Source organism: Anser anser (genome assembly GCF_964211835.1).
Source record: "Anser anser genome assembly, chromosome: 20".
NCBI lineage: Eukaryota > Metazoa > Chordata > Aves > Anseriformes > Anatidae > Anser > Anser anser.
This window is the reverse complement of record NC_139741.1, coordinates 12,388,365-12,530,345: the sequence shown is the minus strand read 5'-3', so window position 1 is coordinate 12,530,345 and position 141,981 is coordinate 12,388,365.

Genomic DNA, 141,981 nt, shown 5'->3' with positions numbered 1-141,981 from the left:
TTGAGTACTGCTGGTGGCACTCGAGGCGTGGAGGTCTGCATGGTGCAATGGGAGACGCCGATGTCCTGCTGCTGGAACAAGAGACGCTGATGTGCTGCTGGTGCAGGAGGAGACGTGAAGGTGCTGCTGCTTAGAGGTGCTGAGGAGCGGGCAGCCTCCGTGCCGGTGGCTGAGCATGCTGCTCTTAATTAGTGCTCTACCCTTCCTATCTTTTTACTAAGGTGGGTAGAGAGAAATGCCCATATCTGTTTATTTCCTGGTAAGAAATGTAAGAGCCTTGTATCTGCATATTCACCAGATTCATCCCAGCGCCCTTGGTACTGGCGATCTGTGTTGATCTGTAATAAAGAGCAATCGGTAGCACACCAAGTCTGCGTGACCTTGCATCTAACAGAATCGTCCAAATCCCTGTTGTGATCTCTCTACAGCTGTGGGCTGGCTAAGCTGTCTGTTGGATGGTGAAAATGGGAAATGATTGGGATGGGAAATGATGAGTGGGCCGAGAAATCATTGCTGGGATGGGAAGACTTCCTTGGGGTGGAAAGCCATTGGGGTGGGAACTCAAAGAGATGGGAAATCTTCCCTGGGTTTGAAATCCTTGGGAAGCAAAAGCGTTGGGATGGGAAATCACTCCGGGGATGGGGAAGTATTGGGATGGGAAGTCTTTAATGGGGTGGGTAACATTCACTGGGGAAGGAAGTACTTGGAAAAGTAATCAGAGAGATGGGAATTCTTTGGGATGAGATCTCTTTGGATTAAGAAACGCTTCGTGTCGATGGGAAATATCTCGTATGGGAATCTGTTATCATGTGAAATTGTAAGGATGGGAAATGACCGTTAGGATGAAAAGCTGGTACTGGGACGGGAAATGCTTGGGACGGGGAAGTGTTGGTGTGAAACCGTCCTGGGCATGGCAAATGATGCGTGGGAGGGAAAGCCTGATGGGGATGGAAAAGTCTTGCGACGGGAAGCCTGCTTGGGTCCAAAAGCTGCAGTCCTCACCAAGATGGCGGCGAGGGGCTGGTCAGCCGTTGGGACGGAACGGCCGTTGCCCACGTTCCCCAACCGACCGCCCCACTCTCCAGCCACCATGGCAGGTACAGCAGCCGGCTCCCGCTCCTCCCGGGGCTGCGGCCCTGCTGGCGAGCCCAGCGCCCCAGATCTCACCCCAGCGCCCTTTTTCCCACAGAGGGTTTCCCCAGACGGCTTCCGCGGCTTCCGCAGACGCAAAACTCCCCCTTCGTCGTCCCAGCCGTGCCGCCAACGGTGGCTGCCTGGCTGCTGCCCTCCCTCCCCGGAGCGATGGCGCTGCCCTTGCAGCCCCCGCAGGTACCCACCCTCCCCTACGCGCTGCCCCAGGCCACCGTCTGGCACGTGGTGCCGGGGGTCCAGGGGCAGGTGCTGCAGCTCCCCGCCGGGGTGCAGCTGGCACCTGGGGGGCACCTCCCACCCGAGGGGCATCACCTGCAGCTTGGGCAGCTCCCCGCCGTGGGGCAGCTCCCTGCTGTGGGGCAGCTCCCCCACACCGCTCCTCCCTGGGCCCCCGTCTACCAGTGGGGACAGCCCGTGGGGACGGGGACGGTGCTGCCCCAGGATCCCCTCTGGCTGGGGCCCGGGGCCGTGCTCCATGGGGAGCTCCTGCACCCCGCAGGCACCTGCCTGCTGCAGGCCCCTGCCCACCCCGGCCCCCCACCCCTCCTCGTCCCGGGGCCTCCGCTGCGGGGGCAGGCGCTCCCCGCGCCCCGCACCCTGACCAGCAGCCGGGGGCAGCTGCCGGAGCCCTGTGACCACGCCGTGGGGCTCAGCGAGGACCAGGGGCCCCCGCTGCCCGGCCCCACTCCCCCCGAGCCTGCCCAGGCTCCAACGACCGCCAGCACCCAGACGGTGACGCCCGACGGTGAGTTTGGGGCTGGCGCAGCCGGCCGCTGGGCGCCCCACACCCAGGAGCCATGGGAAAGCTGGCATCGCCCATCCTGGGGGATTTGCTTGCTTTTTCCTCAGCGGCGACAGTTGCAGAGGTGCCTGAGGAGCCCCTGGAGCTGCTTGAGCTGGGCCCCGATGCCTTCGCCGAGGCCTTTCCCCAGCTGGCAGGGGACAGCCAGCAGCTGCAGCACCTGCAGGACCAGCTCCCGGCCGACCTGGACATCTCCGGCTTGGAGGAGCTGCTCAGCTGGCTCGATGCCGTGGAGCCCCAGGACGCCTTCCCCGGTGTCCCCAGCAGTCCTGTGCTCAGCCGCTTCCTGTCTGAGCTGCCCGACCTCTGCGAGGACATGGAGGAGCCGAGCACACAGGGACTGGCAGCCACCAGAGCGCTGGGTGAGGTACCCTCAACCCCTGGGGTGCACCCCGAGAAGGTGCAGGGTGGGCGGGCGGTGCAGCCCCCTGCTGTGCCGGCAGCGAGCTCCCCCCTCAAGCCTGCAGCCAGTCCCCAGCTCAGTGCCCTCAGGAGACCCCTGCCCAACCCTCCCTTCACTCTCCCCAAAAGGCCCCCCCACCCTGAATTCCTCACTGCCCTTAGCAGACCCCTGCCCAACCCTCCCTCGCGTCCCCTCAAGAGAACCCCCGACCCTGAATTCCTTAATTCCCTTAGGAGACCCCTGCCCAAGCCTCGCCTGAGTCCCCTCAAGAGCCCCCCCGGCCCTGAATTTATTAGAGCCCTTAGGAGGCCCCTGCCCAATCCCCCTCTGAGTCCCCTCAAGAGCCCCCCGCCTGCCCCTGCGCCCACCGGCACCAAGTGGGGGGCCAAGCGCCCCGCGCCCACCAGCACCCCCAGCACAGCGCAGAGCTCCCAGCACAGGAGGCCGGCAACGGAGAAAACCCCCGGCAAGGAGAAGACGACGCTGCTGGGCCAGGGTGGCCAAGGCCCCAAGACGCTGTGCCAGGGGAAGACGGGTGGCCACAGCGCGGTGGCTGGCAGCAGCGGCCAAGCGGGCGGCGGCAGGCAGCAGCCGGCGAGCGACAGCACCAGGGCGCCCAGCAAGAGGGCCCGAAGCCCGGGGGCTGCTGGGGGGCAAGGAGCAGCGGCACCGCCTCCCCGGAGAGCGCTGCTGCTGCTGGAGCCCCCCCCCATTAAGCCCCGTGCCCGTGCCCGTGCCGTGCGGGCCCAGGACAGGCTCCGTCCCCAAGCCATCGGGGACAAGACGCTGCAGCGCCAGCACCCAGGGACAAAGACCCCCAGCGAGACTTTGCAGCCGCTGGGGGCCAGGGCGAAGGCGCTGGGGCCAGTGCGCCAGCCGCCCTGTGTGCAGCTGCAGCCCACCTCCAGCGGCCCCAGCAGCATGCCCAGGGCCCCGCCGACGGTGCCAGGCTCCAGCGCTGTGCCCGCTGCCCCCCGGCCCCCAGCTGGCGACAAGGCCCAGGCGGTGCCGGCACCAGCAGGCAGCACGGCGCGAGCATGGAGAGCTCCCGTGCAGCAGGCGCCCAGAGCGCCGTGCCTGCCAGCCGCGGGGGGCCAAGCGCAGCGGGAGCCTCTGCCCACGCAGCCGCGCACGCTGCAGCGTCCGGCGCAGCCCCGCATGGACTACGTGCCCTGCGTGGGGCCCTGGGCGGGCGGCGACGCGGCGCCCACGCCGCTGGAGGAGCAGGAGGCGTCGGTGCCCATCACGCCGCAGCAGCGTCCCGAGCGGGAGCGCCTGAAGAAGCTGGCCCAGGAGGAGCGGCAGCGGGCGGCCCACCAGATGAAGATCGGCCCCGTGCAATTCTTCGTGCAGCGGCAGAAGGACCACGCCATAGCCAAGTATTACGGCTACCCGTGACCCTGCGCTCCTCGACGGCCCCCGCAGCACCCGGGCCCGCTCAGCATGCAGGCACAGAGACCTCTGCAGGCGCCTGCTCCAGCTTCAGCCACGCTCCTCAGCCCTTGCCCCTCTCGCTTGCCCTCTCCCTTCTCCAGTGCTGGAGCTAGGCAGTGTTTGCCACTGTCAGGGATGGGCAACTGGGGCAATGGGAAATGCGCGCGTCACGAATGAACGTTGCAGTGGGAAGCTGTTGGGATGTTGGCAATAGCTGGGGTGGGAAAGGTTGGGCGTGGGAACTGCTTGTTGGGACACCAAATGGCTGAGATCCCAAACTTCTTTCTTCTTTCGGGTCATTTCTCTTATTTAGTGCCTTCCTTATTAAATTCCTCTAGTGTAGGTGTTCACTCAGCAAGGCCTCTGCCTGCAGCTGTTCTGGCACTGAGATGCTGAGGGGATTTCATGCAGCCCGCTCCCGCTGCCCATGCTCAGTCCGTGCATGGATGTGGGCATGGCCAGCACGGACGGGAGAAAATGGGTGGACGGCTGGGTGGATGGGAGGGTGATGGGAGTTGGGAATTCAGCCTTGGGATCAGACACGGGAGGTTGTTGGGATAGGAAATGATCAGTGGGATGGGAAGTCACGATGGGGATAGGAATTCATTAGAATAGGACAAATTGGTTTCATTTTTATTTATTATTTTATTAATTTTATTTATTTATTTTATTTATTATATTTATTAATTTTATTTATTAAATTTACTTTATTGACTGTGTTGTACAGGATGGCATTTTTTTAGGTTCTCTTCCTTTTCTACCCTATTAAACTCTCTTTATCACAACGCACTGCTTTGTACTTCATTTTTCCTTCCGAGTCGTTCTGGATTCACTCAGGATGGGGGGGACATTTGTGAATGCCTGTGTGCTTCAGATCCAAGGTCACCTTTGCCCTCAACTCAAGATACATATTTGCATCTGTTGTCATGATACAAAATTAACAACAACAAAATAAAAGTTAACTACTTCCGAGCACCAACTGTACGTTTGCTGGGTCTGCTCTATGCATTTTGAAGACCATTCAATACTATTCAGCACCTTCAGGAGGAAATGTGTGGTTCTAGGGAAATGCATCTTGATCTGATGCAAACCTGCGACGCACCCTGCAGCCCCTGCAACCCCTGTGATTTTACCTGCAGCCCTTCCAACCCCTGTGATTTTACCTGCAGCCCTTCCAACCCCTGTGAGGTTACCTGCAGCCCCTCCAACCCCTGTGAGGTTACCTGCAGCCACTCCAACCCTGGGACAGGCCCTACAGCTGGCTCCGGGGACTACCCCGTTGCCGTATCAGTCGCCAATACACACAAGATGAAGGAATGGATGCAGAAGTCATCTCGTTTAGGCAGGGAAGAAAGTCCTCCTAAGACGGGGAAGGAGCAATAGGCAGGCGAGGCAGGCGACCCCAATGTAGGGCCATCCCAGGGAAGAGGAGGCTGTTATAAAATAGAAAAGAGAGAAAAGCAGCAGTAAGCAGGTGATCCCCATCCCTGGGCGAGCTGCGAGACATGGGACAAGATTTCAGCTGTCATGCAGGCGAGCACATTGTCACCTGGCTGCTGCGATGCTGGGATAACAGCTCCGGGAGCCTGGAATCGGAGGGCAGGGAAGCCAAGCAGCTGGGATCCTTCTCTGGGGAAGGGGGCACTGAGAAAGCGATCGGAAACGGGGCACAAGCCTCTGGAGGCGGCGCCTGTCAGGCGTGAAGGAAAGGGATCCCTTCCAGGAAGATGCTGTGGGGTTGCTGAGGGTCGAAGAACAGCAGGTGTTGGCTGCTCCCACCGTGCTGCAGCAGCGGCAAGGGAGAGACGTGGTGGTTTTCCTCAGCTGGGCAGCTGAGCTCCACCTCAACCGCTCTCTCCCTGCCCCTCCTCAAACGGAAAGGGGAGAAAATAGGATGGAAAGGGCTCAAGGGCTGAGAGAAGGACAGGGAGATCACTCCACAATGATCGTCACGGGCAAAAGAGGCTCAGCAGAGCCTGTTCCAATCCAGCCCGGGCCTGCTCCTGCGGGGGCTCTCCACAGGCCGCGGCCTCCTCCAGGCCACATCCACCTGCTCCACCGGGGGCTCCTCCACGGGCTGCAGCGTGGAGATCTGCTCCGTGTGGGACCCGTGGGCTGCAGGGGGACAGCCTGCTCCACCAGGGGCCTCTCCCCAGGCCGCAGGGGAACTGCTGCTGTGAGCCTGGAGCACCTCCTGCCTCCTGCTGCACTCACCTTGGGGGCTGCAGAGAGGTTTCTCACTCCTCCCTGACCCAGACGCTGCTGTGCAGCAGGTTTCTTTCCCTTTCTTAGGTGGGCTCTCACGCAGGCGCAAACATCATCCTTTTTGTCTCAGTTCTGGGCAGCAGCGGGTCCCTCTGGAGCCTCCTGGAACCGGCCCTTATCTAACATGGGGCAGCTGCTGCATTCTCCTCACAGAGGACACCCCTGCAGCCCCCCGCTACCAGAACCTGTCCTCGTAAACCCAACACAAGACACCGACCGAGCCTCCCTGATTCCCAGCAGGTGGGTCAGGCTGGGAACCCAGGCCAGTGCCCGGCAGACCCTCCTGGGCCTTGAAAAGCAAGCTTTATGGGCACGTAGCACCCAGAAAGAACGGAGTCACACAACAGGATTCATTTCCAAAACCGTCTCATAGACACCTGGGCCAAAGAGCAGGGCCTTGAGCGGGTATATCACAATGACAGAGTTCATTTCCTTCCCAGTAGCTGGCACGTGCTGTTTTTTGGGATTTCGGGGCTACAGTGAGCTGCTAAGAGGGATGTCTTAGCTCTTGCAGGGCCGTGCTTCCACTAAGGCCAGGACTTTTCTGCATCTTCTACTGCCCTGCAAGCGAGGATGCTTGGGGCACACAGGAAGCTGGGAGCGGACACAGCTGCAGGGATTCCATAAGGCACAAGCAAATGCAGCCTTGGCTTGGTGACACTTTCTCTTGATTACTGCTCAACACAAATTACCTCGAGCAAGTCTACTGTGAGGACTAAAGGAAAGAGACGTATGGATGCTGCTAAGCTCTTCTAGCTTGTACCAGGTAGGAAAGATACCTCTGTAGCAGGCGTGAAGAGGATAGCACTAATTAATTAGATGAGAAGCGGAGGAAAGGCACTTAGAGGTAGTGAAAAGCAGTTAATGTGATGTTCCGGGGAAGCTTCAGTCTGCTTAAGGAGTAGCAAGAACAAGCCTAAAGTCATAGCCAAATACAAGAAAGAGAGGAGGACACGCAGCATGAGAAGCTCCCGAGAGAAAGGAGCTCTGTTTTGGGTAAAAATCAGTCCCTTTTTCTATCATGGAGACATCCAAGGGCGTGGGACACGTGCACCTCAGGGAACCAAGAGATGCTGTGCATTTCTCTCGTCCCCCTGACACAGCCACTAGGTGACGATGCTTCCAATTCTCTCTAAAGAAACCTTGCTTTCTCAGGCCCAGGCGTCCAGCTGCACACCAAGGACGTCCCTGGCTCCCAGGCACAGTTCCCAGGCCCAAGGCCGAGCTCCCCTCCGAACCCCCATTCCAGCAGACCTTGCTCCTGGCATTGTGGAGCAGCCATTTCATGTCAGCCTTTTCTCCTGGCAGTCAGCTTAGCGCCGTAACCTCTGCCATCGGGGCGCCCGAGAGCCGTGTGAGGTCAGCAGAGAGTCACTGTCAGCCTTTGACCTCACAAAGGTGGGTGGCCATAAGTGCCCTGAGCGTCCAGCTCGCATTGAGTACTGCTGGTGGCACTCGAGGCGTGGAGGTCTGCATGGTGCAATGGGAGACGCCGATGTCCTGCTGCTGGAACAAGAGGCGCTGATGTGCTGCTGGTGCAGGAGGAGACCTGAAGGTGCTGCTGCTTAGAGGTGCTGAGGAGCGGGCAGCCTCAGCGGGCAGCTGAATCAGAGGGCAGGGAAGCTAAGCAGCTTCCTTCTCTGGGGAAGGGGGCACAGAGAAAGTGACTGGAAATGGGGTACAAGCCCTCAGCCTCTAAAAGCAATCCCTCAGATGTTTAGGTATAGTAATGTTAGGTATATCTGTTTGACTCTAGACCCCAACATGTTTGTTAGTGTCTGGTTTGTCAACTGCTTTCTTGTGGGGGATTTGAGTTGGCCATTACTGTTTAGGTGAATGCTGACTTCGTATCTATGGTGCACTTTATTCTTAAAATGGGAAGTTTCTACCAATTTCCCGTCCAAACTTGCTCATAAGCCAACTGCAGTCATCATTTCAGATGTGTCTCCCAACTTACACATTTCCTATTTCTCCTTGATATTTACTCAAGAAATTCATTTACGTAGAGACAACATATTCTTCTCTCAACTGGCATCTGGCTGGGCAGAATGATGTCCTTTCATTCCCTTCCAGGCAATAGGCAACTTGTTCCTTCTGTCATGTGAACTCTTCCTCCTAAGTTCAATGTGAATACAAGTGGCAGAACTGTGCCTCATGTCTCAAATGAGTGTCAGGGCTGCCTTGTCCAGTGTATTCATACTGGAGGGAAAAAAAAAATGAATAGCCATACACACTATATAACCACTTAACTTTTTCAGTCCTCCTTGTGCTAACAGTGCATGAACGTGAGGTTTTGTTGTCATTTTTGTTTGTTTGTTTGTTTGCTTGCTTTAAACTCCTGACTGCCATATAGCAAACATGACAAAAAAACACCCTTTTTTGAGAATCTCTGAGAATGGCTCTGCTTTGTATTATCACCTGTCACTTCACCTGAACCATTTCAATCACAAGCGATAGCCTTCTGTCAGGCTTGGTAGTACTTCCCAACCTTATGTCCCCTGCAAATCTCAAAGCTCATGTGAGCTCATGTATCCGTAGATAATGTATCAGAAGCTCACAGAAGGTGAAATAGATGTAATTCATCCCCTGTGTAGGGAAGAACTGGTCCTAGAAAGGAAAGCTATTAAATTATCTGGAAACAATTTAGCTCTGATAAATTATTTTGTAAATTACACATTACCCCCTCCTTCCCTGGTCTTAGCTGTTCTTGCTCCAAAACTTTGCATGGTGTTGATGTCAAACTAACAGGCCCACACTTGTCTGGATGACTCTTTACCCTCTTCTGGACAGAGGTGTATTTGTTACTCTCCCATTCTGGGGACTATCCCTGATTTGCACAATTGTTATGCATTTTTCCTACTTGACTTGTTGTTCTGTGTGCCAATGCTGTTAATAGGCTAGGTAGATATCAGCTTTTCATTTTTCACTTGAATCACTATAGATTGTTATTTCACCTCAGATGATGTTGCGCCTAGTGCCCTACCCTCCTTTTCAATGGGAGTCCTGTCACTGCCCTTAATATCACATTGTTGTTGCTGTTAGATGCAGGAAATAAGATTTGCAGCATTTGAGACATCAGTAACTTTTGATCTATCTTTGCCTCAAGCGTGCAACTGTCCTAATTTGTTCTCTTTGTTCCCCCTGGTTTCTGTGGCTTAAGTACCACTTACTATTATTGTTTAATTTCCTATGTGAAGGAGGTTTTTGGTCATTCTTACTTTATTTCTGCAGTTTTTAACCTCTGAAACATGCCTTTTCTCATCGCTTTTTTCCTCTTTGAATTTTGAATTTTAACTATGCCTTCTCTGCACTCAAGTCCCAGAGCTGCTTAGTCAGACTCAATTATTCATTTCCTTAGATTTCAAAGTTTGCATTTCTAAGCCTCAAAACCTTCATTCTAAACCTGGTTTTGTCTGTCGTGAAATGTAAAATGAGAAAAGTCAGCTCATGATCACACTTTATTCAAATTTTACTACATTTAAACCCATACAGGAGCCAAGTCTAAAACGGTCTTATATTTTTTCACTTTTGGGAAGAAATCCATCACATAGTATACCTCTATGAACATAAGTGGTAATTATCTTTCAATCTTTTGCTGGGAAGTTAAAGTCTCCCATAATTCCCATTATTGTTTACATGTCTGATAACTGTACAGAGATAATTCACTATTAGACTGGAGCTAAGAGCAAAGAGCAGGCTAGCAAGGCTGTCTATCTTTAGCAGTGATTTGCACAAAACCACTCTTTTGCTGACCCATAACATTTAATTTCTCCATCCTCTGCTTCTTGCTAACACAAAGCACCATCTTATTCCATCCATTTGCCTTGGTTTCCAGCCTTCCTGAGATTTATCGGTCCTTGTATGACATTCATGCCTTTGTTTCACCCTTCCTGTGTTGACACTTGTCATAACAGTTTTAGATCCTGAACATGATCATCTCAAAGTTTGCCTGACAGTTAGGTCTTCCTCACATTGTCATAGAGTATCAGGTCTCTACCACTTGAAATAGATTGGATTGGATTAGATTATTGGCACCGTCTCTTGTGCTGGTAGTCCATTATCTTCACAGTCCGTACAACTGGCCATCAGTGAACATGAAGTGGCCTTATCCTGCCCATTTACCTTTCTGGAAATCGGCCACTCTCTCTGCCTAGAACAGGGAATGGATTTTCCTCACCTATCTTCAAAAGCTCTGAAGTTTTCTGTGATCTTTCCAATTTTATGGTATGATAAGCTTTTGCTGCCACTGAAGGGTAGAAGTCATTATGAATAGTGCCAACAAAACAGAAACATAACAATGAAAACGATATTTTAATTCAGAATAGGTATTTGAAAAGTTCACCTTTTCTAGCACAAATGGGGAAAAGAAAAAAAGGAAGGAAAAAAAAAAAAAAAAAAAAGCAGTCCTAAAACATCAAAACTGTGGCCAAAGAATTAGAAGAAACACTATTTTTCCAAAGCTGCAATGTTTTCCATTCATCTGGCTGGGCCAGCAGAGCACTGGAGACCTGGATGCACTGTACTCATGGCTGGTTCCCCTAAATGACCTGCAGGGAGATCTTCTTATCTCTATCCCTCTGTTTCTCCTTTCAATCTCTGTTTTGTCTGTTTGTATCACTAGCTCTCAAATCGCCACTGATATATGCACGTGCAGCACCCAGCACAACCTTGTTTCAGGCTCCAGCGGGACCTTTAGGCATTACCATCCTGTAAACAAATAACAATGATAGTGAGTGTAATTACAATCGTCAAACTATTCCAGCTCCACATCATTAGCCATGCCCTGAGCTAAATAACATTTTAATCAGTTCGATATGTCATCTGTGGCTTTCTTCACTGTCACTTGCAATCCAGCAAACTCCTTCCTTCACGTTTCTAGATTAGACAGAGGGTTCTCAACTGCAGACATCCAATTCCCTGTTCAGGAAGCAGCGAGACCTTTCCTCTTCTCACAGATTTAAGATGATAGCCAAGCATCATGAGACACAGTGCGTATGTCTCCTAGGCCCATCCCATGAGAGCAGGACATTTACCACACATGAGAAGAAGACTTAATGCAGTGGCAAAGCAAAATACTCAGTGTCAAAGCCATGTCGAGATGATCATTAAAGACAGATCAAAATTACCCAATACAGGAGGAAAATCTATCGTTTGTAGAAGATTATGTTCTCTGATTATTAGTTTCAAAATTAGTTTTTCCTTTGGATTTGCTCTGAACTTAAACTTAGTTTGGAATGCCTTTGGTTTTGAATATTTCTGAAATCGTATTACTTCTCCTAAGTAAGTTGCTAGTCTGTTCTATTTACGTGAAATTCGAATAATATTGCGAAGTATCTGCCATCAGTTTTACTGTGTGCCAGGCTGAGTTCCCTGATGAATTTCAAATTTCAGATATGAAACAGTAAAGGTTAAAAAAAAAAATGTTACAAAGGGTACTTCATGCAGTAGCATAAACTTCTGTTTTCTCAAAACTTGTATCAGTTCATCTCACCAGGACCAGCAGGGGAAGCACACTCTGCCTAGGCACTGGCAAAGGGACACAGTGAGAGTGTAGGGTCTCTTGCTGGGGCCATTCAAAATTTGACTGTACAAGCCCCTGAGCAATATGACAGGGCTTTAAAAATGGCCCTGCTTGAAGTACGCGGGTGATCTGGAGACCTCTAAGGTGCTTTCCAACAAAAGCTTTTCTATAATTGTATGAAATCACCTGCAATAGATTAACCCTGGTCATTATTCCTATCACAGGAAATAACTGTGACGCCTGGGTAACAGGTGAGCTTACTGCGACACCAGGGAGAGCCTTCCTGTACTTAAAGGCAACCTGTAGGAAAGCTGGGGAGGGAGTCTTTATCAGGGCCTGGAGCGACAGGACAAGGAGTAACCGCTTTAAACTGAAAAGTAGCACCCAGAAAGAACGGAGTCACGCAACAGGATTCATTTCCAAAACCACCTCATAGACACCTGGGCCAAAGAGCAGGGCCTTGAGCGGGTATATCACAATGACAGAGTTCATTTCCTTCCCAGTAGCTGGCACGTGCCGTTTTTTGGGATTTCGGGGCTACAGTGAGCTGCTAAGAGGGATGTCTTAGCTCTTGCAGGGCAGTGCTTCCACTAAGGCCAGGACTTTTCTGCATCTTCTACTGCCCTGCAAGCGAGGATGCTTGGGGCACACAGGAAGCTGGGAGCGGACACAGCTGCAGGGATTCCATAAGGCACAAGCAAATGCAGCCTTGGCTTGGTGACACTTTCTCTTGATTACTGCTCAACACAAATTACCTCGAGCAAGTCTACTGTGAGGACTAAAGGAAAGAGACGTATGGATGCTGCTAAGCTCTTCTAGCTTGTACCAGGTAGGAAAGATACCTCTGTAGCAGGCGTGAAGAGGATAGCACTAATTAATTAGATGAGAAGCGGAGGAAAGGCACTTAGAGGTAGTGAAAAGCAGTTAATGTGATGTTCCGGGGAAGCTTCAGTCTGCTTAAGGAGTAGCAAGAACAAGCCTAAAGTCATAGCCAAATACAAGAAAGAGAGGAGGACACGCAGCATGAGAAGCTCCCGAGAGAAAGGAGCTCTGTTTTGGGTAAAAATCAGTCCCTTTTTCTATCATGGAGACATCCAAGGGCGTAGGACACGTGCACTTCAGGGAACCAAGAGATGCTGTGCATTTCTCTCGTCCCCCTGACACAGCCACTAGGTGACGATGCTTCCAATTCTCTCTAAAGAAACCTTGCTTTCTCAGGCCCAGGTGTCCAGCTGCACACCAAGGACGTCCCTGGCTCCCAGGCACAGTTCCCAGGCCCAAGGCCGAGCTCCCCTCCGAACCCCCATTCCAGCAGACCTTGCTCCTGGCGTTGTGGAGCAGCCATTTCATGTCAGCCTTTTCTCCTGGCAGTCAGCTTAGCGCCGTAACCTCTGCCATCGGGGCGCCCGAGAGCCGTGTGAGGTCAGCAGAGAGTCACTGTCAGCCTTTGACCTCACAGAGGTGGGTGGCCATAAGTGCCCTGAGCGTCCAGCTCGCATTGAGTACTGCTGGTGGCACTCGAGGCGTGGAGGTCTGCATGGTGCAATGGGAGACGCCGATGTCCTGCTGCTGGAACAAGAGACGCTGATGTGCTGCTGGTGCAGGAGGAGACGTGAAGGTGCTGCTGCTTAGAGGTGCTGAGGAGCGGGCAGCCTCCGTGCCGGTGGCTGAGCATGCTGCTCTTAATTAGTGCTCTACCCTTCCTATCTTTTTACTAAGGTGGGTAGAGAGAAATGCCCATATCTGTTTATTTCCTGGTAAGAAATGTAAGAGCCTTGTATCTGCATATTCAGCAGATTCATCCCAGCGCCCTTGGTACTGGCGATCTGTGTTGATCTGTAATAAAGAGCAATCGGTAGCACACCAAGTCTGCGTGACCTTGCATCTAACAGAATCGTCCAAATCCCTGTTGTGATCTCTCTACAGCTGTGGGCTGGCTAAGCTGTCTGTTGGATGGTGAAAATGGGAAATGATTGGGATGGGAAATGATGAGTGGGCCGAGAAATCATTGCTGGGATGGGAAGACTTCCTTGGGGTGGAAAGCCATTGGGGTGGGAACTCAAAGAGATGGGAAATCTTCCCTGGGTTTGAAATCCTTGGGAAGCAAAAGCGTTGGGATGGGAAATCACTCCGGGGATGGGGAAGTATTGGGATGGGAAGTCTTTAATGGGGTGGGTAACATTCACTGGGGAAGGAAGTACTTGGAAAAGTAATCAGAGAGATGGGAATTCTTTGGGATGAGATCTCTTTGGATTAAGAAACGCTTCGTGTCGATGGGAAATATCTCGTATGGGAATCTGTTATCATGTGAAATTGTAAGGATGGGAAATGACCGTTAGGATGAAAAGCTGGTACTGGGACGGGAAATGCTTGGGACGGGGAAGTGTTGGTGTGAAACCGTCCTGGGCATGGCAAATGATGCGTGGGAGGGAAAGCCTGATGGGGATGGAAAAGTCTTGCGACGGGAAGCCTGCTTGGGTCCAAAACCTGCAGTCCTCACCAACATGGCGGCGAGGGGCTGGTCAGCCGTTGGGACGGAACGGCCGTTGCCCGCGTTCCCCAACCGACCGCCCCACTCTCCAGCCACCATGGCAGGTACAGCAGCCGGCTCCCGCTCCTCCCGGGGCTGCGGCCCTGCTGGCGAGCCCAGCGCCCCAGATCTCACCCCAGCGCCCTTTTTCCCACAGAGGGTTTCCCCAGACGGCTTCCGCGGCTTCCGCAGACGCAAAACTCCCCCTTCGTCGTCCCAGCCGTGCCGCCAACGGTGGCTGCCTGGCTGCTGCCCTCCCTCCCCGGAGCGATGGCGCTGCCCTTGCAGCCCCCGCAGGTACCCACCCTCCCCTACGCGCTGCCCCAGGCCACCGTCTGGCACGTGGTGCCGGGGGTCCAGGGGCAGGTGCTGCAGCTCCCCGCCGGGGTGCAGCTGGCACCTGGGGGGCACCTCCCACCCGAGGGGCATCACCTGCAGCTTGGGCAGCTCCCCGCCGTGGGGCAGCTCCCTGCTGTGGGGCAGCTCCCCCACACCGCTCCTCCCTGGGCCCCCGTCTACCAGTGGGGACAGCCCGTGGGGACGGGGACGGTGCTGCCCCAGGATCCCCTCTGGCTGGGGCCCGGGGCCGTGCTCCATGGGGAGCTCCTGCACCCCGCAGGCACCTGCCTGCTGCAGGCCCCTGCCCACCCCGGCCCCCCACCCCTCCTCGTCCCGGGGCCTCCGCTGCGGGGGCAGGCGCTCCCCGCGCCCCGCACCCTGACCAGCAGCCGGGGGCAGCTGCCGGAGCCCTGTGACCACGCCGTGGGGCTCAGCGAGGACCAGGGGCCCCCGCTGCCCGGCCCCACTCCCCCCGAGCCTGCCCAGGCTCCAACGACCGCCAGCACCCAGACGGTGACGCCCGACGGTGAGTTTGGGGCTGGCGCAGCCGGCCGCTGGGCGCCCCACACCCAGGAGCCATGGGAAAGCTGGCATCGCCCATCCTGGGGGATTTGCTTGCTTTTTCCTCAGCGGCGACAGTTGCAGAGGTGCCTGAGGAGCCCCTGGAGCTGCTTGAGCTGGGCCCCGATGCCTTCGCCGAGGCCTTTCCCCACCTGGCAGGGGACAGCCAGCAGCTGCAGCACCTGCAGGACCAGCTCCCGGCCGACCTGGACATCTCCAGCTTGGAGGAGCTGCTCAGCTGGCTCGATGCCGTGGAGCCCCAGGACGCCTTCCCCGGTGTCCCCAGCAGTCCTGTGCTCAGCCGCTTCCTGTCTGAGCTGCCCGACCTCTGCGAGGACATGGAGGAGCCGAGCACACAGGGACTGGCAGCCACCAGAGCGCTGGGTGAGGTACCCTCAACCCCTGGGGTGCACCCCGAGAAGGTGCAGGGTGGGCAGGCGGTGCAGCCCCCTGCTGTGCCGGCAGCGAGCTCCCCCCTCAAGCCTGCAGCCAGTCCCCAGCTCAGTGCCCTCAGGAGACCCCTGCCCAACCCTCCCTTCACTCTCCCCAAAAGGCCCCCCCACCCTGAATTCCTCACTGCCCTTAGCAGACCCCTGCCCAACCCTCCCTCGCGTCCCCTCAAGAGAACCCCCGACCCTGAATTCCTTAATTCCCTTAGGAGACCCCTGCCCAAGCCTCGCCTGAGTCCCCTCAAGAGCCCCCCCGGCCCTGAATTTATTAGAGCCCTTAGGAGGCCCCTGCCCAATCCCCCTCTGAGTCCCCTCAAGAGCCCCCCGCCTGCCCCTGCGCCCACCGGCACCAAGTGGGGGGCCAAGCGCCCCGCGCCCACCAGCACCCCCAGCACAGCGCAGAGCTCCCAGCACAGGAGGCCGGCGACGGAGAAAACCCCCGGCAAGGAGAAGACGACGCTGCTGGGCCAGGGTGGCCAAGGCCCCAAGACGCTGTGCCAGGGGAAGACGGGTGGCCACAGCGCGGTGGCTGGCAGCAGCGGCCAAGCGGGCGGCGGCAGGCAGCAGCCGGCGAGCGACAGCACCAGGGCGCCCAGCAAGAGGGCCCGAAGCCCGGGGGCTGCTGGGGGGCAAGGAGCAGCGGCACCGCCTCCCCGGAGAGCGCTGCTGCTGCTGGAGCCCCCCCCCATTAAGCCCCGTGCCCGTGCCCGTGCCGTGCGGGCCCAGGACAGGCTCCGTCCCCAAGCCATCGGGGACAAGACGCTGCAGCGCCAGCACCCGGGGACAAAGACCCCCAGCGAGACTTTGCAGCCGCTGGGGGCCAGGGCGAAGGCGCTGGGGCCAGTGCGCCAGCCGCCCTGTGTGCAGCTGCAGCCCACCTCCAGCGGCCCCAGCAGCATGCCCAGGGCCCCGCCGACGGTGCCAGGCTCCAGCGCTGTGCCCGCTGCCCCCCGGCCCCCAGCTGGCGACAAGGCCCAGGCGGTGCCGGCACCACCAGGCAGCACGGCGCGAGCATGGAGAGCTCCCGTGCAGCAGGCGCCCAGAGCGCCGTGCCTGCCAGCCGCGGGGGGCCAAGCGCAGCGGGAGCCTCTGCCCACGCAGCCGCGCACGCTGCAGCGTCCGGCGCAGCCCCGCGTGGACTACGTGCCCTGCGTGGGGCCCTGGGCGGGCGGCGACGCGGCGCCCACGCCGCTGGAGGAGCAGGAGGCGTCGGTGCCCATCACGCCGCAGCAGCGTCCCGAGCGGGAGCGCCTGAAGAAGCTGGCCCAGGAGGAGCGGCAGCGGGCGGCCCACCAGATGAAGATCGGCCCCGTGCAATTCTTCGTGCAGCGGCAGAAGGACCACGCCATAGCCAAGTATTACGGCTACCCGTGACCCTGCGCTCCTCGACGGCCCCCGCAGCACCCGGGCCCGCTCAGCATGCAGGCACAGAGACCTCTGCAGGCGCCTGCTCCAGCTTCAGCCACGCTCCTCAGCCCTTGCCCCTCTCGCTTGCCCTCTCCCTTCTCCAGTGCTGGAGCTAGGCAGTGTTTGCCACTGTCAGGGATGGGCAACTGGGGCAATGGGAAATGCGCGCGTCACGAATGAACGTTGCAGTGGGAAGCTGTTGGGATGTTGGCAATAGCTGGGGTGGGAAAGGTTGGGCGTGGGAACTGCTTGTTGGGACACCAAATGGCTGAGATCCCAAACTTCTTTCTTCTTTCGGGTCATTTCTCTTATTTAGTGCCTTCCTTATTAAATTCCTCTAGTGTAGGTGTTCACTCAGCAAGGCCTCTGCCTGCAGCTGTTCTGGCACTGAGATGCTGAGGGGATTTCATGCAGCCCGCTCCCGCTGCCCATGCTCAGTCCGTGCATGGATGTGGGCATGGCCAGCACGGACGGGAGAAAATGGGTGGACGGCTGGGTGGATGGGAGGGTGATGGGAGTTGGGAATTCAGCCTTGGGATCAGACACGGGAGGTTGTTGGGATAGGAAATGATCAGTGGGATGGGAAGTCACGATGGGGATAGGAATTCATTAGAATAGGACAAATTGGTTTCATTTTTATTTATTATTTTATTAATTTTATTTATTTATTTTATTTATTATATTTATTAATTTTATTTATTAAATTTACTTTATTGACTGTGTTGTACAGGATGGCATTTTTTTAGGTTCTCTTCCTTTTCTACCCTATTAAACTCTCTTTATCACAACGCACTGCTTTGTACTTCATTTTTCCTTCCGAGTCGTTCTGGATTCACTCAGGATGGGGGGGACATTTGTGAATGCCTGTGTGCTTCAGATCCAAGGTCACCTTTGCCCTCAACTCAAGATACATATTTGCATCTGTTGTCATGATACAAAATTAACAACAACAAAATAAAAGTTAACTACTTCCGAGCACCAGCTGTACGTTTGCTGGGTCTGCTCTATGCATTTTGAAGACCATTCAATACTATTCAGCACCTTCAGGAGGAAATGTGTGGTTCTAGGGAAATGCATCTTGATCTGATGCAAACCTGCGACGCACCCTGCAGCCCCTGCAACCCCTGTGATTTTACCTGCAGCCCTTCCAACCCCTGTGATTTTACCTGCAGCCCTTCCAACCCCTGTGAGGTTACCTGCAGGCATTCCAACCCCTGTGAGGTTACCTGCAGCCCCTCCAACCCCTGTGAGGTTACCTGCAGCCACTCCAACCCTGGGACAGGCCCTACAGCTGGCTCCGGGGACTACCCCGTTGCCGTATCAGTCGCCAATACACACAAGATGAAGGAATGGATGCAGAAGTCATCTCGTTTAGGCAGGGAAGAAAGTCCTCCTAAGACGGGGAAGGAGCAATAGGCAGGCGAGGCAGGCGACCCCAATGTAGGGCCATCCCAGGGAAGAGGAGGCTGTTATAAAATAGAAAAGAGAGAAAAGCAGCAGTAAGCAGGTGATCCCCATCCCTGGGCGAGCTGCGAGACATGGGACAAGATTTCAGCTGTCATGCAGGCGAGCACATTGTCACCTGGCTGCTGCGATGCTGGGATAACAGCTCCGGGAGCCTGGAATCGGAGGGCAGGGAAGCCAAGCAGCTGGGATCCTTCTCTGGGGAAGGGGGCACTGAGAAAGCGATCGGAAACGGGGCACAAGCCTCTGGAGGCGGCGCCTGTCAGGCGTGAAGGAAAGGGATCCCTTCCAGGAAGATGCTGTGGGGTTGCTGAGGGTCGAAGAACAGCAGGTGTTGCCTGCACCCACCGTGCTGCAGCAGCGGCAAGGGAGAGACGTGGTGGTTTTCCTCAGCTGGGCAGCTGAGCTCCACCTCAACCGCTCTCTCCCTGCCCCTCCTCAAACGGAAAGGGGAGAAAATAGGATGGAAAGGGCTCAAGGGCTGAGAGAAGGACAGGGAGATCACTCCACAATGATCGTCACGGGCAAAAGAGGCTCAGCAGAGCCTGTTCCAATCCAGCCCGGGCCTGCTCCTGCGGGGGCTCTCCACAGGCCGCGGCCTCCTCCAGGCCACATCCACCTGCTCCACCGGGGGCTCCTCCACGGGCTGCAGCGTGGAGATCTGCTCCGTGTGGGACCCGTGGGCTGCAGGGGGACAGCCTGCTCCACCAGGGGCCTCTCCCCAGGCCGCAGGGGAACTGCTGCTGTGAGCCTGGAGCACCTCCTGCCTCCTGCTGCACTCACCTTGGGGGCTGCAGAGAGGTTTCTCACTCCTCCCTGACCCAGACGCTGCTGTGCAGCAGGTTTCTTTCCCTTTCTTAGGTGGGCTCTCACGCAGGCGCAAACATCATCCTTTTTGTCTCAGTTCTGGGCAGCAGCGGGTCCCTCTGGAGCCTCCTGGAACCGGCCCTTATCTAACATGGGGCAGCTGCTGCATTCTCCTCACAGAGGACACCCCTGCAGCCCCCCGCTACCAGAACCTGTCCTCGTAAACCCAACACAAGACACCGACCGAGCCTCCCTGATTCCCAGCAGGTGGGTCAGGCTGGGAACCCAGGCCAGTGCCCGGCAGACCCTCCTGGGCCTTGAAAAGCAAGCTTTATGGGCACGTAGCACCCAGAAAGAACGGAGTCACACAACAGGATTCATTTCCAAAACCGTCTCATAGACACCTGGGCCAAAGAGCAGGGCCTTGAGCGGGTATATCACAATGACAGAGTTCATTTCCTTCCCAGTAGCTGGCACGTGCTGTTTTTTGGGATTTCGGGGCTACAGTGAGCTGCTAAGAGGGATGTCTTAGCTCTTGCAGGGCCGTGCTTCCACTAAGGCCAGGACTTTTCTGCATCTTCTACTGCCCTGCAAGCGAGGATGCTTGGGGCACACAGGAAGCTGGGAGCGGACACAGCTGCAGGGATTCCATAAGGCACAAGCAAATGCAGCCTTGGCTTGGTGACACTTTCTCTTGATTACTGCTCAACACAAATTACCTCGAGCAAGTCTACTGTGAGGACTAAAGGAAAGAGACGTATGGATGCTGCTAAGCTCTTCTAGCTTGTACCAGGTAGGAAAGATACCTCTGTAGCAGGCGTGAAGAGGATAGCACTAATTAATTAGATGAGAAGCGGAGGAAAGGCACTTAGAGGTAGTGAAAAGCAGTTAATGTGATGTTCCGGGGAAGCTTCAGTCTGCTTAAGGAGTAGCAAGAACAAGCCTAAAGTCATAGCCAAATACAAGAAAGAGAGGAGGACACGCAGCATGAGAAGCTCCCGAGAGAAAGGAGCTCTGTTTTGGGTAAAAATCAGTCCCTTTTTCTATCATGGAGACATCCAAGGGCGTAGGACACGTGCACTTCAGGGAACCAAGAGATGCTGTGCATTTCTCTCGTCCCCCTGACACAGCCACTAGGTGACGATGCTTCCAATTCTCTCTAAAGAAACCTTGCTTTCTCAGGCCCAGGTGTCCAGCTGCACACCAAGGACGTCCCTGGCTCCCAGGCACAGTTCCCAGGCCCAAGGCCGAGCTCCCCTCCGAACCCCCATTCCAGCAGACCTTGCTCCTGGCGTTGTGGAGCAGCCATTTCATGTCAGCCTTTTCTCCTGGCAGTCAGCTTAGCGCCGTAACCTCTGCCATCGGGGCGCCCGAGAGCCGTGTGAGGTCAGCAGAGAGTCACTGTCAGCCTTTGACCTCACAGAGGTGGGTGGCCATAAGTGCCCTGAGCGTCCAGCTCGCATTGAGTACTGCTGGTGGCACTCGAGGCGTGGAGGTCTGCATGGTGCAATGGGAGACGCCGATGTCCTGCTGCTGGAACAAGAGACGCTGATGTGCTGCTGGTGCAGGAGGAGACGTGAAGGTGCTGCTGCTTAGAGGTGCTGAGGAGCGGGCAGCCTCCGTGCCGGTGGCTGAGCATGCTGCTCTTAATTAGTGCTCTACCCTTCCTATCTTTTTACTAAGGTGGGTAGAGAGAAATGCCCATATCTGTTTATTTCCTGGTAAGAAATGTAAGAGCCTTGTATCTGCATATTCAGCAGATTCATCCCAGCGCCCTTGGTACTGGCGATCTGTGTTGATCTGTAATAAAGAGCAATCGGTAGCACACCAAGTCTGCGTGACCTTGCATCTAACAGAATCGTCCAAATCCCTGTTGTGATCTCTCTACAGCTGTGGGCTGGCTAAGCTGTCTGTTGGATGGTGAAAATGGGAAATGATTGGGATGGGAAATGATGAGTGGGCCGAGAAATCATTGCTGGGATGGGAAGACTTCCTTGGGGTGGAAAGCCATTGGGGTGGGAACTCAAAGAGATGGGAAATCTTCCCTGGGTTTGAAATCCTTGGGAAGCAAAAGCGTTGGGATGGGAAATCACTCCGGGGATGGGGAAGTATTGGGATGGGAAGTCTTTAATGGGGTGGGTAACATTCACTGGGGAAGGAAGTACTTGGAAAAGTAATCAGAGAGATGGGAATTCTTTGGGATGAGATCTCTTTGGATTAAGAAACGCTTCGTGTCGATGGGAAATATCTCGTATGGGAATCTGTTATCATGTGAAATTGTAAGGATGGGAAATGACCGTTAGGATGAAAAGCTGGTACTGGGACGGGAAATGCTTGGGACGGGGAAGTGTTGGTGTGAAACCGTCCTGGGCATGGCAAATGATGCGTGGGAGGGAAAGCCTGATGGGGATGGAAAAGTCTTGCGACGGGAAGCCTGCTTGGGTCCAAAAGCTGCAGTCCTCACCAAGATGGCGGCGAGGGGCTGGTCAGCCGTTGGGACGGAACGGCCGTTGCCCGCGTTCCCCAACCGACCGCCCCACTCTCCAGCCACCATGGCAGGTACAGCAGCCGGCTCCCGCTCCTCCCGGGGCTGCGGCCCTGCTGGCGAGCCCAGCGCCCCAGATCTCACCCCAGCGCCCTTTTTCCCACAGAGGGTTTCCCCAGACGGCTTCCGCGGCTTCCGCAGACGCAAAACTCCCCCTTCGTCGTCCCAGCCGTGCCGCCAACGGTGGCTGCCTGGCTGCTGCCCTCCCTCCCCGGAGCGATGGCGCTGCCCTTGCAGCCCCCGCAGGTACCCACCCTCCCCTACGCGCTGCCCCAGGCCACCGTCTGGCACGTGGTGCCGGGGGTCCAGGGGCAGGTGCTGCAGCTCCCCGCCGGGGTGCAGCTGGCACCTGGGGGGCACCTCCCACCCGAGGGGCACCACCTGCAGCTGGGGCAGCTCCCCGCCGTGGGGCAGCTCCCTGCTGTGGGGCAGCTCCCCCACACCGCTCCTCCCTGGGCCCCCGTCTACCAGTGGGGACAGCCCGTGGGGACGGGGACGGTGCTGCCCCAGGATCCCCTCTGGCTGGGGCCCGGGGCCGTGCTCCATGGGGAGCTCCTGCACCCCGCAGGCACCTGCCTGCTGCAGGCCCCTGCCCACCCCGGCCCCCCACCCCTCCTCGTCCCGGGGCCTCCGCTGCGGGGGCAGGCGCTCCCCGCGCCCCGCACCCTGACCAGCAGCCGGGGGCAGCTGCCGGAGCCCTGCGACCACGCCGTGGGGCTCAGCGAGGACCAGGGGCCCCCGCTGCCCGGCCCCACTCCCCCCGAGCCTGCCCAGGCTCCAACGACCGCCAGCACCCAGACGGTGACGCCCGACGGTGAGTTTGGGGCTGGCACAGCCGGCCGCTGGGCGCCCCACACCCAGGAGCCATGGGAAAGCTGGCATCGCCCATCCTGGGGGATTTGCTTGCTTTTTCCTCAGCGGCGACAGTTGCAGAGGTGCCTGAGGAGCCCCTGGAGCTGCTTGAGCTGGGCCCCGATGCCTTCGCCGAGGCCTTTCCCCAGCTGGCAGGGGACAGCCAGCAGCTGCAGCACCTGCAGGACCAGCTCCCGGCCGACCTGGACATCTCCGGCTTGGAGGAGCTGCTCAGCTGGCTCGATGCCGTGGAGCCCCAGGACGCCTTCCCCGGTGTCCCCAGCAGTCCTGTGCTCAGCCGCTTCCTGTCTGAGCTGCCCGACCTCTGCGAGGACATGGAGGAGCCGAGCACACAGGGACTGGCAGCCACCAGAGCGCTGGGTGAGGTACCCTCAACCCCTGGGGTGCACCCCGAGAAGGTGCAGGGTGGGCGGGCGGTGCAGCCCCCTGCTGTGCCGGCAGCGAGCTCCCCCCTCAAGCCTGCAGCCAGTCCCCAGCTCAGTGCCCTCAGGAGACCCCTGCCCAACCCTCCCTTCACTCTCCCCAAAAGGCCCCCCCACCCTGAATTCCCCACTGCCCTTAGCAGACCCCTGCCCAACCCTCCCTCGCGTCCCCTCAAGAGACCCCCCGACCCTGAATTCCTTAATTCCCTTAGGAGACCCCTGCCCAAGCCTCGCCTGAGTCCCCTCAAGAGCCCCCCCGACCCTGAATTTATTAGTGCCCTTAGGAGACCCCTGCCCAATCCCCCTCTGGGTCCCCTCAAGAGCCCCCCCGGCCCTGAATTTATTAGTGCCCTTAGGAGGCCCCTGCCCAATCCCCCTCTGAGTCCCCTCAAGAGCCCCCCGCCTGCCCCTGCGCCCACCGGCACCAAGTGGGGGGCCAAGCGCCCCGCGCCCACCAGCACCCCCAGCACAGCGCAGAGCTCCCAGCACAGGAGGCCGGCGACGGAGAAAACCCCCGGCAAGGAGAAGACGACGCTGCTGGGCCAGGGTGGCCAAGGCCCCAAGACGCTGTGCCAGGGGAAGACGGGTGGCCACAGCGCGGTGGCTGGCAGCAGCGGCCAAGCGGGCGGAGGCAGGCAGCAGCCGGCGAGCGACAGCACCAGGGCGCCCAGCAAGAGGGCCCGAAGCCCGGGGGCTGCTGGGGGGCAAGGAGCAGCGGCACCGCCTCCCCGGAGAGCGCTGCTGCTGCTGGAGCCCCCCCCCATTAAGCCCCGTGCCCGTGCCCGTGCCGTGCGGGCCCAGGACAGGCTCCGTCCCCAAGCCATCGGGGACAAGACGCTGCAGCGCCAGCACCCAGGGACAAAGACCCCCAGCGAGACTTTGCAGCCGCTGGGGGCCAGGGCGAAGGCGCTGGGGCCAGTGCGCCAGCCGCCCTGTGTGCAGCTGCAGCCCACCTCCAGCGGCCCCAGCAGCATGCCCAGGGCCCCGCCGACGGTGCCAGGCTCCAGCGCTGTGCCCGCTGCCCCCCGGCCCCCAGCTGGCGACAAGGCCCAGGCGGTGCCGGCACCACCAGGCAGCACGGCGCGAGCATGGAGAGCTCCCGTGCAGCAGGCGCCCAGAGCGCCGTGCCTGCCAGCCGCGGGGGGCCAAGCGCAGCGGGAGCCTCTGCCCACGCAGCCGCGCACGCTGCAGCGTCCGGCGCAGCCCCGCGTGGACTACGTGCCCTGCGTGGGGCCCTGGGCGGGCGGCGACGCGGCGCCCACGCCGCTGGAGGAGCAGGAGGCGTCGGTGCCCATCACGCCGCAGCAGCGTCCCGAGCGGGAGCGCCTGAAGAAGCTGGCCCAGGAGGAGCGGCAGCGGGCGGCCCACCAGATGAAGATCGGCCCCGTGCAATTCTTCGTGCAGCGGCAGAAGGACCACGCCATAGCCAAGTATTACGGCTACCCGTGACCCTGCGCTCCTCGACGGCCCCCGCAGCACCCGGGCCCGCTCAGCATGCAGGCACAGAGACCTCTGCAGGCGCCTGCTCCAGCTTCAGCCACGCTCCTCAGCCCTTGCCCCTCTCGCTTGCCCTCTCCCTTCTCCAGTGCTGGAGCTAGGCAGTGTTTGCCACTGTCAGGGATGGGCAACTGGGGCAATGGGAAATGCGCGCGTCACGAATGAACGTTGCAATGGGAAGCTGTTGGGATGTTGGCAATAGCTGGGGTGGGAAAGGTTGGGCGTGGGAACTGCTTGTTGGGACACCAAATGGCTGAGATCCCAAACTTATTTCTTCGTTCGGGTCATTTCTCTTATTTAGTGCCTTCCTTATTAAATTCCTCTAGTGTAGGTATTCACTCAGCAAGGCCTCTGCCTGCAGCTGTTCTGGCACTGGGATGCCGAGGGGATTTCATGCAGCCCGCTCCCGCTGCCCATGCTCAGTCCGTGCATGGATGTGGGCATGGCCAGCACGGACGGGAGAAAATGGGTGGACGGCTGGGTGGATGGGAGGGTGATGGGAGTTGGGAATTCAGCCTTGGGATCAGACACGGGAGGTTGTTGGGATAGGAAATGACCAGTGGGATGGGAAGTCACGATGGGGATAGGAATTCATTAGAATAGGACAAATTGGTTTCATTTTTATTTATTATTTTATTAATTTTATTTATTTATTTTATTTATTATATTTATTAATTTTATTTATTAAATTTACTTTATTGACTGTGTTGTACAGGATGGCATTTTTTTAGGTTCTCTTCCTTTTCTACCCTATTAAACTCTCTTTATCACAACGCACTGCTTTGTACTTCATTTTTCCTTCCGAGTCGTTCTGGATTCACTCAGGATGGGGGGACATTAGTGAACGCCTGTGTGCTTCAGATCCAAGGTCACCTTTGCCCTCAACTCAAGATACATATTTGCATCTGTTGTCATGATACAAAATTAACAACAACAAAATAAAAGTTAACTACTTCCGAGCACCAGCTGTACGTTTGCTGGGTCTGCTCTATGCATTTTGAAGACCATTCAATACTATTCAGCACCTTCAGGAGGAAATGTGTGGTTCTAGGGAAATGCATCTTGATCTGATGCAAACCTGCGACGCACCCTGCAGCCCCTGCAACCCCTGTGATTTTACCTGCAGCCCCTGCAACCCCTGTGATTTTACCTGCAGCCCTTCCAACCCCTGTGAGGTTACCTGCAGGCCTTCCAACCCCTGTGAGGTTACCTGCAGCCCCTCCAACCCCTGTGAGGTTACCTGCAGCCACTCCAACCCTGGGACAGGCCCTACAGCTGGCTCCGGGGACTACCCCGTTGCCGTATCAGTCGCCAATACACACAAGATGAAGGAATGGATGCAGAAGTCATCTCGTTTAGGCAGGGAAGAAAGTCCTCCGAAGAAGGGGAAGGAGCAAGAGGAAGGCGAGGCAGGCGACCCCAATGTAGGGCCATCCCAGGGAAGAGGAGGCTGTTATAAAATAGAAAAGAGAGAAAAGCAGCAGTAAGCAGGTGATCCCCATCCCTGGGCGAGCTGCGAGACATGGGACAAGATTTCAGCTGTCATGCAGGCGAGCACATTGTCACCTGGCTGCTGCGATGCTGGGATAACAGCTCCGGGAGCCTGGAATCGGAGGGCAGGGAAGCCAAGCAGCTGGGATCCTTCTCTGGGGAAGGGGGCACTGAGAAAGCGATCGGAAACGGGGCACAAGCCTCTGGAGGCGGCGCCTGTCAGGCGTGAAGGAAAGGGATCCCTTCCAGGAAGATGCTGTGGGGTTGCTGAGGGTCGAAGAACAGCAGGTGTTGGCTGCTCCCACCGTGCTGCAGCAGCGGCAAGGGAGAGACGTGGTGGTTTTCCTCAGCTGGGCAGCTGAGCTCCACCTCAACCGCTCTCTCCCTGCCCCTCCTCAAACGGAAAGGGGAGAAAATAGGATGGAAAGGGCTCAAGGGCTGAGAGAAGGACAGGGAGATCACTCCACAATGATCGTCACGGGCAAAAGAGGCTCAGCAGAGCCTGTTCCAGTCCAGCCCGGGCCTGCTCCTGCGGGGGCTCTCCACAGGCCGTGGCCTCCTCCAGGCCACATCCACCTGCTCCACCGGGGGCTCCTCCACGGGCTGCAGCGTGGAGATCTGCTCCGTGTGGGACCCGTGGGCTGCAGGGGGACAGCCTGCTCCACCAGGGGCCTCTCCCCAGGCCGCAGGGGAACTGCTGCTGTGAGCCTGGAGCACCTCCTGCCTCCTGCTGCACTCACCTTGGGGGCTGCAGAGAGGTTTCTCACTCCTCCCTGACCCAGACGCTGCTGTGCAGCAGGTTTCTTTCCCTTTCTTAGGTGGGCTCTCACACAGGCGCAAAACATCATCCTTTTTGTCTCAGTTCTGGGCAGCAGCGGGTCCCTCTGGAGCCTCCTGGAACCGGCCCTTATCTAACATGGGGCAGCTGCTGCATTCTCCTCACAGAGGACACCCCTGCAGCCCCCCGCTACCAGAACCTGTCCTCGTAAACCCAACACAAGACACCGACCGAGCCTCCCTGATTCCCAGCAGGTGGGTCAGGCTGGGAACCCAGGCCAGTGCCCGGCAGACCGTCCTGGGCCTTGAAAAGCAAGCTTTATGGGCACGTAGCACCCAGAAAGAACGGAGTCACACAACAGGATTCATTTCCAAAACCGTCTCACAGACACCTGGGCCAAAGTGCAGGGCCTTGAGCAGGTATATCACAATGACAGAGTTCATTTCCTTCCCAGTAGCTGGCATGTGCCGTTTTTTGGGATTTCGGGGCTACAGTGAGCTGCTAAGAGGGATGTCTTAGCTCTTGCAGGGCCGTGCTTCCACTAAGGCCAGGACTTTTCTGCATCTTCTACTGCCCTGCAAGCGAGGATGCTTGGGGCACACAGGAAGCTGGGAGCGGACACAGCTGCAGGGATTCCATAAGACACAAGCAAATGCAGCCTTGGCTTGGTGACACTTTCTCTTGATTACTGCTCAACACAAATTACCTCGAGCAAGTCTACTGTGAGGACTAAAGGAAAGAGACGTATGGATGCTGCTAAGCTCTTCTAGCTTGTACCAGGTAGGAAAGATACCTCTGTAGCAGGCGTGAAGAGGATAGCACTAATTAATTAGATGAGAAGTGGAGGAAAGGCACTTAGAGGTAGTGAAAAGCAGTTAATGTGATGTTCCGGGGAAGCTTCAGTCTGCTTAAGGAGTAGCAAGAACAAGCCTAAAGTCATAGCCAAATACAAGAAAGAGAGGAGGACACGCAGCATGAGAAGCTCCCGAGAGAAAGGAGCTCTGTTTTGGGTAAAAATCAGTCCCTTTTTCTATCATGGAGACATCCAAGGGCGTAGGACACGTGCACATTTCTCTCGTCCCCCTGACACAGCCACTAGGTGACGATGCTTCCAATCCTCTCTAAAGAAACCTTGCTTTCTCAGGCCCAGGTGTCCAGCTGCACACCAAGGACGTCCCTGGCTCCCAGGCACAGTTCCCAGGCCCAAGGCCGAGCTCCCCTCCGAACCCCCATTCCAGCAGACCTTGCTCCTGGCATTGTGGAGCAGCCATTTCATGTCAGCCTTTTCTCCTGGCAGTCAGCTTAGCGCCGTAACCTCTGCCATCGGGGCGCCCGAGAGCCGTGTGAGGTCAGCAGAGAGTCACTGTCAGCCTTTGACCTCACAAAGGTGGGTGGCCATAAGTGCCCTGAGCGTCCAGCTCGCATTGAGTACTGCTGGTGGCACTCGAGGCGTGGAGGTCTGCATGGTGCAATGGGAGACGCCGATGTCCTGCTGCTGGAACAAGAGACGCTGATGTGCTGCTGGTGCAGGAGGAGACCTGAAGGTGCTGCTGCTTAGAGGTGCTGAGGAGCGGGCAGCGTCCGTGCCGGTGGCTGAGCATGCTCCTCTTAATTACGGCTCTACCCTTCCTATCTTTTTACTAAGGTGGGTAGAGAGAAATGCCCATATCTGTTTATTTCCTGGTAAGAAATGTAAGAGCCTTGTATCTGCATATTCAGCAGATTCATCCCAGCACCCTTGGTACTGGTGATCTGTGTTGATCTGTAATAAAGAGCAATTGGTAGCACACCAAGTCTCCGTGACCTTGCATCTAACAGAATCGTCCAAATCCCTGTTGTGATCTCTCTACAGCTGTGGGCTGGCTAAGCTGTCTGTTGGATGGTGAAAATGGGAAATGATTGGGATGGGAAATGATGAGTGGGCCGAGAAATCATTGCTGGGATGGGAAGACTTCCTTGGGTTGGAAAGCCATTGGGCTAGGAAATCAAAGAGATGGGAAATCTTCCCTGGGTTTGAAATCATTGGGAAGCAAAAGCGTCGGGATGGGAAATCACTCCGGGGATGGGGAAGTATTGGGATGGGAAGTCTTTAATGGGGTGGGTAACATTCACTGGGGAAGGAAGTACTTGGAAAAGTAATCAGAGAGATGGGAATTCTTTGGGATGAGATCTCTTTGGATTAAGAAACGCTTCGTGTCGATGGGAAATATCTCGTATGGGAATCTGTTATCATGTGAAATTGTAAGGATGGGAAATGACCGTTAGGATGAAAAGCTGGTACTGGGACGGGAAATGCTTGGGACGGGGAAGTGTTGGTGTGAAACCGTCCTGGGCATGGCAAATGATGCGTGGGAGGGAAAGCCTGATGGGGATGGAAAAGTCTTGCGACGGGAAGCCTGCTTGGGTCCAAAAGCTGCAGTCCTCACCAAGATGGCGGCGAGGGGCTGGTCAGCCGTTGGGACGGAACGGCCGTTGCCCGCGTTCCCCAACCGACCGCCCCACTCTCCAGCCACCATGGCAGGTACAGCAGCCGGCTCCCGCTCCTCCCGGGGCTGCGGCCCTGCTGGCGAGCCCAGCGCCCCAGATCTCACCCCAGCGCCCTTTTTCCCACAGAGGGTTTCCCCAGACGGCTTCCGCGGCTTCCGCAGACGCAAAACTCCCCCTTCGTCGTCCCAGCCGTGCCGCCAACGGTGGCTGCCTGGCTGCTGCCCTCCCTCCCCGGAGCGATGGTGCTGCCCTTGCAGCCCCCGCAGGTACCCACCCTCCCCTACGCGCTGCCCCAGGCCACCGTCTGGCACGTGGTGCCGGGGGTCCAGGGGCAGGTGCTGCAGCTCCCCGCCGGGGTGCAGCTGGCACCTGGGGGGCACCTCCCACCCGAGGGGCATCACCTGCAGCTTGGGCAGCTCCCCGCCGTGGGGCAGCTCCCTGCTGTGGGGCAGCTCCCCCACACCGCTCCTCCCTGGGCCCCCGTCTACCAGTGGGGACAGCCCGTGGGGACGGGGACGGTGCTGCCCCAGGATCCCCTCTGGCTGGGGCCCGGGGCCGTGCTCCATGGGGAGCTCCTGCACCCCGCAGGCACCTGCCTGCTGCAGGCCCCTGCCCACCCCGGCCCCCCACCCCTCCTCGTCCCGGGGCCTCCGCTGCGGGGGCAGGCGCTCCCCGCGCCCCGCACCCTGACCAGCAGCCGGGGGCAGCTGCCGGAGCCCTGTGACCACGCCGTGGGGCTCAGCGAGGACCAGGGGCCCCCGCTGCCCGGCCCCACTCCCCCCGAGCCTGCCCAGGCTCCAACGACCGCCAGCACCCAGACGGTGACGCCCGACGGTGAGTTTGGGGCTGGCGCAGCCGGCCGCTGGGCGCCCCACACCCAGGAGCCATGGGAAAGCTGGCATCGCCCATCCTGGGGGATTTGCTTGCTTTTTCCTCAGCGGCGACAGTTGCAGAGGTGCCTGAGGAGCCCCTGGAGCTGCTTGAGCTGGGCCCCGATGCCTTCGCCGAGGCCTTTCCCCAGCTGGCAGGGGACAGCCAGCAGCTGCAGCACCTGCAGGACCAGCTCCCGGCCGACCTGGACATCTCCGGCTTGGAGGAGCTGCTCAGCTGGCTCGATGCCGTGGAGCCCCAGGACGCCTTCCCCGGTGTCCCCAGCAGTCCTGTGCTCAGCCGCTTCCTGTCTGAGCTGCCCGACCTCTGCGAGGACATGGAGGAGCCGAGCACACAGGGACTGGCAGCCACCAGAGCGCTGGGTGAGGTACCCTCAACCCCTGGGGTGCACCCCGAGAAGGTGCAGGGTGGGCGGGCGGTGCAGCCCCCTGCTGTGCCGGCAGCGAGCTCCCCCCTCAAGCCTGCAGCCAGTCCCCAGCTCAGTGCCCTCAGGAGACCCCTGCCCAACCCTCCCTTCACTCTCCCCAAAAGGCCCCCCCACCCTGAATTCCTCACTGCCCTTAGCAGACCCCTGCCCAACCCTCCCTCGCGTCCCCTCAAGAGACCCCCCGACCCTGAATTCCTTAATTCCCTTAGGAGACCCCTGCCCAAGCCTCGCCTGAGTCCCCTCAAGAGCCCCCCCGGCCCTGAATTTATTAGAGCCCTTAGGAGGCCCCTGCCCAATCCCCCTCTGAGTCCCCTCAAGAGCCCCCCGCCTGCCCCTGCGCCCACCGGCACCAAGTGGGGGGCCAAGCGCCCCGCGCCCACCAGCACCCCCAGCACAGCGCAGAGCTCCCAGCACAGGAGGCCGGCGACGGAGAAAACCCCCGGCAAGGAGAAGACGACGCTGCTGGGCCAGGGTGGCCAAGGCCCCAAGACGCTGTGCCAGGGGAAGACGGGTGGCCACAGCGCGGTGGCTGGCAGCAGCGGCCAAGCGGGCGGCGGCAGGCAGCAGCCGGCGAGCGACAGCACCAGGGCGCCCAGCAAGAGGGCCCGAAGCCCGGGGGCTGCTGGGGGGCAAGGAGCAGCGGCACCGCCTCCCCGGAGAGCGCTGCTGCTGCTGGAGCCCCCCCCCATTAAGCCCCGTGCCCGTGCCCGTGCCGTGCGGGCCCAGGACAGGCTCCGTCCCCAAGCCATCGGGGACAAGACGCTGCAGCGCCAGCACCCAGGGACAAAGACCCCCAGCGAGACTTTGCAGCCGCTGGGGGCCAGGGCGAAGGCGCTGGGGCCAGTGCGCCAGCCGCCCTGTGTGCAGCTGCAGCCCACCTCCAGCGGCCCCAGCAGCATGCCCAGGGCCCCGCCGACGGTGCCAGGCTCCAGCGCTGTGCCCGCTGCCCCCCGGCCCCCAGCTGGCGACAAGGCCCAGGCGGTGCCGGCACCACCAGGCAGCACGGCGCGAGCATGGAGAGCTCCCGTGCAGCAGGCGCCCAGAGCGCCGTGCCTGCCAGCCGCGGGGGGCCAAGCGCAGCGGGAGCCTCTGCCCACGCAGCCGCGCACGCTGCAGCGTCCGGCGCAGCCCCGCGTGGACTACGTGCCCTGCGTGGGGCCCTGGGCGGGCGGCGACGCGGCGCCCACGCCGCTGGAGGAGCAGGAGGCGTCGGTGCCCATCACGCCGCAGCAGCGTCCCGAGCGGGAGCGCCTGAAGAAGCTGGCCCAGGAGGAGCGGCAGCGGGCGGCCCACCAGATGAAGATCGGCCCCGTGCAATTCTTCGTGCAGCGGCAGAAGGACCACGCCATAGCCAAGTATTACGGCTACCCGTGACCCTGCGCTCCTCGACGGCCCCCGCAGCACCCGGGCCCGCTCAGCATGCAGGCACAGAGACCTCTGCAGGCGCCTGCTCCAGCTTCAGCCACGCTCCTCAGCCCTTGCCCCTCTCGCTTGCCCTCTCCCTTCTCCAGTGCTGGAGCTAGGCAGTGTTTGCCACTGTCAGGGATGGGCAACTGGGGCAATGGGAAATGCGCGCGTCACGAATGAACGTTGCAATGGGAAGCTGTTGGGATGTTGGCAATAGCTGGGGTGGGAAAGGTTGGGCGTGGGAACTGCTTGTTGGGACACCAAATGGCTGAGATCCCAAACTTCTTTCTTCTTTCGGGTCATTTCTCTTATTTAGTGCCTTCCTTATTAAATTCCTCTAGTGTAGGTGTTCACTCAGCAAGGCCTCTGCCTGCAGCTGTTCTGGCACTGGGATGCCGAGGGGATTTCATGCAGCCCGCTCCCGCTGCCCATGCTCAGTCCGTGCATGGATGTGGGCATGGCCAGCACGGACGGGAGAAAATGGGTGGACGGCTGGGTGGATGGGAGGGTGATGGGAGTTGGGAATTCAGCCTTGGGATCAGACACGGGAGGTTGTTGGGATAGGAAATGACCAGTGGGATGGGAAGTCACGATGGGGATAGGAATTCATTAGAATAGGACAAATTGGTTTCATTTTTATTTATTATTTTATTAATTTTATTTATTTATTTTATTTATTATATTTATTAATTTTATTTATTAAATTTACTTTATTGACTGTGTTGTACAGGATGGCATTTTTTTAGGTTCTCTTCCTTTTCTACCCTATTAAACTCTCTTTATCACAACGCACTGCTTTGTACTTCATTTTTCCTTCCGAGTCGTTCTGGATTCACTCAGGATGGGGGGGACATTTGTGAATGCCTGTGTGCTTCAGATCCAAGGTCACCTTTGCCCTCAACTCAAGATACATATTTGCATCTGTTGTCATGATACAAAATTAACAACAACAAAATAAAAGTTAACTACTTCCGAGCACCAGCTGTACGTTTGCTGGGTCTGCTCTATGCATTTTGAAGACCATTCAATACTATTCAGCACCTTCAGGAGGAAATGTGTGGTTCTAGGGAAATGCATCTTGATCTGATGCAAACCTGCGACGCACCCTGCAGCCCCTGCAACCCCTGTGATTTTACCTGCAGCCCCTGCAACCCCTGTGATTTTACCTGCAGCCCTTCCAACCCCTGTGAGGTTACCTGCAGGCCTTCCAACCCCTGTGAGGTTACCTGCAGCCCCTCCAACCCCTGTGAGGTTACCTGCAGCCCCTCCAACCCCTGTGAGGTTACCTGCAGCCACTCCAACCCTGGGACAGGCCCTACAGCTGGCTCCGGGGACTACCCCGTTGCCGTATCAGTCGCCAATACACACAAGATGAAGGAATGGATGCAGAAGTCATCTCGTTTAGGCAGGGAAGAAAGTCCTCCTAAGACGGGGAAGGAGCAATAGGCAGGCGAGGCAGGCGACCCCAATGTAGGGCCATCCCAGGGAAGAGGAGGCTGTTATAAAATAGAAAAGAGAGAAAAGCAGCAGTAAGCAGGTGATCCCCATCCCTGGGCGAGCTGCGAGACATGGGACAAGATTTCAGCTGTCATGCAGGCGAGCACATTGTCACCTGGCTGCTGCGATGCTGGGATAACAGCTCCGGGAGCCTGGAATCGGAGGGCAGGGAAGCCAAGCAGCTGGGATCCTTCTCTGGGGAAGGGGGCACTGAGAAAGCGATCGGAAACGGGGCACAAGCCTCTGGAGGCGGCGCCTGTCAGGCGTGAAGGAAAGGGATCCCTTCCAGGAAGATGCTGTGGGGTTGCTGAGGGTCGAAGAACAGCAGGTGTTGGCTGCTCCCACCGTGCTGCAGCAGCGGCAAGGGAGAGACGTGGTGGTTTTCCTCAGCTGGGCAGCTGAGCTCCACCTCAACCGCTCTCTCCCTGCCCCTCCTCAAACGGAAAGGGGAGAAAATAGGATGGAAAGGGCTCAAGGGCTGAGAGAAGGACAGGGAGATCACTCCACAATGATCGTCACGGGCAAAAGAGGCTCAGCAGAGCCTGTTCCAGTCCAGCCCGGGCCTGCTCCTGCGGGGGCTCTCCCCAGGCCGCGGCCTCCTCCAGGCCACATCCACCTGCTCCAGCGGGGGCTCCTCCACGGGCTGCAGCGTGGAGATCTGCTCCGTGTGGGACCCGTGGGCTGCAGGGGGACAGCCTGCTCCACCAGGGGCCTCTCCCCAGGCCGCAGGGGAACTGCTGCTGTGAGCCTGGAGCACCTCCTGCCTCCTGCTGCACTCACCTTGGGGGCTGCAGAGAGGTTTCTCACTCCTCCCTGACCCAGACGCTGCTGTGCAGCAGGTTTCTTTCCCTTTCTTAGGTGGGCTCTCACACAGGCGCAAACATCATCCTTTTTGTCTCAGTTCTGGGCAGCAGCGGGTCCCTCTGGAGCCTCCTGGAACCGGCCCTTATCTAACATGGGGCAGCTGCTGCATTCTCCTCACAGAGGACACCCCTGCAGCCCCCCGCTACCAGAACCTGTCCTCGTAAACGCAACACAAGACACCGACCGAGCCTCCCTGATTCCCAGCAGGTGGGTCAGGCTGGGAACCCAGGCCAGTGCCTGGCAGACCGTCCTGGGCCTTGAAAAGCAAGCTTTATGGGCACGTAGCACCCAGAAAGAACGGAGTCACACAACAGGATTCATTTCCAAAACCGTCTCATAGACACCTGGGCCAAAGAGCAGGGCCTTGAGCGGGTATATCACAATGACAGAGTTCATTTCCTTCCCAGTAGCTGGCACGTGCCGTTTTTTGGGATTTCGGGGCTACAGTGAGCTGCTAAGAGGGATGTCTTAGCTCTTGCAGGGCCGTGCTTCCACTAAGGCCAGGACTTTTCTGCATCTTCTACTGCCCTGCAAGCGAGGATGCTTGGGGCACACAGGAAGCTGGGAGCGGACACAGCTGCAGGGATTCCATAAGGCACAAGCAAATGCAGCCTTGGCTTGGTGACACTTTCTCTTGATTACTGCTCAACACAAATTACCTCGAGCAAGTCTACTGTGAGGACTAAAGGAAAGAGACGTATGGATGCTGCTAAGCTCTTCTAGCTTGTACCAGGTAGGAAAGATACCTCTGTAGCAGGCGTGAAGAGGATAGCACTAATTAATTAGATGAGAAGCGGAGGAAAGGCACTTAGAGGTAGTGAAAAGCAGTTAATGTGATGTTCCGGGGAAGCTTCAGTCTGCTTAAGGAGTAGCAAGAACAAGCCTAAAGTCATAGCCAAATACAAGAAAGAGAGGAGGACACGCAGCATGAGAAGCTCCCGAGAGAAAGGAGCTCTGTTTTGGGTAAAAATCAGTCCCTTTTTCTATCATGGAGACATCCAAGGGCGTAGGACACGTGCACTTCAGGGAACCAAGAGATGCTGTGCATTTCTCTCGTCCCCCTGACACAGCCACTAGGTGACGATGCTTCCAATTCTCTCTAAAGAAACCTTGCTTTCTCAGGCCCAGGTGTCCAGCTGCACACCAAGGACGTCCCTGGCTCCCAGGCACAGTTCCCAGGCCCAAGGCCGAGCTCCCCTCCGAACCCCCATTCCAGCAGACCTTGCTCCTGGCGTTGTGGAGCAGCCATTTCATGTCAGCCTTTTCTCCTGGCAGTCAGCTTAGCGCCGTAACCTCTGCCATCGGGGCGCCCGAGAGCCGTGTGAGGTCAGCAGAGAGTCACTGTCAGCCTTTGACCTCACAGAGGTGGGTGGCCATAAGTGCCCTGAGCGTCCAGCTCGCATTGAGTACTGCTGGTGGCACTCGAGGCGTGGAGGTCTGCATGGTGCAATGGGAGACGCCGATGTCCTGCTGCTGGAACAAGAGACGCTGATGTGCTGCTGGTGCAGGAGGAGACGTGAAGGTGCTGCTGCTTAGAGGTGCTGAGGAGCGGGCAGCCTCCGTGCCGGTGGCTGAGCATGCTGCTCTTAATTAGTGCTCTACCCTTCCTATCTTTTTACTAAGGTGGGTAGAGAGAAATGCCCATATCTGTTTATTTCCTGGTAAGAAATGTAAGAGCCTTGTATCTGCATATTCAGCAGATTCATCCCAGCGCCCTTGGTACTGGCGATCTGTGTTGATCTGTAATAAAGAGCAATCGGTAGCACACCAAGTCTGCGTGACCTTGCATCTAACAGAATCGTCCAAATCCCTGTTGTGATCTCTCTACAGCTGTGGGCTGGCTAAGCTGTCTGTTGGATGGTGAAAATGGGAAATGATTGGGATGGGAAATGATGAGTGGGCCGAGAAATCATTGCTGGGATGGGAAGACTTCCTTGGGGTGGAAAGCCATTGGGGTGGGAACTCAAAGAGATGGGAAATCTTCCCTGGGTTTGAAATCCTTGGGAAGCAAAAGCGTTGGGATGGGAAATCACTCCGGGGATGGGGAAGTATTGGGATGGGAAGTCTTTAATGGGGTGGGTAACATTCACTGGGGAAGGAAGTACTTGGAAAAGTAATCAGAGAGATGGGAATTCTTTGGGATGAGATCTCTTTGGATTAAGAAACGCTTCGTGTCGATGGGAAATATCTCGTATGGGAATCTGTTATCATGTGAAATTGTAAGGATGGGAAATGACCGTTAGGATGAAAAGCTGGTACTGGGACGGGAAATGCTTGGGACGGGGAAGTGTTGGTGTGAAACCGTCCTGGGCATGGCAAATGATGCGTGGGAGGGAAAGCCTGATGGGGATGGAAAAGTCTTGCGATGGGAAGCCTGCTTGGGTCCAAAAGCTGCAGTCCTCACCAAGATGGCGGCGAGGGGCTGGTCAGCCGTTGGGACGGAACGGCCGTTGCCCGCGTTCCCCAACCGACCGCCCCACTCTCCAGCCACCATGGCAGGTACAGCAGCCGGCTCCCGCTCCTCCCGGGGCTGCGGCCCTGCTGGCGAGCCCAGCGCCCCAGATCTCACCCCAGCGCCCTTTTTCCCACAGAGGGTTTCCCCAGACGGCTTCCGCGGCTTCCGCAGACGCAAAACTCCCCCTTCGTCGTCCCAGCCGTGCCGCCAACGGTGGCTGCCTGGCTGCTGCCCTCCCTCCCCGGAGCGATGGCGCTGCCCTTGCAGCCCCCGCAGGTACCCACCCTCCCCTACGCGCTGCCCCAGGCCACCGTCTGGCACGTGGTGCCGGGGGTCCAGGGGCAGGTGCTGCAGCTCCCCGCCGGGGTGCAGCTGGCACCTGGGGGGCACCTCCCACCCGAGGGGCACCACCTGCAGCTGGGGCAGCTCCCCGCCGTGGGGCAGCTCCCTGCTGTGGGGCAGCTCCCCCACACCGCTCCTCCCTGGGCCCCCGTCTACCAGTGGGGACAGCCCGTGGGGACGGGGACGGTGCTGCCCCAGGATCCCCTCTGGCTGGGGCCCGGGGCCGTGCTCCATGGGGAGCTCCTGCACCCCGCAGGCACCTGCCTGCTGCAGGCCCCTGCCCACCCCGGCCCCCCACCCCTCCTCGTCCCGGGGCCTCCGCTGCGGGGGCAGGCGCTCCCCGCGCCCCGCACCCTGACCAGCAGCCGGGGGCAGCTGCCGGAGCCCTGCGACCACGCCGTGGGGCTCAGCGAGGACCAGGGGCCCCCGCTGCCCGGCCCCACTCCCCCCGAGCCTGCCCAGGCTCCAACGACCGCCAGCACCCAGACGGTGACGCCCGACGGTGAGTTTGGGGCTGGCACAGCCGGCCGCTGGGCGCCCCACACCCAGGAGCCATGGGAAAGCTGGCATCGCCCATCCTGGGGGATTTGCTTGCTTTTTCCTCAGCGGCGACAGTTGCAGAGGTGCCTGAGGAGCCCCTGGAGCTGCTTGAGCTGGGCCCCGATGCCTTCGCCGAGGCCTTTCCCCACCTGGCAGGGGACAGCCAGCAGCTGCAGCACCTGCAGGACCAGCTCCCGGCCGACCTGGACATCTCCGGCTTGGAGGAGCTGCTCAGCTGGCTCGATGCCGTGGAGCCCCAGGACGCCTTCCCCGGTGTCCCCAGCAGTCCTGTGCTCAGCCGCTTCCTGTCTGAGCTGCCCGACCTCTGCGAGGACATGGAGGAGCCGAGCACACAGGGACTGGCAGCCACCAGAGCGCTGGGTGAGGTACCCTCAACCCCTGGGGTGCACCCCGAGAAGGTGCAGGGTGGGCGGGCGGTGCAGCCCCCTGCTGTGCCGGCAGCGAGCTCCCCCCTCAAGCCTGCAGCCAGTCCCCAGCTCAGTGCCCTCAGGAGACCCCTGCCCAACCCTCCCTTCACTCTCCCCAAAAGGCCCCCCCACCCTGAATTCCCCACTGCCCTTAGCAGACCCCTGCCCAACCCTCCCTCGCGTCCCCTCAAGAGACCCCCCGACCCTGAATTCCTTAATTCCCTTAGGAGACCCCTGCCCAAGCCTCGCCTGAGTCCCCTCAAGAGCCCCCCCGACCCTGAATTTATTAGTGCCCTTAGGAGACCCCTGCCCAATCCCCCTCTGGGTCCCCTCAAGAGCCCCCCCGGCCCTGAATTTATTAGTGCCCTTAGGAGGCCCCTGCCCAATCCCCCTCTGAGTCCCCTCAAGAGCCCCCCGCCTGCCCCTGCGCCCACCGGCACCAAGTGGGGGGCCAAGCGCCCCGCGCCCACCAGCACCCCCAGCACAGCGCAGAGCTCCCAGCACAGGAGGCCGGCGACGGAGAAAACCCCCGGCAAGGAGAAGACGACGCTGCTGGGCCAGGGTGGCCAAGGCCCCAAGACGCTGTGCCAGGGGAAGACGGGTGGCCACAGCGCGGTGGCTGGCAGCAGCGGCCAAGCGGGCGGAGGCAGGCAGCAGCCGGCGAGCGACAGCACCAGGGCGCCCAGCAAGAGGGCCCGAAGCCCGGGGGCTGCTGGGGGGCAAGGAGCAGCGGCACCGCCTCCCCGGAGAGCGCTGCTGCTGCTGGAGCCCCCCCCCATTAAGCCCCGTGCCCGTGCCCGTGCCGTGCGGGCCCAGGACAGGCTCCGTCCCCAAGCCATCGGGGACAAGACGCTGCAGCGCCAGCACCCAGGGACAAAGACCCCCAGCGAGACTTTGCAGCCGCTGGGGGCCAGGGCGAAGGCGCTGGGGCCAGTGCGCCAGCCGCCCTGTGTGCAGCTGCAGCCCACCTCCAGCGGCCCCAGCAGCATGCCCAGGGCCCCGCCGACGGTGCCAGGCTCCAGCGCTGTGCCCGCTGCCCCCCGGCCCCCAGCTGGCGACAAGGCCCAGGCGGTGCCGGCACCACCAGGCAGCACGGCGCGAGCATGGAGAGCTCCCGTGCAGCAGGCGCCCAGAGCGCCGTGCCTGCCAGCCGCGGGGGGCCAAGCGCAGCGGGAGCCTCTGCCCACGCAGCCGCGCACGCTGCAGCGTCCGGCGCAGCCCCGCGTGGACTACGTGCCCTGCGTGGGGCCCTGGGCGGGCGGCGACGCGGCGCCCACGCCGCTGGAGGAGCAGGAGGCGTCGGTGCCCATCACGCCGCAGCAGCGTCCCGAGCGGGAGCGCCTGAAGAAGCTGGCCCAGGAGGAGCGGCAGCGGGCGGCCCACCAGATGAAGATCGGCCCCGTGCAATTCTTCGTGCAGCGGCAGAAGGACCACGCCATAGCCAAGTATTACGGCTACCCGTGACCCTGCGCTCCTCGACGGCCCCCGCAGCACCCGGGCCCGCTCAGCATGCAGGCACAGAGACCTCTGCAGGCGCCTGCTCCAGCTTCAGCCACGCTCCTCAGCCCTTGCCCCTCTCGCTTGCCCTCTCCCTTCTCCAGTGCTGGAGCTAGGCAGTGTTTGCCACTGTCAGGGATGGGCAACTGGGGCAATGGGAAATGCGCGCGTCACGAATGAACGTTGCAATGGGAAGCTGTTGGGATGTTGGCAATAGCTGGGGTGGGAAAGGTTGGGCGTGGGAACTGCTTGTTGGGACACCAAATGGCTGAGATCCCAAACTTCTTTCTTCTTTCGGGTCATTTCTCTTATTTAGTGCCTTCCTTATTAAATTCCTCTAGTGTAGGTATTCACTCAGCAAGGCCTCTGCCTGCAGCTGTTCTGGCACTGGGATGCCGAGGGGATTTCATGCAGCCCGCTCCCGCTGCCCATGCTCAGTCCGTGCATGGATGTGGGCATGGCCAGCACGGACGGGAGAAAATGGGTGGACGGCTGGGTGGATGGGAGGGTGATGGGAGTTGGGAATTCAGCCTTGGGATCAGACACGGGAGGTTGTTGGGATAGGAAATGACCAGTGGGATGGGAAGTCACGATGGGGATAGGAATTCATTAGAATAGGACAAATTGGTTTCATTTTTATTTATTATTTTATTAATTTTATTTATTTATTTTATTTATTATATTTATTAATTTTATTTATTAAATTTACTTTATTGACTGTGTTGTACAGGATGGCATTTTTTTAGGTTCTCTTCCTTTTCTACCCTATTAAACTCTCTTTATCACAACGCACTGCTTTGTACTTCATTTTTCCTTCCGAGTCGTTCTGGATTCACTCAGGATGGGGGGACATTAGTGAACGCCTGTGTGCTTCAGATCCAAGGTCACCTTTGCCCTCAACTCAAGATACATATTTGCATCTGTTGTCATGATACAAAATTAACAACAACAAAATAAAAGTTAACTACTTCCGAGCACCAGCTGTACGTTTGCTGGGTCTGCTCTATGCATTTTGAAGACCATTCAATACTATTCAGCACCTTCAGGAGGAAATGTGTGGTTCTAGGGAAATGCATCTTGATCTGATGCAAACCTGCGACGCACCCTGCAGCCCCTGCAACCCCTGTGATTTTACCTGCAGCCCCTGCAACCCCTGTGATTTTACCTGCAGCCCCTCCAAGCCCCGTGATTTTACCTGCAGCCACTCCAACCCTGGGACAGGCCCTACAGCTGGCTCCGGGGACTACCCCGTTGCCGTATCAGTCGCCAATACACACAAGATGAAGGAATGGATGCAGAAGTCATCTCGTTTAGGCAGGGAAGAAAGTCCTCCGAAGAAGGGGAAGGAGCAAGAGGAAGGCGAGGCAGGCGACCCCAATGTAGGGCCATCCCAGGGAAGAGGAGGCTGTTATAAAATAGAAAAGAGAGAAAAGCAGCAGTAAGCAGGTGATCCCCATCCCTGGGCGAGCTGCGAGACATGGGACAAGATTTCAGCTGTCATGCAGGCGAGCACATTGTCACCTGGCTGCTGCGATGCTGGGATAACAGCTCCGGGAGCCTGGAATCGGAGGGCAGGGAAGCCAAGCAGCTGGGATCCTTCTCTGGGGAAGGGGGCACTGAGAAAGCGATCGGAAACGGGGCACAAGCCTCTGGAGGCGGCGCCTGTCAGGCGTGAAGGAAAGGGATCCCTTCCAGGAAGATGCTGTGGGGTTGCTGAGGGTCGAAGAACAGCAGGTGTTGGCTGCTCCCACCGTGCTGCAGCAGCGGCAAGGGAGAGACGTGGTGGTTTTCCTCAGCTGGGCAGCTGAGCTCCACCTCAACCGCTCTCTCCCTGCCCCTCCTCAAACGGAAAGGGGAGAAAATAGGATGGAAAGGGCTCAAGGGCTGAGAGAAGGACAGGGAGATCACTCCACAATGATCGTCACGGGCAAAAGAGGCTCAGCAGAGCCTGTTCCAGTCCAGCCCGGGCCTGCTCCTGCGGGGGCTCTCCACAGGCCGCGGCCTCCTCCAGGCCACATCCACCTGCTCCACCGGGGGCTCCTCCACGGGCTGCAGCGTGGAGATCTGCTCCGTGTGGGACCCGTGGGCTGCAGGGGGACAGCCTGCTCCACCAGGGGCCTCTCCCCAGGCCGCAGGGGAACTGCTGCTGTGAGCCTGGAGCACCTCCTGCCTCCTGCTGCACTCACCTTGGGGGCTGCAGAGAGGTTTCTCACTCCTCCCTGACCCAGACGCTGCTGTGCAGCAGGTTTCTTTCCCTTTCTTAGGTGGGCTCTCACACAGGCGCAAAACATCATCCTTTTTGTCTCAGTTCTGGGCAGCAGCGGGTCCCTCTGGAGCCTCCTGGAACCGGCCCTTATCTAACATGGGGCAGCTGCTGCATTCTCCTCACAGAGGACACCCCTGCAGCCCCCCGCTACCAGAACCTGTCCTCGTAAACCCAACACAAGACACCGACCGAGCCTCCCTGATTCCCAGCAGGTGGGTCAGGCTGGGAACCCAGGCCAGTGCCTGGCAGACCGTCCTGGGCCTTGAAAAGCAAGCTTTATGGGCACGTAGCACCCAGAAAGAACGGAGTCACACAACAGGATTCATTTCCAAAACCGTCTCACAGACACCTGGGCCAAAGTGCAGGGCCTTGAGCAGGTATATCACAATGACAGAGTTCATTTCCTTCCCAGTAGCTGGCATGTGCCGTTTTTTGGGATTTCGGGGCTACAGTGAGCTGCTAAGAGGGATGTCTTAGCTCTTGCAGGGCCGTGCTTCCACTAAGGCCAGGACTTTTCTGCATCTTCTACTGCCCTGCAAGCGAGGATGCTTGGGGCACACAGGAAGCTGGGAGCGGACACAGCTGCAGGGATTCCATAAGACACAAGCAAATGCAGCCTTGGCTTGGTGACACTTTCTCTTGATTACTGCTCAACACAAATTACCTCGAGCAAGTCTACTGTGAGGACTAAAGGAAAGAGACGTATGGATGCTGCTAAGCTCTTCTAGCTTGTACCAGGTAGGAAAGATACCTCTGTAGCAGGCGTGAAGAGGATAGCACTAATTAATTAGATGAGAAGTGGAGGAAAGGCACTTAGAGGTAGTGAAAAGCAGTTAATGTGATGTTCCGGGGAAGCTTCAGTCTGCTTAAGGAGTAGCAAGAACAAGCCTAAAGTCATAGCCAAATACAAGAAAGAGAGGAGGACACGCAGCATGAGAAGCTCCCGAGAGAAAGGAGCTCTGTTTTGGGTAAAAATCAGTCCCTTTTTCTATCATGGAGACATCCAAGGGCGTAGGACACGTGCACTTCAGGGAACCAAGAGATGCTGTGCATTTCTCTCGTCCCCCTGACACAGCCACTAGGTGACGATGCTTCCAATTCTCTCTAAAGAAACCTTGCTTTCTCAGGCCCAGGTGTCCAGCTGCACACCAAGGACGTCCCTGGCTCCCAGGCACAGTTCCCAGGCCCAAGGCCGAGCTCCCCTCCGAACCCCCATTCCAGCAGACCTTGCTCCTGGCATTGTGGAGCAGCCATTTCATGTCAGCCTTTTCTCCTGGCAGTCAGCTTAGCGCCGTAACCTCTGCCATCGGGGCGCCCGAGAGCCGTGTGAGGTCAGCAGAGAGTCACTGTCAGCCTTTGACCTCACAAAGGTGGGTGGCCATAAGTGCCCTGAGCGTCCAGCTCGCATTGAGTACTGCTGGTGGCACTCGAGGCGTGGAGGTCTGCATGGTGCAATGGGAGACGCCGATGTCCTGCTGCTGGAACAAGAGACGCTGATGTGCTGCTGGTGCAGGAGGAGACCTGAAGGTGCTGCTGCTTACAGGTGCTGAGGAGCGGGCAGCGTCCGTGCCGGTGGCTGAGCATGCTCCTCTTAATTACGGCTCTACCCTTCCTATCTTTTTACTAAGGTGGGTAGAGAGAAATGCCCATATCTGTTTATTTCCTGGTAAGAAATGTAAGAGCCTTGTATCTGCATATTCAGCAGATTCATCCCAGCACCCTTGGTACTGGTGATCTGTGTTGATCTGTAATAAAGAGCAATTGGTAGCACACCAAGTCTCCGTGACCTTGCATCTAACAGAATCGTCCAAATCCCTGTTGTGATCTCTCTACAGCTGTGGGCTGGCTAAGCTGTCTGTTGGATGGTGAAAATGGGAAATGATTGGGATGGGAAATGATGAGTGGGCCGAGAAATCATTGCTGGGATGGGAAGACTTCCTTGGGTTGGAAAGCCATTGGGCTAGGAAATCAAAGAGATGGGAAATCTTCCCTGGGTTTGAAATCATTGGGAAGCAAAAGCGTCGGGATGGGAAATCACTCCGGGGATGGGGAAGTATTGGGATGGGAAGTCTTTAATGGGGTGGGTAACATTCACTGGGGAAGGAAGTACTTGGAAAAGTAATCAGAGAGATGGGAATTCTTTGGGATGAGATCTCTTTGGATTAAGAAACGCTTCGTGTCGATGGGAAATATCTCGTATGGGAATCTGTTATCATGTGAAATTGTAAGGATGGGAAATGACCGTTAGGATGAAAAGCTGGTACTGGGACGGGAAATGCTTGGGACGGGGAAGTGTTGGTGTGAAACCGTCCTGGGCATGGCAAATGATGCGTGGGAGGGAAAGCCTGATGGGGATGGAAAAGTCTTGCGACGGGAAGCCTGCTTGGGTCCAAAAGCTGCAGTCCTCACCAAGATGGCGGCGAGGGGCTGGTCAGCCGTTGGGACGGAACGGCCGTTGCCCGCGTTCCCCAACCGACCGCCCCACTCTCCAGCCACCATGGCAGGTACAGCAGCCGGCTCCCGCTCCTCCCGGGGCTGCGGCCCTGCTGGCGAGCCCAGCGCCCCAGATCTCACCCCAGCGCCCTTTTTCCCACAGAGGGTTTCCCCAGACGGCTTCCGCGGCTTCCGCAGACGCAAAACTCCCCCTTCGTCGTCCCAGCCGTGCCGCCAACGGTGGCTGCCTGGCTGCTGCCCTCCCTCCCCGGAGCGATGGCGCTGCCCTTGCAGCCCCCGCAGGTACCCACCCTCCCCTACGCGCTGCCCCAGGCCACCGTCTGGCACGTGGTGCCGGGGGTCCAGGGGCAGGTGCTGCAGCTCCCCGCCGGGGTGCAGCTGGCACCTGGGGGGCACCTCCCACCCGAGGGGCATCACCTGCAGCTTGGGCAGCTCCCCGCCGTGGGGCAGCTCCCTGCTGTGGGGCAGCTCCCCCACACCGCTCCTCCCTGGGCCCCCGTCTACCAGTGGGGACAGCCCGTGGGGACGGGGACGGTGCTGCCCCAGGATCCCCTCTGGCTGGGGCCCGGGGCCGTGCTCCATGGGGAGCTCCTGCACCCCGCAGGCACCTGCCTGCTGCAGGCCCCTGCCCACCCCGGCCCCCCACCCCTCCTCGTCCCGGGGCCTCCGCTGCGGGGGCAGGCGCTCCCCGCGCCCCGCACCCTGACCAGCAGCCGGGGGCAGCTGCCGGAGCCCTGTGACCACGCCGTGGGGCTCAGCGAGGACCAGGGGCCCCCGCTGCCCGGCCCCACTCCCCCCGAGCCTGCCCAGGCTCCAACGACCGCCAGCACCCAGACGGTGACGCCCGACGGTGAGTTTGGGGCTGGCGCAGCCGGCCGCTGGGCGCCCCACACCCAGGAGCCATGGGAAAGCTGGCATCGCCCATCCTGGGGGATTTGCTTGCTTTTTCCTCAGCGGCGACAGTTGCAGAGGTGCCTGAGGAGCCCCTGGAGCTGCTTGAGCTGGGCCCCGATGCCTTCGCCGAGGCCTTTCCCCAGCTGGCAGGGGACAGCCAGCAGCTGCAGCACCTGCAGGACCAGCTCCCGGCCGACCTGGACATCTCCGGCTTGGAGGAGCTGCTCAGCTGGCTCGATGCCGTGGAGCCCCAGGACGCCTTCCCCGGTGTCCCCAGCAGTCCTGTGCTCAGCCGCTTCCTGTCTGAGCTGCCCGACCTCTGCGAGGACATGGAGGAGCCGAGCACACAGGGACTGGCAGCCACCAGAGCGCTGGGTGAGGTACCCTCAACCCCTGGGGTGCACCCCGAGAAGGTGCAGGGTGGGCGGGCGGTGCAGCCCCCTGCTGTGCCGGCAGCGAGCTCCCCCCTCAAGCCTGCAGCCAGTCCCCAGCTCAGTGCCCTCAGGAGACCCCTGCCCAACCCTCCCTTCACTCTCCCCAAAAGGCCCCCCCACCCTGAATTCCTCACTGCCCTTAGCAGACCCCTGCCCAACCCTCCCTCGCGTCCCCTCAAGAGACCCCCCGACCCTGAATTCCTTAATTCCCTTAGGAGACCCCTGCCCAAGCCTCGCCTGAGTCCCCTCAAGAGCCCCCCCGGCCCTGAATTTATTAGAGCCCTTAGGAGGCCCCTGCCCAATCCCCCTCTGAGTCCCCTCAAGAGCCCCCCGCCTGCCCCTGCGCCCACCGGCACCAAGTGGGGGGCCAAGCGCCCCGCGCCCACCAGCACCCCCAGCACAGCGCAGAGCTCCCAGCACAGGAGGCCGGCGACGGAGAAAACCCCCGGCAAGGAGAAGACGACGCTGCTGGGCCAGGGTGGCCAAGGCCCCAAGACGCTGTGCCAGGGGAAGACGGGTGGCCACAGCGCGGTGGCTGGCAGCAGCGGCCAAGCGGGCGGCGGCAGGCAGCAGCCGGCGAGCGACAGCACCAGGGCGCCCAGCAAGAGGGCCCGAAGCCCGGGGGCTGCTGGGGGGCAAGGAGCAGCGGCACCGCCTCCCCGGAGAGCGCTGCTGCTGCTGGAGCCCCCCCCCATTAAGCCCCGTGCCCGTGCCCGTGCCGTGCGGGCCCAGGACAGGCTCCGTCCCCAAGCCATCGGGGACAAGACGCTGCAGCGCCAGCACCCAGGGACAAAGACCCCCAGCGAGACTTTGCAGCCGCTGGGGGCCAGGGCGAAGGCGCTGGGGCCAGTGCGCCAGCCGCCCTGTGTGCAGCTGCAGCCCACCTCCAGCGGCCCCAGCAGCATGCCCAGGGCCCCGCCGACGGTGCCAGGCTCCAGCGCTGTGCCCGCTGCCCCCCGGCCCCCAGCTGGCGACAAGGCCCAGGCGGTGCCGGCACCACCAGGCAGCACGGCGCGAGCATGGAGAGCTCCCGTGCAGCAGGCGCCCAGAGCGCCGTGCCTGCCAGCCGCGGGGGGCCAAGCGCAGCGGGAGCCTCTGCCCACGCAGCCGCGCACGCTGCAGCGTCCGGCGCAGCCCCGCGTGGACTACGTGCCCTGCGTGGGGCCCTGGGCGGGCGGCGACGCGGCGCCCACGCCGCTGGAGGAGCAGGAGGCGTCGGTGCCCATCACGCCGCAGCAGCGTCCCGAGCGGGAGCGCCTGAAGAAGCTGGCCCAGGAGGAGCGGCAGCGGGCGGCCCACCAGATGAAGATCGGCCCCGTGCAATTCTTCGTGCAGCGGCAGAAGGACCACGCCATAGCCAAGTATTACGGCTACCCGTGACCCTGCGCTCCTCGACGGCCCCCGCAGCACCCGGGCCCGCTCAGCATGCAGGCACAGAGACCTCTGCAGGCGCCTGCTCCAGCTTCAGCCACGCTCCTCAGCCCTTGCCCCTCTCGCTTGCCCTCTCCCTTCTCCAGTGCTGGAGCTAGGCAGTGTTTGCCACTGTCAGGGATGGGCAACTGGGGCAATGGGAAATGCGCGCGTCACGAATGAACGTTGCAATGGGAAGCTGTTGGGATGTTGGCAATAGCTGGGGTGGGAAAGGTTGGGCGTGGGAACTGCTTGTTGGGACACCAAATGGCTGAGATCCCAAACTTCTTTCTTCTTTCGGGTCATTTCTCTTATTTAGTGCCTTCCTTATTAAATTCCTCTAGTGTAGGTGTTCACTCAGCAAGGCCTCTGCCTGCAGCTGTTCTGGCACTGGGATGCCGAGGGGATTTCATGCAGCCCGCTCCCGCTGCCCATGCTCAGTCCGTGCATGGATGTGGGCATGGCCAGCACGGACGGGAGAAAATGGGTGGACGGCTGGGTGGATGGGAGGGTGATGGGAGTTGGGAATTCAGCCTTGGGATCAGACACGGGAGGTTGTTGGGATAGGAAATGACCAGTGGGATGGGAAGTCACGATGGGGATAGGAATTCATTAGAATAGGACAAATTGGTTTCATTTTTATTTATTATTTTATTAATTTTATTTATTTATTTTATTTATTATATTTATTAATTTTATTTATTAAATTTACTTTATTGACTGTGTTGTACAGGATGGCATTTTTTTAGGTTCTCTTCCTTTTCTACCCTATTAAACTCTCTTTATCACAACGCACTGCTTTGTACTTCATTTTTCCTTCCGAGTCGTTCTGGATTCACTCAGGATGGGGGGGACATTTGTGAATGCCTGTGTGCTTCAGATCCAAGGTCACCTTTGCCCTCAACTCAAGATACATATTTGCATCTGTTGTCATGATACAAAATTAACAACAACAAAATAAAAGTTAACTACTTCCGAGCACCAGCTGTACGTTTGCTGGGTCTGCTCTATGCATTTTGAAGACCATTCAATACTATTCAGCACCTTCAGGAGGAAATGTGTGGTTCTAGGGAAATGCATCTTGATCTGATGCAAACCTGCGACGCACCCTGCAGCCCCTGCAACCCCTGTGATTTTACCTGCAGCCCCTGCAACCCCTGTGATTTTACCTGCAGCCCTTCCAACCCCTGTGAGGTTACCTGCAGGCCTTCCAACCCCTGTGAGGTTACCTGCAGCCCCTCCAACCCCTGTGAGGTTACCTGCAGCCACTCCAACCCTGGGACAGGCCCTACAGCTGGCTCCGGGGACTACCCCGTTGCCGTATCAGTCGCCAATACACACAAGATGAAGGAATGGATGCAGAAGTCATCTCGTTTAGGCAGGGAAGAAAGTCCTCCTAAGACGGGGAAGGAGCAATAGGCAGGCGAGGCAGGCGACCCCAATGTAGGGCCATCCCAGGGAAGAGGAGGCTGTTATAAAATAGAAAAGAGAGAAAAGCAGCAGTAAGCAGGTGATCCCCATCCCTGGGCGAGCTGCGAGACATGGGACAAGATTTCAGCTGTCATGCAGGCGAGCACATTGTCACCTGGCTGCTGCGATGCTGGGATAACAGCTCCGGGAGCCTGGAATCGGAGGGCAGGGAAGCCAAGCAGCTGGGATCCTTCTCTGGGGAAGGGGGCACTGAGAAAGCGATCGGAAACGGGGCACAAGCCTCTGGAGGCGGCGCCTGTCAGGCGTGAAGGAAAGGGATCCCTTCCAGGAAGATGCTGTGGGGTTGCTGAGGGTCGAAGAACAGCAGGTGTTGGCTGCTCCCACCGTGCTGCAGCAGCGGCAAGGGAGAGACGTGGTGGTTTTCCTCAGCTGGGCAGCTGAGCTCCACCTCAACCGCTCTCTCCCTGCCCCTCCTCAAACGGAAAGGGGAGAAAATAGGATGGAAAGGGCTCAAGGGCTGAGAGAAGGACAGGGAGATCACTCCACAATGATCGTCACGGGCAAAAGAGGCTCAGCAGAGCCTGTTCCAGTCCAGCCCGGGCCTGCTCCTGCGGGGGCTCTCCCCAGGCCGCGGCCTCCTCCAGGCCACATCCACCTGCTCCAGCGGGGGCTCCTCCACGGGCTGCAGCGTGGAGATCTGCTCCGTGTGGGACCCGTGGGCTGCAGGGGGACAGCCTGCTCCACCAGGGGCCTCTCCCCAGGCCGCAGGGGAACTGCTGCTGTGAGCCTGGAGCACCTCCTGCCTCCTGCTGCACTCACCTTGGGGGCTGCAGAGAGGTTTCTCACTCCTCCCTGACCCAGACGCTGCTGTGCAGCAGGTTTCTTTCCCTTTCTTAGGTGGGCTCTCACACAGGCGCAAACATCATCCTTTTTGTCTCAGTTCTGGGCAGCAGCGGGTCCCTCTGGAGCCTCCTGGAACCGGCCCTTATCTAACATGGGGCAGCTGCTGCATTCTCCTCACAGAGGACACCCCTGCAGCCCCCCGCTACCAGAACCTGTCCTCGTAAACGCAACACAAGACACCGACCGAGCCTCCCTGATTCCCAGCAGGTGGGTCAGGCTGGGAACCCAGGCCAGTGCCTGGCAGACCGTCCTGGGCCTTGAAAAGCAAGCTTTATGGGCACGTAGCACCCAGAAAGAACGGAGTCACACAACAGGATTCATTTCCAAAACCGTCTCATAGACACCTGGGCCAAAGAGCAGGGCCTTGAGCGGGTATATCACAATGACAGAGTTCATTTCCTTCCCAGTAGCTGGCACGTGCCGTTTTTTGGGATTTCGGGGCTACAGTGAGCTGCTAAGAGGGATGTCTTAGCTCTTGCAGGGCCGTGCTTCCACTAAGGCCAGGACTTTTCTGCATCTTCTACTGCCCTGCAAGCGAGGATGCTTGGGGCACACAGGAAGCTGGGAGCGGACACAGCTGCAGGGATTCCATAAGGCACAAGCAAATGCAGCCTTGGCTTGGTGACACTTTCTCTTGATTACTGCTCAACACAAATTACCTCGAGCAAGTCTACTGTGAGGACTAAAGGAAAGAGACGTATGGATGCTGCTAAGCTCTTCTAGCTTGTACCAGGTAGGAAAGATACCTCTGTAGCAGGCGTGAAGAGGATAGCACTAATTAATTAGATGAGAAGCGGAGGAAAGGCACTTAGAGGTAGTGAAAAGCAGTTAATGTGATGTTCCGGGGAAGCTTCAGTCTGCTTAAGGAGTAGCAAGAACAAGCCTAAAGTCATAGCCAAATACAAGAAAGAGAGGAGGACACGCAGCATGAGAAGCTCCCGAGAGAAAGGAGCTCTGTTTTGGGTAAAAATCAGTCCCTTTTTCTATCATGGAGACATCCAAGGGCGTAGGACACGTGCACTTCAGGGAACCAAGAGATGCTGTGCATTTCTCTCGTCCCCCTGACACAGCCACTAGGTGACGATGCTTCCAATTCTCTCTAAAGAAACCTTGCTTTCTCAGGCCCAGGCGTCCAGCTGCACACCAAGGACGTCCCTGGCTCCCAGGCACAGTTCCCAGGCCCAAGGCCGAGCTCCCCTCCGAACCCCCATTCCAGCAGACCTTGCTCCTGGCGTTGTGGAGCAGCCATTTCATGTCAGCCTTTTCTCCTGGCAGTCAGCTTAGCGCCGTAACCTCTGCCATCGGGGCGCCCGAGAGCCGTGTGAGGTCAGCAGAGAGTCACTGTCAGCCTTTGACCTCACAGAGGTGGGTGGCCATAAGTGCCCTGAGCGTCCAGCTCGCATTGAGTACTGCTGGTGGCACTCGAGGCGTGGAGGTCTGCATGGTGCAATGGGAGACGCCGATGTCCTGCTGCTGGAACAAGAGACGCTGATGTGCTGCTGGTGCAGGAGGAGACGTGAAGGTGCTGCTGCTTAGAGGTGCTGAGGAGCGGGCAGCCTCCGTGCCGGTGGCTGAGCATGCTGCTCTTAATTAGTGCTCTACCCTTCCTATCTTTTTACTAAGGTGGGTAGAGAGAAATGCCCATATCTGTTTATTTCCTGGTAAGAAATGTAAGAGCCTTGTATCTGCATATTCAGCAGATTCATCCCAGCGCCCTTGGTACTGGCGATCTGTGTTGATCTGTAATAAAGAGCAATCGGTAGCACACCAAGTCTGCGTGACCTTGCATCTAACAGAATCGTCCAAATCCCTGTTGTGATCTCTCTACAGCTGTGGGCTGGCTAAGCTGTCTGTTGGATGGTGAAAATGGGAAATGATTGGGATGGGAAATGATGAGTGGGCCGAGAAATCATTGCTGGGATGGGAAGACTTCCTTGGGGTGGAAAGCCATTGGGGTGGGAACTCAAAGAGATGGGAAATCTTCCCTGGGTTTGAAATCCTTGGGAAGCAAAAGCGTTGGGATGGGAAATCACTCCGGGGATGGGGAAGTATTGGGATGGGAAGTCTTTAATGGGGTGGGTAACATTCACTGGGGAAGGAAGTACTTGGAAAAGTAATCAGAGAGATGGGAATTCTTTGGGATGAGATCTCTTTGGATTAAGAAACGCTTCGTGTCAATGGGAAATATCTCGTATGGGAATCTGTTATCATGTGAAATTGTAAGGATGGGAAATGACCGTTAGGATGAAAAGCTGGTACTGGGACGGGAAATGCTTGGGACGGGGAAGTGTTGGTGTGAAACCGTCCTGGGCATGGCAAATGATGCGTGGGAGGGAAAGCCTGATGGGGATGGAAAAGTCTTGCGATGGGAAGCCTGCTTGGGTCCAAAACCTGCAGTCCTCACCAAGATGGCGGCGAGGGGCTGGTCAGCCGTTGGGACGGAACGGCCGTTGCCCGCGTTCCCCAACCGACCGCCCCACTCTCCAGCCACCATGGCAGGTACAGCAGCCGGCTCCCGCTCCTCCCGGGGCTGCGGCCCTGCTGGCGAGCCCAGCGCCCCAGATCTCACCCCAGCGCCCTTTTTCCCACAGAGGGTTTCCCCAGACGGCTTCCGCGGCTTCCGCAGACGCAAAACTCCCCCTTCGTCGTCCCAGCCGTGCCGCCAACGGTGGCTGCCTGGCTGCTGCCCTCCCTCCCCGGAGCGATGGCGCTGCCCTTGCAGCCCCCGCAGGTACCCACCCTCCCCTACGCGCTGCCCCAGGCCACCGTCTGGCACGTGGTGCCGGGGGTCCAGGGGCAGGTGCTGCAGCTCCCCGCCGGGGTGCAGCTGGCACCTGGGGGGCACCTCCCACCCGAGGGGCACCACCTGCAGCTGGGGTAGCTCCCCGCCGTGGGGCAGCTCCCTGCTGTGGGGCAGCTCCCCCACACCGCTCCTCCCTGGGCCCCCGTCTACCAGTGGGGACAGCCCGTGGGGACGGGGACGGTGCTGCCCCAGGATCCCCTCTGGCTGGGGCCCGGGGCCGTGCTCCATGGGGAGCTCCTGCACCCCGCAGGCACCTGCCTGCTGCAGGCCCCTGCCCACCCCGGCCCCCCACCCCTCCTCGTCCCGGGGCCTCCGCTGCGGGGGCAGGCGCTCCCCGCGCCCCGCACCCTGACCAGCAGCCGGGGGCAGCTGCCGGAGCCCTGCGACCACGCCGTGGGGCTCAGCGAGGACCAGGGGCCCCCGCTGCCCGGCCCCACTCCCCCCGAGCCTGCCCAGGCTCCAACGACCGCCAGCACCCAGACGGTGACGCCCGACGGTGAGTTTGGGGCTGGCGCAGCCGGCCGCTGGGCGCCCCACACCCAGGAGCCATGGGAAAGCTGGCATCGCCCATCCTGGGGGATTTGCTTGCTTTTTCCTCAGCGGCGACAGTTGCAGAGGTGCCTGAGGAGCCCCTGGAGCTGCTTGAGCTGGGCCCCGATGCCTTCGCCGAGGCCTTTCCCCAGCTGGCAGGGGACAGCCAGCAGCTGCAGCACCTGCAGGACCAGCTCCCGGCCGACCTGGACATCTCCGGCTTGGAGGAGCTGCTCAGCTGGCTCGATGCCGTGGAGCCCCAGGACGCCTTCCCCGGTGTCCCCAGCAGTCCTGTGCTCAGCCGCTTCCTGTCTGAGCTGCCCGACCTCTGCGAGGACATGGAGGAGCCGAGCACACAGGGACTGGCAGCCACCAGAGCGCTGGGTGAGGTACCCTCAACCCCTGGGGTGCACCCCGAGAAGGTGCAGGGTGGGCGGGCGGTGCAGCCCCCTGCTGTGCCGGCAGCGAGCTCCCCCCTCAAGCCTGCAGCCAGTCCCCAGCTCAGTGCCCTCAGGAGACCCCTGCCCAACCCTCCCTTCACTCTCCCCAAAAGGCCCCCCCACCCTGAATTCCCCACTGCCCTTAGCAGACCCCTGCCCAACCCTCCCTCGCGTCCCCTCAAGAGACCCCCCGACCCTGAATTCCTTAATTCCCTTAGGAGACCCCTGCCCAAGCCTCGCCTGAGTCCCCTCAAGAGCCCCCCCGACCCTGAATTTATTAGTGCCCTTAGGAGACCCCTGCCCAATCCCCCTCTGGGTCCCCTCAAGAGCCCCCCCGGCCCTGAATTTATTAGTGCCCTTAGGAGGCCCCTGCCCAATCCCCCTCTGAGTCCCCTCAAGAGCCCCCCGCCTGCCCCTGCGCCCACCGGCACCAAGTGGGGGGCCAAGCGCCCCGCGCCCACCAGCACCCCCAGCACAGCGCAGAGCTCCCAGCACAGGAGGCCGGCGACGGAGAAAACCCCCGGCAAGGAGAAGACGACGCTGCTGGGCCAGGGTGGCCAAGGTCCCAAGACGCTGTGCCAGGGGAAGACGGGTGGCCACAGCGCGGTGGCTGGCAGCAGCGGCCAAGCGGGCGGAGGCAGGCAGCAGCCGGCGAGCGACAGCACCAGGGCGCCCAGCAAGAGGGCCCGAAGCCCGGGGGCTGCTGGGGGGCAAGGAGCAGCGGCACCGCCTCCCCGGAGAGCGCTGCTGCTGCTGGAGCCCCCCCCCATTAAGCCCCGTGCCCGTGCCCGTGCCGTGCGGGCCCAGGACAGGCTCCGTCCCCAAGCCATCGGGGACAAGACGCTGCAGCGCCAGCACCCAGGGACAAAGACCCCCAGCGAGACTTTGCAGCCGCTGGGGGCCAGGGCGAAGGCGCTGGGGCCAGTGCGCCAGCCGCCCTGTGTGCAGCTGCAGCCCACCTCCAGCGGCCCCAGCAGCATGCCCAGGGCCCCGCCGACGGTGCCAGGCTCCAGCGCTGTGCCCGCTGCCCCCCGGCCCCCAGCTGGCGACAAGGCCCAGGCGGTGCCGGCACCACCAGGCAGCACGGCGCGAGCATGGAGAGCTCCCGTGCAGCAGGCGCCCAGAGCGCCGTGCCTGCCAGCCGCGGGGGGCCAAGCGCAGCGGGAGCCTCTGCCCACGCAGCCGCGCACGCTGCAGCGTCCGGCGCAGCCCCGCGTGGACTACGTGCCCTGCGTGGGGCCCTGGGCGGGCGGCGACGCGGCGCCCACGCCGCTGGAGGAGCAGGAGGCGTCGGTGCCCATCACGCCGCAGCAGCGTCCCGAGCGGGAGCGCCTGAAGAAGCTGGCCCAGGAGGAGCGGCAGCGGGCGGCCCACCAGATGAAGATCGGCCCCGTGCAATTCTTCGTGCAGCGGCAGAAGGACCACGCCATAGCCAAGTATTACGGCTACCCGTGACCCTGCGCTCCTCGACGGCCCCCGCAGCACCCGGGCCCGCTCAGCATGCAGGCACAGAGACCTCTGCAGGCGCCTGCTCCAGCTTCAGCCACGCTCCTCAGCCCTTGCCCCTCTCGCTTGCCCTCTCCCTTCTCCAGTGCTGGAGCTAGGCAGTGTTTGCCACTGTCAGGGATGGGCAACTGGGGCAATGGGAAATGCGCGCGTCACGAATGAACGTTGCAATGGGAAGCTGTTGGGATGTTGGCAATAGCTGGGGTGGGAAAGGTTGGGCGTGGGAACTGCTTGTTGGGACACCAAATGGCTGAGATCCCAAACTTCTTTCTTCTTTCGGGTCATTTCTCTTATTTAGTGCCTTCCTTATTAAATTCCTCTAGTGTAGGTGTTCACTCAGCAAGGCCTCTGCCTGCAGCTGTTCTGGCACTGAGATGCTGAGGGGATTTCATGCAGCCCGCTCCCGCTGCCCATGCTCAGTCCGTGCATGGATGTGGGCATGGCCAGCACGGACGGGAGAAAATGGGTGGACGGCTGGGTGGATGGGAGGGTGATGGGAGTTGGGAATTCAGCCTTGGGATCAGACACGGGAGGTTGTTGGGATAGGAAATGATCAGTGGGATGGGAAGTCACGATGGGGATAGGAATTCATTAGAATAGGACAAATTGGTTTCATTTTTATTTATTATTTTATTAATTTTATTTATTTATTTTATTTATTATATTTATTAATTTTATTTATTAAATTTACTTTATTGACTGTGTTGTACAGGATGGCATTTTTTTAGGTTCTCTTCCTTTTCTACCCTATTAAACTCTCTTTATCACAACGCACTGCTTTGTACTTCATTTTTCCTTCCGAGTCGTTCTGGATTCACTCAGGATGGGGGGGACATTTGTGAATGCCTGTGTGCTTCAGATCCAAGGTCACCTTTGCCCTCAACTCAAGATACATATTTGCATCTGTTGTCATGATACAAAATTAACAACAACAAAATAAAAGTTAACTACTTCCGAGCACCAGCTGTACGTTTGCTGGGTCTGCTCTATGCATTTTGAAGACCATTCAATACTATTCAGCACCTTCAGGAGGAAATGTGTGGTTCTAGGGAAATGCATCTTGATCTGATGCAAACCTGCGACGCACCCTGCAGCCCCTGCAACCCCTGTGATTTTACCTGCAGCCCCTGCAACCCCTGTGATTTTACCTGCAGCCCTTCCAACCCCTGTGAGGTTACCTGCAGGCCTTCCAACCCCTGTGAGGTTACCTGCAGCCCCTCCAACCCCTGTGAGGTTACCTGCAGCCCCTCCAACCCCTGTGAGGTTACCTGCAGCCACTCCAACCCTGGGACAGGCCCTACAGCTGGCTCCGGGGACTACCCCGTTGCCGTATCAGTCGCCAATACACACAAGATGAAGGAATGGATGCAGAAGTCATCTCGTTTAGGCAGGGAAGAAAGTCCTCCTAAGACGGGGAAGGAGCAATAGGCAGGCGAGGCAGGCGACCCCAATGTAGGGCCATCCCAGGGAAGAGGAGGCTGTTATAAAATAGAAAAGAGAGAAAAGCAGCAGTAAGCAGGTGATCCCCATCCCTGGGCGAGCTGCGAGACATGGGACAAGATTTCAGCTGTCATGCAGGCGAGCACATTGTCACCTGGCTGCTGCGATGCTGGGATAACAGCTCCGGGAGCCTGGAATCGGAGGGCAGGGAAGCCAAGCAGCTGGGATCCTTCTCTGGGGAAGGGGGCACTGAGAAAGCGATCGGAAACGGGGCACAAGCCTCTGGAGGCGGCGCCTGTCAGGCGTGAAGGAAAGGGATCCCTTCCAGGAAGATGCTGTGGGGTTGCTGAGGGTCGAAGAACAGCAGGTGTTGGCTGCTCCCACCGTGCTGCAGCAGCGGCAAGGGAGAGACGTGGTGGTTTTCCTCAGCTGGGCAGCTGAGCTCCACCTCAACCGCTCTCTCCCTGCCCCTCCTCAAACGGAAAGGGGAGAAAATAGGATGGAAAGGGCTCAAGGGCTGAGAGAAGGACAGGGAGATCACTCCACAATGATCGTCACGGGCAAAAGAGGCTCAGCAGAGCCTGTTCCAGTCCAGCCCGGGCCTGCTCCTGCGGGGGCTCTCCCCAGGCCGCGGCCTCCTCCAGGCCACATCCACCTGCTCCACCGGGGGCTCCTCCACGGGCTGCAGCGTGGAGATCTGCTCCGTGTGGGACCCGTGGGCTGCAGGGGGACAGCCTGCTCCACCAGGGGCCTCTCCCCAGGCCGCAGGGGAACTGCTGCTGTGAGCCTGGAGCACCTCCTGCCTCCTGCTGCACTCACCTTGGGGGCTGCAGAGAGGTTTCTCACTCCTCCCTGACCCAGACGCTGCTGTGCAGCAGGTTTCTTTCCCTTTCTTAGGTGGGCTCTCACGCAGGCGTAAACATCATCCTTTTTGTCTCAGTTCTGGGCAGCAGCGGGTCCCTCTGGAGCCTCCTGGAACCGGCCCTTATCTAACATGGGGCAGCTGCTGCATTCTCCTCACAGAGGACACCCCTGCAGCCCCCCGCTACCAGAACCTGTCCTCGTAAACCCAACACAAGACACCGACCGAGCCTCCCTGATTCCCAGCAGGTGGGTCAGGCTGGGAACCCAGGCCAGTGCCTGGCAGACCGTCCTGGGCCTTGAAAAGCAAGCTTTATGGGCACGTAGCACCCAGAAAGAACGGAGTCACACAACAGGATTCATTTCCAAAACCGTCTCATAGACACCTGGGCCAAAGAGCAGGGCCTTGAGCGGGTATATCACAATGACAGAGTTCATTTCCTTCCCAGTAGCTGGCACGTGCCGTTTTTTGGGATTTCGGGGCTACAGTGAGCTGCTAAGAGGGATGTCTTAGCTCTTGCAGGGCCGTGCTTCCACTAAGGCCAGGACTTTTCTGCATCTTCTACTGCCCTGCAAGCGAGGATGCTTGGGGCACACAGGAAGCTGGGAGCGGACACAGCTGCAGGGATTCCATAAGGCACAAGCAAATGCAGCCTTGGCTTGGTGACACTTTCTCTTGATTACTGCTCAACACAAATTACCTCGAGCAAGTCTACTGTGAGGACTAAAGGAAAGAGACGTATGGATGCTGCTAAGCTCTTCTAGCTTGTACCAGGTAGGAAAGATACCTCTGTAGCAGGCGTGAAGAGGATAGCACTAATTAATTAGATGAGAAGCGGAGGAAAGGCACTTAGAGGTAGTGAAAAGCAGTTAATGTGATGTTCCGGGGAAGCTTCAGTCTGCTTAAGGAGTAGCAAGAACAAGCCTAAAGTCATAGCCAAATACAAGAAAGAGAGGAGGACACGCAGCATGAGAAGCTCCCGAGAGAAAGGAGCTCTGTTTTGGGTAAAAATCAGTCCCTTTTTCTATCATGGAGACATCCAAGGGCGTAGGACACGTGCACTTCAGGGAACCAAGAGATGCTGTGCATTTCTCTCGTCCCCCTGACACAGCCACTAGGTGACGATGCTTCCAATTCTCTCTAAAGAAACCTTGCTTTCTCAGGCCCAGGCGTCCAGCTGCACACCAAGGACGTCCCTGGCTCCCAGGCACAGTTCCCAGGCCCAAGGCCGAGCTCCCCTCCGAACCCCCATTCCAGCAGACCTTGCTCCTGGCGTTGTGGAGCAGCCATTTCATGTCAGCCTTTTCTCCTGGCAGTCAGCTTAGCGCCGTAACCTCTGCCATCGGGGCGCCCGAGAGCCGTGTGAGGTCAGCAGAGAGTCACTGTCAGCCTTTGACCTCACAGAGGTGGGTGGCCATAAGTGCCCTGAGCGTCCAGCTCGCATTGAGTACTGCTGGTGGCACTCGAGGCGTGGAGGTCTGCATGGTGCAATGGGAGACGCCGATGTCCTGCTGCTGGAACAAGAGGCGCTGATGTGCTGCTGGTGCAGGAGGAGACGTGAAGGTGCTGCTGCTTAGAGGTGCTGAGGAGCGGGCAGCCTCCGTGCCGGTGGCTGAGCATGCTGCTCTTAATTAGTGCTCTACCCTTCCTATCTTTTTACTAAGGTGGGTAGAGAGAAATGCCCATATCTGTTTATTTCCTGGTAAGAAATGTAAGAGCCTTGTATCTGCATATTCAGCAGATTCATCCCAGCGCCCTTGGTACTGGCGATCTGTGTTGATCTGTAATAAAGAGCAATCGGTAGCACACCAAGTCTGCGTGACCTTGCATCTAACAGAATCGTCCAAATCCCTGTTGTGATCTCTCTACAGCTGTGGGCTGGCTAAGCTGTCTGTTGGATGGTGAAAATGGGAAATGATTGGGATGGGAAATGATGAGTGGGCCGAGAAATCATTGCTGGGATGGGAAGACTTCCTTGGGGTGGAAAGCCATTGGGGTGGGAACTCAAAGAGATGGGAAATCTTCCCTGGGTTTGAAATCCTTGGGAAGCAAAAGCGTTGGGATGGGAAATCACTCCGGGGATGGGGAAGTATTGGGATGGGAAGTCTTTAATGGGGTGGGTAACATTCACTGGGGAAGGAAGTACTTGGAAAAGTAATCAGAGAGATGGGAATTCTTTGGGATGAGATCTCTTTGGATTAAGAAACGCTTCGTGTCGATGGGAAATATCTCGTATGGGAATCTGTTATCATGTGAAATTGTAAGGATGGGAAATGACCGTTAGGATGAAAAGCTGGTACTGGGACGGGAAATGCTTGGGACGGGGAAGTGTTGGTGTGAAACCGTCCTGGGCATGGCAAATGATGCGTGGGAGGGAAAGCCTGATGGGGATGGAAAAGTCTTGCGATGGGAAGCCTGCTTGGGTCCAAAAGCTGCAGTCCTCACCAAGATGGCGGCGAGGGGCTGGTCAGCCGTTGGGACGGAACGGCCGTTGCCCGCGTTCCCCAACCGACCGCCCCACTCTCCAGCCACCATGGCAGGTACAGCAGCCGGCTCCCGCTCCTCCCGGGGCTGCGGCCCTGCTGGCGAGCCCAGCGCCCCAGATCTCACCCCAGCGCCCTTTTTCCCACAGAGGGTTTCCCCAGACGGCTTCCGCGGCTTCCGCAGACGCAAAACTCCCCCTTCGTCGTCCCAGCCGTGCCGCCAACGGTGGCTGCCTGGCTGCTGCCCTCCCTCCCCGGAGCGATGGCGCTGCCCTTGCAGCCCCCGCAGGTACCCACCCTCCCCTACGCGCTGCCCCAGGCCACCGTCTGGCACGTGGTGCCGGGGGTCCAGGGGCAGGTGCTGCAGCTCCCCGCCGGGGTGCAGCTGGCACCTGGGGGGCACCTCCCACCCGAGGGGCACCACCTGCAGCTGGGGCAGCTCCCCGCCGTGGGGCAGCTCCCTGCTGTGGGGCAGCTCCCCCACACCGCTCCTCCCTGGGCCCCCGTCTACCAGTGGGGACAGCCCGTGGGGACGGGGACGGTGCTGCCCCAGGATCCCCTCTGGCTGGGGCCCGGGGCCGTGCTCCATGGGGAGCTCCTGCACCCCGCAGGCACCTGCCTGCTGCAGGCCCCTGCCCACCCCGGCCCCCCACCCCTCCTCGTCCCGGGGCCTCCGCTGCGGGGGCAGGCGCTCCCCGCGCCCCGCACCCTGACCAGCAGCCGGGGGCAGCTGCCGGAGCCCTGCGACCACGCCGTGGGGCTCAGCGAGGACCAGGGGCCCCCGCTGCCCGGCCCCACTCCCCCCGAGCCTGCCCAGGCTCCAACGACCGCCAGCACCCAGACGGTGACGCCCGACGGTGAGTTTGGGGCTGGCACAGCCGGCCGCTGGGCGCCCCACACCCAGGAGCCATGGGAAAGCTGGCATCGCCCATCCTGGGGGATTTGCTTGCTTTTTCCTCAGCGGCGACAGTTGCAGAGGTGCCTGAGGAGCCCCTGGAGCTGCTTGAGCTGGGCCCCGATGCCTTCGCCGAGGCCTTTCCCCAGCTGGCAGGGGACAGCCAGCAGCTGCAGCACCTGCAGGACCAGCTCCCGGCCGACCTGGACATCTCCGGCTTGGAGGAGCTGCTCAGCTGGCTCGATGCCGTGGAGCCCCAGGACGCCTTCCCCGGTGTCCCCAGCAGTCCTGTGCTCAGCCGCTTCCTGTCTGAGCTGCCCGACCTCTGCGAGGACATGGAGGAGCCGAGCACACAGGGACTGGCAGCCACCAGAGCGCTGGGTGAGGTACCCTCAACCCCTGGGGTGCACCCCGAGAAGGTGCAGGGTGGGCGGGCGGTGCAGCCCCCTGCTGTGCCGGCAGCGAGCTCCCCCCTCAAGCCTGCAGCCAGTCCCCAGCTCAGTGCCCTCAGGAGACCCCTGCCCAACCCTCCCTTCACTCTCCCCAAAAGGCCCCCCCACCCTGAATTCCCCACTGCCCTTAGCAGACCCCTGCCCAACCCTCCCTCGCGTCCCCTCAAGAGACCCCCCGACCCTGAATTCCTTAATTCCCTTAGGAGACCCCTGCCCAAGCCTCGCCTGAGTCCCCTCAAGAGCCCCCCTGACCCTGAATTTATTAGTGCCCTTAGGAGACCCCTGCCCAATCCCCCTCTGGGTCCCCTCAAGAGCCCCCCCGGCCCTGAATTTATTAGTGCCCTTAGGAGGCCCCTGCCCAATCCCCCTCTGAGTCCCCTCAAGAGCCCCCCGCCTGCCCCTGCGCCCACCGGCACCAAGTGGGGGGCCAAGCGCCCCGCGCCCACCAGCACCCCCAGCACAGCGCAGAGCTCCCAGCACAGGAGGCCGGCGACGGAGAAAACCCCCGGCAAGGAGAAGACGACGCTGCTGGGCCAGGGTGGCCAAGGTCCCAAGACGCTGTGCCAGGGGAAGACGGGTGGCCACAGCGCGGTGGCTGGCAGCAGCGGCCAAGCGGGCGGAGGCAGGCAGCAGCCGGCGAGCGACAGCACCAGGGCGCCCAGCAAGAGGGCCCGAAGCCCGGGGGCTGCTGGGGGGCAAGGAGCAGCGGCACCGCCTCCCCGGAGAGCGCTGCTGCTGCTGGAGCCCCCCCCCATTAAGCCCCGTGCCCGTGCCCGTGCCGTGCGGGCCCAGGACAGGCTCCGTCCCCAAGCCATCGGGGACACGACGCTGCAGCGCCAGCACCCGGGGACAAAGACCCCCAGCGAGACTTTGCAGCCGCTGGGGGCCAGGGCGAAGGCGCTGGGGCCAGTGCGCCAGCCGCCCTGTGTGCAGCCGCAGCCCACCTCCAGCGTCCCCAGCAGCATGCCCAGGGCCCCGCCGACGGTGCCAGGCTCCAGCGCTGTGCCCGCTGCCCCCCGGCCCCCAGCTGGCGACAAGGCCCAGGCGGTGCCGGCACCACCAGGCAGCACGGTGCGAGCGTAGAGAGCTCCCGTGCAGCAGGCGCCCAGAGCGCCGTGCCTGCCAGCCGCGGGGGGCCAAGCGCAGCGGGAGCCTCTGCCCACGCAGCCGCGCACGCTGCAGCGTCCGGCGCAGCCCCGCGTGGACTACGTGCCCTGCGTGGGGCCCTGGGCGGGCGGCGACGCGGCGCCCACGCCGCTGGAGGAGCAGGAGGCGTCGGTGCCCATCACGCCGCAGCAGCGTCCCGAGCGGGAGCGCCTGAAGAAGCTGGCCCAGGAGGAGCGGCAGCGGGCGGCCCACCAGATGAAGATCGGCCCCGTGCAATTCTTCGTGCAGCGGCAGAAGGACCACGCCATAGCCAAGTATTACGGCTACCCGTGACCCTGCGCTCCTCGACGGCCCCCGCAGCACCCGGGCCCGCTCAGCATGCAGGCACAGAGACCTCTGCAGGCGCCTGCTCCAGCTTCAGCCACGCTCCTCAGCCCTTGCCCCTCTCGCTTGCCCTCTCCCTTCTCCAGTGCTGGAGCTAGGCAGTGTTTGCCACTGTCAGGGATGGGCAACTGGGGCAATGGGAAATGCGCGCGTCACGAATGAACGTTGCAATGGGAAGCTGTTGGGATGTTGGCAATAGCTGGGGTGGGAAAGGTTGGGCGTGGGAACTGCTTGTTGGGACACCAAATGGCTGAGATCCCAAACTTCTTTCTTCTTTCGGGTCATTTCTCTTATTTAGTGCCTTCCTTATTAAATTCCTCTAGTGTAGGTGTTCACTCAGCAAGGCCTCTGCCTGCAGCTGTTCTGGCACTGAGATGCTGAGGGGATTTCATGCAGCCCGCTCCCGCTGCCCATGCTCAGTCCGTGCATGGATGTGGGCATGGCCAGCACGGACGGGAGAAAATGGGTGGACGGCTGGGTGGATGGGAGGGTGATGGGAGTTGGGAATTCAGCCTTGGGATCAGACACGGGAGGTTGTTGGGATAGGAAATGATCAGTGGGATGGGAAGTCACGATGGGGATAGGAATTCATTAGAATAGGACAAATTGGTTTCATTTTTATTTATTATTTTATTAATTTTATTTATTTATTTTATTTATTATATTTATTAATTTTATTTATTAAATTTACTTTATTGACTGTGTTGTACAGGATGGCATTTTTTTAGGTTCTCTTCCTTTTCTACCCTATTAAACTCTCTTTATCACAACGCACTGCTTTGTACTTCATTTTTCCTTCCGAGTCGTTCTGGATTCACTCAGGATGGGGGGGACATTTGTGAATGCCTGTGTGCTTCAGATCCAAGGTCACCTTTGCCCTCAACTCAAGATACATATTTGCATCTGTTGTCATGATACAAAATTAACAACAACAAAATAAAAGTTAACTACTTCCGAGCACCAGCTGTACGTTTGCTGGGTCTGCTCTATGCATTTTGAAGACCATTCAATACTATTCAGCACCTTCAGGAGGAAATGTGTGGTTCTAGGGAAATGCATCTTGATCTGATGCAAACCTGCGACGCACCCTGCAGCCCCTGCAACCCCTGTGATTTTACCTGCAGCCCCTGCAACCCCTGTGATTTTACCTGCAGCCCTTCCAACCCCTGTGAGGTTACCTGCAGGCCTTCCAACCCCTGTGAGGTTACCTGCAGCCCCTCCAACCCCTGTGAGGTTACCTGCAGCCCCTCCAACCCCTGTGAGGTTACCTGCAGCCACTCCAACCCTGGGACAGGCCCTACAGCTGGCTCCGGGGACTACCCCGTTGCCGTATCAGTCGCCAATACACACAAGATGAAGGAATGGATGCAGAAGTCATCTCGTTTAGGCAGGGAAGAAAGTCCTCCTAAGACGGGGAAGGAGCAATAGGCAGGCGAGGCAGGCGACCCCAATGTAGGGCCATCCCAGGGAAGAGGAGGCTGTTATAAAATAGAAAAGAGAGAAAAGCAGCAGTAAGCAGGTGATCCCCATCCCTGGGCGAGCTGCGAGACATGGGACAAGATTTCAGCTGTCATGCAGGCGAGCACATTGTCACCTGGCTGCTGCGATGCTGGGATAACAGCTCCGGGAGCCTGGAATCGGAGGGCAGGGAAGCCAAGCAGCTGGGATCCTTCTCTGGGGAAGGGGGCACTGAGAAAGCGATCGGAAACGGGGCACAAGCCTCTGGAGGCGGCGCCTGTCAGGCGTGAAGGAAAGGGATCCCTTCCAGGAAGATGCTGTGGGGTTGCTGAGGGTCGAAGAACAGCAGGTGTTGGCTGCTCCCACCGTGCTGCAGCAGCGGCAAGGGAGAGACGTGGTGGTTTTCCTCAGCTGGGCAGCTGAGCTCCACCTCAACCGCTCTCTCCCTGCCCCTCCTCAAACGGAAAGGGGAGAAAATAGGATGGAAAGGGCTCAAGGGCTGAGAGAAGGACAGGGAGATCACTCCACAATGATCGTCACGGGCAAAAGAGGCTCAGCAGAGCCTGTTCCAGTCCAGCCCGGGCCTGCTCCTGCGGGGGCTCTCCACAGGCCGCGGCCTCCTCCAGGCCACATCCACCTGCTCCACCGGGGCCTCCTCCACGGGCTGCAGCGTGGAGATCTGCTCCGTGTGGGACCCGTGGGCTGCAGGGGGACAGCCTGCTCCACCAGGGGCCTCTCCCCAGGCCGCAGGGGAACTGCTGCTGTGAGCCTGGAGCACCTCCTGCCTCCTGCTGCACTCACCTTGGGGGCTGCAGAGAGGTTTCTCACTCCTCCCTGACCCAGACGCTGCTGTGCAGCAGGTTTCTTTCCCTTTCTTAGGTGGGCTCTCACGCAGGCGTAAACATCATCCTTTTTGTCTCAGTTCTGGGCAGCAGCGGGTCCCTCTGGAGCCTCCTGGAACCGGCCCTTATCTAACATGGGGCAGCTGCTGCATTCTCCTCACAGAGGACACCCCTGCAGCCCCCCGCTACCAGAACCTGTCCTCGTAAACCCAACACAAGACACCGACCGAGCTTCCCTGATTCCCAGCAGGTGGGTCAGGCTGGGAACCCAGGCCAGTGCCTGGCAGACCGTCCTGGGCCTTGAAAAGCAAGCTTTATGGGCACGTAGCACCCAGAAAGAACGGAGTCACACAACAGGATTCATTTCCAAAACCGTCTCATAGACACCTGGGCCAAAGAGCAGGGCCTTGAGCGGGTATATCACAATGACAGAGTTCATTTCCTTCCCAGTAGCTGGCACGTGCCGTTTTTTGGGATTTCGGGGCTACAGTGAGCTGCTAAGAGGGATGTCTTAGCTCTTGCAGGGCCGTGCTTCCACTAAGGCCAGGACTTTTCTGCATCTTCTACTGCCCTGCAAGCGAGGATGCTTGGGGCACACAGGAAGCTGGGAGCGGACACAGCTGCAGGGATTCCATAAGGCACAAGCAAATGCAGCCTTGGCTTGGTGACACTTTCTCTTGATTACTGCTCAACACAAATTACCTCGAGCAAGTCTACTGTGAGGACTAAAGGAAAGAGACGTATGGATGCTGCTAAGCTCTTCTAGCTTGTACCAGGTAGGAAAGATACCTCTGTAGCAGGCGTGAAGAGGATAGCACTAATTAATTAGATGAGAAGCGGAGGAAAGGCACTTAGAGGTAGTGAAAAGCAGTTAATGTGATGTTCCGGGGAAGCTTCAGTCTGCTTAAGGAGTAGCAAGAACAAGCCTAAAGTCATAGCCAAATACAAGAAAGAGAGGAGGACACGCAGCATGAGAAGCTCCCGAGAGAAAGGAGCTCTGTTTTGGGTAAAAATCAGTCCCTTTTTCTATCATGGAGACATCCAAGGGCGTAGGACACGTGCACTTCAGGGAACCAAGAGATGCTGTGCATTTCTCTCGTCCCCCTGACACAGCCACTAGGTGACGATGCTTCCAATTCTCTCTAAAGAAACCTTGCTTTCTCAGGCCCAGGCGTCCAGCTGCACACCAAGGACGTCCCTGGCTCCCAGGCACAGTTCCCAGGCCCAAGGCCGAGCTCCCCTCCGAACCCCCATTCCAGCAGACCTTGCTCCTGGCATTGTGGAGCAGCCATTTCATGTCAGCCTTTTCTCCTGGCAGTCAGCTTAGCGCCGTAACCTCTGCCATCGGGGCGCCCGAGAGCCGTGTGAGGTCAGCAGAGAGTCACTGTCAGCCTTTGACCTCACAAAGGTGGGTGGCCATAAGTGCCCTGAGCGTCCAGCTCGCATTGAGTACTGCTGGTGGCACTCGAGGCGTGGAGGTCTGCATGGTGCAATGGGAGACGCCGATGTCCTGCTGCTGGAACAAGAGGCGCTGATGTGCTGCTGGTGCAGGAGGAGACGTGAAGGTGCTGCTGCTTAGAGGTGCTGAGGAGCGGGCAGCCTCCGTGCCGGTGGCTGAGCATGCTGCTCTTAATTAGTGCTCTACCCTTCCTATCTTTTTACTAAGGTGGGTAGAGAGAAATGCCCATATCTGTTTATTTCCTGGTAAGAAATGTAAGAGCCTTGTATCTGCATATTCAGCAGATTCATCCCAGCGCCCTTGGTACTGGCGATCTGTGTTGATCTGTAATAAAGAGCAATCGGTAGCACACCAAGTCTGCGTGACCTTGCATCTAACAGAATCGTCCAAATCCCTGTTGTGATCTCTCTACAGCTGTGGGCTGGCTAAGCTGTCTGTTGGATGGTGAAAATGGGAAATGATTGGGATGGGAAATGATGAGTGGGCCGAGAAATCATTGCTGGGATGGGAAGACTTCCTTGGGGTGGAAAGCCATTGGGGTGGGAACTCAAAGAGATGGGAAATCTTCCCTGGGTTTGAAATCCTTGGGAAGCAAAAGCGTTGGGATGGGAAATCACTCCGGGGATGGGGAAGTATTGGGATGGGAAGTCTTTAATGGGGTGGGTAACATTCACTGGGGAAGGAAGTACTTGGAAAAGTAATCAGAGAGATGGGAATTCTTTGGGATGAGATCTCTTTGGATTAAGAAACGCTTCGTGTCGATGGGAAATATCTCGTATGGGAATCTGTTATCATGTGAAATTGTAAGGATGGGAAATGACCGTTAGGATGAAAAGCTGGTACTGGGACGGGAAATGCTTGGGACGGGGAAGTGTTGGTGTGAAACCGTCCTGGGCATGGCAAATGATGCGTGGGAGGGAAAGCCTGATGGGGATGGAAAAGTCTTGCGATGGGAAGCCTGCTTGGGTCCAAAAGCTGCAGTCCTCACCAAGATGGCGGCGAGGGGCTGGTCAGCCGTTGGGACGGAACGGCCGTTGCCCGCGTTCCCCAACCGACCGCCCCACTCTCCAGCCACCATGGCAGGTACAGCAGCCGGCTCCCGCTCCTCCCGGGGCTGCGGCCCTGCTGGCGAGCCCAGCGCCCCAGATCTCACCCCAGCGCCCTTTTTCCCACAGAGGGTTTCCCCAGACGGCTTCCGCGGCTTCCGCAGACGCAAAACTCCCCCTTCGTCGTCCCAGCCGTGCCGCCAACGGTGGCTGCCTGGCTGCTGCCCTCCCTCCCCGGAGCGATGGCGCTGCCCTTGCAGCCCCCGCAGGTACCCACCCTCCCCTACGCGCTGCCCCAGGCCACCGTCTGGCACGTGGTGCCGGGGGTCCAGGGGCAGGTGCTGCAGCTCCCCGCCGGGGTGCAGCTGGCACCTGGGGGGCACCTCCCACCCGAGGGGCACCACCTGCAGCTGGGGCAGCTCCCCGCCGTGGGGCAGCTCCCTGCTGTGGGGCAGCTCCCCCACACCGCTCCTCCCTGGGCCCCCGTCTACCAGTGGGGACAGCCCGTGGGGACGGGGACGGTGCTGCCCCAGGATCCCCTCTGGCTGGGGCCCGGGGCCGTGCTCCATGGGGAGCTCCTGCACCCCGCAGGCACCTGCCTGCTGCAGGCCCCTGCCCACCCCGGCCCCCCACCCCTCCTCGTCCCGGGGCCTCCGCTGCGGGGGCAGGCGCTCCCCGCGCCCCGCACCCTGACCAGCAGCCGGGGGCAGCTGCCGGAGCCCTGCGACCACGCCGTGGGGCTCAGCGAGGACCAGGGGCCCCCGCTGCCCGGCCCCACTCCCCCCGAGCCTGCCCAGGCTCCAACGACCGCCAGCACCCAGACGGTGACGCCCGACGGTGAGTTTGGGGCTGGCACAGCCGGCCGCTGGGCGCCCCACACCCAGGAGCCATGGGAAAGCTGGCATCGCCCATCCTGGGGGATTTGCTTGCTTTTTCCTCAGCGGCGACAGTTGCAGAGGTGCCTGAGGAGCCCCTGGAGCTGCTTGAGCTGGGCCCCGATGCCTTCGCCGAGGCCTTTCCCCAGCTGGCAGGGGACAGCCAGCAGCTGCAGCACCTGCAGGACCAGCTCCCGGCCGACCTGGACATCTCCGGCTTGGAGGAGCTGCTCAGCTGGCTCGATGCCGTGGAGCCCCAGGACGCCTTCCCCGGTGTCCCCAGCAGTCCTGTGCTCAGCCGCTTCCTGTCTGAGCTGCCCGACCTCTGCGAGGACATGGAGGAGCCGAGCACACAGGGACTGGCAGCCACCAGAGCGCTGGGTGAGGTACCCTCAACCCCTGGGGTGCACCCCGAGAAGGTGCAGGGTGGGCGGGCGGTGCAGCCCCCTGCTGTGCCGGCAGCGAGCTCCCCCCTCAAGCCTGCAGCCAGTCCCCAGCTCAGTGCCCTCAGGAGACCCCTGCCCAACCCTCCCTTCACTCTCCCCAAAAGGCCCCCCCACCCTGAATTCCCCACTGCCCTTAGCAGACCCCTGCCCAACCCTCCCTCGCGTCCCCTCAAGAGACCCCCCGACCCTGAATTCCTTAATTCCCTTAGGAGACCCCTGCCCAAGCCTCGCCTGAGTCCCCTCAAGAGCCCCCCCGACCCTGAATTTATTAGTGCCCTTAGGAGACCCCTGCCCAATCCCCCTCTGGGTCCCCTCAAGAGCCCCCCCGGCCCTGAATTTATTAGTGCCCTTAGGAGGCCCCTGCCCAATCCCCCTCTGAGTCCCCTCAAGAGCCCCCCGCCTGCCCCTGCGCCCACCGGCACCAAGTGGGGGGCCAAGCGCCCCGCGCCCACCAGCACCCCCAGCACAGCGCAGAGCTCCCAGCACAGGAGGCCGGCGACGGAGAAAACCCCCGGCAAGGAGAAGACGACGCTGCTGGGCCAGGGTGGCCAAGGCCCCAAGACGCTGTGCCAGGGGAAGACGGGTGGCCACAGCGCGGTGGCTGGCAGCAGCGGCCAAGCGGGCGGAGGCAGGCAGCAGCCGGCGAGCGACAGCACCAGGGCGCCCAGCAAGAGGGCCCGAAGCCCGGGGGCTGCTGGGGGGCAAGGAGCAGCGGCACCGCCTCCCCGGAGAGCGCTGCTGCTGCTGGAGCCCCCCCCCATTAAGCCCCGTGCCCGTGCCCGTGCCGTGCGGGCCCAGGACAGGCTCCGTCCCCAAGCCATCGGGGACAAGACGCTGCAGCGCCAGCACCCAGGGACAAAGACCCCCAGCGAGACTTTGCAGCCGCTGGGGGCCAGGGCGAAGGCGCTGGGGCCAGTGCGCCAGCCGCCCTGTGTGCAGCTGCAGCCCACCTCCAGCGGCCCCAGCAGCATGCCCAGGGCCCCGCCGACGGTGCCAGGCTCCAGCGCTGTGCCCGCTGCCCCCCGGCCCCCAGCTGGCGACAAGGCCCAGGCGGTGCCGGCACCACCAGGCAGCACGGCGCGAGCATGGAGAGCTCCCGTGCAGCAGGCGCCCAGAGCGCCGTGCCTGCCAGCCGCGGGGGGCCAAGCGCAGCGGGAGCCTCTGCCCACGCAGCCGCGCACGCTGCAGCGTCCGGCGCAGCCCCGCGTGGACTACGTGCCCTGCGTGGGGCCCTGGGCGGGCGGCGACGCGGCGCCCACGCCGCTGGAGGAGCAGGAGGCGTCGGTGCCCATCACGCCGCAGCAGCGTCCCGAGCGGGAGCGCCTGAAGAAGCTGGCCCAGGAGGAGCGGCAGCGGGCGGCCCACCAGATGAAGATCGGCCCCGTGCAATTCTTCGTGCAGCGGCAGAAGGACCACGCCATAGCCAAGTATTACGGCTACCCGTGACCCTGCGCTCCTCGACGGCCCCCGCAGCACCCGGGCCCGCTCAGCATGCAGGCACAGAGACCTCTGCAGGCGCCTGCTCCAGCTTCAGCCACGCTCCTCAGCCCTTGCCCCTCTCGCTTGCCCTCTCCCTTCTCCAGTGCTGGAGCTAGGCAGTGTTTGCCACTGTCAGGGATGGGCAACTGGGGCAATGGGAAATGCGCGCGTCACGAATGAACGTTGCAATGGGAAGCTGTTGGGATGTTGGCAATAGCTGGGGTGGGAAAGGTTGGGCGTGGGAACTGCTTGTTGGGACACCAAATGGCTGAGATCCCAAACTTCTTTCTTCTTTCGGGTCATTTCTCTTATTTAGTGCCTTCCTTATTAAATTCCTCTAGTGTAGGTGTTCACTCAGCAAGGCCTCTGCCTGCAGCTGTTCTGGCACTGAGATGCTGAGGGGATTTCATGCAGCCCGCTCCCGCTGCCCATGCTCAGTCCGTGCATGGATGTGGGCATGGCCAGCACGGACGGGAGAAAATGGGTGGACGGCTGGGTGGATGGGAGGGTGATGGGAGTTGGGAATTCAGCCTTGGGATCAGACACGGGAGGTTGTTGGGATAGGAAATGATCAGTGGGATGGGAAGTCACGATGGGGATAGGAATTCATTAGAATAGGACAAATTGGTTTCATTTTTATTTATTATTTTATTAATTTTATTTATTTATTTTATTTATTATATTTATTAATTTTATTTATTAAATTTACTTTATTGACTGTGTTGTACAGGATGGCATTTTTTTAGGTTCTCTTCCTTTTCTACCCTATTAAACTCTCTTTATCACAACGCACTGCTTTGTACTTCATTTTTCCTTCCGAGTCGTTCTGGATTCACTCAGGATGGGGGGGACATTTGTGAATGCCTGTGTGCTTCAGATCCAAGGTCACCTTTGCCCTCAACTCAAGATACATATTTGCATCTGTTGTCATGATACAAAATTAACAACAACAAAATAAAAGTTAACTACTTCCGAGCACCAGCTGTACGTTTGCTGGGTCTGCTCTATGCATTTTGAAGACCATTCAATACTATTCAGCACCTTCAGGAGGAAATGTGTGGTTCTAGGGAAATGCATCTTGATCTGATGCAAACCTGCGACGCACCCTGCAGCCCCTGCAACCCCTGTGATTTTACCTGCAGCCCCTGCAACCCCTGTGATTTTACCTGCAGCCCTTCCAACCCCTGTGAGGTTACCTGCAGGCCTTCCAACCCCTGTGAGGTTACCTGCAGCCCCTCCAACCCCTGTGAGGTTACCTGCAGCCCCTCCAACCCCTGTGAGGTTACCTGCAGCCACTCCAACCCTGGGACAGGCCCTACAGCTGGCTCCGGGGACTACCCCGTTGCCGTATCAGTCGCCAATACACACAAGATGAAGGAATGGATGCAGAAGTCATCTCGTTTAGGCAGGGAAGAAAGTCCTCCTAAGACGGGGAAGGAGCAATAGGCAGGCGAGGCAGGCGACCCCAATGTAGGGCCATCCCAGGGAAGAGGAGGCTGTTATAAAATAGAAAAGAGAGAAAAGCAGCAGTAAGCAGGTGATCCCCATCCCTGGGCGAGCTGCGAGACATGGGACAAGATTTCAGCTGTCATGCAGGCGAGCACATTGTCACCTGGCTGCTGCGATGCTGGGATAACAGCTCCGGGAGCCTGGAATCGGAGGGCAGGGAAGCCAAGCAGCTGGGATCCTTCTCTGGGGAAGGGGGCACTGAGAAAGCGATCGGAAACGGGGCACAAGCCTCTGGAGGCGGCGCCTGTCAGGCGTGAAGGAAAGGGATCCCTTCCAGGAAGATGCTGTGGGGTTGCTGAGGGTCGAAGAACAGCAGGTGTTGGCTGCTCCCACCGTGCTGCAGCAGCGGCAAGGGAGAGACGTGGTGGTTTTCCTCAGCTGGGCAGCTGAGCTCCACCTCAACCGCTCTCTCCCTGCCCCTCCTCAAACGGAAAGGGGAGAAAATAGGATGGAAAGGGCTCAAGGGCTGAGAGAAGGACAGGGAGATCACTCCACAATGATCGTCACGGGCAAAAGAGGCTCAGCAGAGCCTGTTCCAGTCCAGCCCGGGCCTGCTCCTGCGGGGGCTCTCCCCAGGCCGCGGCCTCCTCCAGGCCACATCCACCTGCTCCACCGGGGGCTCCTCCACGGGCTGCAGCGTGGAGATCTGCTCCGTGTGGGACCCGTGGGCTGCAGGGGGACAGCCTGCTCCACCAGGGGCCTCTCCCCAGGCCGCAGGGGAACTGCTGCTGTGAGCCTGGAGCACCTCCTGCCTCCTGCTGCACTCACCTTGGGGGCTGCAGAGAGGTTTCTCACTCCTCCCTGACCCAGACGCTGCTGTGCAGCAGGTTTCTTTCCCTTTCTTAGGTGGGCTCTCACGCAGGCGCAAACATCATCCTTTTTGTCTCAGTTCTGGGCAGCAGCGGGTCCCTCTGGAGCCTCCTGGAACCGGCCCTTATCTAACATGGGGCAGCTGCTGCATTCTCCTCACAGAGGACACCCCTGCAGCCCCCCGCTACCAGAACCTGTCCTCGTAAACCCAACACAAGACACCGACCGAGCCTCCCTGATTCCCAGCAGGTGGGTCAGGCTGGGAACCCAGGCCAGTGCCTGGCAGACCGTCCTGGGCCTTGAAAAGCAAGCTTTATGGGCACGTAGCACCCAGAAAGAACGGAGTCACACAACAGGATTCATTTCCAAAACCGTCTCATAGACACCTGGGCCAAAGAGCAGGGCCTTGAGCGGGTATATCACAATGACAGAGTTCATTTCCTTCCCAGTAGCTGGCACGTGCCGTTTTTTGGGATTTCGGGGCTACAGTGAGCTGCTAAGAGGGATGTCTTAGCTCTTGCAGGGCCGTGCTTCCACTAAGGCCAGGACTTTTCTGCATCTTCTACTGCCCTGCAAGCGAGGATGCTTGGGGCACACAGGAAGCTGGGAGCGGACACAGCTGCAGGGATTCCATAAGGCACAAGCAAATGCAGCCTTGGCTTGGTGACACTTTCTCTTGATTACTGCTCAACACAAATTACCTCGAGCAAGTCTACTGTGAGGACTAAAGGAAAGAGACGTATGGATGCTGCTAAGCTCTTCTAGCTTGTACCAGGTAGGAAAGATACCTCTGTAGCAGGCGTGAAGAGGATAGCACTAATTAATTAGATGAGAAGCGGAGGAAAGGCACTTAGAGGTAGTGAAAAGCAGTTAATGTGATGTTCCGGGGAAGCTTCAGTCTGCTTAAGGAGTAGCAAGAACAAGCCTAAAGTCATAGCCAAATACAAGAAAGAGAGGAGGACACGCAGCATGAGAAGCTCCCGAGAGAAAGGAGCTCTGTTTTGGGTAAAAATCAGTCCCTTTTTCTATCATGGAGACATCCAAGGGCGTAGGACACGTGCACTTCAGGGAACCAAGAGATGCTGTGCATTTCTCTCGTCCCCCTGACACAGCCACTAGGTGACGATGCTTCCAATTCTCTCTAAAGAAACCTTGCTTTCTCAGGCCCAGGCGTCCAGCTGCACACCAAGGACGTCCCTGGCTCCCAGGCACAGTTCCCAGGCCCAAGGCCGAGCTCCCCTCCGAACCCCCATTCCAGCAGACCTTGCTCCTGGCATTGTGGAGCAGCCATTTCATGTCAGCCTTTTCTCCTGGCAGTCAGCTTAGCGCCGTAACCTCTGCCATCGGGGCGCCCGAGAGCCGTGTGAGGTCAGCAGAGAGTCACTGTCAGCCTTTGACCTCACAAAGGTGGGTGGCCATAAGTGCCCTGAGCGTCCAGCTCGCATTGAGTACTGCTGGTGGCACTCGAGGCGTGGAGGTCTGCATGGTGCAATGGGAGACGCCGATGTCCTGCTGCTGGAACAAGAGGCGCTGATGTGCTGCTGGTGCAGGAGGAGACCTGAAGGTGCTGCTGCTTAGAGGTGCTGAGGAGCGGGCAGCCTCCGTGCCGGTGGCTGAGCATGCTGCTCTTAATTAGTGCTCTACCCTTCCTATCTTTTTACTAAGGTGGGTAGAGAGAAATGCCCATATCTGTTTATTTCCTGGTAAGAAATGTAAGAGCCTTGTATCTGCATATTCAGCAGATTCATCCCAGCGCCCTTGGTACTGGCGATCTGTGTTGATCTGTAATAAAGAGCAATCGGTAGCACACCAAGTCTGCGTGACCTTGCATCTAACAGAATCGTCCAAATCCCTGTTGTGATCTCTCTACAGCTGTGGGCTGGCTAAGCTGTCTGTTGGATGGTGAAAATGGGAAATGATTGGGATGGGAAATGATGAGTGGGCCGAGAAATCATTGCTGGGATGGGAAGACTTCCTTGGGGTGGAAAGCCATTGGGGTGGGAACTCAAAGAGATGGGAAATCTTCCCTGGGTTTGAAATCCTTGGGAAGCAAAAGCGTTGGGATGGGAAATCACTCCGGGGATGGGGAAGTATTGGGATGGGAAGTCTTTAATGGGGTGGGTAACATTCACTGGGGAAGGAAGTACTTGGAAAAGTAATCAGAGAGATGGGAATTCTTTGGGATGAGATCTCTTTGGATTAAGAAACGCTTCGTGTCGATGGGAAATATCTCGTATGGGAATCTGTTATCATGTGAAATTGTAAGGATGGGAAATGACCGTTAGGATGAAAAGCTGGTACTGGGACGGGAAATGCTTGGGACGGGGAAGTGTTGGTGTGAAACCGTCCTGGGCATGGCAAATGATGCGTGGGAGGGAAAGCCTGATGGGGATGGAAAAGTCTTGCGATGGGAAGCCTGCTTGGGTCCAAAAGCTGCAGTCCTCACCAAGATGGCGGCGAGGGGCTGGTCAGCCGTTGGGACGGAACGGCCGTTGCCCGCGTTCCCCAACCGACCGCCCCACTCTCCAGCCACCATGGCAGGTACAGCAGCCGGCTCCCGCTCCTCCCGGGGCTGCGGCCCTGCTGGCGAGCCCAGCGCCCCAGATCTCACCCCAGCGCCCTTTTTCCCACAGAGGGTTTCCCCAGACGGCTTCCGCGGCTTCCGCAGACGCAAAACTCCCCCTTCGTCGTCCCAGCCGTGCCGCCAACGGTGGCTGCCTGGCTGCTGCCCTCCCTCCCCGGAGCGATGGCGCTGCCCTTGCAGCCCCCGCAGGTACCCACCCTCCCCTACGCGCTGCCCCAGGCCACCGTCTGGCACGTGGTGCCGGGGGTCCAGGGGCAGGTGCTGCAGCTCCCCGCCGGGGTGCAGCTGGCACCTGGGGGGCACCTCCCACCCGAGGGGCACCACCTGCAGCTGGGGCAGCTCCCCGCCGTGGGGCAGCTCCCTGCTGTGGGGCAGCTCCCCCACACCGCTCCTCCCTGGGCCCCCGTCTACCAGTGGGGACAGCCCGTGGGGACGGGGACGGTGCTGCCCCAGGATCCCCTCTGGCTGGGGCCCGGGGCCGTGCTCCATGGGGAGCTCCTGCACCCCGCAGGCACCTGCCTGCTGCAGGCCCCTGCCCACCCCGGCCCCCCACCCCTCCTCGTCCCGGGGCCTCCGCTGCGGGGGCAGGCGCTCCCCGCGCCCCGCACCCTGACCAGCAGCCGGGGGCAGCTGCCGGAGCCCTGCGACCACGCCGTGGGGCTCAGCGAGGACCAGGGGCCCCCGCTGCCCGGCCCCACTCCCCCCGAGCCTGCCCAGGCTCCAACGACCGCCAGCACCCAGACGGTGACGCCCGACGGTGAGTTTGGGGCTGGCACAGCCGGCCGCTGGGCGCCCCACACCCAGGAGCCATGGGAAAGCTGGCATCGTCCATCCTGGGGGATTTGCTTGCTTTTTCCTCAGCGGCGACAGTTGCAGAGGTGCCTGAGGAGCCCCTGGAGCTGCTTGAGCTGGGCCCCGATGCCTTCGCCGAGGCCTTTCCCCAGCTGGCAGGGGACAGCCAGCAGCTGCAGCACCTGCAGGACCAGCTCCCGGCCGACCTGGACATCTCCGGCTTGGAGGAGCTGCTCAGCTGGCTCGATGCCGTGGAGCCCCAGGACGCCTTCCCCGGTGTCCCCAGCAGTCCTGTGCTCAGCCGCTTCCTGTCTGAGCTGCCCGACCTCTGCGAGGACATGGAGGAGCCGAGCACACAGGGACTGGCAGCCACCAGAGCGCTGGGTGAGGTACCCTCAACCCCTGGGGTGCACCCCGAGAAGGTGCAGGGTGGGCGGGCGGTGCAGCCCCCTGCTGTGCCGGCAGCGAGCTCCCCCCTCAAGCCTGCAGCCAGTCCCCAGCTCAGTGCCCTCAGGAGACCCCTGCCCAACCCTCCCTTCACTCTCCCCAAAAGGCCCCCCCACCCTGAATTCCCCACTGCCCTTAGCAGACCCCTGCCCAACCCTCCCTCGCGTCCCCTCAAGAGACCCCCCGACCCTGAATTCCTTAATTCCCTTAGGAGACCCCTGCCCAAGCCTCGCCTCAGTCCCCTCAAGAGCCCCCCCGACCCTGAATTTATTAGTGCCCTTAGGAGACCCCTGCCCAATCCCCCTCTGGGTCCCCTCAAGAGCCCCCCCGGCCCTGAATTTATTAGTGCCCTTAGGAGGCCCCTGCCCAATCCCCCTCTGAGTCCCCTCAAGAGCCCCCCGCCTGCCCCTGCGCCCACCGGCACCAAGTGGGGGGCCAAGCGCCCCGCGCCCACCAGCACCCCCAGCACAGCGCAGAGCTCCCAGCACAGGAGGCCGGCGACGGAGAAAACCCCCGGCAAGGAGAAGACGACGCTGCTGGGCCAGGGTGGCCAAGGTCCCAAGACGCTGTGCCAGGGGAAGACGGGTGGCCACAGCGCGGTGGCTGGCAGCAGCGGCCAAGCGGGCGGAGGCAGGCAGCAGCCGGCGAGCGACAGCACCAGGGCGCCCAGCAAGAGGGCCCGAAGCCCGGGGGCTGCTGGGGGGCAAGGAGCAGCGGCACCGCCTCCCCGGAGAGCGCTGCTGCTGCTGGAGCCCCCCCCCATTAAGCCCCGTGCCCGTGCCCGTGCCGTGCGGGCCCAGGACAGGCTCCGTCCCCAAGCCATCGGGGACACGACGCTGCAGCGCCAGCACCCGGGGACAAAGACCCCCAGCGAGACTTTGCAGCCGCTGGGGGCCAGGGCGAAGGCGCTGGGGCCAGTGCGCCAGCCGCCCTGTGTGCAGCCGCAGCCCACCTCCAGCGGCCCCAGCAGCATGCCCAGGGCCCCGCCGACGGTGCCAGGCTCCAGCGCTGTGCCCGCTGCCCCCCGGCCCCCAGCTGGCGACAAGGCCCAGGCGGTGCCGGCACCACCAGGCAGCACGGTGCGAGCGTGGAGAGCTCCCCTGCAGCAGGCGCCCAGAGCGCCGTGCCTGCCAGCCGCGGGGGGCCAAGCGCAGCGGGAGCCTCTGCCCACGCAGCCGCGCACGCTGCAGCGTCCGGCGCAGCCCCGCGTGGACTACGTGCCCTGCGTGGGGCCCTGGGCGGGCGGCGACGCGGCGCCCACGCCGCTGGAGGAGCAGGAGGCGTCGGTGCCCATCACGCCGCAGCAGCGTCCCGAGCGGGAGCGCCTGAAGAAGCTGGCCCAGGAGGAGCGGCAGCGGGCGACCCACCAGATGAAGATCGGCCCCGTGCAATTCTTCGTGCAGCGGCAGAAGGACCACGCCATAGCCAAGTATTACGGCTACCCGTGACCCTGCGCTCCTCGACGGCCCCCGCAGCACCCGGGCCCGCTCAGCATGCAGGCACAGAGACCTCTGCAGGCGCCTGCTCCAGCTTCAGCCACGCTCCTCAGCCCTTGCCCCTCTCGCTTGCCCTCTCCCTTCTCCAGTGCTGGAGCTAGGCAGTGTTTGCCACTGTCAGGGATGGGCAACTGGGGCAATGGGAAATGCGCGCGTCACGAATGAACGTTGCAATGGGAAGCTGTTGGGATGTTGGCAATAGCTGGGGTGGGAAAGGTTGGGCGTGGGAACTGCTTGTTGGGACACCAAATGGCTGAGATCCCAAACTTCTTTCTTCTTTCGGGTCATTTCTCTTATTTAGTGCCTTCCTTATTAAATTCCTCTAGTGTAGGTATTCACTCAGCAAGGCCTCTGCCTGCAGCTGTTCTGGCACTGGGATGCCGAGGGGATTTCATGCAGCCCGCTCCCGCTGCCCATGCTCAGTCCGTGCATGGATGTGGGCATGGCCAGCACGGACGGGAGAAAATGGGTGGACGGCTGGGTGGATGGGAGGGTGATGGGAGTTGGGAATTCAGCCTTGGGATCAGACACGGGAGGTTGTTGGGATAGGAAATGACCAGTGGGATGGGAAGTCACGATGGGGATAGGAATTCATTAGAATAGGACAAATTGGTTTCATTTTTATTTATTATTTTATTAATTTTATTTATTTATTTTATTTATTATATTTATTAATTTTATTTATTAAATTTACTTTATTGACTGTGTTGTACAGGATGGCATTTTTTTAGGTTCTCTTCCTTTTCTACCCTATTAAACTCTCTTTATCACAACGCACTGCTTTGTACTTCATTTTTCCTTCCGAGTCGTTCTGGATTCACTCAGGAGGGGGGACATTAGTGAACGCCTGTGTGCTTCAGATCCAAGGTCACCTTTGCCCTCAACTCAAGATACATATTTGCATCTGTTGTCATGATACAAAATTAACAACAACAAAATAAAAGTTAACTACTTCCGAGCACCAGCTGTACGTTTGCTGGGTCTGCTCTATGCATTTTGAAGACCATTCAATACTATTCAGCACCTTCAGGAGGAAATGTGTGGTTCTAGGGAAATGCATCTTGATCTGATGCAAACCTGCGACGCACCCTGCAGCCCCTGCAACCCCTGTGATTTTACCTGCAGCCCCTGCAACCCCTGTGATTTTACCTGCAGCCCCTCCAAGCCCCGTGATTTTACCTGCAGCCACTCCAACCCTGGGACAGGCCCTACAGCTGGCTCCGGGGACTACCCCGTTGCCGTATCAGTCGCCAATACACACAAGATGAAGGAATGGATGCAGAAGTCATCTCGTTTAGGCAGGGAAGAAAGTCCTCCGAAGAAGGGGAAGGAGCAATAGGCAGGCGAGGCAGGCGACCCCAATGTAGGGCCATCCCAGGGAAGAGGAGGCTGTTATAAAATAGAAAAGAGAGAAAAGCAGCAGTAAGCAGGTGATCCCCATCCCTGGGCGAGCTGCGAGACATGGGACAAGATTTCAGCTGTCATGCAGGCGAGCACATTGTCACCTGGCTGCTGCGATGCTGGGATAACAGCTCCGGGAGCCTGGAATCGGAGGGCAGGGAAGCCAAGCAGCTGGGATCCTTCTCTGGGGAAGGGGGCACTGAGAAAGCGATCGGAAACGGGGCACAAGCCTCTGGAGGCGGCGCCTGTCAGGCATGAAGGAAAGGGATCCCTTCCAGGAAGATGCTGTGGGGTTGCTGAGGGTCGAAGAACAGCAGGTGTTGGCTGCTCCCACCGTGCTGCAGCAGCGGCAAGGGAGAGACGTGGTGGTTTTCCTCAGCTGGGCAGCTGAGCTCCACCTCAACCGCTCTCTCCCTGCCCCTCCTCAAACGGAAAGGGGAGAAAATAGGATGGAAAGGGCTCAAGGGCTGAGAGAAGGACAGGGAGATCACTCCACAATGATCGTCACGGGCAAAAGAGGCTCAGCAGAGCCTGTTCCAGTCCAGCCCGGGCCTGCTCCTGCGGGGGCTCTCCACAGGCCGCGGCCTCCTCCAGGCCACATCCACCTGCTCCAGCGGGGGCTCCTCCACGGGCTGCAGCATGGAGATCTGCTCCGTGTGGGACCCGTGGGCTGCAGGGGGACAGCCTGCTCCACCAGGGGCCTCTCCCCAGGCCGCAGGGGAACTGCTGCTGTGAGCCTGGAGCACCTCCTGCCTCCTGCTGCACTCACCTTGGGGGCTGCAGAGAGGTTTCTCACTCCTCCCTGACCCAGACGCTGCTGTGCAGCAGGTTTCTTTCCCTTTCTTAGGTGGGCTCTCACACAGGCGCAAAACATCATCCTTTTTGTCTCAGTTCTGGGCAGCAGCGGGTCCCTCTGGAGCCTCCTGGAACCGGCCCTTATCTAACATGGGGCAGCTGCTGCATTCTCCTCACAGAGGACACCCCTGCAGCCCCCCGCTACCAGAACCTGTCCTCGTAAACGCAACACAAGACACCGACCGAGCCTCCCTGATTCCCAGCAGGTGGGTCAGGCTGGGAACCCAGGCCAGTGCCTGGCAGACCGTCCTGGGCCTTGAAAAGCAAGCTTTATGGGCACGTAGCACCCAGAAAGAACGGAGTCACACAACAGGATTCATTTCCAAAACCGTCTCACAGACACCTGGGCCAAAGTGCAGGGCCTTGAGCAGGTATATCACAATGACAGAGTTCATTTCCTTCCCAGTAGCTGGCATGTGCCGTTTTTTGGGATTTCGGGGCTACAGTGAGCTGCTAAGAGGGATGTCTTAGCTCTTGCAGGGCCGTGCTTCCACTAAGGCCAGGACTTTTCTGCATCTTCTACTGCCCTGCAAGCGAGGATGCTTGGGGCACACAGGAAGCTGGGAGCGGACACAGCTGCAGGGATTCCATAAGACACAAGCAAATGCAGCCTTGGCTTGGTGACACTTTCTCTTGATTACTGCTCAACACAAATTACCTCGAGCAAGTCTACTGTGAGGACTAAAGGAAAGAGACGTATGGATGCTGCTAAGCTCTTCTAGCTTGTACCAGGTAGGAAAGATACCTCTGTAGCAGGCGTGAAGAGGATAGCACTAATTAATTAGATGAGAAGTGGAGGAAAGGCACTTAGAGGTAGTGAAAAGCAGTTAATGTGATGTTCCGGGGAAGCTTCAGTCTGCTTAAGGAGTAGCAAGAACAAGCCTAAAGTCATAGCCAAATACAAGAAAGAGAGGAGGACACGCAGCATGAGAAGCTCCCGAGAGAAAGGAGCTCTGTTTTGGGTAAAAATCAGTCCCTTTTTCTATCATGGAGACATCCAAGGGCGTAGGACACGTGCACTTCAGGGAACCAAGAGATGCTGTGCATTTCTCTCGTCCCCCTGACACAGCCACTAGGTGACGATGCTTCCAATTCTCTCTAAAGAAACCTTGCTTTCTCAGGCCCAGGCGTCCAGCTGCACACCAAGGACGTCCCTGGCTCCCAGGCACAGTTCCCAGGCCCAAGGCCGAGCTCCCCTCCGAACCCCCATTCCAGCAGACCTTGCTCCTGGCATGGTGGAGCAGCCACTTCATGTCAGCCTTTTCTCCTGGCAGTCAGCTTAGCGCCGTAACCTCTGCCATCGGGGCGCCCGAGAGCCGTGTGAGGTCAGCAGAGAGTCACTGTCAGCCTTTGACCTCACAAAGGTGGGTGGCCATAAGTGCCCTGAGCGTCCAGCTCGCATTGAGTACTGCTGGTGGCACTCGAGGCGTGGAGGTCTGCATGGTGCAATGGGAGACGCCGATGTCCTGCTGCTGGAACAAGAGACGCTGATGTGCTGCTGGTGCAGGAGGAGACCTGAAGGTGCCGCTGCTTACAGGTGCTGAGGAGCGGGCAGCCTCAGCGGGCAGCTGAATCAGAGGGCAGGGAAGCCAAGCAGCTTCCTTCTCTGGGGAAGGGGGCACAGAGAAACTGATTGGAAATGGGGTACAAGCCCTCAGCCTCTAAAAGCAATCCCTCAGATGCTGAGGTATAATAAAGTTAGGTATATCTGTTTGACTCTAGACCCCAACATGTTTGTTAGTGTTCTGGTTTGTCCACTGCTTTCTTGTGGGGGATTTGAGTTGGCCATTACTGCTTAGGTGAATGCTGACTTCATAGCTATGGTGCACTTCATTCTTAAAATGGGAAGTTTCTACCAATTTCCTGTCCAAACTTGCTCATAAGCCAACTGCAGTCATCATTTCAGATGTGTCTCCCAACTTACACATTTCCTATTTCTCCTTGATATTTACTCAAGAAATTCATTTACGTAGAGACAACATATTCTTCTCTCAACTGGCATCTGGCTGGGCAGAATGATGTCCTTTAATTCCCTTCCAGACAATAGGCAACTTGTTCCTTCTGTCTTGTGAACTCTTCCTCCTAAGTTCAATGTGAATACAAGTGGCAGAACTGTGCCTCATGTCTCAAATGAGTGTCAGGGCTGCCTTGTCCATTGTATTCATACTGGAGGGGAAAAAAAATGAATAGCCATACACACTATATAACCACTAAACTTTTTCAGTCCTCCTTGTGCTAACAGTGCATGAACGTGAGGTTTTGTTGTCATTTTGTTTGTTTGTTTGTTTGTTTTAAACTCCTGACTACCATATAGCAAACATGACAAAAAATCACCCTTTTTTGAGAATCTCTGAGAATGGCTCTGCTTTGTATTATCACCTGTCACTTCACCTGAACCATTTCAATCACAAGCGATAGCCTTCTGTCAGGCTTGGTAGTACTTCCCAACCTTATGTCACCTGCAAATCTCAAAGCTCCTGTGTAATTTTTAATCTTCAGCCACCATGTCCATACCGAACATATCTAACTTTGAAGTCAGCTCTGCCCTGAATAGGAGGTTGGGTTTTCAGAGGTCCCTTCCAGCCTACATTTCTCCATGAGTCTTTGCCTCCTTAGCAGCTGCAGTTTCAGAACTGTCTCTGAGAATTACCATAGGTAACCACGCCTTTGCTGGTAATTCCCTCTTCAGTGTGAACAATTGCAAATTCCCTTTATTCACTTGCAGCCCCAAAGCCCAAATCCGTAGATAATGTATCAGAAGCCCACAGAAAGTGAAATAGATGGAGTTCATCCCCTGTGTAGGGAAGAACTGGTCCTACAAAGGAAAGCTACTAAATTGTCTGGAAACAATTTAGCTCTGATAAATTATCTTGTCAATTACACATTACCCCCTACTTCCCTGGTCTTATCTGTTCTTGCTACAAAACTTTGCACGGTGTTGATGTCAAACTAACAGGCCCACACTTGTCTGGATGACTCTTTACCCTCTTCTGGACAGAAGTATATTTGTTACTCTCCCATTCTGGGGACTATCCCCGATTTGCACAATTGTTATGCATTTTTCCTACTTGACTTGTTGTTCTGCGTGCCAATGCTGTTAACAGGCTAGGTAGATATCAGCTTTTCATTTTTCACTTGAATCACTATAGATTTTTATTTCACCCCAGATGATGTTGCGCCTAGTGCCCTACCCTCCTTTTCAATGGGAGTCCTGTCACTGCCCTTAACATCACATTGTTGTTGCTGTTAGATGCAGGAAATCAGATTTGCAGCATTTGAGACATCAGTAACTTTTGACCTATTTTTGCCTCGAGTGTGCAACTGTCCTAATTTGTTCTCTTTGTTCCCCCTGGTTTCTGTGGCTTAAGTACCACTTACTATTATTGTTTAATTTCCTATGTGAAGGAGGTTTTTGGTCATTCTTACTTTATTTCTGCAGTTTTTAACCTCTGAAACATACCTTTTCTCATCGCTTTTTTCCTCTTTGAATTTTGAATTTTAACTATGCCTTCTCTGCACTCAAGTCCCAGAGCTGCTTAGTCAGACTCAATTATTCATTTCCTTAGATTTCAAGGTTTGCATTTCTAAGCCTCAGAACCTTCATTCTAAACCTGGTTTTGTCTGTCTTGAAATGTAAAATGAGAAAAGTCAGCTCATGATCACACTTTATTCAAATTTTACTACATTTAAACCCATACAGGAGCCAAGTCTAAAACGGTCTTGTATTTTTTCACTTTTGGGAAGAAAGCCATCACATAGTATACCTGGATGAACATAAGTGGTAATTATCTTTCAATCTTTTGCTGGGAAGTTAAAGTCTCCCATAATTCCCATTATTGTTTACGTGTCTGATAACTGTACAGAGATAATTCACTATTAGACTGGAGCTAAGAGCAAAGAGCGGGCTAGCAAGGCTGTCTATCTTTAGCAGTGATTTGCACAAAACCACTCTTTTGCTGACCCATAACATTTAATTTCTCCATCCTCTGCTTCTTGCTAACACAAAGCACCATCTTATTCCATCCATTTGCCTTGGTTTCCAGCCTTCCTGAGATTTATCGGTCCTTGTATGACATTCATGCCTTTGTTTCACCCTTCCTGTGTTGACACTTGTCATAACAGTTTTAGATCCTGAACATGATCATCTCAAAGTTTGCCTGACAGTTAGGTCTTCCTCACATTGTCATAGAGTATCAGGTCTCTACCACTTGAAATAGATTGGATTGGATTAGATTATTGGCACCGTCTCTTGTGCTGGTAGTCCATTATCTTCACAGTCCATACAACTGGCCATCAGTGAACATGAAGCGGCCTTATCCTGCCCATTTACCTTTCTGGAAATCAGCCACTCTCTCTGCCTAGAGCAGGGAATGGATTTTCCTCACCTTTCTTCAAAAGCTCTGAAGTTTTCTGTGATCTTTCCAATTTTATGGTATGATAAGCTTTTGCTTCCACCGAAGGGTAGAAGTCATTATGAATAGTGCCAACAAAACAGAAACATAACAATGAAAACGACATTTTAATTCAGAATAGGTATTTGAAAAGTTCACCTTTTCTAGCACAAATGGGGAAAAGAAAAAAAGGAAGGAAAAAAAAAAAAAAAAAGCAGTCCTAAAACATCAAAACTGTGGCCAAAGAATTAGAAGAAACACTATTTTTCCAAAGCTGCAATGTTTTCCATTCATCTGGCTGGGCCAGCAGAGCACTGGAGACCTGGATGCACTGCACTCATGGCTGGTTACCCTAAATGACCTGCAGGGAGATCTTCTTATCTCTATCCCTCTGTTTCTCCTTTCAATCTCTGTTTTGTCTGTTTGTATCACTAGCTCTCAAATCGCCACTGATATATGCACGTGCAGCACCCAGCACAACCTTGTTTCAGGCTCCAGCGGGACCTTTAGGCATTACCATCCTGTAAACAAATAACAATGATAGTGAGTGTAATTACAATCGTCAAACTATTCCAGCTCCACATCATTAGCCATGCCCTGAGCTAAATAACATTTTAATCAGTTTGATATGTCATCTGTGGCTTTCTTCACTGTCACTTGCAATCCAGCAAACTCCTTCCTTCACGTTTCTAGATTAGACAGAGGGTTCTCAACTGCAGACATCCAATTCCCTGTTCAAGAAGCAGCGAGACCTTTCCTCTTCTCACAGATTTAAGATGATAGCCAAGCATCATGAGACACAGTGCGTGTCTCCTAGGCCCATCCCATGAGAGCAGGACATTTACCACACATGAGAAGAAGACTTAATGCAGTGGCAAAGCAAAATACTCAGTGTCAAAGCCATGTCGAGATGATCATTAAAGACAGATCAAAATTACCCAATGCAGGAGGAAAATCTATCGTTTGTAGAAGATTATGTTCTCTGATTATTAGTTTCAAAATTAGTTTTTCCTTTGGATTTGCTCTGAACTTAAACTTAGTTTGGAATGCCTTTGGTTTTGAATATTTCTAAAATTGTATTACTTCTCCTAAGTAAGTTGCTAGTCTGTTCTATTTACGTGAAATTCAAATAATATTGTGAAGTATCTGCCATCAGTTTTACTGTGTGCCAGGCTGAGTTCCCTGATGAATTTCAAATTTCAGATATGAAACGGTAAAGGTTAAAAAAAAAAAATGTTACAAAGGGTACTTCATGCGGTAGCATAAACTTCTGTTTTCTCAAAACTTGTATCAGTTCATCTCACCAGGACCAGCAGGGGAAGCACACTCTGCCTAGGCACTGGCAAAGGCACACAGTGAGACTGTAGGGTCTCTTGCCGGGGTCATTCAAAATTTGACTGTACAAGCCCCTGAGCAATATGACAGGGCTTTAAAAATGGCCCTGCTTGAAGTACGGGGGTGATCTGGAGACCTCTAAGGTGCTTTCCAACAAAAGCTTTTCTATAATTGTATGAAATCACCTGCAGTAGATTAACCCTTGTCGTTATTCCCATCACAGGAAATAACTGTGACACCTGGGTAACAGGTGAGCTTACTGCGACACCAGGGAGAGCCTTCCTGTACTGAAAGGCAACCTGTAGGAAAGCTGGGGAGGGAGTCTTTATCAGGTTCTGGAGCGACAGGACAAGGAGTAACCGCTTTAAACTGAAAAGTTAGATTTAGAATATATATTAGGAACAAATTCTCTACTGATAGTACCTCACATCCTGTGCATCTGCCAGCTTCTGCATTTTATGGTTGCCTCCCCTACTTAAGAGAGGATATTGGAGTGCTGTGTGAAACACTCAGATCTTACAGGAACAAAACAATACCTTACCTTTTGCGTTCAAATATGTGCCCAGTACGTTCAGCTAAAACAACTTCTAACCTACAGCGTTTGGTCGAAAGTTCCAATTTCTGTCTCAGTTTCATGTACACCAAATTTTCAAGCAGGATTTCTGGGCCAGTGTCGTCTGTCTGTGATAGACTGCTTTGCTAGATCATCATTCACTGCTCCCTCTGCCAGGCACAGGCCTTTCTCTCTTAATCCCTTGTAAGAAAACTTGCAGAGGTATATGGGGTAGCAGTCAGCAGTGTAAAAGAATAAGAGACATACTGCCTTCGCACATATATATACAACACAATATCAAAGATCTCATCAAGGTCCACCAAGGAAAGGAAGCAATGCAGGAGAAAGAAGACAGGACAACAGGGGGAATGGGGAGCATAAGGGAGGAGGCAGCCAGTGGCCTTAAAAACAAAGCATAAAAAATAACTTCCAGTAGTGGGACATAGTGAATTGGAGCTCTAAGGTCTGCATCTAGAGATGTCTTTTATCTTTATCATGCAGTTGTGGAGATGGGTCCTCTGGTTTTGGTCATGTTTTTTCACATTCTGCAATTATCTCCCAAGAAGAACCCCCTGTTGGGCAGAAAGGTAGAGGTGCGCTCCAGAAACACAGTGATGGCAAGGAGTCCTCCACTTCATTCTTCCATTTTTTTCCAGCTGGAAGCATTCATAGTTGTCAACTGAATTGGTTTTGAGGAGTAGGAAAGACAGCATTGCTGGATTTCTGCTTTCTCCTAGATCCTATCATACCACATCATGACAGTTGTCTTTGTTTTATGTCCTTTTATGCCTGGATGTTTCTCATTTTTATGAGTGTGGGGTTTTCTATTTTTCTTTCTTTCTCTTCTTTCTTTCTTTTTCTTTCTTTCTTTCTTTCTTTCTTTCTTTCTTTCTTTCTTTCTTTCTTTCTTTCTTTCTTTTTCTTTCTGTCTGTCTGTCTTTCTCTCTTCTCTCTTTCTGTCCAGCACTGATTTTATTGCTACTTGTGCATATCCAGACTGTACAGTTTTCTCCATTCCCTCTGTTTCTTCCCTGTGTCTTGCCCCTCTTCCCTGCAACTGAACAGCATTGCCTTGATCAATGAAGTGGCAACATGCGGCTTACACAGTAAACTGCTGAAATTACAGCTATAGCCATGGAGCACAGCTGCAGATCAACAGAAGACCACCAATAACTCACATTTCTAAACTGCTTGTCACAATTCTTCAGTATGCAGGCTGTGATGCTGCCAAGAGCGATCTCACCTCTTAAGCACCCATCCATTTCTTCTCTTCCCAGACCCTCAAGGTATCCTGGTCAAACCACCCCCCTTGCCCCATCTGTCTGTCCCACATTCCTTTTCCCTCATCTTTTTTTTTTTTTTTTCAGCATAGTGTCTCCATAGAAGCTGCTGCTCCCCAACTCCGAGTTGACTAGGGCTGAACTATTGAAAAAGAAAAGAAAAGCTATAAATTATAGTGAGAGATGGTGAATACCTAATGATCTCTTAAAAGCAGGAATTTAAGGGAATAAGTAATTGATAAATGGAGTTAAGATCAGTAGGAAAAAATCCGCTGTTGCAATCAGTAGAGTTAAGAAGTTTTTCAAGTACATTAGAAACAAAACTTAGAGTAATGACACAGATCCAATACGGGATGGGTATTGCTTCAGTGAGAAATGATGAAAAAAAAAAACCAACATCACGTACATGTGTATGTGTTGTTGTGTATTTGGAAAAAAAACAGGTTAATGAAAACTGCATGCTCAATTAGACGATTTTTTTTGTTGTCATTGGCAGGGAATTGTGTGCTTTATAACACAATATGTGTTATATGTTTTTTATATATGTTTTAATAAATAGACTTTATTAGATAACTCATTTTGAATGTATAGCCTAGATGTTAGAAGAATTAACAACATGCAATATTATTGTAAAAATTAACAACATGTGGTATCTAAATAATATTTAGAGATGTAAAGGTGTTTGGCATTTCAAAGTCTACTTCTCCAATGAAAAATGTGTTAGAGCTTCTGTTGGATGTAATGTAACCTGCTCACTTCCTGCCCACCTCAGCAGGGCAGGGGATAAAATCGGGGAAAAAAAAGGAACGAGAAAGCTCATGGGCTTTGATAAAGACAGGGATATTGCTTATCAATGATTGTTGTGGAAAAATCTCTCTTAACTTGAGGAAATTAATTTAATGCCAATTAATTTGTATAAATTTAATTACTAGTTCAGGTGTTGGGAAGCAAAAGGACAAACATCAAACCACATAGGGGTAACAAACACTTCTCCTCCTCTACTGGGCTCAACTTCACTCCAAGCACCTGTCTTCCACCTGCTGATCTCGCTCAGTCCATTCACTGGGGAAATGGGCAGCACAGGAGGAGGCTGTGGTTAATATGCAGCAGTTCTTCTCTGCCTATCCTTTCTTCTCGTTTCTACTTTGCTCCAGTGTGGGTCCTCCACAGGGTGCAGACCCTGTCAGGAATATTCATCTGTTCTGGCATGGATCCTCCACAGGTTTCAAAGAATATCTGCTCCACCATGGAGCATCTACTTCTCCTCCTCCTATGACTTTGATGTTCCCTCTGTTGTTCCTCATTCTTTTTGTTCTCTCCAGCTCTCTCCATCCAATATTTTCTGTGCATTCTTAGAGGCAACACACCTTGGCTTGTTGTCTGAGTTTGGCCTATGGTGCATCTGTTGCTGTGTCCAGCACAGTGCAGCCCCTGACCTTGCTACCAAAACCTTGCCACAAATCTCAATACACCTGTTAAAAGAGACCCTCCTGTTTGTTGCCCTTCTTTGGACACTCTCGAACAGTTTTATATCTTTTTCTCATACTGTGGTGCCCAAAACTGCACACAGTACTCACAGTACGTGGAATAGCAACAGAGACTGCCTCTAATTTTCTCTTCCCTGCAGAAGCTCTGTTGCTACCACTGTCCGGAAATCATCACTATCACAGACAGGAGTAGCATTCCCTCCTCCCACAGTTGGTTCTTTTTCCCCCAGACTTAGACACCATCCACAAAAGCAAAAACAAAACAAAACAAACAAACAAACAAAAAAGAGTCAAAAGCCCTCAGGAAGGCAGTGGTGCAGACTGTGGAGAGCCTGGGTTCAAATCCTTCTTCTGCGAGGCTCTGAACCTATACCCCACCACAAGCTGTCCGCTAACGTATGGCAGGGCAAGGAGGAAGAAAGAACATTTCTCCTGCACTTTCCATTTATTGTTGGCTGACAATTCTGTAGAGTTATAAAGCCTCAATCAGTGCGATACAGGGTTCTTCTCACATTGTCTCACTGTGCCCTAAGGGGAACAGCTCTAATTTAATAGATGCTTCACCAGAAAATCATGAGTCATCTGCAGTTTTGAAGTTTTCTGGGATCAAGTCCCTTCAGACAGTTGAGGAATTTGCTCTATCACCTATGAAAACTGGTGCTCTAATAAGCTAGTGAGTGAACAAGAGAGAAATCCTCTGCTAGATGACTTGACAAATTTGGTCTGAAAACAGTGTTGAGGCAGAACAATGCACGATTTTTGCCTTGGATGCACAGAGAGATTGGGGGTAGTAGAATTCTTTTATTCTTCATTGATATAAACATTTTCAAAACAGGTGTTTGCTCAACCTTGCTTCCACTGAGTGCATGGGAGGGAGATAACTGAAAGTGGGGAGTGTTGCTTGAAACCTGCAAGTGGCTGAGGTCCAGTGGGGTTGGAGGCTTTCTTACTCCTTTTGGAAATGCAAAGCAACCTTGCGCCTACCCTGCACTTGCAGAAGGATCACGACAGCCCAAAGCACAGAGGCTTTGTAATTACTGCATAGGGATTGGGAGCAGGGGGCTGCAGGCGTGGCCTCTGTGAGAACAGTGCGGAAGCTGCCCGTGTCAGATCAGAGCCAGCTCCAGCCAACTCCAGAAGGGCCACGGCGCTTGCCAGAGCTGAGCCTATAAGCGATGCTGTTTGCACCTCCGGGAGAGCAGATTTAAGAAGGGGGAAATACTGCTGTGCAACAGAAGCTGGAAGAGCAAGGAGAGAGAACCAGCCCTGCAGCCCCCAAGGTGAGTGCAGCAGGAGGCAGGAGGTGCTCCAGGCTCACAGCAGCAGTTCCCCTGCGGCCTGGGGAGAGGCCCCTGGTGGAGCAGGCTGTCCCCCTGCAGCCCACGGGTCCCACACGGAGCAGATCTCCACGCTGCAGCCCGTGGAGGAGCCCCCGCTGGAGCAGGTGGATGTGGCCTGGAGGAGGCCGCGGCCTGTGGAGAGCCCCCGCAGGAGCAGGCCCCAGGCCAGAGCTGCAGCCATGGAGAGGAGCCCACGCAGGAGCAGGGGGCCTGGGGGGAGCTGCCACCCGTGGGGGACCCAGGTTGGAGCAGTTTGCTCCTGACGGACGGACCCTGTGGTACAGACCCATATCGGAACAGTTCCTCAAGAATGGTGGCCTGTAAGCAGCCCCCGCAGGCTCATTTCGGGAAGGACGGCATCCCGTGGGAGGGACCCCGCTTGGAACAGGGGCAGAGAGGGACCGTGGAGGAGCAGCAGGTGATGAAGTGTTAGGGGCTGACCACAGCCCACATTCCCCATTCCCCTGCAACACTCGGCAGGAGGAGGTAGAGCAGGGTGGATAGGAGGTAAAAGGGGTTTTAAGTTTGCTTTTAATTTTTCACTATTGTAGTCTGCTAGTGATAGGCAACAAATTATATTAATCTCCCTGTGCTGCATGTGTTTTGTCCAGGACGATAATTGTTGAGTGATCTCCCTGTCCTTATCACAATTCCTTGAGCCCTTTTCATCATATTTTTTCCCCCTTTTCCTTTGAGGAGGGGGAGTGAGAGAGTTGCTATGGTGGAGTTCAGCTGCCCAGCAGCTTAAAACTACCAAGCAACAGTCCTACTATCCACCGACCAGCGTCCTTATTCAAGCCTGTTGCAGCTATGTATGCTGCTCTGCTCTGTCTGGGATGTGGACCTACCCGTGGTATCTGGGGCCAGCTCATATGGACTAGAGCCTTACAATCTGCAGGAATTCCCCTTCAGTGGGAACTTGCATCACATAAAGACGGTTCTCCATGGTGGAAGACAAAGCCTATAGGAATTATTAGAAGTCGACATCCTCCATCGCTCTGACCCCCGAGATTTGGACATAATTTCCAAAATGAGCAAAAGGGATCTGTGTCTGCCCTGATACGAAGGAAGTCACTGCCCCTGGAAATCTAGTCACTATGCTTTGGTGACTTCATCAGCGTTTTTATTCTGCTTTGTATGCATCAAATGGAAAAGAGCTACCCCAGGAACACTGTGCTTTGGTGGCAGAGATCTGGTTGCAGGAGGTCAGCTCCCAGCCTCAGCTCACTCTCTGTTCCTTGGGTTTGCTTTAATGCCTCCTTTGAGACACTGCCTCAGCGCAGTGAGTTTGTGAATGTGACATATCATTCAATATTATCCACCATGAGCCACTCTGTTCCTATAGCAACTGCCTCCTTAGCCCAGTTCCTGGGTCTCTTCAGGTCTGTTTGATATTCACCTTGACACCTTTGGTGGAGGCCTTGAAGGAACACACAAAGTGTGAAAACACCTTGTACTTATTAGGCCAAGGTAATTCCTCCCCACATGGATGGGCACATATCATCTCCAAGAAAGGGGCTCCCACCTCCACGACTCCCGTCCATCCTCCACCTCTCTATGTCCTTGCATGAATAACGACCTGCACAGCTTAACCTGGACAGGAGCCTGAAGTCCAGAACGGGAAACGCTCTGATCTGGGCTCCTTCCAAAAGGGCCACGCAGATATAACTAGAAGAATGCGTAAAACGTTGACCCTAGCTGACGTAATTTCTTTTGGTTGATCTGATGCAAACCTGTGATGCACCCTGCAGCCCCTGCAACACTTGTGATTTTACCTGCAGCCCCTGCAACTGCTGTAATTTTAACTGCAGCCCCTCCAACAACTGTGATTTTACCTGCAGCCCCTGCAACCCCTGTGATTTTACCTGAAGCCCCTGCAACCCCTGTGATTTTACCTGCAGCCCCTCCAACAACTGTGATTTTACTTGCAGCCCCTCCAACCCCTGTGAGGTTACCTGCAGCCACTCCAACCCTGGGACAGGCCCTACAGCTGGCTCCGGGGACTACCCCGTTGCCGTATCAGTCGCCAATACACACAAGATGAAGGAATGGATGCAGAAGTCATCTCGTTTAGGCAGGGAAGAAAGTCCTCCTAAGACGGGGAAGGAGCAATAGGCAGGCGAGGCAGGTGACCCCAATGTAGGGCCATCGAAGAGAAGGGGAGGCTGTTATAAAATAGAAAAGAGAGAAAAGCATCAGTAGGCAGGTGATCCCCATCCCTGGGCGAGCTGCGAGACATGGGACAAGATTTCAGCTGTCATGCAGGCGAGCACATTGTCACCTGGCTGCTGCGATGCTGGGATAACAGCTCCGGGAGCCTGGAATCGGAGGGCAGGGAAGCCAAGCAGCTGGGATCCTTCTCTGGGGAAGGGGGCACTGAGAAAGCGATCGGAAACGGGGCACAAGCCTCTGGAGGCGGCGCCTGTCAGGCGTGAAGGAAAGGGATCCCTTCCAGGAAGATGCTGTGGGGTTGCTGAGGGTCGAAGAACAGCAGGTGTGGTGTTTTTCCTCAGCTGGGCAGCTGAGCTCCACCTCAACCGCTCTCTCCCTGCCCCTCCTCAAACGGAAAGGGGAGAAAATAGGATGGAAGGGGCTCAAGGGCTGAGAGAAGGACAGGGAGATCACTCCACAATGATCGTCACGGGCAAAAGAGGCTCAGCAGAGCCTGTTCCAGTCCAGCCCGGGCCTGCTCCTGCGGGGGCTCTCCACAGGCCGCGGCCTCCTCCAGGCCACATCCACCTGCTCCAGCGGGGGCTCCTCCACGGGCTGCAGCGTGGAGATCTGCTCCGTGTGGGACCCGTGGGCTGCAGGGGGACAGCCTGCTCCACCAGGGGCCTCTCCCCAGGCCGCAGGGGAACTGCTGCTGTGAGCCTGGAGCACCTCCTGCCTCCTGCTGCACTCACCTTGGGGGCTGCAGAGAGGTTTCTCACTCCTCCCTGACCCAGACGCTGCTGTGCAGCAGGTTTCTTTCCCTTTCTTAGGTGGGCTCTCACGCAGGCGCAAACATCATCCTTTTTGTCTCAGTTCTGGGCAGCAGCGGGTCCCTCTGGAGCCTCCTGGAACCGGCCCTTATCTAACATGGGGCAGCTGCTGCATTCTCCTCACAGAGGACACCCCTGCAGCCCCCCGCTACCAGAACCTGTCCTCGTAAACCCAACACAAGACACCGACCGAGCCTCCCTGATTCCCAGCAGGTGGGTCAGGCTGGGAACCCAGGCCAGTGCCCGGCAGACCCTCCTGGGCCTTGAAAAGCAAGCTTTATGGGGACGTAGCACCCAGAAAGAACGGAGTCACACAACAGGATTCATTTCCAAAACCGTCTCATAGACACCTGGGCCAAAGAGCAGGGCCTTGAGCGGGTATATCACAATGACAGAGTTCATTTCCTTCCCAGTAGCTGGCACGTGCCGTTTTTTGGGATTTCGGGGCTACAGTGAGCTGCTAAGAGGGATGTCTTAGCTCTTGCAGGGCAGTGCTTCCACTAAGGCCAGGACTTTTCTGCATCTTCTACTGCCCTGCAAGCGAGGATGCTTGGGGCACACAGGAAGCTGGGAGCGGACACAGCTGCAGGGATTCCATAAGGCACAAGCAAATGCAGCCTTGGCTTGGTGACACTTTCTCTTGATTACTGCTCAACACAAATTACCTCGAGCAAGTCTACTGTGAGGACTAAAGGAAAGAGACGTATGGATGCTGCTAAGCTCTTCTAGCTTGTACCAGGTAGGAAAGATACCTCTGTAGCAGGCGTGAAGAGGATAGCACTAATTAATTAGATGAGAAGCGGAGGAAAGGCACTTAGAGGTAGTGAAAAGCAGTTAATGTGATGTTCCGGGGAAGCTTCAGTCTGCTTAAGGAGTAGCAAGAACAAGCCTAAAGTCATAGCCAAATACAAGAAAGAGAGGAGGACACGCAGCATGAGAAGCTCCCGAGAGAAAGGAGCTCTGTTTTGGGTAAAAATCAGTCCCTTTTTCTATCATGGAGACATCCAAGGGCGTAGGACACGTGCACTTCAGGGAACCAAGAGATGCTGTGCATTTCTCTCGTCCCCCTGACACAGCCACTAGGTGACGATGCTTCCAATTCTCTCTAAAGAAACCTTGCTTTCTCAGGCCCAGGCGTCCAGCTGCACACCAAGGACGTCCCTGGCTCCCAGGCACAGTTCCCAGGCCCAAGGCCGAGCTCCCCTCCGAACCCCCATTCCAGCAGACCTTGCTCCTGGCATTGTGGAGCAGCCATTTCATGTCAGCCTTTTCTCCTGGCAGTCAGCTTAGCGCCGTAACCTCTGCCATCGGGGCGCCCGAGAGCCGTGTGAGGTCAGCAGAGAGTCACTGTCAGCCTTTGACCTCACAAAGGTGGGTGGCCATAAGTGCCCTGAGCGTCCAGCTCGCATTGAGTACTGCTGGTGGCACTCGAGGCGTGGAGGTCTGCATGGTGCAATGGGAGACGCCGATGTCCTGCTGCTGGAACAAGAGGCGCTGATGTGCTGCTGGTGCAGGAGGAGACCTGAAGGTGCTGCTGCTTAGAGGTGCTGTGGAGCGGGCAGCCTCAGCGGGCAGCTGAATCAGAGGGCAGGGAAGCTAAGCAGCTTCCTTCTCTGGGGAAGGGGGCACAGAGAAAGTGACTGGAAATGGGGTACAAGCCCTCAGCCTCTAAAAGCAATCCCTCAGATGTTTAGGTATAGTAATGTTAGGTATATCTGTTTGACTCTAGACCCCAACATGTTTGTTAGTGTCTGGTTTGTCAACTGCTTTCTTGTGGGGGATTTGAGTTGGCCATTACTGTTTAGGTGAATGCTGACTTCGTATCTATGGTGCACTTTATTCTTAAAATGGGAAGTTTCTACCAATTTCCCGTCCAAACTTGCTCATAAGCCAACTGCAGTCATCATTTCAGATGTGTCTCCCAACTTACACATTTCCTATTTCTCCTTGATATTTACTCAAGAAATTCATTTACGTAGAGACAACATATTCTTCTCTCAACTGGCATCTGGCTGGGCAGAATGATGTCCTTTCATTCCCTTCCAGGCAATAGGCAACTTGTTCCTTCTGTCATGTGAACTCTTCCTCCTAAGTTCAATGTGAATACAAGTGGCAGAACTGTGCCTCATGTCTCAAATGAGTGTCAGGGCTGCCTTGTCCAGTGTATTCATACTGGAGGGAAAAAAAAATGAATAGCCATACACACTATATAACCACTAAACTTTTTCAGTCCTCCTTGTGCTAACAGTGCATGAACGTGAGGTTTTGTTGTCATTTTTGTTTGTTTGTTTGTTTGCTTGCTTTAAACTCCTGACTGCCATATAGCAAACATGACAAAAAAACACCCTTTTTTGAGAATCTCTGAGAATGGCTCTGCTTTGTATTATCACCTGTCACTTCACCTGAACCATTTCAATCACAAGCGATAGCCTTCTGTCAGGTTTGGTAGTACTTCCCAACCTTATGTCCCCTGCAAATCTCAAAGCTCATGTGAGCTCATGTATCCGTAGATAATGTATCAGAAGCTCACAGAAGGTGAAATAGATGTAATTCATCCCCTGTGTAGGGAAGAACTGGTCCTAGAAAGGAAAGCTATTAAATTATCTGGAAACAATTTAGCTCTGATAAATTATTTTGTAAATTACACATTACCCCCTCCTTCCCTGGTCTTAGCTGTTCTTGCTCCAAAACTTTGCATGGTGTTGATGTCAAACTAACAGGCCCACACTTGTCTGGATGACTCTTTACCCTCTTCTGGACAGAGGTGTATTTGTTACTCTCCCATTCTGGGGACTATCCCTGATTTGCACAATTGTTATGCATTTTTCCTACTTGACTTGTTGTTCTGTGTGCCAATGCTGTTAATAGGCTAGGTAGATATCAGCTTTTCATTTTTCACTTGAATCACTATAGATTGTTATTTCACCTCAGATGATGTTGCGCCTAGTGCCCTACCCTCCTTTTCAATGGGAGTCCTGTCACTGCCCTTAATATCACATTGTTGTTGCTGTTAGATGCAGGAAATAAGATTTGCAGCATTTGAGACATCAGTAACTTTTGATCTATCTTTGCCTCAAGCGTGCAACTGTCCTAATTTGTTCTCTTTGTTCCCCCTGGTTTCTGTGGCTTAAGTACCACTTACTATTATTGTTTAATTTCCTATGTGAAGGAGGTTTTTGGTCATTCTTACTTTATTTCTGCAGTTTTTAACCTCTGAAACATGCCTTTTCTCATCGCTTTTTTCCTCTTTGAATTTTGAATTTTAACTATGCCTTCTCTGCACTCAAGTCCCAGAGCTGCTTAGTCAGACTCAATTATTCATTTCCTTAGATTTCAAAGTTTGCATTTCTAAGCCTCAGAACCTTCATTCTAAACCTGGTTTTGTCTGTCGTGAAATGTAAAATGAGAAAAGTCAGCTCATGATCACACTTTATTCAAATTTTACTACATTTAAACCCATACAGGAGCCAAGTCTAAAATGGTCTTATATTTTTTCACTTTTGGGAAGAAATCCATCACATAGTATACCTCTATGAACATAAGTGGTAATTATCTTTCAATCTTTTGCTGGGAAGTTAAAGTCTCCCATAATTCCCATTATTGTTTACGTGTCTGATAACTGTACAGAGATAATTCACTATTAGACTGGAGCTAAGAGCAAAGAGCAGGCTAGCAAGGCTGTCTATCTTTAGCAGTGATTTGCACAAAACCACTCTTTTGCTGACCCATAACATTTAATTTCTCCATCCTCTGCTTCTTGCTAACACAAAGCACCATCTTATTCCATTCATTTGCCTTGGTTTCCAGCCTTCCTGAGATTTATCGGTCCTTGTATGACATTCATGCCTTTGTTTCACCCTTCCTGTGTTGACACTTGTCATAACAGTTTTAGATCCTGAACATGATCATCTCAAAGTTTGCCTGACAGTTAGGTCTTCCTCACATTGTCATAGAGTATCAGGTCTCTACCACTTGAAATAGATTGGATTGGATTAGATTATTGGCACCGTCTCTTGTGCTGGTAGTCCATTATCTTCACAGTCCGTACAACTGGCCATCAGTGAACATGAAGTGGCCTTATCCTGCCCATTTACCTTTCTGGAAATCAGCCACTCTCTCTGCCTAGAACAGGGAATGGATTTTCCTCACCTATCTTCAAAAGCTCTGAAGTTTTCTGTGATGTTTCCAATTGTATGGTATGATAAGCTTTTGCTTCCACCGAAGGGTAGAAGTCATTATGAATAGTGCCAACAAAACAGAAACATAACAATGAAAACGATATTTTAATTCAGAATAGGTATTTGAAAAGTTCACCTTTTCTAGCACAAATGGGGAAAAGAAAAAAAGGAAAAAAAAAAAAAAAAAAAAGCAGTCCTAAAACATCAAAACTGTGGCCAAAGAATTAGAAGAAACACTATTTTTCCAAAGCTGCAATGTTTTCCATTCATCTGGCTGGGCCAGCAGAGCACTGGAGACCTGGATGCACTGTACTCATGGCTGGTTCCCCTAAATGACCTGCAGGGAGATCTTCTTCTCTCTATCCCTCTGTTTCTCCTTTCAATCTCTGTTTTGTCTGTTTGTATCACTAGGTCTCAAATCGCCACTGATATATGCACGTGCAGCACCCAGCACAACCTTGTTTCAGGCTCCAGCGGGACCTTTAGGCATTACCATCCTGTAAACAAATAACAATGATAGTGAGTGTAATTACAATCGTCAAACTATTCCAGCTCCACATCATTAGCCATGCCCTGAGCTAAATAACATTTTAATCAGTTTGATATGTCATCTGTGGCTTTCTTCACTGTCACTTGCAATCCAGCAAACTCCTTCCTTCACGTTTCTAGATTAGACAGAGGGTTCTCAACTGCAGACATCCAATTCCCTGTTCAGGAAGCAGCGAGACCTTTCCTCTTCTCACAGATTTAAGATGATAGCCAAGCATCATGAGACACAGTGCGTATGTCTCCTAGGCCCATCCCATGAGAGCAGGACATTTACCACACATGAGAAGAAGACTTAATGCAGTGGCAAAGCAAAATACTCAGTGTCAAAGCCATGTCTAGATGATCATTAAAGACAGATCAAAATTACCCAATACAGGAGGAAAATCTATCGTTTGTAGAAGATTATGTTCTCTGATTATTAGTTTCAAAATTAGTTTTTCCTTTGGATTTGCTCTGAACTTAAACTTAGTTTGGAATGCCTTTGGTTTTGAATATTTCTGAAATCGTATTACTTCTCCTAAGTAAGTTGCTAGTCTGTTCTATTTACGTGAAATTCGAATAATATTGCGAAGTATCTGCCATCAGTTTTACTGTGTGCCAGGCTGAGTTCCCTGATGAATTTCAAATTTCAGATATGAAACAGTAAAGGTTAAAAAAAAAAATGTTACAAAGGGTACTTCATGCAGTAGCATAAACTTCTGTTTTCTCAAAACTTGTATCAGTTCATCTCACCAGGACCAGCAGGGGAAGCACACTCTGCCTAGGCACTGGCAAAGGGACACAGTGAGAGTGTAGGGTCTCTTGCTGGGGCCATTCAAAATTTGACTGTACAAGCCCCTGAGCAATATGACAGGGCTTTAAAAATGGCCCTGCTTGAAGTACGCGGGTGATCTGGAGACCTCTAAGGTGCTTTCCAACAAAAGCTTTTCTATAATTGTATGAAATCACCTGCAATAGATTAACCCTGGTCATTATTCCTATCACAGGAAATAACTGTGACACCTGGGTAACAGGTGAGCTTACTGCGACACCAGGGAGAGCCTTCCTGTACTTAAAGGCAACCTGTAGGAAAGCTGGGGAGGGAGTCTTTATCAGGGCCTGGAGTGACAGGACAAGGAGTAACCGCTTTAAACTGAAAAGTAGCACCCAGAAAGAACGGAGTCACGCAACAGGATTCATTTCCAAAGAGCAGGGCCTTGAGCGGGTATATCACAATGACAGAGTTCATTTCCTTCCCAGTAGCTGGCACGTGCCGTTTTTTGGGATTTCGGGGCTACAGTGAGCTGCTAAGAGGGATGTCTTAGCTCTTGCAGGGCAGTGCTTCCACTAAGGCCAGGACTTTTCTGCATCTTCTACTGCCCTGCAAGCGAGGATGCTTGGGGCACACAGGAAGCTGGGAGCGGACACAGCTGCAGGGATTCCATAAGGCACAAGCAAATGCAGCCTTGGCTTGGTGACACTTTCTCTTGATTACTGCTCAACACAAATTACCTCGAGCAAGTCTACTGTGAGGACTAAAGGAAAGAGACGTATGGATGCTGCTAAGCTCTTCTAGCTTGTACCAGGTAGGAAAGATACCTCTGTAGCAGGCGTGAAGAGGATAGCACTAATTAATTAGATGAGAAGCGGAGGAAAGGCACTTAGAGGTAGTGAAAAGCAGTTAATGTGATGTTCCGGGGAAGCTTCAGTCTGCTTAAGGAGTAGCAAGAACAAGCCTAAAGTCATAGCCAAATACAAGAAAGAGAGGAGGACACGCAGCATGAGAAGCTCCCGAGAGAAAGGAGCTCTGTTTTGGGTAAAAATCAGTCCCTTTTTCTATCATGGAGACATCCAAGGGCGTAGGACACGTGCACTTCAGGGAACCAAGAGATGCTGTGCATTTCTCTCGTCCCCCTGACACAGCCACTAGGTGACGATGCTTCCAATTCTCTCTAAAGAAACCTTGCTTTCTCAGGCCCAGGCGTCCAGCTGCACACCAAGGACGTCCCTGGCTCCCAGGCACAGTTCCCAGGCCCAAGGCCGAGCTCCCCTCCGAACCCCCATTCCAGCAGACCTTGCTCCTGGCGTTGTGGAGCAGCCATTTCATGTCAGCCTTTTCTCCTGGCAGTCAGCTTAGCGCCGTAACCTCTGCCATCGGGGCGCCCGAGAGCCGTGTGAGGTCAGCAGAGAGTCACTGTCAGCCTTTGACCTCACAGAGGTGGGTGGCCATAAGTGCCCTGAGCGTCCAGCTCGCATTGAGTACTGCTGGTGGCACTCGAGGCGTGGAGGTCTGCATGGTGCAATGGGAGACGCCGATGTCCTGCTGCTGGAACAAGAGACGCTGATGTGCTGCTGGTGCAGGAGGAGACGTGAAGGTGCTGCTGCTTAGAGGTGCTGAGGAGCGGGCAGCCTCCGTGCCGGTGGCTGAGCATGCTGCTCTTAATTAGTGCTCTACCCTTCCTATCTTTTTACTAAGGTGGGTAGAGAGAAATGCCCATATCTGTTTATTTCCTGGTAAGAAATGTAAGAGCCTTGTATCTGCATATTCAGCAGATTCATCCCAGCGCCCTTGGTACTGGCGATCTGTGTTGATCTGTAATAAAGAGCAATCGGTAGCACACCAAGTCTGCGTGACCTTGCATCTAACAGAATCGTCCAAATCCCTGTTGTGATCTCTCTACAGCTGTGGGCTGGCTAAGCTGTCTGTTGGATGGTGAAAATGGGAAATGATTGGGATGGGAAATGATGAGTGGGCCGAGAAATCATTGCTGGGATGGGAAGACTTCCTTGGGGTGGAAAGCCATTGGGGTGGGAACTCAAAGAGATGGGAAATCTTCCCTGGGTTTGAAATCCTTGGGAAGCAAAAGCGTTGGGATGGGAAATCACTCCGGGGATGGGGAAGTATTGGGATGGGAAGTCTTTAATGGGGTGGGTAACATTCCCTGGGGAAGGAAGTACTTGGAAAAGTAATCAGAGAGATGGGAATTCTTTGGGATGAGATCTCTTTGGATTAAGAAACGCTTCGTGTCGATGGGAAATATCTCGTATGGGAATCTGTTATCATGTGAAATTGTAAGGATGGGAAATGACCGTTAGGATGAAAAGCTGGTACTGGGACGGGAAATGCTTGGGACGGGGAAGTGTTGGTGTGAAACCGTCCTGGGCATGGCAAATGATGCGTGGGAGGGAAAGCCTGATGGGGATGGAAAAGTCTTGCGACGGGAAGCCTGCTTGGGTCCAAAACCTGCAGTCCTCACCAACATGGCGGCGAGGGGCTGGTCAGCCGTTGGGACGGAACGGCCGTTGCCCGCGTTCCCCAACCGACCGCCCCACTCTCCAGCCACCATGGCAGGTACAGCAGCCGGCTCCCGCTCCTCCCGGGGCTGCGGCCCTGCTGGCGAGCCCAGCGCCCCAGATCTCACCCCAGCGCCCTTTTTCCCACAGAGGGTTTCCCCAGACGGCTTCCGCGGCTTCCGCAGACGCAAAACTCCCCCTTCGTCGTCCCAGCCGTGCCGCCAACGGTGGCTGCGTGGCTGCTGCCCTCCCTCCCCGGAGCGATGGCGCTGCCCTTGCAGCCCCCGCAGGTACCCACCCTCCCCTACGCGCTGCCCCAGGCCACCGTCTGGCACGTGGTGCCGGGGGTCCAGGGGCAGGTGCTGCAGCTCCCCGCCGGGGTGCAGCTGGCACCTGGGGGGCACCTCCCACCCGAGGGGCATCACCTGCAGCTTGGGCAGCTCCCCGCCGTGGGGCAGCTCCCTGCTGTGGGGCAGCTCCCCCACACCGCTCCTCCCTGGGCCCCCGTCTACCAGTGGGGACAGCCCGTGGGGACGGGGACGGTGCTGCCCCAGGATCCCCTCTGGCTGGGGCCCGGGGCCGTGCTCCATGGGGAGCTCCTGCACCCCGCAGGCACCTGCCTGCTGCAGGCCCCTGCCCACCCCGGCCCCCCACCCCTCCTCGTCCCGGGGCCTCCGCTGCGGGGGCAGGCGCTCCCCGCGCCCCGCACCCTGACCAGCAGCCGGGGGCAGCTGCCGGAGCCCTGTGACCACGCCGTGGGGCTCAGCGAGGACCAGGGGCCCCCGCTGCCCGGCCCCACTCCCCCCGAGCCTGCCCAGGCTCCAACGACCGCCAGCACCCAGACGGTGACGCCCGACGGTGAGTTTGGGGCTGGCGCAGCCGGCCGCTGGGCGCCCCACACCCAGGAGCCATGGGAAAGCTGGCATCGCCCATCCTGGGGGATTTGCTTGCTTTTTCCTCAGCGGCGACAGTTGCAGAGGTGCCTGAGGAGCCCCTGGAGCTGCTTGAGCTGGGCCCCGATGCCTTCGCCGAGGCCTTTCCCCAGCTGGCAGGGGACAGCCAGCAGCTGCAGCACCTGCAGGACCAGCTCCCGGCCGACCTGGACATCTCCGGCTTGGAGGAGCTGCTCAGCTGGCTCGATGCCGTGGAGCCCCAGGACGCCTTCCCCGGTGTCCCCAGCAGTCCTGTGCTCAGCCGCTTCCTGTCTGAGCTGCCCGACCTCTGCGAGGACATGGAGGAGCCGAGCACACAGGGACTGGCAGCCACCAGAGCGCTGGGTGAGGTACCCTCAACCCCTGGGGTGCACCCCGAGAAGGTGCAGGGTGGGCGGGCGGTGCAGCCCCCTGCTGTGCCGGCAGCGAGCTCCCCCCTCAAGCCTGCAGCCAGTCCCCAGCTCAGTGCCCTCAGGAGACCCCTGCCCAACCCTCCCTTCACTCTCCCCAAAAGGCCCCCCCACCCTGAATTCCCCACTGCCCTTAGCAGACCCCTGCCCAACCCTCCCTCGCGTCCCCTCAAGAGACCCCCCGACCCTGAATTCCTTAATTCCCTTAGGAGACCCCTGCCCAAGCCTCGCCTGAGTCCCCTCAAGAGCCCCCCCGACCCTGAATTTATTAGTGCCCTTAGGAGACCCCTGCCCAATCCCCCTCTGGGTCCCCTCAAGAGCCCCCCCGGCCCTGAATTTATTAGTGCCCTTAGGAGGCCCCTGCCCAATCCCCCTCTGAGTCCCCTCAAGAGCCCCCCGCCTGCCCCTGCGCCCACCGGCACCAAGTGGGGGGCCAAGCGCCCCGCGCCCACCAGCACCCCCAGCACAGCGCAGAGCTCCCAGCACAGGAGGCCGGCGACGGAGAAAACCCCCGGCAAGGAGAAGACGACGCTGCTGGGCCAGGGTGGCCAAGGCCCCAAGACGCTGTGCCAGGGGAAGACGGGTGGCCACAGCGCGGTGGCTGGCAGCAGCGGCCAAGCGGGCGGCGGCAGGCAGCAGCCGGCGAGCGACAGCACCAGGGCGCCCAGCAAGAGGGCCCGAAGCCCGGGGGCTGCTGGGGGGCAAGGAGCAGCGGCACCGCCTCCCCGGAGAGCGCTGCTGCTGCTGGAGCCCCCCCCCATTAAGCCCCGTGCCCGTGCCCGTGCCGTGCGGGCCCAGGACAGGCTCCGTCCCCAAGCCATCGGGGACACGACGCTGCAGCGCCAGCACCCGGGGACAAAGACCCCCAGCGAGACTTTGCAGCCGCTGGGGGCCAGGGCGAAGGCGCTGGGGCCAGTGCGCCAGCCGCCCTGTGTGCAGCCGCAGCCCACCTCCAGCGGCCCCAGCAGCATGCCCAGGGCCCCACCGACGGTGCCAGGCTCCAGCGCTGTGCCCGCTGCCCCCCGGCCCCCAGCTGGCGACAAGGCCCAGGCGGTGCCGGCACCACCAGGCAGCACGGCGCGAGCATGGAGAGCTCCCGTGCAGCAGGCGCCCAGAGCGCCGTGCCTGCCAGCCGCGGGGGGCCAAGCGCAGCGGGAGCCTCTGCCCACGCAGCCGCGCACGCTGCAGCGTCCGGCGCAGCCCCGCGTGGACTACGTGCCCTGCGTGGGGCCCTGGGCGGGCGGCGACGCGGCGCCCACGCCGCTGGAGGAGCAGGAGGCGTCGGTGCCCATCACGCCGCAGCAGCGTCCCGAGCGGGAGCGCCTGAAGAAGCTGGCCCAGGAGGAGCGGCAGCGGGCGGCCCACCAGATGAAGATCGGCCCCGTGCAATTCTTCGTGCAGCGGCAGAAGGACCACGCCATAGCCAAGTATTACGGCTACCCGTGACCCTGCGCTCCTCGACGGCCCCCGCAGCACCCGGGCCCGCTCAGCATGCAGGCACAGAGACCTCTGCAGGCGCCTGCTCCAGCTTCAGCCACGCTCCTCAGCCCTTGCCCCTCTCGCTTGCCCTCTCCCTTCTCCAGTGCTGGAGCTAGGCAGTGTTTGCCACTGTCAGGGATGGGCAACTGGGGCAATGGGAAATGCGCGCGTCACGAATGAACGTTGCAATGGGAAGCTGTTGGGATGTTGGCAATAGCTGGGGTGGGAAAGGTTGGGCGTGGGAACTGCTTGTTGGGACACCAAATGGCTGAGATCCCAAACTTATTTCTTCGTTCGGGTCATTTCTCTTATTTAGTGCCTTCCTTATTAAATTCCTCTAGTGTAGGTGTTCACTCAGCAAGGCCTCTGCCTGCAGCTGTTCTGGCACTGGGATGCCGAGGGGATTTCATGCAGCCCGCTCCCGCTGCCCATGCTCAGTCCGTGCATGGATGTGGGCATGGCCAGCACGGACGGGAGAAAATGGGTGGACGGCTGGGTGGATGGGAGGGTGATGGGAGTTGGGAATTCAGCCTTGGGATCAGACACGGGAGGTTGTTGGGATAGGAAATGACCAGTGGGATGGGAAGTCACGATGGGGATAGGAATTCATTAGAATAGGACAAATTGGTTTCATTTTTATTTATTATTTTATTAATTTTATTTATTTATTTTATTTATTATATTTATTAATTTTATTTATTAAATTTACTTTATTGACTGTGTTGTACAGGATGGCATTTTTTTAGGTTCTCTTCCTTTTCTACCCTATTAAACTCTCTTTATCACAACGCACTGCTTTGTACTTCATTTTTCCTTCCGAGTCGTTCTGGATTCACTCAGGATGGGGGGACATTAGTGAACGCCTGTGTGCTTCAGATCCAAGGTCACCTTTGCCCTCAACTCAAGATACATATTTGCATCTGTTGTCATGATACAAAATTAACAACAACAAAATAAAAGTTAACTACTTCCGAGCACCAGCTGTACGTTTGCTGGGTCTGCTCTATGCATTTTGAAGACCATTCAATACTATTCAGCACCTTCAGGAGGAAATGTGTGGTTCTAGGGAAATGCATCTTGATCTGATGCAAACCTGCGACGCACCCTGCAGCCCCTGCAACCCCTGTGATTTTACCTGCAGCCCCTGCAACCCCTGTGATTTTACCTGCAGCCCCTCCAAGCCCCGTGATTTTACCTGCAGCCACTCCAACCCTGGGACAGGCCCTACAGCTGGCTCCGGGGACTACCCCGTTGCCGTATCAGTCGCCAATACACACAAGATGAAGGAATGGATGCAGAAGTCATCTCGTTTAGGCAGGGAAGAAAGTCCTCCGAAGAAGGGGAAGGAGCAAGAGGAAGGCGAGGCAGGCGACCCCAATGTAGGGCCATCCCAGGGAAGAGGAGGCTGTTATAAAATAGAAAAGAGAGAAAAGCAGCAGTAAGCAGGTGATCCCCATCCCTGGGCGAGCTGCGAGACATGGGACAAGATTTCAGCTGTCATGCAGGCGAGCACATTGTCACCTGGCTGCTGCGATGCTGGGATAACAGCTCCGGGAGCCTGGAATCGGAGGGCAGGGAAGCCAAGCAGCTGGGATCCTTCTCTGGGGAAGGGGGCACTGAGAAAGCGATCGGAAACGGGGCACAAGCCTCTGGAGGTGGCGCCTGTCAGGCGTGAAGGAAAGGGATCCCTTTCAGGAAGATGCTGTGGGGTTGCTGAGGGTCGAAGAACAGCAGGTGTGGTGTTTTTCCTCAGCTGGGCAGCTGAGCTCCACCTCAACCGCTCTCTCCCTGCCCCTCCTCAAACGGAAAGGGGAGAAAATAGGATGGAAAGGGCTCAAGGGCTGAGAGAAGGACAGGGAGATCACTCCACAATGATCGTCACGGGCAAAAGAGGCTCAGCAGAGCCTGTTCCAGTCCAGCCCGGGCCTGCTCCTGCGGGGGCTCTCCCCAGGCCGCGGCCTCCTCCAGGCCACATCCACCTGCTCCAGCGGGGGCTCCTCCACGGGCTGCAGCGTGGAGATCTGCTCCGTGTGGGACCCGTGGGCTGCAGGGGGACAGCCTGCTCCACCAGGGGCCTCTCCCCAGGCCGCAGGGGAACTGCTGCTGTGAGCCTGGAGCACCTCCTGCCTCCTGCTGCACTCACCTTGGGGGCTGCAGAGAGGTTTCTCACTCCTCCCTGACCCAGACGCTGCTGTGCAGCAGGTTTCTTTCCCTTTCTTAGATGGGCTCTCGCACAGGCGCAAACATCATCCGTTTTGTCTCAGTTCTGGGCAGCAGCGGGTCCCTCTGGAGCCTCCTGGAACCGGCCCTTAACTAACATGGGGCAGCTGCTGCATTCTCCTCACAGAGGACACCCCTGCAGCCCCCCGCTACCAGAACCTGTCCTCGTAAACCCAACACAAGACACCGACCGAGCCTCCCTGATTCCCAGCAGGTGGGTCAGGCTGGGAACCCAGGCCAGTGCCCGGCAGACCCTCCTGGGCCTTGAAAAGCAAGCTTTATGGGGACGTAGCACCCAGAAAGAACGGAGTCACACAACAGGATTCATTTCCAAAACCGTCTCACAGACACCTGGGCCAAAGTGCAGGGCCTTGAGCGGGTATATCACAATGACAGAGTTCATTTCCTTCCCAGTAGCTGGCACGTGCCGTTTTTTGGGATTTCGGGGCTACAGTGAGCTGCTAAGAGGGATGTCTTAGCTCTTGCAGGGCAGTGCTTCCACTAAGGCCAGGACTTTTCTGCATCTTCTACTGCCCTGCAAGCGAGGATGCTTGGGGCACACAGGAAGCTGGGAGGGGACACAGCTGCAGGGATTCCATAAGACACAAGCAAATGCAGCCTTGGCTTGGTGACACTTTCTCTTGATTACTGCTCAACACAAATTACCTCGAGCAAGTAACTGTGAGGACTAAAGGAAAGAGACGTATGGATGCTGCTAAGCTCTTCTAGCTTGTACCAGGTGGGAAAGATACCTCTGTAGCAGGCGTGAAGAGGATAGCACTAATTAATTAGATGAGAAGTGAAGGAAAGGCACTTAGAGGTAGTGAAAAGCAGTTAATGTGATGTTCCGGGGAAGCTTCAGTCTGCTTAAGGAGTAGCAAGAACAAGCCTAAAGTCATAGCCAAATACAAGAAAGAGAGGAGGACACGCAGCATGAGAAGCTCCCGAGAGAAAGGAGCTCTGTTTTGGGTAAAAATCAGTCCCTTTTTCTATCATGGAGACATCCAAGGGCGTAGGACACGTGCACATTTCTCTCGTCCCCCTGACACAGCCACTAGGTGACGATGCTTCCAATCCTCTCTAAAGAAACCTTGCTTTCTCAGGCCCAGGCGTCCAGCTGCACACCAAGGACGTCCCTGGCTCCCAGGCACAGTTCCCAGGCCCAAGGCCGAGCTCCCCTCCGAACCCCCATTCCAGCAGACCTTGCTCCTGGCATTGTGGAGCAGCCATTTCATGTCAGCCTTTTCTCCTGGCAGTCAGCTTAGCGCCGTAACCTCTGCCATCGGGGCGCCCGAGAGCCGTGTGAGGTCAGCAGAGAGTCACTGTCAGCCTTTGACCTCACAAAGGTGGGTGGCCATAAGTGCCCTGAGCGTCCAGCTCGCATTGAGTACTGCTGGTGGCACTCGAGGCGTGGAGGTCTGCATGGTGCAATGGGAGACGCCGATGTCCTGCTGCTGGAACAAGAGGCGCTGATGTGCTGCTGGTGCAGGAGGAGACGTGAAGGTGCTGCTGCTTAGAGGTGCTGAGGAGCGGGCAGCCTCAGCGGGCAGCTGAATCAGAGGGCAGGGAAGCTAAGCAGCTTCCTTCTCTGGGGAAGAGGGCACAGAGAAAGTGACTGGAAATGGGGTACAAGCCCTCAGCCTCTAAAAGCAATCCCTCAGATGTTTAGGTATAGTAATGTTAGGTATATCTGTTTGACTCTAGACCCCAACATGTTTGTTAGTGTCTGGTTTGTCAACTGCTTTCTTGTGGGGGATTTGAGTTGGCCATTACTGTTTAGGTGAATGCTGACTTCGTATCTATGGTGCACTTTATTCTTAAAATGGGAAGTTTCTACCAATTTCCCGTCCAAACTTGCTCATAAGCCAACTGCAGTCATCATTTCAGATGTGTCTCCCAACTTACACATTTCCTATTTCTCCTTGATATTTACTCAAGAAATTCATTTACGTAGAGACAACATATTCTTCTCTCAACTGGCATCTGGCTGGGCAGAATGATGTCCTTTCATTCCCTTCCAGGCAATAGGCAACTTGTTCCTTCTGTCATGTGAACTCTTCCTCCTAAGTTCAATGTGAATACAAGTGGCAGAACTGTGCCTCATGTCTCAAATGAGTGTCAGGGCTGCCTTGTCCAGTGTATTCATACTGGAGGGAAAAAAAAAATGAATAGCCATACACACTATATAACCACTTAACTTTTTCAGTCCTCCTTGTGCTAACAGTGCATGAACGTGAGGTTTTGTTGTCATTTTTGTTTGTTTGTTTGTTTGCTTGCTTTAAACTCCTGACTGCCATATAGCAAACATGACAAAAAAACACCCTTTTTTGAGAATCTCTGAGAATGGCTCTGCTTTGTATTATCACCTGTCACTTCACCTGAACCATTTCAATCACAAGCGATAGCCTTCTGTCAGGCTTGGTAGTACTTCCCAACCTTATGTCCCCTGCAAATCTCAAAGCTCATGTGAGCTCATGTATCCGTAGATAATGTATCAGAAGCTCACAGAAGGTGAAATAGTTGTAATTCATCCCCTGTGTAGGGAAGAACTGGTCCTAGAAAGGAAAGCTATTAAATTATCTGGAAACAATTTAGCTCTGATAAATTATTTTGTAAATTACACATTACCCCCTCCTTCCCTGGTCTTAGCTGTTCTTGCTCCAAAACTTTGCATGGTGTTGATGTCAAACTAACAGGCCCACACTTGTCTGGATGACTCTTTACCCTCTTCTGGACAGAGGTGTATTTGTTACTCTCCCATTCTGGGGACTATCCCTGATTTGCACAATTGTTATGCATTTTTCCTACTTGACTTGTTGTTCTGTGTGCCAATGCTGTTAATAGGCTAGGTAGATATCAGCTTTTCATTTTTCACTTGAATCACTATAGATTGTTATTTCACCTCAGATGATGTTGCGCCTAGTGCCCTACCCTCCTTTTCAATGGGAGTCCTGTCACTGCCCTTAATATCACATTGTTGTTGCTGTTAGATGCAGGAAATAAGATTTGCAGCATTTGAGACATCAGTAACTTTTGATCTATTTTTGCCTCAAGTGTGCAACTGTCCTAATTTGTTCTCTTTGTTCCCCCTGGTTTCTGTGGCTTAAGTACCACTTACTATTATTGTTTAATTTCCTATGTGAAGGAGGTTTTTGGTCATTCTTACTTTATTTCTGCAGTTTTTAACCTCTGAAACATGCCTTTTCTCATCGCTTTTTTCCTCTTTGAATTTTGAATTTTAACTATGCCTTCTCTGCACTCAAGTCCCAGAGCTGCTTAGTCAGACTCAATTATTCATTTCCTTAGATTTCAAAGTTTGCATTTCTAAGCCTCAGAACCTTCATTCTAAACCTGGTTTTGTCTGTCGTGAAATGTAAAATGAGAAAAGTCAGCTCATGATCACACTTTATTCAAATTTTACTACATTTAAACCCATACAGGAGCCAAGTCTAAAACGGTCTTATATTTTTTCACTTTTGGGAAGAAATCCATCACATAGTATACCTCTATGAACATAAGTGGTAATTATCTTTCAATCTTTTGCTGGGAAGTTAAAGTCTCCCATAATTCCCATTATTGTTTACGTGTCTGATAACTGTACAGAGATAATTCACTATTAGACTGGAGCTAAGAGCAAAGAGCAGGCTAGCAAGGCTGTCTATCTTTAGCAGTGATTTGCACAAAACCACTCTTTTGCTGACCCATAACATTTAATTTCTCTATCCTCTGCTTCTTGCTAACACAAAGCACCATCTTATTCCATCCATTTGCCTTGGTTTCCAGCCTTCCTGAGATTTATCAGTACTTGTATGACATTCATGCCTTTGTTTCACCCTTCCTGTGTTGACACTTGTCATAACAGTTTTAGATCCTGAACATGATCATCTCAAAGTTTGCCTGACAGTTAGGTCTTCCTCACATTGTCATAGAGTATCAGGTCTCTACCACTTGAAATAGATTGGATTGGATTAGATTATTGGCACCGTCTCTTGTGCTGGTAGTCCATTATCTTCACAGTCCGTACAACTGGCCATCAGTGAACATGAAGTGGCCTTATCCTGCCCATTTACCTTTCTGGAAATCAGCCACTCTCTCTGCCTAGAACAGGGAATGGATTTTCCTCACCTTTCTTCAAAAGCTCTGAAGTTTTCTGTGATCTTTCCAATTGTATGGTATGATAAGCTTTTGCTGCCACCGAAGGGTAGAAGTCATTATGAATAGTGCCAACAAAACAGAAACATAACAATGAAAACGATATTTTAATTCAGAATAGGTATTTGAAAAGTTCACCTTTTCTAGCACAAATGGGGAAAAGAAAAAAAGGAAGGAAAAAAAAAAAAAAAGCAGTCCTAAAACATCAAAACTGTGGCCAAAGAATTAGAAGAAACACTATTTTTCCAAAGCTGCAATGTTTTCCATTCATCTGGCTGGGCCAGCAGAGCACTGGAGACCTGGATGCACTGTACTCATGGCTGGTTCCCCTAAATGACCTGCAGGGAGATCTTCTTATCTCTATCCCTCTGTTTCTCCTTTCAATCTCTGTTTTGTCTGTTTGTATCACTAGGTTTCAAATCGCCACTGATATATGCACGTGCAGCACCCAGCACAACCTTGTTTCAGGCTCCAGCGGGACCTTTAGGCATTACCATCCTGTAAACAAATAACAATGATAGTGAGTGTAATTACAATCGTCAAACTATTCCAGCTCCACATCATTAGCCATGCCCTGAGCTAAATAACATTTTAATCAGTTTGATATGTCATCTGTGGCTTTCTTCACTGTCACTTGCAATCCAGCAAACTCCTTCCTTCACGTTTCTAGATTAGACAGAGGGTTCTCAACTGCAGACATCCAATTCCCTGTTCAGGAAGCAGCGAGACCTTTCCTCTTCTCACAGATTTAAGATGATAGCCAAGCATCATGAGACACAGTGCGTATGTCTCCTAGGCCCATCCCATGAGAGCAGGACATTTACCACACATGAGAAGAAGACTTAATGCAGTGGCAAAGCAAAATACTCAGTGTCAAAGCCATGTCTAGATGATCATTAAAGACAGATCAAAATTACCCAATACAGGAGGAAAATCTATCGTTTGTAGAAGATTATGTTCTCTGATTATTAGTTTCAAAATTAGTTTTTCCTTTGGATTTCCTCTGAACTTAAACTTAGTTTGGAATGCCTTTGGTTTTGAATATTTCTGAAATCGTATTACTTCTCCTAAGTAAGTTGCTAGTCTGTTCTATTTACGTGAAATTCGAATAATATTGCGAAGTATCTGCCATCAGTTTTACTGTGTGCCAGGCTGAGTTCCCTGATGAATTTCAAATTTCAGATATGAAACAGTAAAGGTTAAAAAAAAAAATGTTACAAAGGGTACTTCATGCAGTAGCATAAACTTCTGTTTTCTCAAAACTTGTATCAGTTCATCTCACCAGGACCAGCAGGGGAAGCACACTCTGCCTAGGCACTGGCAAAGGGACACAGTGAGAGTGTAGGGTCTCTTGCTGGGGCCATTCAAAATTTGACTGTACAAGCCCCTGAGCAATATGACAGGGCTTTAAAAATGGCCCTGCTTGAAGTACGCGGGTGATCTGGAGACCTCTAAGGTGCTTTCCAACAAAAGCTTTTCTATAATTGTATGAAATCACCTGCAATAGATTAACCCTGGTCATTATTCCTATCACAGGAAATAACTGTGACACCTGGGTAACAGGTGAGCTTACTGCGACACCAGGGAGAGCCTTCCTGTACTTAAAGGCAACCTGTAGGAAAGCTGGGGAGGGAGTCTTTATCAGGGCCTGGAGTGACAGGACAAGGAGTAACCGCTTTAAACTGAAAAGTAGCACCCAGAAAGAACGGAGTCACGCAACAGGATTCATTTCCAAAGAGCAGGGCCTTGAGCGGGTATATCACAATGACAGAGTTCATTTCCTTCCCAGTAGCTGGCACGTGCCGTTTTTTGGGATTTCGGGGCTACAGTGAGCTGCTAAGAGGGATGTCTTAGCTCTTGCAGGGCAGTGCTTCCACTAAGGCCAGGACTTTTCTGCATCTTCTACTGCCCTGCAAGCGAGGATGCTTGGGGCACACAGGAAGCTGGGAGCGGACACAGCTGCAGGGATTCCATAAGGCACAAGCAAATGCAGCCTTGGCTTGGTGACACTTTCTCTTGATTACTGCTCAACACAAATTACCTCGAGCAAGTCTACTGTGAGGACTAAAGGAAAGAGACGTATGGATGCTGCTAAGCTCTTCTAGCTTGTACCAGGTAGGAAAGATACCTCTGTAGCAGGCGTGAAGAGGATAGCACTAATTAATTAGATGAGAAGCGGAGGAAAGGCACTTAGAGGTAGTGAAAAGCAGTTAATGTGATGTTCCGGGGAAGCTTCAGTCTGCTTAAGGAGTGGCAAGAACAAGCCTAAAGTCATAGCCAAATACAAGAAAGAGAGGAGGACACGCAGCATGAGAAGCTCCCGAGAGAAAGGAGCTCTGTTTTGGGTAAAAATCAGTCCCTTTTTCTATCATGGAGACATCCAAGGGCGTAGGACACGTGCACTTCAGGGAACCAAGAGATGCTGTGCATTTCTCTCGTCCCCCTGACACAGCCACTAGGTGACGATGCTTCCAATTCTCTCTAAAGAAACCTTGCTTTCTCAGGCCCAGGTGTCCAGCTGCACACCAAGGACGTCCCTGGCTCCCAGGCACAGTTCCCAGGCCCAAGGCCAAGCTCCCCTCCGAACCCCCATTCCAGCAGACCTTGCTCCTGGCATTGTGGAGCAGCCATTTCATGTCAGCCTTTTCTCCTGGCAGTCAGCTTAGCGCCGTAACCTCTGCCATCGGGGCGCCCGAGAGCCGTGTGAGGTCAGCAGAGAGTCACTGTCAGCCTTTGACCTCACAAAGGTGGGTGGCCATAAGTGCCCGGAGCGTCCAGCTCGCATTGAGTACTGCTGGTGGCACTCGAGGCGTGGAGGTCTGCATGGTGCAATGGGAGACGCCGATGTCCTGCTGCTGGAACAAGAGGCGCTGATGTGCTGCTGGTGCAGGAGGAGACGTGAAGGTGCTGCTGCTTAGAGGTGCTGAGGAGCGGGCAGCCTCAGCGGGCAGCTGAATCAGAGGGCAGGGAAGCTAAGCAGCTTCCTTCTCTGGGGAAGGGGGCACAGAGAAAGTGACTGGAAATGGGGTACAAGCCTTCAGTCTCTAAAAGCAATCCCTCAGATGTTTAGGCATAGTAAAGTTAGGTATATCTATTTGACTCTAGACCCCAACATGTTTGTTAGTGTTCTGGTTTGTCCACTGCTTTCTTGTGGGGGATTTGAGTTGGCCATTAGTGTTTAGGTGATGCTGACTTCATATCTATGGTGCACTTTATTCTTAAAATGGGAAGTTTCTACCAATTTCCCATCCAAACTTGCTCATAAGCCAACTGCAGTCATCATTTCAGATGTGTCTCCCAACTTACACATTTCCTATTTCTCCTTGATATTTACTCAAGAAATTCATTTACGTAGAGACAACATATTCTTCTCTCAACTGGCATCTGGCTGGGCAGAATGATGTCCTTTCATTCCCTTCCAGGCAATAGGCAACTTGTTCCTTCTGTCTTGTGAACTCTTCCTCCTAAGTTCAATGTGAATACAAGTGGCAGAACTGTGCCTCATGTCTCAAATGAGTGTCAGGGCTGCCTTGTCCAGTGTATTCATACTGGAGGGAAAAAAAAATGAATAGCCATACACACTATATAACCACTAAACTTTTTCAGTCCTCCTTGTGCTAACAGTGCATGAACGTGAGGTTTTGTTGTCATTTTTGTTTGTTTGTTTGTTTGCTTGCTTTAAACTCCTGACTGCCATATAGCAAACATGACAAAAAAACACCCTTTTTTGAGAATCTCTGAGAATGGCTCTGCTTTGTATTATCACCTGTCACTTCACCTGAACCATTTCAATCACAAGCGATAGCCTTCTGTCAGGCTTGGTAGTACTTCCCAACCTTATGTCCCCTGCAAATCTCAAAGCTCATGTGAGCTCATGTATCCGTAGATAATGTATCAGAAGCTCACAGAAGGTGAAATAGTTGTAATTCATCCCCTGTGTAGGGAAGAACTGGTCCTAGAAAGGAAAGCTATTAAATTATCTGGAAACAATTTAGCTCTGATAAATTATTTTGTAAATTACACATTACCCCCTCCTTCCCTGGTCTTAGCTGTTCTTGCTCCAAAACTTTGCATGGTGTTGATGTCAAACTAACAGGCCCACACTTGTCTGGATGACTCTTTACCCTCTTCTGGACAGAGGTGTATTTGTTACTCTCCCATTCTGGGGACTATCCCTGATTTGCACAATTGTTATGCATTTTTCCTACTTGACTTGTTGTTCTGTGTGCCAATGCTGTTAATAGGCTAGGTAGATATCAGCTTTTCATTTTTCACTTGAATCACTATAGATTGTTATTTCACCTCAGATGATGTTGCGCCTAGTGCCCTACCCTCCTTTTCAATGGGAGTCCTGTCACTGCCCTTAATATCACATTGTTGTTGCTGTTAGATGCAGGAAATCAGATTTGCAGCATTTGAGACATCAGTAACTTTTGATCTATTTTTGCCTCAAGTGTGCAACTGTCCTAATTTGTTCTCTTTGTTCCCCCTGGTTTCTGTGGCTTAAGTACCACTTACTATTATTGTTTAATTTCCTATGTGAAGGAGGTTTTTGGTCATTCTTACTTTATTTCTGCAGTTTTTAACCTCTGAAACATGCCTTTTCTCATCGCTTTTTTCCTCTTTGAATTTTGAATTTTAACTATGCCTTCTCTGCACTCAAGTCCCAGAGCTGCTTAGTCAGACTCAATTATTCATTTCCTTAGATTTCAAAGTTTGCATTTCTAAGCCTCAAAACCTTCATTCTAAACCTGGTTTTGTCTGTCGTGAAATGTAAAATGAGAAAAGTCAGCTCATGATCACACTTTATTCAAATTTTACTACATTTAAACCCATACAGGAGCCAAGTCTAAAACGGTCTTATATTTTTTCACTTTTGGGAAGAAATCCATCACATAGTATACCTCTATGAACATAAGTGGTAATTATCTTTCAATCTTTTGCTGGGAAGTTAAAGTCTCCCATAATTCCCATTATTGTTTACATGTCTGATAACTGTACAGAGATGATTCACTATTAGACTGGAGCTAAGAGCAAAGAGCAGGCTAGGAAGGCTGTCTATCTTTAGCAGTGATTTGCACAAAACCACTCTTTTGCTGACCCATAACATTTAATTTCTCCATCCTCTGCTTCTTGCTAACACAAAGCACCATCTTATTCCATCCATTTGCCTTGGTTTCCAGCCTTCCTGAGATTTATCGGTCCTTGTATGACATTCATGCCTTTGTTTCACCCTTCCTGTGTTGACACTTGTCATAACAGTTTTAGATCCTGAACATGATCATCTCAAAGTTTGCCTGACAGTTAGGTCTTCCTCACATTGTCATAGAGTATCAGGTCTCTACCACTTGAAATAGATTGGATTGGATTAGATTATTGGCACCGTCTCTTGTGCTGGTAGTCCATTATCTTCACAGTCCGTACAACTGGCCATCAGTGAACATGAAGTGGCCTTATCCTGCCCATTTACCTTTCTGGAAATCAGCCACTCTCTCTGCCTAGAACAGGGAATGGATTTTCCTCACCTATCTTCAAAAGCTCTGAAGTTTTCTGTGATCTTTCCAATTTTATGGTATGATAAGCTTTTGCTGCCACTGAAGGGTAGAAGTCATTATGAATAGTGCCAACAAAACAGAAACATAACAATGAAAACGATATTTTAATTCAGAATAGGTATTTGAAAAGTTCACCTTTTCTAGCACAAATGGGGAAAAGAAAAAAAGGAAGGAAAAAAAAAAAAAAAAGCAGTCCTAAAACATCAAAACTGTGGCCAAAGAATTAGAAGAAACACTATTTTTCCAAAGCTGCAATGTTTTCCATTCATCTGGCTGGGCCAGCAGAGCACTGGAGACCTGGATGCACTGCACTCATGGCTGGTTACCCTAAATGACCTGCAGGGAGATCTTCTTATCTCTATCCCTCTGTTTCTCCTTTCAATCTCTGTTTTGTCTGTTTGTATCACTAGCTCTCAAATCGCCACTGATATATGCACGTGCAGCACCCAGCACAACCTTGTTTCAGGCTCCAGCGGGACCTTTAGGCATTACCATCCTGTAAACAAATAACAATGATAGTGAGTGTAATTACAATCGTCAAACTATTCCAGCTCCACATCATTAGCCATGCCCTGAGCTAAATAACATTTTAATCAGTTTGATATGTCATCTGTGGCTTTCTTCACTGTCACTTGCAATCCAGCAAACTCCTTCCTTCACGTTTCTAGATTAGACAGAGGGTTCTCAACTGCAGACATCCAATTCCCTGTTCAGGAAGCAGCGAGACCTTTCCTCTTCTCACAGATTTAAGATGATAGCCAAGCATCATGAGACACAGTGCGTATGTCTCCTAGGCCCATCCCATGAGAGCAGGACATTTACCACACATGAGAAGAAGACTTAATGCAGTGGCAAAGCAAAATACTCAGTGTCAAAGCCATGTCTAGATGATCATTAAAGACAGATCAAAATTACCCAATACAGGAGGAAAATCTATCGTTTGTAGAAGATTATGTTCTCTGATTATTAGTTTCTAAATTAGTTTTTCCTTTGGATTTGCTCTGAACTTAAACTTAGTTTGGAATGCCTTTGGTTTTGAATATTTCTGAAATCGTATTACTTCTCCTAAGTAAGTTGCTAGTCTGTTCTATTTACGTGAAATTCGAATAATATTGTGAAGTATCTGCCATCAGTTTTACTGTGTGCCAGGCTGAGTTCCCTGATGAATTTCAAATTTCAGATATGAAACAGTAAAGGTTAAAAAAAAAAATGTTACAAAGGGTACTTCATGCAGTAGCATAAACTTCTGTTTTCTCAAAACTTGTATCAGTTCATCTCACCAGGACCAGCAGGGGAAGCACACTCTGCCTAGGCACTGGCAAAGGGACACAGTGAGAGTGTAGGGTCTCTTGCTGGGGCCATTAAAAATTTGACTGTACAAGCCCCTGAGCAATATGACAGGGCTTTAAAAATGGCCCTGCTTGAAGTACGCGGGTGATCTGGAGACCTCTAAGGTGCTTTCCAACAAAAGCTTTTCTATAATTGTATGAAATCACCTGCAATAGATTAACCCTGGTCATTATTCCTATCACAGGAAATAACTGTGACGCCTGGGTAACAGGTGAGCTTACTGCGACACCAGGGAGAGCCTTCCTGTACTTAAAGGCAACCTGTAGGAAAGCTGGGGAGGGAGTCTTTATCAGGGCCTGGAGCGACAGGACAAGGAGTAACCGCTTTAAACTGAAAAGTAGCACCCAGAAAGAACGGAGTCACGCAACAGGATTCATTTCCAAAACCACCTCATAGACACCTGGGCCAAAGAGCAGGGCCTTGAGCGGGTATATCACAATGACAGAGTTCATTTCCTTCCCAGTAGCTGGCACGTGCCGTTTTTTGGGATTTCGGGGCTACAGTGAGCTGCTAAGAGGGATGTCTTAGCTCTTGCAGGGCAGTGCTTCCACTAAGGCCAGGACTTTTCTGCATCTTCTACTGCCCTGCAAGCGAGGATGCTTGGGGCACACAGGAAGCTGGGAGCGGACACAGCTGCAGGGATTCCATAAGGCACAAGCAAATGCAGCCTTGGCTTGGTGACACTTTCTCTTGATTACTGCTCAACACAAATTACCTCGAGCAAGTCTACTGTGAGGACTAAAGGAAAGAGACGTATGGATGCTGCTAAGCTCTTCTAGCTTGTACCAGGTAGGAAAGATACCTCTGTAGCAGGCGTGAAGAGGATAGCACTAATTAATTAGATGAGAAGCGGAGGAAAGGCACTTAGAGGTAGTGAAAAGCAGTTAATGTGATGTTCCGGGGAAGCTTCAGTCTGCTTAAGGAGTAGCAAGAACAAGCCTAAAGTCATAGCCAAATACAAGAAAGAGAGGAGGACACGCAGCATGAGAAGCTCCCGAGAGAAAGGAGCTCTGTTTTGGGTAAAAATCAGTCCCTTTTTCTATCATGGAGACATCCAAGGGCGTAGGACACGTGCACTTCAGGGAACCAAGAGATGCTGTGCATTTCTCTCGTCCCCCTGACACAGCCACTAGGTGACGATGCTTCCAATTCTCTCTAAAGAAACCTTGCTTTCTCAGGCCCAGGCGTCCAGCTGCACACCAAGGACGTCCCTGGCTCCCAGGCACAGTTCCCAGGCCCAAGGCCGAGCTCCCCTCCGAACCCCCATTCCAGCAGACCTTGCTCCTGGCGTTGTGGAGCAGCCATTTCATGTCAGCCTTTTCTCCTGGCAGTCAGCTTAGCGCCGTAACCTCTGCCATCGGGGCGCCTGAGAGCCGTGTGAGGTCAGCAGAGAGTCACTGTCAGCCTTTGACCTCACAGAGGTGGGTGGCCATAAGTGCCCTGAGCGTCCAGCTCGCATTGAGTACTGCTGGTGGCACTCGAGGCGTGGAGGTCTGCATGGTGCAATGGGAGACGCCGATGTCCTGCTGCTGGAACAAGAGGCGCTGATGTGCTGCTGGTGCAGGAGGAGACGTGAAGGTGCTGCTGCTTAGAGGTGCTGAGGAGCGGGCAGCCTCAGCGGGCAGCTGAATCAGAGGGCAGGGAAGCTAAGCAGCTTCCTTCTCTGGGGAAGAGGGCACAGAGAAAGTGACTGGAAATGGGGTACAAGCCCTCAGCCTCTAAAAGCAATCCCTCAGATGTTTAGGTATAGTAATGTTAGGTATATCTGTTTGACTCTAGACCCCAACATGTTTGTTAGTGTCTGGTTTGTCAACTGCTTTCTTGTGGGGGATTTGAGTTGGCCATTACTGTTTAGGTGAATGCTGACTTCGTATCTATGGTGCACTTTATTCTTAAAATGGGAAGTTTCTACCAATTTCCCGTCCAAACTTGCTCATAAGCCAACTGCAGTCATCATTTCAGATGTGTCTCCCAACTTACACATTTCCTATTTCTCCTTGATATTTACTCAAGAAATTCATTTACGTAGAGACAACATATTCTTCTCTCAACTGGCATCTGGCTGGGCAGAATGATGTCCTTTCATTCCCTTCCAGGCAATAGGCAACTTGTTCCTTCTGTCATGTGAACTCTTCCTCCTAAGTTCAATGTGAATACAAGTGGCAGAACTGTGCCTCATGTCTCAAATGAGTGTCAGGGCTGCCTTGTCCAGTGTATTCATACTGGAGGGAAAAAAAAAATGAATAGCCATACACACTATATAACCACTTAACTTTTTCAGTCCTCCTTGTGCTAACAGTGCATGAACGTGAGGTTTTGTTGTCATTTTTGTTTGTTTGTTTGTTTGCTTGCTTTAAACTCCTGACTGCCATATAGCAAACATGACAAAAAAACACCCTTTTTTGAGAATCTCTGAGAATGGCTCTGCTTTGTATTATCACCTGTCACTTCACCTGAACCATTTCAATCACAAGCGATAGCCTTCTGTCAGGCTTGGTAGTACTTCCCAACCTTATGTCCCCTGCAAATCTCAAAGCTCATGTGAGCTCATGTATCCGTAGATAATGTATCAGAAGCTCACAGAAGGTGAAATAGATGTAATTCATCCCCTGTGTAGGGAAGAACTGGTCCTAGAAAGGAAAGCTATTAAATTATCTGGAAACAATTTAGCTCTGATAAATTATTTTGTAAATTACACATTACCCCCTCCTTCCCTGGTCTTAGCTGTTCTTGCTCCAAAACTTTGCATGGTGTTGATGTCAAACTAACAGGCCCACACTTGTCTGGATGACTCTTTACCCTCTTCTGGACAGAGGTGTATTTGTTACTCTCCCATTCTGGGGACTATCCCTGATTTGCACAATTGTTATGCATTTTTCCTACTTGACTTGTTGTTCTGTGTGCCAATGCTGTTAATAGGCTAGGTAGATATCAGCTTTTCATTTTTCACTTGAATCACTATAGATTGTTATTTCACCTCAGATGATGTTGCGCCTAGTGCCCTACCCTCCTTTTCAATGGGAGTCCTGTCACTGCCCTTAATATCACATTGTTGTTGCTGTTAGATGCAGGAAATCAGATTTGCAGCATTTGAGACATCAGTAACTTTTGATCTATCTTTGCCTCAAGCGTGCAACTGTCCTAATTTGTTCTCTTTGTTCCCCCTGGTTTCTGTGGCTTAAGTACCACTTACTATTATTGTTTAATTTCCTATGTGAAGGAGGTTTTTGGTCATTCTTACTTTATTTCTGCAGTTTTTAACCTCTGAAACATGCCTTTTCTCATCGCTTTTTTCCTCTTTGAATTTTGAATTTTAACTATGCCTTCTCTGCACTCAAGTCCCAGAGCTGCTTAGTCAGACTCAATTATTCATTTCCTTAGATTTCAAAGTTTGCATTTCTAAGCCTCAAAACCTTCATTCTAAACCTGGTTTTGTCTGTCGTGAAATGTAAAATGAGAAAAGTCAGCTCATGATCACACTTTATTCAAATTTTACTACATTTAAACCCATACAGGAGCCAAGTCTAAAACGGTCTTATATTTTTTCACTTTTGGGAAGAAATCCATCACATAGTATACCTCTATGAACATAAGTGGTAATTATCTTTCAATCTTTTGCTGGGAAGTTAAAGTCTCCCATAATTCCCATTATTGTTTACATGTCTGATAACTGTACAGAGATAATTCACTATTAGACTGGAGCTAAGAGCAAAGAGCAGGCTAGCAAGGCTGTCTATCTTTAGCAGTGATTTGCACAAAACCACTCTTTTGCTGACCCATAACATTTAATTTCTCCATCCTCTGCTTCTTGCTAACACAAAGCACCATCTTATTCCATCCATTTGCCTTGGTTTCCAGCCTTCCTGAGATTTATCGGTCCTTGTATGACATTCATGCCTTTGTTTCACCCTTCCTGTGTTGACACTTGTCATAACAGTTTTAGATCCTGAACATGATCATCTCAAAGTTTGCCTGACAGTTAGGTCTTCCTCACATTGTCATAGAGTATCAGGTCTCTACCACTTGAAATAGATTGGATTGGATTAGATTATTGGCACCGTCTCTTGTGCTGGTAGTCCATTATCTTCACAGTCCGTACAACTGGCCATCAGTGAACATGAAGTGGCCTTATCCTGCCCATTTACCTTTCTGGAAATCAGCCACTCTCTCTGCCTAGAACAGGGAATGGATTTTCCTCACCTTTCTTCAAAAGCTCTGAAGTTTTCTGTGATCTTTCCAATTTTATGGTATGATAAGCTTTTGCTGCCACTGAAGGGTAGAAGTCATTATGAATAGTGCCAACAAAACAGAAACATAACAATGAAAACGATATTTTAATTCAGAATAGGTATTTGAAAAGTTCACCTTTTCTAGCACAAATGGGGAAAAGAAAAAAAGGAAGGAAAAAAAAAAAAAAAAAAAAGCAGTCCTAAAACATCAAAACTGTGGCCAAAGAATTAGAAGAAACACTATTTTTCCAAAGCTGCAATGTTTTCCATTCATCTGGCTGGGCCAGCAGAGCACTGGAGACCTGGATGCACTGTACTCATGGCTGGTTCCCCTAAATGACCTGCAGGGAGATCTTCTTATCTCTATCCCTCTGTTTCTCCTTTCAATCTCTGTTTTGTCTGTTTGTATCACTAGGTCTCAAATCGCCACTGATATATGCACGTGCAGCACCCAGCACAACCTTGTTTCAGGCTCCAGCGGGACCTTTAGGCATTACCATCCTGTAAACAAATAACAATGATAGTGAGTGTAATTACAATCGTCAAACTATTCCAGCTCCACATCATTAGCCATGCCCTGAGCTAAATAACATTTTAATCAGTTTGATATGTCATCTGTGGCTTTCTTCACTGTCACTTGCAATCCAGCAAACTCCTTCCTTCACGTTTCTAGATTAGACAGAGGGTTCTCAACTGCAGACATCCAATTCCCTGTTCAGGAAGCAGCGAGACCTTTCCTCTTCTCACAGATTTAAGATGATAGCCAAGCATCATGAGACACAGTGCGTATGTCTCCTAGGCCCATCCCATGAGAGCAGGACATTTACCACACATGAGAAGAAGACTTAATGCAGTGGCAAAGCAAAATACTCAGTGTCAAAGCCATGTCGAGATGATCATTAAAGACAGATCAAAATTACCCAATACAGGAGGAAAATCTATCGTTTGTAGAAGATTATGTTCTCTGATTATTAGTTTCTAAATTAGTTTTTCCTTTGGATTTGCTCTGAACTTAAACTTAGTTTGGAATGCCTTTGGTTTTGAATATTTCTGAAATCGTATTACTTCTCCTAAGTAAGTTGCTAGTCTGTTCTATTTACGTGAAATTCGAATAATATTGTGAAGTATCTGCCATCAGTTTTACTGTGTGCCAGGCTGAGTTCCCTGATGAATTTCAAATTTCAGATATGAAACAGTAAAGGTTAAAAAAAAAAATGTTACAAAGGGTACTTCATGCAGTAGCATAAACTTCTGTTTTCTCAAAACTTGTATCAGTTCATCTCACCAGGACCAGCAGGGGAAGCACACTCTGCCTAGGCACTGGCAAAGGGACACAGTGAGAGTGTAGGGTCTCTTGCTGGGGCCATTCAAAATTTGACTGTACAAGCCCCTGAGCAATATGACAGGGCTTTAAAAATGGCCCTGCTTGAAGTACGCGGGTGATCTGGAGACCTCTAAGGTGCTTTCCAACAAAAGCTTTTCTATAATTGTATGAAATCACCTGCAATAGATTAACCCTGGTCATTATTCCTATCACAGGAAATAACTGTGACGCCTGGGTAACAGGTGAGCTTACTGCGACACCAGGGAGAGCCTTCCTGTACTTAAAGGCAACCTGTAGGAAAGCTGGGGAGGGAGTCTTTATCAGGGCCTGGAGCGACAGGACAAGGAGTAACCGCTTTAAACTGAAAAGTAGCACCCAGAAAGAACGGAGTCACGCAACAGGATTCATTTCCAAAACCACCTCATAGACACCTGGGCCAAAGAGCAGGGCCTTGAGCGGGTATATCACAATGACAGAGTTCATTTCCTTCCCAGTAGCTGGCACGTGCCGTTTTTTGGGATTTCGGGGCTACAGTGAGCTGCTAAGAGGGATGTCTTAGCTCTTGCAGGGCAGTGCTTCCACTAAGGCCAGGACTTTTCTGCATCTTCTACTGCCCTGCAAGCGAGGATGCTTGGGGCACACAGGAAGCTGGGAGCGGACACAGCTGCAGGGATTCCATAAGGCACAAGCAAATGCAGCCTTGGCTTGGTGACACTTTCTCTTGATTACTGCTCAACACAAATTACCTCGAGCAAGTCTACTGTGAGGACTAAAGGAAAGAGACGTATGGATGCTGCTAAGCTCTTCTAGCTTGTACCAGGTAGGAAAGATACCTCTGTAGCAGGCGTGAAGAGGATAGCACTAATTAATTAGATGAGAAGCGGAGGAAAGGCACTTAGAGGTAGTGAAAAGCAGTTAATGTGATGTTCCGGGGAAGCTTCAGTCTGCTTAAGGAGTAGCAAGAACAAGCCTAAAGTCATAGCCAAATACAAGAAAGAGAGGAGGACACGCAGCATGAGAAGCTCCCGAGAGAAAGGAGCTCTGTTTTGGGTAAAAATCAGTCCCTTTTTCTATCATGGAGACATCCAAGGGCGTAGGACACGTGCACTTCAGGGAACCAAGAGATGCTGTGCATTTCTCTCGTCCCCCTGACACAGCCACTAGGTGACGATGCTTCCAATTCTCTCTAAAGAAACCTTGCTTTCTCAGGCCCAGGCGTCCAGCTGCACACCAAGGACGTCCCTGGCTCCCAGGCACAGTTCCCAGGCCCAAGGCCGAGCTCCCCTCCGAACCCCCATTCCAGCAGACCTTGCTCCTGGCGTTGTGGAGCAGCCATTTCATGTCAGCCTTTTCTCCTGGCAGTCAGCTTAGCGCCGTAACCTCTGCCATCGGGGCGCCCGAGAGCCGTGTGAGGTCAGCAGAGAGTCACTGTCAGCCTTTGACCTCACAGAGGTGGGTGGCCATAAGTGCCCTGAGCGTCCAGCTCGCATTGAGTACTGCTGGTGGCACTCGAGGCGTGGAGGTCTGCATGGTGCAATGGGAGACGCCGATGTCCTGCTGCTGGAACAAGAGGCGCTGATGTGCTGCTGGTGCAGGAGGAGACGTGAAGGTGCTGCTGCTTAGAGGTGCTGAGGAGCGGGCAGCCTCCGTGCCGGTGGCTGAGCATGCTGCTCTTAATTAGTGCTCTACCCTTCCTATCTTTTTACTAAGGTGGGTAGAGAGAAATGCCCATATCTGTTTATTTCCTGGTAAGAAATGTAAGAGCCTTGTATCTGCATATTCAGCAGATTCATCCCAGCGCCCTTGGTACTGGCGATCTGTGTTGATCTGTAATAAAGAGCAATCGGTAGCACACCAAGTCTGCGTGACCTTGCATCTAACAGAATCGTCCAAATCCCTGTTGTGATCTCTCTACAGCTGTGGGCTGGCTAAGCTGTCTGTTGGATGGTGAAAATGGGAAATGATTGGGATGGGAAATGATGAGTGGGCCGAGAAATCATTGCTGGGATGGGAAGACTTCCTTGGGGTGGAAAGCCATTGGGGTGGGAACTCAAAGAGATGGGAAATCTTCCCTGGGTTTGAAATCCTTGGGAAGCAAAAGCGTTGGGATGGGAAATCACTCCGGGGATGGGGAAGTATTGGGATGGGAAGTCTTTAATGGGGTGGGTAACATTCCCTGGGGAAGGAAGTACTTGGAAAAGTAATCAGAGAGATGGGAATTCTTTGGGATGAGATCTCTTTGGATTAAGAAACGCTTCGTGTCGATGGGAAATATCTCGTATGGGAATCTGTTATCATGTGAAATTGTAAGGATGGGAAATGACCGTTAGGATGAAAAGCTGGTACTGGGACGGGAAATGCTTGGGACGGGGAAGTGTTGGTGTGAAACCGTCCTGGGCATGGCAAATGATGCGTGGGAGGGAAAGCCTGATGGGGATGGAAAAGTCTTGCGATGGGAAGCCTGCTTGGGTCCAAAAGCTGCAGTCCTCACCAAGATGGTGGCGAGGGGCTGGTCAGCCGTTGGGACGGAACGGCCGTTGCCCGCGTTCCCCAACCGACCGCCCCACTCTCCAGCCACCATGGCAGGTACAGCAGCCGGCTCCCGCTCCTCCCGGGGCTGCGGCCCTGCTGGCGAGCCCAGCGCCCCAGATCTCACCCCAGCGCCCTTTTTCCCACAGAGGGTTTCCCCAGACGGCTTCCGCGGCTTCCGCAGACGCAAAACTCCCCCTTCGTCGTCCCAGCCGTGCCGCCAACGGTGGCTGCGTGGCTGCTGCCCTCCCTCCCCGGAGCGATGGCGCTGCCCTTGCAGCCCCCGCAGGTACCCACCCTCCCCTACGCGCTGCCCCAGGCCACCGTCTGGCACGTGGTGCCGGGGGTCCAGGGGCAGGTGCTGCAGCTCCCCGCCGGGGTGCAGCTGGCACCTGGGGGGCACCTCCCACCCGAGGGGCATCACCTGCAGCTTGGGCAGCTCCCCGCCGTGGGGCAGCTCCCTGCTGTGGGGCAGCTCCCCCACACCGCTCCTCCCTGGGCCCCCGTCTACCAGTGGGGACAGCCCGTGGGGACGGGGACGGTGCTGCCCCAGGATCCCCTCTGGCTGGGGCCCGGGGCCGTGCTCCATGGGGAGCTCCTGCACCCCGCAGGCACCTGCCTGCTGCAGGCCCCTGCCCACCCCGGCCCCCCACCCCTCCTCGTCCCGGGGCCTCCGCTGCGGGGGCAGGCGCTCCCCGCGCCCCGCACCCTGACCAGCAGCCGGGGGCAGCTGCCGGAGCCCTGTGACCACGCCGTGGGGCTCAGCGAGGACCAGGGGCCCCCGCTGCCCGGCCCCACTCCCCCCGAGCCTGCCCAGGCTCCAACGACCGCCAGCACCCAGACGGTGACGCCCGACGGTGAGTTTGGGGCTGGCGCAGCCGGCCGCTGGGCGCCCCACACCCAGGAGCCATGGGAAAGCTGGCATCGCCCATCCTGGGGGATTTGCTTGCTTTTTCCTCAGCGGCGACAGTTGCAGAGGTGCCTGAGGAGCCCCTGGAGCTGCTTGAGCTGGGCCCCGATGCCTTCGCCGAGGCCTTTCCCCACCTGGCAGGGGACAGCCAGCAGCTGCAGCACCTGCAGGACCAGCTCCCGGCCGACCTGGACATCTCCAGCTTGGAGGAGCTGCTCAGCTGGCTCGATGCCGTGGAGCCCCAGGACGCCTTCCCCGGTGTCCCCAGCAGTCCTGTGCTCAGCCGCTTCCTGTCTGAGCTGCCCGACCTCTGCGAGGACATGGAGGAGCCGAGCACACAGGGACTGGCAGCCACCAGAGCGCTGGGTGAGGTACCCTCAACCCCTGGGGTGCACCCCGAGAAGGTGCAGGGTGGGCAGGCGGTGCAGCCCCCTGCTGTGCCGGCAGCGAGCTCCCCCCTCAAGCCTGCAGCCAGTCCCCAGCTCAGTGCCCTCAGGAGACCCCTGCCCAACCCTCCCTTCACTCTCCCCAAAAGGCCCCCCCACCCTGAATTCCTCACTGCCCTTAGCAGACCCCTGCCCAACCCTCCCTCGCGTCCCCTCAAGAGAACCCCCGACCCTGAATTCCTTAATTCCCTTAGGAGACCCCTGCCCAAGCCTCGCCTGAGTCCCCTCAAGAGCCCCCCCGGCCCTGAATTTATTAGAGCCCTTAGGAGGCCCCTGCCCAATCCCCCTCTGAGTCCCCTCAAGAGCCCCCCGCCTGCCCCTGCGCCCACCGGCACCAAGTGGGGGGCCAAGCGCCCCGCGCCCACCAGCACCCCCAGCACAGTGCAGAGCTCCCAGCACAGGAGGCCGGCGACGGAGAAAACCCCCGGCAAGGAGAAGACGACGCTGCTGGGCCAGGGTGGCCAAGGCCCCAAGACGCTGTGCCAGGGGAAGACGGGTGGCCACAGCGCGGTGGCTGGCAGCAGCGGCCAAGCGGGCGGCGGCAGGCAGCAGCCGGCGAGCGACAGCACCAGGGCGCCCAGCAAGAGGGCCCGAAGCCCGGGGGCTGCTGGGGGGCAAGGAGCAGCGGCACCGCCTCCCCGGAGAGCGCTGCTGCTGCTGGAGCCCCCCCCCATTAAGCCCCGTGCCCGTGCCCGTGCCGTGCGGGCCCAGGACAGGCTCCGTCCCCAAGCCATCGGGGACAAGACGCTGCAGCGCCAGCACCCAGGGACAAAGACCCCCAGCGAGACTTTGCAGCCGCTGGGGGCCAGGGCGAAGGCGCTGGGGCCAGTGCGCCAGCCGCCCTGTGTGCAGCTGCAGCCCACCTCCAGCGGCCCCAGCAGCATGCCCAGGGCCCCGCCGACGGTGCCAGGCTCCAGCGCTGTGCCCGCTGCCCCCCGGCCCCCAGCTGGCGACAAGGCCCAGGCGGTGCCGGCACCACCAGGCAGCACGGCGCGAGCATGGAGAGCTCCCGTGCAGCAGGCGCCCAGAGCGCCGTGCCTGCCAGCCGCGGGGGGCCAAGCGCAGCGGGAGCCTCTGCCCACGCAGCCGCGCACGCTGCAGCGTCCGGCGCAGCCCCGCGTGGACTACGTGCCCTGCGTGGGGCCCTGGGCGGGCGGCGACGCGGCGCCCACGCCGCTGGAGGAGCAGGAGGCGTCGGTGCCCATCACGCCGCAGCAGCGTCCCGAGCGGGAGCGCCTGAAGAAGCTGGCCCAGGAGGAGCGGAGCGGGCGGCCCACCAGATGAAGATCGGCCCCGTGCAATTCTTCGTGCAGCGGCAGAAGGACCACGCCATAGCCAAGTATTACGGCTACCCGTGACCCTGCGCTCCTCGACGGCCCCCGCAGCACCCGGGCCCGCTCAGCATGCAGGCACAGAGACCTCTGCAGGCGCCTGCTCCAGCTTCAGCCACGCTCCTCAGCCCTTGCCCCTCTCGCTTGCCCTCTCCCTTCTCCAGTGCTGGAGCTAGGCAGTGTTTGCCACTGTCAGGGATGGGCAACTGGGGCAATGGGAAATGCGCGCGTCACGAATGAACGTTGCAATGGGAAGCTGTTGGGATGTTGGCAATAGCTGGGGTGGGAAAGGTTGGGCGTGGGAACTGCTTGTTGGGACACCAAATGGCTGAGATCCCAAACTTATTTCTTCGTTCGGGTCATTTCTCTTATTTAGTGCCTTCCTTATTAAATTCCTCTAGTGTAGGTGTTCACTCAGCAAGGCCTCTGCCTGCAGCTGTTCTGGCACTGAGATGCTGAGGGGATTTCATGCAGCCCGCTCCCGCTGCCCATGCTCAGTCCGTGCATGGATGTGGGCATGGCCAGCACGGACGGGAGAAAATGGGTGGACGGCTGGGTGGATGGGAGGGTGATGGGAGTTGGGAATTCAGCCTTGGGATCAGACACGGGAGGTTGTTGGGATAGGAAATGATCAGTGGGATGGGAAGTCACGATGGGGATAGGAATTCATTAGAATAGGACAAATTGGTTTCATTTTTATTTATTATTTTATTAATTTTATTTATTTATTTTATTTATTATATTTATTAATTTTATTTATTAAATTTACTTTATTGACTGTGTTGTACAGGATGGCATTTTTTTAGGTTCTCTTCCTTTTCTACCCTATTAAACTCTCTTTATCACAACGCACTGCTTTGTACTTCATTTTTCCTTCCGAGTCGTTCTGGATTCACTCAGGATGGGGGGGACATTTGTGAATGCCTGTGTGCTTCAGATCCAAGGTCACCTTTGCCCTCAACTCAAGATACATATTTGCATCTGTTGTCATGATACAAAATTAACAACAACAAAATAAAAGTTAACTACTTCCGAGCACCAGCTGTACGTTTGCTGGGTCTGCTCTATGCATTTTGAAGACCATTCAATACTATTCAGCACCTTCAGGAGGAAATGTGTGGTTCTAGGGAAATGCATCTTGATCTGATGCAAACCTGCGACGCACCCTGCAGCCCCTGCAACCCCTGTGATTTTACCTGCAGCCCCTGCAACCCCTGTGATTTTACCTGCAGCCCTTCCAACCCCTGTGAGGTTACCTGCAGGCCTTCCAACCCCTGTGAGGTTACCTGCAGCCCCTCCAACCCCTGTGAGGTTACCTGCAGCCCCTCCAACCCCTGTGAGGTTACCTGCAGCCACTCCAACCCTGGGACAGGCCCTACAGCTGGCTCCGGGGACTACCCCGTTGCCGTATCAGTCGCCAATACACACAAGATGAAGGAATGGATGCAGAAGTCATCTCGTTTAGGCAGGGAAGAAAGTCCTCCTAAGACGGGGAAGGAGCAATAGGCAGGCGAGGCAGGCGACCCCAATGTAGGGCCATCCCAGGGAAGAGGAGGCTGTTATAAAATAGAAAAGAGAGAAAAGCAGCAGTAAGCAGGTGATCCCCATCCCTGGGCGAGCTGCGAGACATGGGACAAGATTTCAGCTGTCATGCAGGCGAGCACATTGTCACCTGGCTGCTGCGATGCTGGGATAACAGCTCCGGGAGCCTGGAATCGGAGGGCAGGGAAGCCAAGCAGCTGGGATCCTTCTCTGGGGAAGGGGGCACTGAGAAAGCGATCGGAAACGGGGCACAAGCCTCTGGAGGCGGCGCCTGTCAGGCGTGAAGGAAAGGGATCCCTTCCAGGAAGATGCTGTGGGGTTGCTGAGGGTCGAAGAACAGCAGGTGTTGGCTGCTCCCACCGTGCTGCAGCAGCGGCAAGGGAGAGACGTGGTGGTTTTCCTCAGCTGGGCAGCTGAGCTCCACCTCAACCGCTCTCTCCCTGCCCCTCCTCAAACGGAAAGGGGAGAAAATAGGATGGAAAGGGCTCAAGGGCTGAGAGAAGGACAGGGAGATCACTCCACAATGATCGTCACGGGCAAAAGAGGCTCAGCAGAGCCTGTTCCAGTCCAGCCCGGGCCTGCTCCTGCGGGGGCTCTCCACAGGCCGCGGCCTCCTCCAGGCCACATCCACCTGCTCCAGCGGGGGCTCCTCCACGGGCTGCAGCGTGGAGATCTGCTCCGTGTGGGACCCGTGGGCTGCAGGGGGACAGCCTGCTCCACCAGGGGCCTCTCCCCAGGCCGCAGGGGAACTGCTGCTGTGAGCCTGGAGCACCTCCTGCCTCCTGCTGCACTCACCTTGGGGGCTGCAGAGAGGTTTCTCACTCCTCCCTGACCCAGACGCTGCTGTGCAGCAGGTTTCTTTCCCTTTCTTAGGTGGGCTCTCACGCAGGCGCAAACATCATCCTTTTTGTCTCAGTTCTGGGCAGCAGCGGGTCCCTCTGGAGCCTCCTGGAACCGGCCCTTATCTAACATGGGGCAGCTGCTGCATTCTCCTCACAGAGGACACCCCTGCAGCCCCCCGCTACCAGAACCTGTCCTCGTAAACCCAACACAAGACACCGACCGAGCCTCCCTGATTCCCAGCAGGTGGGTCAGGCTGGGAACCCAGGCCAGTGCCCGGCAGACCCTCCTGGGCCTTGAAAAGCAAGCTTTATGGGCACGTAGCACCCAGAAAGAACGGAGTCACACAACAGGATTCATTTCCAAAACCGTCTCATAGACACCTGGGCCAAAGAGCAGGGCCTTGAGCGGGTATATCACAATGACAGAGTTCATTTCCTTCCCAGTAGCTGGCACGTGCCGTTTTTTGGGATTTCGGGGCTACAGTGAGCTGCTAAGAGGGATGTCTTAGCTCTTGCAGGGCCGTGCTTCCACTAAGGCCAGGACTTTTCTGCATCTTCTACTGCCCTGCAAGCGAGGATGCTTGGGGCACACAGGAAGCTGGGAGCGGACACAGCTGCAGGGATTCCATAAGGCACAAGCAAATGCAGCCTTGGCTTGGTGACACTTTCTCTTGATTACTGCTCAACACAAATTACCTCGAGCAAGTCTACTGTGAGGACTAAAGGAAAGAGACGTATGGATGCTGCTAAGCTCTTCTAGCTTGTACCAGGTAGGAAAGATACCTCTGTAGCAGGCGTGAAGAGGATAGCACTAATTAATTAGATGAGAAGCGGAGGAAAGGCACTTAGAGGTAGTGAAAAGCAGTTAATGTGATGTTCCGGGGAAGCTTCAGTCTGCTTAAGGAGTAGCAAGAACAAGCCTAAAGTCATAGCCAAATACAAGAAAGAGAGGAGGACACGCAGCATGAGAAGCTCCCGAGAGAAAGGAGCTCTGTTTTGGGTAAAAATCAGTCCCTTTTTCTATCATGGAGACATCCAAGGGCGTAGGACACGTGCACTTCAGGGAACCAAGAGATGCTGTGCATTTCTCTCGTCCCCCTGACACAGCCACTAGGTGACGATGCTTCCAATTCTCTCTAAAGAAACCTTGCTTTCTCAGGCCCAGGTGTCCAGCTGCACACCAAGGACGTCCCTGGCTCCCAGGCACAGTTCCCAGGCCCAAGGCCGAGCTCCCCTCCGAACCCCCATTCCAGCAGACCTTGCTCCTGGCGTTGTGGAGCAGCCATTTCATGTCAGCCTTTTCTCCTGGCAGTCAGCTTAGCGCCGTAACCTCTGCCATCGGGGCGCCCGAGAGCCGTGTGAGGTCAGCAGAGAGTCACTGTCAGCCTTTGACCTCACAGAGGTGGGTGGCCATAAGTGCCCTGAGCGTCCAGCTCGCATTGAGTACTGCTGGTGGCACTCGAGGCGTGGAGGTCTGCATGGTGCAATGGGAGACGCCGATGTCCTGCTGCTGGAACAAGAGACGCTGATGTGCTGCTGGTGCAGGAGGAGACGTGAAGGTGCTGCTGCTTAGAGGTGCTGAGGAGCGGGCAGCCTCCGTGCCGGTGGCTGAGCATGCTGCTCTTAATTAGTGCTCTACCCTTCCTATCTTTTTACTAAGGTGGGTAGAGAGAAATGCCCATATCTGTTTATTTCCTGGTAAGAAATGTAAGAGCCTTGTATCTGCATATTCACCAGATTCATCCCAGCGCCCTTGGTACTGGCGATCTGTGTTGATCTGTAATAAAGAGCAATCGGTAGCACACCAAGTCTGCGTGACCTTGCATCTAACAGAATCGTCCAAATCCCTGTTGTGATCTCTCTACAGCTGTGGGCTGGCTAAGCTGTCTGTTGGATGGTGAAAATGGGAAATGATTGGGATGGGAAATGATGAGTGGGCCGAGAAATCATTGCTGGGATGGGAAGACTTCCTTGGGGTGGAAAGCCATTGGGGTGGGAACTCAAAGAGATGGGAAATCTTCCCTGGGTTTGAAATCCTTGGGAAGCAAAAGCGTTGGGATGGGAAATCACTCCGGGGATGGGGAAGTATTGGGATGGGAAGTCTTTAATGGGGTGGGTAACATTCCCTGGGGAAGGAAGTACTTGGAAAAGTAATCAGAGAGATGGGAATTCTTTGGGATGAGATCTCTTTGGATTAAGAAACGCTTCGTGTCGATGGGAAATATCTCGTATGGGAATCTGTTATCATGTGAAATTGTAAGGATGGGAAATGACCGTTAGGATGAAAAGCTGGTACTGGGACGGGAAATGCTTGGGACGGGGAAGTGTTGGTGTGAAACCGTCCTGGGCATGGCAAATGATGCGTGGGAGGGAAAGCCTGATGGGGATGGAAAAGTCTTGCGATGGGAAGCCTGCTTGGGTCCAAAAGCTGCAGTCCTCACCAAGATGGTGGCGAGGGGCTGGTCAGCCGTTGGGACGGAACGGCCGTTGCCCGCGTTCCCCAACCGACCGCCCCACTCTCCAGCCACCATGGCAGGTACAGCAGCCGGCTCCCGCTCCTCCCGGGGCTGCGGCCCTGCTGGCGAGCCCAGCGCCCCAGATCTCACCCCAGCGCCCTTTTTCCCACAGAGGGTTTCCCCAGACGGCTTCCGCGGCTTCCGCAGACGCAAAACTCCCCCTTCGTCGTCCCAGCCGTGCCGCCAACGGTGGCTGCGTGGCTGCTGCCCTCCCTCCCCGGAGCGATGGCGCTGCCCTTGCAGCCCCCCCAGGTACCCACCCTCCCCTACGCGCTGCCCCAGGCCACCGTCTGGCACGTGGTGCCGGGGGTCCAGGGGCAGGTGCTGCAGCTCCCCGCCGGGGTACAGCTGGCACCTGGGGGGCACCTCCCACCCGAGGGGCACCACCTGCAGCTGGGGCAGCTCCCCGCCGTGGGGCAGCTCCCTGCTGTGGGGCAGCTCCCCCACACCGCTCCTCCCTGGGCCCCCGTCTACCAGTGGGGACAGCCCGTGGGGACGGGGACGGTGCTGCCCCAGGATCCCCTCTGGCTGGGGCCCGGGGCCGTGCTCCATGGGGAGCTCCTGCACCCCGCAGGCACCTGCCTGCTGCAGGCCCCTGCCCACCCCGGCCCCCCACCCCTCCTCGTCCCGGGGCCTCCGCTGCGGGGGCAGGCGCTCCCCGCGCCCCGCACCCTGACCAGCAGCCGGGGGCAGCTGCCGGAGCCCTGCGACCACGCCGTGGGGCTCAGCGAGGACCAGGGGCCCCCGCTGCCCGGCCCCACTCCCCCCGAGCCTGCCCAGGCTCCAACGACCGCCAGCACCCAGACGGTGACGCCCGACGGTGAGTTTGGGGCTGGCACAGCCGGCCGCTGGGCGCCCCACACCCAGGAGCCATGGGAAAGCTGGCATCGCCCATCCTGGGGGATTTGCTTGCTTTTTCCTCAGCGGCGACAGTTGCAGAGGTGCCTGAGGAGCCCCTGGAGCTGCTTGAGCTGGGCCCCGATGCCTTCGCCGAGGCCTTTCCCCACCTGGCAGGGGACAGCCAGCAGCTGCAGCACCTGCAGGACCAGCTCCCGGCCGACCTGGACATCTCCAGCTTGGAGGAGCTGCTCAGCTGGCTCGATGCCGTGGAGCCCCAGGACGCCTTCCCCGGTGTCCCCAGCAGTCCTGTGCTCAGCCGCTTCCTGTCTGAGCTGCCCGACCTCTGCGAGGACATGGAGGAGCCGAGCACACAGGGACTGGCAGCCACCAGAGCGCTGGGTGAGGTACCCTCAACCACTGGGGTGCACCCCGAGAAGGTGCAGGGTGGGCGGGCGGTGCAGCCCCCTGCTGTGCCGGCAGCGAGCTCCCCCCTCAAGCCTGCAGCCAGTCCCCAGCTCAGTGCCCTCAGGAGACCCCTGCCCAACCCTCCCTTCACTCTCCCCAAAAGGCCCCCCCACCCTGAATTCCCCACTGCCCTTAGCAGACCCCTGCCCAACCCTCCCTCGCGTCCCCTCAAGAGAACCCCCGACCCTGAATTCCTTAATTCCCTTAGGAGACCCCTGCCCAAGCCTCGCCTGAGTCCCCTCAAGAGCCCCCCCGACCCTGAATTTATTAGTGCCCTTAGGAGACCCCTGCCCAATCCCCCTCTGGGTCCCCTCAAGAGCCCCCCCGGCCCTGAATTTATTAGTGCCCTTAGGAGGCCCCTGCCCAATCCCCCTCTGAGTCCCCTCAAGAGCCCCCCGCCTGCCCCTGTGCCCACCGGCACCAAGTGGGGGGCCAAGCGCCCCGCGCCCACCAGCACCCCCAGCACAGCGCAGAGCTCCCAGCACAGGAGGCCGGCAACGGAGAAAACCCCCGGCAAGGAGAAGACGACGCTGCTGGGCCAGGGTGGCCAAGGCCCCAAGACGCTGTGCCAGGGGAAGACGGGTGGCCACAGCGCGGTGGCTGGCAGCAGCGGCCAAGCGGGCGGCGGCAGGCAGCAGCCGGCGAGCGACAGCACCAGGGCGCCCAGCAAGAGGGCCCGAAGCCCGGGGGCTGCTGGGGGGCAAGGAGCAGCGGCACCGCCTCCCCGGAGAGCGCTGCTGCTGCTGGAGCCCCCCCCCATTAAGCCCCGTGCCCGTGCCCGTGCCGTGCGGGCCCAGGACAGGCTCCGTCCCCAAGCCATCGGGGACACGACGCTGCAGCGCCAGCACCCGGGGACAAAGACCCCCAGCGAGACTTTGCAGCCGCTGGGGGCCAGGGCGAAGGCGCTGGGGCCAGTGCGCCAGCCGCCCTGTGTGCAGCCGCAGCCCACCTCCAGCGGCCCCAGCAGCATGCCCAGGGCCCCGCCGACGGTGCCAGGCTCCAGCGCTGTGCCCGCTGCCCCCCGGCCCCCAGCTGGCGACAAGGCCCAGGCGGTGCCGGCACCACCAGAAAGCACGGCGCGAGCGTGGAGAGCTCCCCTGCAGCAGGCGCCCAGAGCGCCGTGCCTGCCAGCCGCGGGGGGCCAAGCGCAGCGGGAGCCTCTGCCCATGCAGCCGCGCACGCTGCAGCGTCCGGCGCAGCCCCGCGTGGACTACGTGCCCTGCGTGGGGCCCTGGGCGGGCGGCGACGCGGCGCCCACGCCGCTGGAGGAGCAGGAGGCGTCGGTGCCCATCACGCCGCAGCAGCGTCCCGAGCGGGAGTGCCTGAAGAAGCTGGCCCAGGAGGAGCGGCAGCGGGCGGCCCACCAGATGAAGATCGGCCCCGTGCAATTCTTCGTGCAGCGGCAGAAGGACCACGCCATAGCCAAGTATTACGGCTACCCGTGACCCTGCGCTCCTCGACGGCCCCCGCAGCACCCGGGCCCGCTCAGCATGCAGGCACAGAGACCTCTGCAGGCGCCTGCTCCAGCTTCAGCCACGCTCCTCAGCCCTTGCCCCTCTCGCTTGCCCTCTCCCTTCTCCAGTGCTGGAGCTAGGCAGTGTTTGCCACTGTCAGGGATGGGCAACTGGGGCAATGGGAAATGCGCGCGTCACGAATGAACGTTGCAATGGGAAGCTGTTGGGATGTTGGCAATAGCTGGGGGTGGGAAAGGTTGGGCGTGGGAACTGCTTGTTGGGACACCAAATGGCTGAGATCCCAAACTTATTTCTTCGTTCGGGTCATTTCTCTTATTTAGTGCCTTCCTTATTAAATTCCTCTAGTGTAGGTATTCACTCAGCAAGGCCTCTGCCTGCAGCTGTTCTTGCACTGGGATGCCGAGGGGATTTCATGCAGCCCGCTCCCGCTGCCCATGCTCAGTCCGTGCATGGATGTGGGCATGGCCAGCACGGACGGGAGAAAATGGGTGGACGGCTGGGTGGATGGGAGGGTGATGGGAGTTGGGAATTCAGCCTTGGGATCAGACACGGGAGGTTGTTGGGATAGGAAATGACCAGTGGGATGGGAAGTCACGATGGGGATAGGAATTCATTAGAATAGGACAAATTGGTTTCATTTTTATTTATTATTTTATTAATTTTATTTATTTATTTTATTTATTATATTTATTAATTTTATTTATTAAATTTACTTTATTGACTGTGTTGTACAGGATGGCATTTTTTTAGGTTCTCTTCCTTTTCTACCCTATTAAACTCTCTTTATCACAACGCACTGCTTTGTACTTCATTTTTCCTTCCGAGTCGTTCTGGATTCACTCAGGATGGGGGGACATTAGTGAACGCCTGTGTGCTTCAGATCCAAGGTCACCTTTGCCCTCAACTCAAGATACATATTTGCATCTGTTGTCATGATACAAAATTAACAACAACAAAATAAAAGTTAACTACTTCCGAGCACCAGCTGTACGTTTGCTGGGTCTGCTCTATGCATTTTGAAGACCATTCAATACTATTCAGCACCTTCAGGAGGAAATGTGTGGTTCTAGGGAAATGCATCTTGATCTGATGCAAACCTGCGACGCACCCTGCAGCCCCTGCAACCCCTGTGATTTTACCTGCAGCCCTTCCAACCCCTGTGATTTTACCTGCAGCCCTTCCAACCCCTGTGAGGTTACCTGCAGCCCCTCCAACCCCTGTGAGGTTACCTGCAGCCACTCCAACCCTGGGACAGGCCCTACAGCTGGCTCCGGGGACTACCCCGTTGCCGTATCAGTCGCCAATACACACAAGATGAAGGAATGGATGCAGAAGTCATCTCGTTTAGGCAGGGAAGAAAGTCCTCCTAAGACGGGGAAGGAGCAATAGGCAGGCGAGGCAGGCGACCCCAATGTAGGGCCATCCCAGGGAAGAGGAGGCTGTTATAAAATAGAAAAGAGAGAAAAGCAGCAGTAAGCAGGTGATCCCCATCCCTGGGCGAGCTGCGAGACATGGGACAAGATTTCAGCTGTCATGCAGGCGAGCACATTGTCACCTGGCTGCTGCGATGCTGGGATAACAGCTCCGGGAGCCTGGAATCGGAGGGCAGGGAAGCCAAGCAGCTGGGATCCTTCTCTGGGGAAGGGGGCACTGAGAAAGCGATCGGAAACGGGGCACAAGCCTCTGGAGGCGGCGCCTGTCAGGCGTGAAGGAAAGGGATCCCTTCCAGGAAGATGCTGTGGGGTTGCTGAGGGTCGAAGAACAGCAGGTGTTGGCTGCTCCCACCGTGCTGCAGCAGCGGCAAGGGAGAGACGTGGTGGTTTTCCTCAGCTGGGCAGCTGAGCTCCACCTCAACCGCTCTCTCCCTGCCCCTCCTCAAACGGAAAGGGGAGAAAATAGGATGGAAAGGGCTCAAGGGCTGAGAGAAGGACAGGGAGATCACTCCACAATGATCGTCACGGGCAAAAGAGGCTCAGCAGAGCCTGTTCCAGTCCAGCCCGGGCCTGTTCCTGCGGGGGCTCTCCACAGGCCGCGGCCTCCTCCAGGCCACATCCACCTGCTCCAGCGGGGGCTCCTCCACGGGCTGCAGCGTGGAGATCTGCTCCGTGTGGGACCCGTGGGCTGCAGGGGGACAGCCTGCTCCACCAGGGGCCTCTCCCCAGGCCGCAGGGGAACTGCTGCTGTGAGCCTGGAGCACCTCCTGCCTCCTGCTGCACTCACCTTGGGGGCTGCAGAGAGGTTTCTCACTCCTCCCTGACCCAGACGCTGCTGTGCAGCAGGTTTCTTTCCCTTTCTTAGGTGGGCTCTCACGCAGGCGCAAACATCATCCTTTTTGTCTCAGTTCTGGGCAGCAGCGGGTCCCTCTGGAGCCTCCTGGAACCGGCCCTTATCTAACATGGGGCAGCTGCTGCATTCTCCTCACAGAGGACACCCCTGCAGCCCCCCGCTACCAGAACCTGTCCTCGTAAACCCAACACAAGACACCGACCGAGCCTCCCTGATTCCCAGCAGGTGGGTCAGGCTGGGAACCCAGGCCAGTGCCTGGCAGACCGTCCTGGGCCTTGAAAAGCAAGCTTTATGGGCACGTAGCACCCAGAAAGAACGGAGTCACACAACAGGATTCATTTCCAAAACCGTCTCACAGACACCTGGGCCAAAGAGCAGGGCCTTGAGCGGGTATATCACAATGACAGAGTTCATTTCCTTCCCAGTAGCTGGCACGTGCCGTTTTTTGGGATTTCGGGGCTACAGTGAGCTGCTAAGAGGGATGTCTTAGCTCTTGCAGGGCAGTGCTTCCACTAAGGCCAGGACTTTTCTGCATCTTCTACTGCCCTGCAAGCGAGGATGCTTGGGGCACACAGGAAGCTGGGAGCGGACACAGCTGCAGGGATTCCATAAGGCACAAGCAAATGCAGCCTTGGCTTGGTGACACTTTCTCTTGATTACTGCTCAACACAAATTACCTCGAGCAAGTCTACTGTGAGGACTAAAGGAAAGAGACGTATGGATGCTGCTAAGCTCTTCTAGCTTGTACCAGGTAGGAAAGATACCTCTGTAGCAGGCGTGAAGAGGATAGCACTAATTAATTAGATGAGAAGCGGAGGAAAGGCACTTAGAGGTAGTGAAAAGCAGTTAATGTGATGTTCCGGGGAAGCTTCAGTCTGCTTAAGGAGTAGCAAGAACAAGCCTAAAGTCATAGCCAAATACAAGAAAGAGAGGAGGACACGCAGCATGAGAAGCTCCCGAGAGAAAGGAGCTCTGTTTTGGGTAAAAATCAGTCCCTTTTTCTATCATGGAGACATCCAAGGGCGTAGGACACGTGCACTTCAGGGAACCAAGAGATGCTGTGCATTTCTCTCGTCCCCCTGACACAGCCACTAGGTGACGATGCTTCCAATTCTCTCTAAAGAAACCTTGCTTTCTCAGGCCCAGGTGTCCAGCTGCACACCAAGGACGTCCCTGGCTCCCAGGCACAGTTCCCAGGCCCAAGGCCGAGCTCCCCTCCGAACCCCCATTCCAGCAGACCTTGCTCCTGGCGTTGTGGAGCAGCCATTTCATGTCAGCCTTTTCTCCTGGCAGTCAGCTTAGCGCCGTAACCTCTGCCATCGGGGCGCCCGAGAGCCGTGTGAGGTCAGCAGAGAGTCACTGTCAGCCTTTGACCTCACAGAGGTGGGTGGCCATAAGTGCCCTGAGCGTCCAGCTCGCATTGAGTACTGCTGGTGGCACTCGAGGCGTGGAGGTCTGCATGGTGCAATGGGAGACGCCGATGTCCTGCTGCTGGAACAAGAGGCGCTGATGTGCTGCTGGTGCAGGAGGAGACGTGAAGGTGCTGCTGCTTAGAGGTGCTGAGGAGCGGGCAGCCTCAGCGGGCAGCTGAATCAGAGGGCAGGGAAGCTAAGCAGCTTCCTTCTCTGGGGAAGGGGGCACAGAGAAAGTGACTGGAAATGGGGTACAAGCCCTCAGCCTCTAAAAGCAATCCCTCAGATGTTTAGGTATAGTAATGTTAGGTATATCTGTTTGACTCTAGACCCCAACATGTTTGTTAGTGTCTGGTTTGTCAACTGCTTTCTTGTGGGGGATTTGAGTTGGCCATTACTGTTTAGGTGAATGCTGACTTCGTATCTATGGTGCACTTTATTCTTAAAATGGGAAGTTTCTACCAATTTCCCGTCCAAACTTGCTCATAAGCCAACTGCAGTCATCATTTCAGATGTGTCTCCCAACTTACACATTTCCTATTTCTCCTTGATATTTACTCAAGAAATTCATTTACGTAGAGACAACATATTCTTCTCTCAACTGGCATCTGGCTGGGCAGAATGATGTCCTTTCATTCCCTTCCAGGCAATAGGCAACTTGTTCCTTCTGTCATGTGAACTCTTCCTCCTAAGTTCAATGTGAATACAAGTGGCAGAACTGTGCCTCATGTCTCAAATGAGTGTCAGGGCTGCCTTGTCCAGTGTATTCATACTGGAGGGAAAAAAAAAATGAATAGCCATACACACTATATAACCACTTAACTTTTTCAGTCCTCCTTGTGCTAACAGTGCATGAACGTGAGGTTTTGTTGTCATTTTTGTTTGTTTGTTTGTTTGCTTGCTTTAAACTCCTGACTGCCATATAGCAAACATGACAAAAAAACACCCTTTTTTGAGAATCTCTGAGAATGGCTCTGCTTTGTATTATCACCTGTCACTTCACCTGAACCATTTCAATCACAAGCGATAGCCTTCTGTCAGGCTTGGTAGTACTTCCCAACCTTATGTCCCCTGCAAATCTCAAAGCTCATGTGAGCTCATGTATCCGTAGATAATGTATCAGAAGCTCACAGAAGGTGAAATAGTTGTAATTCATCCCCTGTGTAGGGAAGAACTGGTCCTAGAAAGGAAAGCTATTAAATTATCTGGAAACAATTTAGCTCTGATAAATTATTTTGTAAATTACACATTACCCCCTCCTTCCCTGGTCTTAGCTGTTCTTGCTCCAAAACTTTGCATGGTGTTGATGTCAAACTAACAGGCCCACACTTGTCTGGATGACTCTTTACCCTCTTCTGGACAGAGGTGTATTTGTTACTCTCCCATTCTGGGGACTATCCCTGATTTGCACAATTGTTATGCATTTTTCCTACTTGACTTGTTGTTCTGTGTGCCAATGCTGTTAATAGGCTAGGTAGATATCAGCTTTTCATTTTTCACTTGAATCACTATAGATTGTTATTTCACCTCAGATGATGTTGCGCCTAGTGCCCTACCCTCCTTTTCAATGGGAGTCCTGTCACTGCCCTTAATATCACATTGTTGTTGCTGTTAGATGCAGGAAATCAGATTTGCAGCATTTGAGACATCAGTAACTTTTGATCTATTTTTGCCTCAAGTGTGCAACTGTCCTAATTTGTTCTCTTTGTTCCCCCTGGTTTCTGTGGCTTAAGTACCACTTACTATTATTGTTTAATTTCCTATGTGAAGGAGGTTTTTGGTCATTCTTACTTTATTTCTGCAGTTTTTAACCTCTGAAACATGCCTTTTCTCATCGCTTTTTTCCTGTTTGAATTTTGAATTTTAACTATGCCTTCTCTGCACTCAAGTCCCAGAGCTGCTTAGTCAGACTCAATTATTCATTTCCTTAGATTTCAAAGTTTGCATTTCTAAGCCTCAAAACCTTCATTCTAAACCTGGTTTTGTCTGTCGTGAAATGTAAAATGAGAAAAGTCAGCTCATGATCACACTTTATTCAAATTTTACTACATTTAAACCCATACAGGAGCCAAGTCTAAAACGGTCTTATATTTTTTCACTTTTGGGAAGAAATCCATCACATAGTATACCTCTATGAACATAAGTGGTAATTATCTTTCAATCTTTTGCTGGGAAGTTAAAGTCTCCCATAATTCCCATTATTGTTTACATGTCTGATAACTGTACAGAGATGATTCACTATTAGACTGGAGCTAAGAGCAAAGAGCAGGCTAGCAAGGCTGTCTATCTTTAGCAGTGATTTGCACAAAACCACTCTTTTGCTGACCCATAACATTTAATTTCTCCATCCTCTGCTTCTTGCTAACACAAAGCACCATCTTATTCCATCCATTTGCCTTGGTTTCCAGCCTTCCTGAGATTTATCGGTCCTTGTATGACATTCATGCCTTTGTTTCACCCTTCCTGTGTTGACACTTGTCATAACAGTTTTAGATCCTGAACATGATCATCTCAAAGTTTGCCTGACAGTTAGGTCTTCCTCACATTGTCATAGAGTATCAGGTCTCTACCACTTGAAATAGATTGGATTGGATTAGATT